Source organism: Typha angustifolia, chromosome 10 (genome assembly GCF_048772165.1).
Source record: "Typha angustifolia cultivar Huaian chromosome 10, ASM4877216v1, whole genome shotgun sequence".
Classification (NCBI taxonomy): domain Eukaryota; kingdom Viridiplantae; phylum Streptophyta; class Magnoliopsida; order Poales; family Typhaceae; genus Typha; species Typha angustifolia.
In genome coordinates this window covers 4,650,287-4,794,465 of record NC_133248.1, presented here as the reverse complement: position 1 = coordinate 4,794,465, position 144,179 = coordinate 4,650,287, and the positions used below count along the sequence as shown (strand labels likewise).

The window sequence follows — 144,179 nt, the reverse complement described above, 5'->3', positions numbered from 1 at the left end:
ATCTTGTTCGGTTAGGAGTATGTCTTGAATAGGAAAGCCATCAATGAAGCTATCTGAGGCTTGGGGATAGTCCATGTTAGGTTTTTAGTATTGGCAAAGATGTACAAACTAACTATTCTCACTGATTTTATTAATGTGAATGAGCATATATATAAATATTGTTAAGATCTAGTTTGAGTATTTTTGAATTTCAAATCAAATAAATCATGTCGTTTGTAGAGCATACGAAGGCATCTTAACAGTTGTTTGAAAATACAGAGGCACACTTTAGATCGATCAAATGCATCTTGGCAACCATGCATCTGAAGCCGCTCGAAATAAAAAGGAGCATATTTGGCTGTTCAAATGCACCCTAACAGTTGCTCGAAGTTGTTCGAAGACTCAAGTCAAGTCATTCAAATGGGGGCAATCTTGCATTCGAATGGGTTGGAGAATCTTTGAGAATTTTAGAAATTCATAAGACACAATCCGACTAATATTTAAATTTATCTTGAAGAGGTATACAAGGGTTAGTATGCCTTAACTCTAGAAGTCGTCGGTTATTATTTTGAAGTGACGTTGAAGAAACACCAATCTCGAGGGTTACTAAGATTGGACATTAATCACGAGAAGTGGTAAATCGAGGAGTCGAGCAATCAAAATTATTCCAGATTGTGTCACAGGGATTAATGAAGAGTTTGTAAGTTAGCTTTTAAACGGCTATAATTTATTAATAATTGGTTTGATCCGAGTATGAATCTATAGTTTTTGACCTGTTTGGAGTTTTTCATGTAAAAAATCTTAGTGTTCATCTTTGCTTGATGCTTTGATTATTATTTCGTGTTTTTATTTACTTAAGTAAAGGGTTAGGAAATCGTGTTTAGAGTTTAGTTTATTTTTTCATCCACAAAGGGTTAGGCAACCAAAATTGGTTTGGCAAGCCAGTGGATGAAGTGAAGTAGGAGATCGAGTCAAGTCTAATGGACCACTTTCCTGAGTTGTATGGTAGAGTGATGGGAATTGAACCTAATCGTGTCACATGGGAGGACATTGAGCTCAATAGATGAGTCTATTTTTCTTTATTTTATTTTCTTATGTGATTTAGTTACAGTCCTAGTTGTTTAAGTCATTTATTTGCATGAGCTAGTCAAAGAAAATTATAGTATGCATAGTTCTAAGAAAGTATTCATAAGATATTCATATAATACCCAAATAATGAGATCAAATGGATTAGATCGTTAATGTCATGATCTACAATTTTAGTATTTAAACTTTCTTTCTATTCGAATTCTATTTGGGACGAAACAGAGTTACAATTTGAGTAAGAGTTAGAGGATAGTTTAGATAAGTTAAATTATTTGTTTCTTATCTGGTTTCAGATTCTTTTATTTTATTCTCTATAAATATAGCCTTATGGCTTGTATTTTAGGTATGCTTTTAAATTATTGGATAAACTACTCCTTTTTTATAGCTCATTTTATTTATCTTGTTCCTAGTCTTCTCTTTGCATTAACCATCTCTACCTCCGATATGATTCTCTTCTTTGCCCATTACCATGGCTATTTGCCAATCATAACCTTCAGTCATCTATTATATCAATTTGGTATTAAAGCTCGAGTATCCTATATTGGTTTGCATCACAACCTTCAAATCTACTCAAAAGGTGATCATGTGTAGATCGTCCCATCATTATCATGATTAAGACCTAGAGTTATCTCCCTTAGATAATATATCAAAGATCTTATAAATCTCGTGAATCTTGATTGGTCGTCAATCGCATTATCAATTTTGATCAAATATCTTGTTAACCTTTAGTGATCAATCGTACTATTAATCTTGAAAAATCATCTTATTAATATTGATTTATAGCCAATCAAATACTTATTTTATCTTGTTTAACTTGCAATACCCTAAATCCACTCGCTCAGAGTTTATTTGGCTTTTTTGCCACTCCTCTAGCTGATCATTCATTTCCAGTATAACAAAGTTCTCATATATCAGACAATCATCATTCATGTATATTGTTCTACTATGAATTACTTTTCTTTCAATTTAGTAATTTATTATTTCTATTCGGATGAGTCTTACCTCAATAGAAATATAATTCTTATTACTTAGGCCCCATTTGGTTCGTGCATAAGGTTATTTGAAAATAACTTTATTCATACCTCTTAAATGTAAATTAGGTATATCTATAACTTTACTCATATTTTATTATTTAGTTGTAAAACGTAATAATTACCTTGAATGAATTTATGCAATAAATTGTATTTGGTTACTAATATGAATAAGTATCTTAATTATAATACAAATCTTACTTTAAAAGTGTGCATAACTTTATTTCAACCCTCTACCTTTGATAAAATTTTGTGCATAACTTGTAATGTGACTTATTTTATACAATGTTTTACTAAAATATGTATAAGTGTTTGATTGCAAAATGTATTTAAAGGAGTCCCAAAATATGAATAAATATCTCTTATATACGACTAAACGCTATATTTACTGCGTGGAAGTAAATGAGTCATTCGTAATGAAACCAAGCTTATTGTTGTTTACCAATCTTCAAATAAAACCCAAAAATATAGGCAACACCTTGGAAAATTTACATTTAAAATAGAGTTGGTTCTTAAATTTTATCACTTAGGTCAATTTTCGGTTTCCTTCGCAAATGAGGTATTTTCTAATTTTTTCCTTCCAAGTTTGCCCTTCTATCATTTAATACCTCATTAAATACTGATAGGACACGAGAAGTGGACCCGCACTCTTCTTCTTTGAAATGCCTTATGCTTGGCCCGGGCGCGTGCTCGCCTACGCACCCACACAACATACATGGCGCACACAATAGGACGGGTAGGGAAGTCATGTATAAATATTGTCACGTTTTTAACATATAAATATATCAAACAATCAATCAACTCTAGGCACGCCCTAACCTTTGCGCCCGCTCGGGTATCATCATGCTTTCTACCAACTATCATATCTATGAGAAGTCATATATTTCTTTCTAAATGTTATATCATATGCATTTATTCATTACTATAACAAGTCATGCATATCAGAAATTTAAGTTGTAAGAAGTCAAAATAAATATGATGAAATACAGTCCCCCATCAAATATTTGTCACATGCATACTTATGTTAAAAATCAGCTCGACATAAAGACGTGGCAATATAGTCATCTCCAATCATCTCTAGATATTATTATCATATTCATATCCAAGATGAACATAATCAAATGAATGAAAATATGCTCAATCGTAATCATCTTTACTTATGATCATACAATTATGCTAGAGACCAAAACAGAATGTGTATATATAGTATATCATAATATGGAAAAACTCTTTAGGAGGTAAAACTAGTCATTGTTTGATCAGAAGACACAAACCACATATCCCTCGTGTTCTTTCACCGAATGTCAACTTATTACTAGCAAGATCAATAAGGTCCCAAATAAGGGGATTCGGGATCTAGAAATATTTAAGTAATATGACCTTAGTTGTTTATTCAATTAGAATCCATTCTTGTAACATATGCTAATTTATTAGGTTTTATTAAATAACTAATATATATATATATATATATATATATATATATATATATATATATATATATATATATAATTAGGATAACATTAATATGTTGTTACTATAAATTATATTTGTTTATTAATGACTCTAGTTTCCTAATCATATATTAGGCATATAATACTTAATCTCTTTGATATAAAACATAAAAGACCAAATATATAATAATATAATTAAAAATATAGTACATACAATATCTAAGTATAATTCAATTATTGTGATTAGTACACTTACTTAATTAGTCACTAATTGTACATAGATAATTATAATCCGATTATATAAAAACAATTGTCATAGCTTAGTATTTCATTTTATACAAAAATAATATATAATAATAACATGCTAAAATAGTTATATATAATATTGACATGAATATAGGATTATTATCCATATAACTATATATATATAAATTTTATAACTATGTATAAGCCATAGATATATTTATATGAAAATATGTATAGTTATAATCAATTTCTATACTGATTATACTTAGTTAATAATCATGTTAGAGAGTAAAAATTATCAAAATAATTATTGGCTAAATAAAATTTAGCTTATCTTTAGAAAATAACTATATAACTAAAAGAAGAGAAAAGGAAGAAAAAATCCCTCTTCTACATCGCTAGGCTTGGCCTAGCACCATATGCTATAGTGTTGGGCCAAACCCAACACTATTGTAGTAGAGGAGGTGGAAAACCGAGGAAGAAAGAAAGAAAGAAAGAAACAAAGAAAGAAGAAGAGAAGGAGAAGAAGGAGAAGCGAAGGGAAAGGAGGGTAGCTAGGCCGGCAGGGAGGGGCTTGGCTATTGCTGGCCAACCAACTGTCGACCTCTCACTGGCTGCTCAGGTCTGGCTAACTAGAGAGAGAGAGAGAGAGAGAGAGAGAGAACAAAGAAGAAAGGAGGAAGGGTTGGCTAACCCGAGAGAGAGAAAGAGAGGATTGCTCACCTCGGCAATGGCGGCAGGCCAACGTCGGCAAGAGAGAGAGAAAGATAGAGAGTTTGAGAGGGGAGACCAAAAGAGAGGAAAGTGGAGAGAAGCAGTAAGAGAGATAGTTGCAGTGGCGACAAGGCTCACTGCGATAGCAGCGATGGGATGCGTGGCACCCCCTTCCGTATGCAAGGGGCTTGCATGGACATGAGGTCAACCACACTTTGGTCGGCCACGTCATGCCCAAAAATATGTTTTTCTCTTTTTTTGCTGCTGAGTTGTTGCATTCTTCACTATCTTTTAATCCTTCTTTTCTTTCTATACAAGTCTTTCTAGTCGTTCTTTAATTAATAAAGTAAGAGACTAATTGAAAATAGTGGTGAGATCTTTAGGATTAATTACTCAGCTATTTGTTTGATTTGCTGATAAGTATGTGAATCCATTAGTTATTCTAATGGTAGACAGAAAAGGAATATACAACTTGAAAGGACCTAATCTATGTTGCAAATAAGTTAACAAGTATCTTGTTGTGAGTACTACAAATTAGCAAAGTATTAGTGAGTATAAATGTATCTAAAATGTTTTAATAAGGTAGTATCTCTCTCTCTTTTGATTCTTCTTTTTTCTGATCGTATTTCATAGTTAATTAACTACAAATTTTGTAAAAAGATTGTGAATTGCAGCCAGAGTTTCATGGTTAATTTACAAATTTCATAATTAATTTATAAACTTCACATATATACAGCTTGGAAAAATTGCAAATTTTCTCCTTTACATTAATTGACATGAGCTTTCTTTACCATCAGTAATCTATGTAGGGATATACATATTTCTTTTAGCTTGTAAAATATAAGCACTTGTGATAATTGTGAATCAAATTATATTGGGCAAGCTTGTACAAGAGGCTTATATAGAATTACAAAGGTATTGATATCTCCAAAAGTTTAAATAGGGTAGTATCTCTTTTCTGTTGTTTATTTATAAAATTTGCAGTTAACATGAAAAAATTTTTACTCTACTCTTCTACTTATTTTTCTATATTACACTACTTCACTGCCTTATTTTTACTGTACGAGAAACTTGTGTAGAATTATTTTCAATAAAAAAAAAGACAAAGAATGTTAATAATATAAATGCAAAATTTGTAAATTAACTTTATCGATGTTCACTTATTTAAAAGACTGACTATAACATTTGATTCTTTTAGCTCTTTAAATTGAAAAAAAATCTCATGTATATTTAAAAAATTGTCTTAGATAAATAAAAGTGCTCATGTACATTAGAAGGATATTAGTGATTATAAAAAGTCCCCAAAAGTTTAAATAGTATAGTATATCTTTTACTCCTCCTCATCCACCTTCTTTTTATAATTATAATATTCATAGATAATTTTACAAATTATTTTACTCTACTTATTCTTCTATATCTCACTCCACCACCTTATTTCTCTTATATACAAAGCTTATATAGAATATTTTTAGTGAGGACTATAAGTATGGATGATTTTTTAACTCTTTCAATTTGGAAACAGTCTAATATATAGTTATTGTGTTAGATAAATAAAGTGCTCATAACTAAATATCGTACCTTATTTGTTACACAAATTAACTTCATTTTAGGTTGTATCTCTTTCACTTTTTTTTTATCCTCTTTCTTAATCTGATCATAGTTTGTAGTTAATATACAAATTTTATAAATTAACTATGAATTTTTAGAAAAACTATGAATTATAGTTAGAAATATAAATAAAGATGATTCTTTTAGCTCTTTCAATAAGAGAACAATCTAAGGTATAATTAAGAAAAGTGCCCATAACTAGATATTGCACCTTATTTGCAACACATTAAGTTTTTATTTAGAGAAACCAAACAATTCGAATTAAAGATACCAACTATATCGTAGATATGCGAACGTCATAAATAAAGGAGAAGAAGAAAAGCAGAAAAGAGAAAGTAGTGACAATTATTTTTATTAGGGAACATAAGTAAAGATGATTCTTTTAGCTCTTTCATTAGGAAAACAATCTAATGTATAGTTAAGAAATTGTGTTAGAAAATGAAAGTGCTCATAACTAGATATTGCACCTTATTTGCAACACATATTAAATTCATTTTAGAGTAGTATCTGTTTCACTCTTTCTTATCCTCTTTCTTTTTCTGACCATATTTCACTGTTAATCTTCAATTAGAAAAAAAAAAAACTGTGAATTATAATTAGAAAAGTAAGAAGGATGATAAAAGCAGCTCTTTCAATTAGGAAACAATCTAATGTATAGTTAAGAAATTATGTTAAATAAATAAAAAAGTGCCCATAACTAAAAGATAGTACACCTTATTTGCAACACATTAAGTTTTTTTCAAAGAAAACTAACCAATTCGAATTAAATATACAGCTACATCTTATATACGCGAACGTCCAAATAAATGTAAGTTTTCCTAACAAAACTTCAGTATTGAAATAATTAAACAAAACTTCTCTCTATTCTTATATTGTACTATCAACATTAATGAGCACTAAATGGCAGGACATTAAAAAAAATGTCTTATATGCAGAGGAAACAAAAAAAAAAGGCTTAAATGACAAAAATAAAAACGTACTGTGCAAATTTCCCCTAATCACTTGATATCTTTTTATCTTTCGAACTTTAAATACCCAACGATTTCTTCTCCAAGAAAATGAAAGTGTAATAAGAGAAAACACTCGGCAGCCTCTTCCTGCTTGCTTGAAGAGGAGAGAGATGAATGCACATCGCCTCTTGTCTATTGCAACAATGAGTTAAAAGCAGAGTAATAAATTGACAGTTGGTTGAGTGTTGCCTTGCCGAGAGCAAATTAATACTTAATATTGTCTTATTAAGCTAAAATACCTCGGTGGTATAAAATAAATTTAGGATGTATGTACTACTAAACTAGTTTTAAAATAAATTATTATTTGGATATTAAACTAGTATAGACCTTACTATAATAGAATAAAAGTATGCTTATACTATATCAAAACGGAGGCCTTATTGCAAAGAAAAATTAAAAAATATCACAGCATCAACATTAGTAAATATACCTCACTATAAGAAACTGAGATAGCATCAACATTAGTAAATATACCTCCACTGCAATACAGCGTACATAAATCATACATTTGGTTCACGAAACTAACCATTTTTCTACTGTACCAGTTGTATGTTGAAAGCCATCAACTGCAATCCCAGTGTGAGAAAGTCGTATATAGTGCAAGAAGCTAACCACATCTCAACTGGGTGGTACAAGGAGAGACTGATTTTACCAAAATAAAGCATTTCGCCTTCAGAAGTTGGACTGGCAAACTGACAGTTGCCAAAAGCTGAGTACGCTATTAATTAGTAACATAACTACCGAAGCAAAACAATTGGCTGTTATTGTCTCTCGTCAAGAGTGATTACCATGCCCTCCTCCCTCCAAGTGGGATGGAGTTGGACCCAGAAATCAAAGACCTATTACCATATCCTCGGCCCCTCGAACGGAAATTCCCACCAGAACCTAGAAACAAACAAATGAAAAGATTAGAAAAACGAATCTGTCTAGAAGACCATATATAATCCATCTAAGAGACAGAAAAGGTTATAGCACATATACCTCCGGCATTACCACTTGCTGACCTAACCATGGATGTCAATGCTGGACTCACAATCTGGCCAGCTCCTCTTAGGATTTTGACAAGATCCCTAGCAAACCTTGCATTTGATTGGGTGAAAAAGGTGACGGCAGTGCCCTTCGCGCCAGCACGCCCAGTGCGACCAATTCTGTGGACATAGTCCTCGAGGCTTGTTGGGAAATCATAATTGATCACACATTTTATGTCCTTCACATCTGTAACATGCAAAAGACTAGTGAATCAATTAACACTAATTCAAATATCTAGGATGGATTCCCTCCAAGAGGACTTTCCTGAAGGAAACAATATATGAAACTGCCCTTAGTTTTGTAAAAATCTCAACATCAATCCAAAAAACACATTCAAATGTAACTATTTCCCCACTGCCTCCATAAACAGTATTAAAATGAAACAGAACGAAGATCATGTTGCTACTATATGGAGTCGACAGGGCTGCAAAACTGAACCAGCTTCAGTATGGGTGGTGATAACACTTCATCAGCCTTGTATCTGAAACATGTCAGATGGTAGGAAAGATGCAATTAAAAGCATCTCAGTGAACTTCTATCATTTCAATATGTAAACCCTACTCTGATTTCTTATTATATCAAAAAAAAATATTATAAGATTATTTGCAGGATAATTAAACTGAATCAAAACAATTTCATACTTAATGTCCATCAAACATAGGCTGCAACAATAAGGTGCCAAATCAGAGGCGAGAGACAGACCTATCTGTTGAAAAGGACAGGAAAACTTTTCAACAATGTATAGACCTGTTGGCAGTGATACCAGCAAAGTAGGCACAATTGACAGGACTTGTAAGAGGGTACCAATAGAGCAGTCTTGCAAATTGAGGAAACTCGATCATTGGGAGAAGGCAGACAATGCAAAAACTGAAGTGTCTACTCGAGAGTTCAGATAATAATCAATTATAAACCAATGGAAACAAGACAAGAAAAAAATCATCTTCAATACATATTTTGAGTTTGTAATTATACTAGTAATGCAAGCTAAAGAACACTATATGCAACAAGCAACCTATCCTTCAGCATCCACTGACATATTCCACTTGATGCACTATTAAATGTTACGATGAATAAGTTTCTAGTTCTACCTTCCATTCCTATAAGGTGACTATCATGGGAATGTTTACGCCTATAAGGAGGGCAAGTCAGCAAAAAATGCAAGATACATTCCTTGGGATATGATAGCAAAGAAGCATGACGCAAGTGCTGTCTTGACATCATCAGAAAAGAGAAAGAAGTGTGCTGGTAACACTGCCGGTGCTTACACTCAAAGGAGGTAAACAGAGAAGAAACTTGCTACCTTGACATGATGGCAACTTTGTCACACACCAACCCACAAGTTCAGTTCACTTATTCTGTAACTGGCCAGCAGCCCGCCTACTCGCCGTCCTTGTGTACTTGAACTAAAGAAAGGATATTTTTAAGATGCCTTAAACAAAGTGGTCCTACCAAGACCACGTGCGGCTACATCAGTTGCAGTCATTACTGGACTTTTGCCACTTTTGAACTCTGCCAGAACCCAATCTCTTTCAGCTTGGGCTTTATCACCATGGATTGATAATGCAGGCCAACCATCCATCCTGAGTTGCCGAGTGACCTGGTCACATCCTTTCTTAGTCTCAAGAAATATTAGGATTCGGCTCCCATCCATTAATTCACCCAAGAGTTTTACCAGCCTACAAGGGATAAATAAAATTACTCAATAATATCATATCAATGCATGACCAATGTAAAGTCGTTTTCCATACCTGGGATACTTTTCATGCTCTGCAATAACTTCCACAACCTGATTTATTGATTGATTGGCTTTAAGATCAGGGGATCCTATTATTATCTATAAATTCAATTAAAATTTATGTATCAGTACATCAATTAATTATGATTATCCATATAACAATGATTAAAGTACTATAAACCTTATATGGGTTGTGCAAAAACTGTCTTGCCAATGCCTCCACTTCTCTAGGCCATGTCGCACTCCAATATAATGTCTGCCTGTCAGGCCGGATCTGCCATTAAGAGAACTCGGTCAACTATGTTGAAAATAAAGAAAGAACAGGATAAGGGAACTCAGACAAAAGTGAAAAAAAATTAGTTATGCTGTTTTGGAAATATTATTAAGAATATGTAGAAGAGATATTCTATAACTATGATCTTAGGTTTATTCTTTTGACAGAATATGATCAAATATTAAAATGGCATAAAAAGAAAATCTTCAGAATTCTAAAAAGAAAAGATATTCTGATAAAACAGAGGATTCCTTCATAGATGTAACCAATTAAAAGGATCACCGATCAGATATATAACAATCCACTTAAAAAACAAACAAATTATAATCTGATATATAACAATCCACTTAAAAAACAAAGAAATTATAATCTTATCCAACCAAACGTACAGTAATTAAAAAATAAATAAAAGTACAGTAAGGGTTTAAGAATTAAGACTGTTGTTTCCATGATAAACACTACCAACAATATGATCTCCTGCAGAGGGTATGCAACTAAGGAACAACTATGACACGCAAAATACTGATTGAAGTATATAACAGATAGCTAATAGTTTATTTACAGAAGAAATAAAGATTCCAGCAGTTGAAAGAACCAATTTTGAGATTTCGAACACAAATTTCTGAGAGCAGAAGATTAAATAGGCGTTCTAACGCATTTACCCGACAGCCAGAAAATTATTTAGGCGTTCAAACGCCCGATGGCAAGGAACTTTAGTTTAGATATTTTAATTAAATGTTTTTGCTTATGTTAGACAATAAGATTCGAGCATATTTGATTTTATTACCAAGTCTAGTAAAGTTAGATAGCCACTTATAAATAGATATAATATGCACCTAGATAATCATCTTGAATTATTGAAGTTAATTTGCAAGATTATCTCCTTCCTCCTTGTTGGACTACCTTCAAGCTTTAGAACCCTATCCACCATCTAGGATCTTCATTGTTATCTTTCACTTTGTTTGGCCGCACCCGTTGACCCTAAGGAACAGCCTTACTTTTTTTCTATCACTTTCCTACCGACTACCTCGACTTCCACAATTGTCATCTCCACCACCTTGCCATAACCCTTAGCAGTTCACCACAACGCCTCTTTGGCCTCCCCTTTCCACGATCTATCCCAATAAATTCGTTCTACATCTCGAATCTATACTCTACCATCTAACTGTTTGATCTAGAATTACATCTTAACTTTAGAAATCCGCAGTAACCTTAATTTTCTACTAGTGAGTCAGAATTCAATTCTGTCTTCAAATTTGGACTCGCAATATTCGTGGGGTTAGGAAGGTAACCATTACAAAGTATTAAATTGTTTGATGCCTAATTAATTAAAAGGAGTAGTCTACTCCGAAGAAGCAAGGACCTTTCTGTGACCTTCTACATAATCTAAACAGCTAATCTAAAGCAAGCTTCTGAATACAAATAAGTCCAGGAGCTTAGCATATATACAGGCACATGCAAATCAGCAGCTTCTTCATAAAGACAGAGTCCATACATAATTAAAATCTACAATACTTAGTTTAGATGTTTATTAAGATGTATCCTCATTGGTTAAAAGGAAATTATTGTCATTTGTAGGGTGATACGTGGGATGAAAGAACAATAGTTGTTAGCCAAATTAAATTATAAAATGTCCAGAGAGGAAATCAGTGAGAAAATGGTGGGTAGAGAGAAGACAGGTGAAGGAAAAGGGGAAGGTGAAAACAAAGATCAACTGAGCTAGGCAATTTCACTAGTAGTAGTACTTCGTGTAAGCAAAAAGCAATAATGAAGCAAAAAGAAAAAAGAAAAGAAAGAAAGAAAGAAAAGAGAACTTGGCATTTGTGGAGACACAGATCAGAGGCAGAGATTTACATGTTTTCTCTTATGTCCATAATCTTTGGCATGACTCCTCTTCTTATAAATTGTTTGCTCACATTGTTTCAACAATAAAAGAGAAAAATATGAAGGATTTGGTATCATCATATGAAAAACACAACAAAAACCTATTAGATTCAGTGCTCCTTCTTTAAAAAAGGTAGTAAAATATACACTAAGAAAATGAAAAAAGATTACATTGTAAATTGTTCCTTTAGTTTCGTCTTATGAGAATCATAAAAGAAAAAATGCACAGCTTTGTGAAATAAAACAGATCAAATGACAAGTTGAATGTCAGGCTGTCAGAAACAAAAAATATTTCTCGCAAGACCCGTCATCCTGCCTAGTAATAAAAACCAGAATATGTTTTTAAGAAAATAAAAACCAGAATATTGCACCCCTTGCTTTGTCAAACAAACCCTACCTGCAATTCTGAAAATTGATTAATTACTACATGTGAGTTGTGAATAGATCTATATCATCTATTGACAACAAAACCTTATTCACTACCGATATAAACAATTACAACAATCAATGCCTTTAGCCCATGGAAGACAATCGATTACAATCCTGAATTTGCTGATCCAAGTTGCTCTAAATTTTGTTGTTTTCAATATTTTGAGAAAAGCTTGAATCAGAACTATCATGAAGAAATTCTTTTAGGCCTCCCAACACCAACAATGAACAGTCGAACCATGTAAAATACTAAATAAACAAGCTTATCTGGAGATTGAATATCAGTTTATGGTTAGCCTATAGTAGTTCCAATCATCAATAGATGAGTAGGCCCCTATGCTGATTAACTGGTATTAATTATCAGGACAAAGATTTAGGTCATTAAATAATAAATATAAACAAATTTAAATGATAATCATACTTGTGATAGAATTTTTCGTATCTGAGGCTCAAAACCCATGTCCAGCATGCGATCTGCCTCATCCAATACAAGGTATGTTATTCTACGCAGGTTTGTATGACAAGCTTCCAACATATCAATGAGTCGACCAGGCGTCGCAATGACAATTTCAACTCCTACAACAAGCAAAAGAAAACAAAATCTTTTAAAAAGCCGATACCTATGTGAGGAATGTTCAAGAATGAAGCAGATTCAATATTAGAAGTGTGAATCAATTCCAACCTCTTTTAAGATCACGTATTTGTGGTCCTTTTGGTGCGCCACCATAAATGCAAGTGCTTCTGATATTTGATTGTGATCCAAATTTTATGGCTTCTTCTTGGATCTGAACAGCCAGTTCTCTTGTAGGTGCTAGGATCAGAACAATTGGACCATCACCATGCACTGCAAAGTGCAATCATCAGGGTCACAAGAATATCAACCAAAGGTTCTGATATAGTCAAATCAAAAGTGAACGGCAATACATAACTATGAGTATCTACCCTTTACAAATTATGACTAACCTAGCCGAGGTTGTGCATTTACATGCACTAGAGCTGGGAGCAAATAGGCCAATGTCTTCCCTGAACCAGTCTCCGCAATACCAACTACATCTCTTCCCTTTAGAGCCATGGGCCACCCTTGAGCTTGGATAGGTGTTGGCTCAACAAACCCATATTTAGCTATCACTTGCAAGCAGTAATCTGTTGAAACAATGTGGGTTAATATGCCAAAAGAATATCAGGTTGGAAATCTAACTGTAATGAAAAATAAAGTCAACTTCCTGCACATGGGCATACTCCCCAAAATTATGTTCTTTCCTACACATAACAATTACCAAAAGAGTATTTGATGAGGTTACTTGCAGATTTATGAATGGAAATTGAGTGTTGCAGACTGAATTATGCAGTAATCTGCTTAATCCCAAAGAGAGGAGGAGAAAGAATTGAAGAGTTTTGATCTATAAGTTTGCTAATTTGTAATTTCAAAATTGATGGATGGGCGGTGTCACATTTAGTATTTTTTATGCTAACATTTGGAGGGAGGAAGGAGTGTTATTAAATTAAATTTTAAACAAGCATGTGATATTATTAGATGGGACTACATGGAGGGGATACTCAAAGCTAGGAAATAAGTGGAGGGATGTGGATGAAGCAAGTGATAACAATTGGGCAAACTGCAGTTATGGTAAATGGGCAGGTTGTTTAATATTTCAAATGTAAAAAAGAGTTAAGACAAAGGGATCCATTGTCTCCGCCATTTCTGCTGGCAACTGATGATTTGAATAGGATTTTGACAAGAGCTGCGCAAGGCTAAGCAAAAAGGTTTTCTCTGAAATCTTTAATCGTGTCGCACAGAAATTGTCTATTAAATATTTAACGTCCCCTTTGAGTAGTGCAAAATTGAAAAGGGAAGTTGGTTTTGCATTCACTAGTGAATAAAGTGGCAAGGAAACAATCTGGTTGCACGGGAAGAATGTTGTAATTAGGGGACAAATAACACCACTGAAATTCAGTATTTATTATGTAGTACTATTCTTTTGTACCACCAATTATTTTCCTCATGACAACATGGGTAAAGAAAAAAATTGACCCAACCACAAACAGGTTTCTCTGGAAGAGAACTGGGTTCAAAGAAAACAGGATATGCATTAGCAAATTAAACCAAAAGAAAATTATTTTCTTCTTTCCTAATGGCACAAGGACAATCTGCCAAAAGAAAATTATCAAAGGAAACTAACAGCAATAGGAAAGCATCCAACTAGGAATCCAAAATTTCTAATAACCATTGGAACAATTTGGAGTTTAATTCAGTCTCCACTTCATAGCATCAATTTCAAGTGAGCAAGTGTGGGAAGAAACATGGGAGTAACAGGGAGAGAAGGAGAAAAGGAAGTGGCAATCACAGGGGATAACATTTGTCGGACGGATCCGGTCTTGGACTAGATCCAACTCAAAAATTAAACCCCGTCATATTGGGTGTTTTGGCCAAAACTGCCACATGTTGGATTGGGATCAACCAAAACTTAAATTCATACATAATAAGAAAATTTTGACAAAGGAGAATTATGGTAAATATATAATAATAAAATATCTCACAAAAATAGACATGTGATGGCAGTTTAAGTTGGATCAATATCTAGAAACAAAATTCAATATTCATGACAGATGAGATCCAAGATAGATGAATACTAAGGGGGACAGGATACTAGTCACTAATTTCTTAAGAGATATACCTCTTTGGAGAACTAGGAAGGACAAGGATAAAGGAAATGGAAAGAAAGAAAATGAGAGAGAAATAGGATATACAACAAAGAAATTTAATTCAATCACACAAAGATGGGCTGGTCAACACTCCCCATTCCAATGAGGTATGGGCATGAGTTGAATACGGGTCAAGTGCCCGCTCAAAATCTAATAACCCATTTAAAGATTAGTCAATTTAGTATGCACTTTACAAAAAAAAAAAAAAAAAAAAAAACAAATGGAAGTGAGAGAAGGTGAAAGAGAGGAGATCAAAGTTTCTTCTTCAAATTCCATCAAAAGGTAAATTTTTTCATCCATTCTCTTAAATTTATTTTTACACTTTAAAAACTATTTTGTACAAATGATAAATATAGGTCAATTTACTTGATCTATTATTTGTAATGGTCTTTCTATATATACCTATTAAAAAAAATTTACATGTATGATGGGACAATTTGATTCGTTCCCCGCCAAAAAAAAGAACAAAACATTTCCCAAATTTCAAAATAATCCAAAATTAGTATGTCAAATTCATTTAAATTGGATCAATTGGTAAAGAAATATGTTAGATTAACTCCATATGAGTTGATTTCATGGATGGCCATGCCGACCTACATGGAGCGTGTTGGTCGACACTTGCCGTGCTCGTAGCTTACCGATACGTGGCACGAAGGGTGCCACACGGTTGCCCTTCTAATAGCTTCACCCCTCACCATCGACCTCATCGTCAAGCTACCTATCGCCGATCATCACTCACCGCTCGCCAATCGTTGTCGCTTCATCGGATGCCCTAGATCGAGAGAGAGAGGGAAGGTTAAAAACTTATGTTTCGGATCTGGCGAGTGCCGAGCGATGGCGACAGCGACTGCAAAGACGAAGGCGAGTATCCCTTACTTTTTTCTCTCCTTCTCTTACGGCACATGCCATGCCAGTGGTCAACACAGTTCGTGCCTGTGGCACGACCATCGTTGGTTGATTTAAATTCAAATTTTATAATTTTTAGCTAATATTTAACATAATTAAATTTCCTCCCAATTATTCCCCAAATTTGAAAGAGATATGAAATTAATATGTTTATTGATAATATTTGATACAAAATTCTCATATTATTTTTGTGCCAATATATATAGTTTTTAGCCTTCCCCGTGAATCTATGTATGTTCAACTAAGTTTTAGTTTAATTATTAAACTATTATCAATTAATGAATGTATTCAATCATATTATCTATTAAATTATTTTTCTATTTGACTATTACTATATATTTAATAAAATAAACCATTTACAACAATATCTAAGGACAAAGGACTCTAATGTAAGCTTTAAAAAATATATTTAGAGTAAAAACATATCTAAATATCATAAATAATATATTAGAGGTGTGAGAAGGGCATGCTGAGTCGAGCATGACATGTGCTTTGGCACAACAATCCTTGCAATCACATAAAACTTGTCACTTTTTAGATAGAGACTTTTTATGAAAGAAATTATGACTGAACATGAAAAACCTCAATATTTTTATTGCATTTTGAATTAAAACAAAAAAATTGCAAATTAAATTATTAGGATAATCTATTTTATATGTCCTATGGTAGGTTAAACATGTACGCCTCACAAGCAATTCATAGTTAAGCATAAGACTAATAATAATCATTGTTATCTTCAGGTTAACTAAATGGAAATCTGTTGGCTAGGTAACTTATATCCATCTGTATTATCATTGATCAATGTTAACTGAAATAAGCTAATCCCAACAAAATAATACTAGCTTCTTATATTACAAAATGGTCAATGCAATCGTGACATTTAATCTTGCCTTCCACCAAAGTTTCTACCTACATTCTTACTTGAGCCCACTTACTATAGTGAATTACAACATCCAGATCAATTTTCACTTGAATTCAGTATCTAGTTTTGTTAGATCACGCTTACCAAAATTCACAAACAGCATCCATAATTTTCCTTATAAACTTTTAAAATTATGTTCTATATATATTGAACATATATAGGCTAACTGATGCATCTAGATATGTATGCGGGCAAAGCAAATTAAGCAGTTTGAAACTAAATTATGTTCTTTACACAATAAATTATATTTGTACTGCTTAAGTATAATATTCCTACGTACACATTAGTTTCATCATTTATCTCCATCAAAAAAAAAAAAAATGAGAGCAATTCATGCAGAAGAAAATGACAACACAAGCAGAAAGCACAAAAAAAAACAAAAACTTTCCAACATTAACATACCTGGAAAACCAGCATCATGAAAGAACCTGATGGGCTTCGGCACGTCAAGTCCTTCAACTGTGATCTCCCGGTGCCGACGATAAAGCAGCACTTCGTGCTCTGACATGGCCTGCATTTCCGGGCTCTCCACATAGAAGTTCTTCTCAAACGGGATCAGGTCATGGAAATTCTGTTTTGGGAGCGAGATACTATCAAGATCATCTCTTGGCTTCCCAAAATCTCTTGCGGCGCCACCACCACGACCACCAACACCAAACCTGCCGGCCCCAGGCCTCCCAACAAAGCCCCTTCCGCCACCCTCACGCCCTCCAAATTCTTGCCTTCCCCCAGCTCCCCTCCCAGAACTAAACCCTCGGGCACCACGAGCTCCGTCGGAGAACCTACCTCCTCCTCCTCTTCCACCGTCAAAAACCCTTCCTCCACGGCCACCACGGGATCCATGGTCGCTGCCCCTCCCGCCGCCACCGCCATAAGGTAAGCGGGGTAGGTCGGAGCCTGCAGTAAATTTATCCGGATGGGGAAAGAAGGGAGCAGCGCCTCCAAGGCCGACGCTTCCCATAGGGACAGATAGGGTAGGAAGAGGCGGCGGAGGCCGCATAAGATCGCTGCGAAGCAAGAGAAGGAAGAGGAAGCATCAGAAGAAGAAGAAGAAGAAGTGGAAGGAAAGATGAGATCTTTGGACAAGGATTACCTCCGTCTCTCTCTGTATGAGGTGGGATCAGCATATCTGAGATCGAAAGGATTCATCTTTCTTGCTCCTTGGATTTGCGAGGCTATCTCCGGCCTCTGGTCTCGTGATGTGAAAAGAGCAACTAGGGTTTTCGCGCGGACCGCCGGGTATATTAGGAGGAGGAAGTTTGTTCAATAAGCGGTGATTTGATGACGACACATTTCCATTGTCTTTTTTTTTTTAATGCCGACTCACATTTTAGGTTTCCTTGAAGTTTTTTTTTTTTTTTCCTTCCTCTACCATCGGAGAAATGCACAGACTGTGTAATACATTCCAAAGTTATTATTTCTATAATTCACAGTTATATATCATGTTTAATTTTTAACTAAACTATAAGGCGGCAATATATAATTATACTATTTTGTCACTTTTTATCTCAAGTTAGACCATGGTGATTTTCCTTTATTTTTTTGGTGGGAGACAAATGTATTCCAATTGTACTTCTCAAAAAACAAAATAAATCTTTTTTCACAAAAATTAGTACATCTTTTTAACCCAATGAATTAAATTCTCAACCTCTTTAAAGCATTTTGTCTAAATTTATTTTGTTATTATCGTCTTTAAAAACCATATACAAGTTTATATCATGAGAAATAAAATTGTAGAAAATTGGATAATATTTCCAATGCATTGAAAGTAATACATATCAAAATACACATTATAAAGAATAATCAAAACACCAACCATATATACATTTCTTTTCTAAGCAGTCATCTTCAACATATAGTTAGTACCTTACAAGATCAAATTTAAGGATTCTCTAATGCAAATCGGGTTAAATCGGATCATACTATGAAGACATTGGATTCTATGAATTAAATCTACTTATCTTATTTATTCTGTTTATATAGTTTAGCTAAAATCTAAGTAGGTTAGCATTTATTTAATTAGCTAAACTTGTTCACTTATGTATAATTTTAGGAAAATATTTTGTAACTATTTATCAGTTACCGAATATTATGAGACTACTTGGAGATGATCGAAGACATCCTGGTCTACAACTTTCGTATTCAAAGTTTTTCCATATTAGGACTCCATATGTGGCATAATGAAGAAACATTCTGAGAAGGATAAAAAAGGTTAATTTAGCTAAGTCATGTTTATCTCTGGGTCATATTTATTTTTAATATAAACTTTTAAGATAAGCCTAGTTAAATCATGTGAGCCACAAAGGCAAGTTCAATTAAATTATTTAAGTCTGTAAGACAAGTTTAATTAAGTCACGTAAGTCTCTAAGGCAAGTTCTAATTCAAATTGTATAAGCATTTAGGGCTAAATCCGAATAGGACTCATTATACCTGACTTCTATATAAAGGGCTTGGGCTTTATTCATTCAAGCATCCAAGTATTGAGACTTAATTGAGTTTAATTTTTCTTATTCTTGCATTTACCATTTTTGTTACAGTCGTTAAATCATCTTTATTTTCTTAAGAGTAGATCTAAGTTAGAAACTCAAATTCTATCTTCAACCCATAGCCACCCTATAATATGGCCGTCACCACCACCGTTGGCCATTTGCCACCCTCCGGTGATCGCCGCAATGTCGCATATTTACCATTTTGCTCTATTTTGACATTACTCCACTATTTTAATTATATCTTTTCAACCAGACATCTATTTGACATAAAACTATAGCCATTAGAACACTATCTTATGAGGCTATGATTACATAAATTTTTATAATTTTTTTATGTCTGGATTTGTTCAAATCTGGTCCGTAATATTCTCGTGAGAGATAAAATAACAGAATATTGGATAAGTTATCTAACTCATCTAAAATAATACTTATCAAGGTTTGATGATATGGCCCTACTTAGGGTCCTCCCAAATAGGTCAAGGGTGAGCCAAAATAATAAAGAAAATTAACCTTGGCCCCATATCTAATCGACTAAACAAAATCTGTCTAGTTAGGGCTTTTGGGTGTCTTATGCCTTTTATACTTAGAATTTAGGTATGTTATTTAGCTGGAGAATAAATCTTATGCCTTTTTGGGTGTCTTATGCCTTTTGGGTGTCTTATGCCTTTTGGGTGTCTTATGCCTTTTAGGTGTCTTATACCTTTTTGGGTGTCTTATGCCTTCTGGAGAATTTAGGTATGTTATGGTCGTCCACCACTACTCTTGGTTGCCCGTCACCCTCCATTGACTACTGCAACATCGTATATTTACTATTCTGCCCCGTTCTGACCTTACTCCACTATTTTAATTATATCTTTTCATCTAAACATTTGATTGACATAAAACTAGAGCCATTAGATATCTCGTGAGGCTACCACCACCTAACTTTTCATAATTTTCTTAGATTCGAATTGGTCCATATTTGGTTTGTAACATTAGTATTAGAGTCAACGTTCCTCGGACGATGGTTAATATGTGATCCAAGACAAATGAGAAAAGATCAACCATGGAGGGTTAGGAACTCATCTTTGTTCCTGTGGGAGTATCTCTGGCACCCCTCCACCACCAGCAACTACCAACGACGAGCCATCGACGTGGGTGACAACGATATTTAAAGAATTTTTGGCCAAATTGAAGAAGAACTCGAAGGAGATTCAAACTACTCTCAAGGACTCGATCCAAGCCTTGATAGAGGCCCTACTAGCTGCCCTCCACCGACCTACACCACCAGCACTATCAACTATGGTGCCATGGAGTGAATGATCAAAGCCGTGAGGGAGGGGATGAGCCGGCCCAAACTATAGCCTCCTCGACCCGTCCTCCAACCATAGTGGAACTCGACGGTCCTAATGTTATCCTCCCCATCCACAGTGGGAGGTAGGGCCCAAAACCCTAGCTTCCCACTAGCGGTGATCTCCAGCTTTTTTTTGCAAACTAGTTCAACCACCTCGTGCTGATCATTTTAAGACTTATGTGCAAGACCTCAAACCTTGTGCGGATTAGACTCCTATGTGCAAGACCCCATGATGAGGCCTCTTAGCTGTTATGATGGAGTTCATTCGATTGAACCAAATTCGCAAGGAGGAGAGAAGAAAAGCGACCCAAACCCATGGCCCACTAGAGATTATATCTACCTCAAGTTAGCTTGTGCATATGGCTTAACCCAACTAACAACATATCTCATGTTGCTTTGTACTTAATAACTTGGAGTGTAGAAAAAAAAAGGCATATATTTTTACTGTGATGATTGATTTTCCCTCAATCATAAATTCAAGCACCAGCCAGCCCATATCATGTTCTTAGGCGGTCATGAAGAGGATGAACTTGAGTCCATTGATTTGCATGATCAGCTCTATGAGTACAAGGACATCAGGAATTAGTCACTTAAGGACAAGGTGTCGGAAGCGTAGTGGATTGGTACGAACCGATCAAATCGAATCGCATCATAAGGATATTGGGCTTGATGGATCGAGCCTATTCTTTTAATTTATTCATACTTATGTAAGTCCTTAAGGCAAGTCTACTTAAGTTATGCTAAGTCATTAAGATAAGTTAAATTAAGTCATATAAGGTAAGTTCAATTAAGTCATGTAACTCTCTCAAGCAAATCCTAGTTTGAGTCGTATAAGCCTTTAAAGTTAATTTTACCTCTAACCCATAGCCACCATCACCTTTACGAGTTACCACCCTACCTTACGGCCGTCCACCACCCTTCGACGATCGCCGCAATTTTGACATTGCTTTACTATAATAATTATATCTTTTCATCCAGATATGTGATTGACATGAATCCAAAGCTATTAGAATCCTATCTCGTGAGGCTACCAACACCTAAATTTTTATAATTTTTTACGTCTGAATCGGCTCAGATTTGATTCATAACATATATGTACAAATATTATATAAAATTTGTGTTTTCAGAACAATATTCATTGTTTTAGAAAAACAGAATATCAAAAATTGTAATATCGAAACTATAAAAACTATAATATGCATATATTATTATTAAAATAGTATATTATTTCAGAACAAGGCATTGATTCCACAAATTATTGTCTATCCTATAAAAAAACACCAGAAATTAGATGTGGAAACATGTCATAAAGCATACAGAAATTAGAGTATGCATACCCCTACTAAACCACATGACATATCCGTGTATTCAAAAGTTAAAGCTTTTATAACTAATATAAAAGAAGTTGTAAGACATATCACTGCATATGACCAGCCAATAGGTAGATGATTGCATGATCAAAGGTAACCTATTTTCCTTTTAACCACTAAGATGGCCAAAGCTATCTCAAAATATGATAAAAAGCAATTCTTCTATCATTGCAATTTGGAAAACTAAATACAATATGGTTTGATATTCAGAACTATACAATGGGCCCAAACGAAAAAGATGGTAGAGCAAAATAAAAATGCCAATAGAAGCTAAAAATGATTAGAAAAAAAGTTAGAATATGAGAGACAACTTCTTGGCACAACTAGTTTACAAGCATGAGGGGACATAACCAAACTACATAAATGAATAATTATTGTGGTCATGTTCATTGTAGATTATAACAATCAGAAAAACAAGTCATCATTCAGTATTCATGTATAATAATAAATAAGTTTGACAAGGAGAAACTTCTATGTGATAATAGGAATTGCATATTATTTTCTTAAAAAAGACGGTACAAGATGACTAACCATTTTTTGAAATTTGGACTAACTGCATATTATTTTCTTAAATATCCCACTTAATACTAATGAAATAAAATTTACACCCATAGATTGTAACAGTGGTAAAATTTAAGTGAAATTCAAAAAATTCGTAACCTATAAGATTTCTTTCAAAAGAAACAAAGGTTTAATAATGAAGTTCGAGACTAAAGACCAAAAGGGAAAATAATCATTATTGAATGCAAAAGCCCAATAAGTATGAACATAAAAAATTAAACTTCTAATACTAATTTACCCTAAACGTGTGGAGATTTTGTTTTCCACCTTTGTCGAGGTTCTACAAGATGATACACAAATGGTGAAGAATTGTGAAGACTGAAAGAAGGGATAGGAAAGTGGAGGACTGAAAAAGGAAGAGTTGGATGCAGATAATTTTAGGGCTCAATATCGGGATCAATATGTGAGGAGAGGAAGAAGGGAGGGAGCTTTTTGAGGGTTTGATGTGCGAGAGGAAGTCAGATTGATGCATCAGGATAAATATAAGAACTGAAAAGAAAAATCTCTTGGGGAGCACGTACACTACACATGCGCATCCTTCACCACCCTCTCCCTCTCTGGCACGCAGTGAGGAAGTCACAAGAGTTTTGATCGAATCCATCAAAATCAGATTTTGATTCTCTCTATAAATATAACCCTAATTCCACCCCCTTCTCTTTTACATCAACCCATTTCTTCCTTTCATTCTTCCTCTTTTCTTCACCATCGAAGTTATCGCTGTGGAAGCGAACCACGGAGCACTGCCACAGCATTCGGAGACCACCACTCGACTCATCAATAAGCCTTTCCCCCCTAAATTTAATTTAAGTTTAATAGGGTAGATTTGAAATACCTATTTTGTGGGGTTGCATTTTTGTTAGCGAATCATGCTGGCCAACAGCTTCGAGATGTTGTCGCTCCGTCACTAGAAGCTTCACGTCATTAGCCTTGTGCTGTAGGTGTTTCTCGTTGGAGCCCTCGTGGTTTGAGTTGCCATCGGCCATAGATCCCACAACCAATTACCATGGCGAATATTCCCTCTCCTCTTTCAAATCGTCGAGGTTGCAAGGAAGACGTTAGCATGGTTGGCAAACTACCAGTGATAATGATTGCCGATCTCTCTCTCTCTCTCTCTCTCTCTCTCTCATTGGTCCCTTCAATATGATAAAGGTAGACTTGCGCAACTCGAGTCTCATCTTCATCCCTTAAGAGATTTGGGTTGGGTTTGGATTTCGAATCCAAAGGACTCAGACTCGATTCATTTAACTTAATTAGATTGGACCTTGAGCCTAATCCATTTAAGTGATTATTGGGTGTGCTGCAGTCCAACTATAGCCCAGCCCAGGGTTTGATTTGGCTTAATTGAGAAATTTATTTAGTTTAAATATTAGAAATCATGATATTATTTAATTAATTTTTTTAAAATTAAAAGTGGTGATTTTTAACATGTTGACTAGAAATTAGAGATTTTAGTTGTTTACTTAGACTCAAGTGAGTGGGTTTAGTCACATATTTATTTATATTGTATTTTATATTTTTTATCTAACCACATATTTTTCTGTGTGTAAATTTATTTATTATATTTTTTTTGTATGTTTAATAATTCTAATTTTGTGTGCAAAATATACGATTCAGTGCGCTATACTCTATGCAACTAGCAAATTTTAGTGGAGAAAAACATAACTAATATTTAGTACAGTCTTAGTATAGATCGCTTACAATTTTCCTTAGTAACTCAAGTCTAACTACAAGTCTATGGGAAAGTCATCTTATTTTAGATCACTATGGTGACTTTTTTAGGTGACTCTAGTGAAGTTAGGAAATAGTCCCAAGTTAGATTAAAAGACTTCCTGATGTGATTCTAGTCTCTCTTAACGGTTAATAAATGAGACAAAGTGCATTTACCACATAGTGACACCTTCTAGTGACCATAGTCGGATCAGTTATGAAAAAAAGATCCAAGTGCCATCTCAAGGTGACTTCTAATTGATATAGATCCATAAGGTGCAGACCCAATTAAGAGAAATGACATTATTATTATTGGGAAGAATTCAATATGTTAAAACTGAGCATGTTATGAGATATGACTTTCTATTATTATTATTATTATTATTATTATTATTATTATTATTATTATTATTATTATTATTATTATTATTATTATTGTTAGTTATTGTTACTTTAAGAACATACTTAGTGGAAGTATAATTTTATATTGCTAGATTTAGATATTATTTAATTTATAAATTTTAAAATTTATTTGGCTTTTAAGTGAATTCCACTCACAGAACTATAATTATTGACTCATGAGATTTTTCCTTCTAATATTTCAGGTAACGGCTAGCATGGCCACTGAGCAAGATGCATCAAAACTCCATCTCCACTTAGGATCTACTCTTTTCACCTTTTAATTCATTTAGTTATTATGTTTTAGACTATTTATTAATTCAATTTATTTAAAAACACATTAATGATGACATTAATTATTTTTATTATTATTTGATTAAATTATTGAAGTCAAGTTTCTCATTAATTCTTATCATTGAGTACTTAAAAAGTATTTGTAAGCCTTCTAGTATCTCAAACATATTAAAGTATACAGCTGGTCATGATTTTGATTTTCTAGGGAGAAGAGGAAGATGAAGAAAGGGTTTTGCGGGCTATTTGATTAAATTGTTGGGTTGGAGAAAGGATAATTATGGTATAATGAAAGTGAGGGCGGAAAGTGTAATTCTAAACCGTGCGCCAAAAACTTGTCAATACAATGAGTAAGCTTTTATCAACAAACAACCGAATTAAGAACACTACCATATAATAAACTGGCCAATATAGACAACCCGTTTATGATGCGAACTCAATTAATATAAACCCCAAACTTCGCTTAAAAAGTCCTTATCAAGGTTCGGAATAATAAGCTCGTTCTGTAATAAGACCAGGTCAGATGACACACTTGAGTCATAAGCCAAAGCAGACTACTGGGAGAAGAGATCCCAAATATTCACTCAAGCGAGGCAGACACTTGGTCAAAACCTGACAATGAGGCAGAACTACCACATTTTTGCAATACATACGAGCAATGGCTATATTATTATTCATCTCGATAGGGATCTCATTCTGAATGCACCTTTAAAGCAAATTTTTTGAACGTTTACAGGTCCCAAATACTTAAATCTTCTATTTACAAAATATTCTCATACAAGGTTATCAGGTGAGTAAGCTTGTGTACTTGAAAGCTACATCCCGAACTAGAGTTAACGGAATTAAAATTCTAGACGACCCATACAATCCCTGATATAAACAATCATCTAGTAGGTATATTGGGAATTGTATCTCCTTCTATCACGCTTATAGTACGGAGTTTCATCAAGTGTCCTCCTAACATACTCCATCAAAGGCGGTGGTGTATGTGGGGTGGACTGAGAATTTCCAGAAGAGGTTCGTTCTGGTGTCATAGGAACAGCAACAGCTGATAAGGCAGGCGTCCCCTGCCTAGAAGTTGTAGTTCTGGTTGGTTTATCGAGCAACCTCAAGAAGACAAGAACTGTTGATATCAATACGATAGCACAAACTAAGATTGCAGGCCATGTGATACCACTCATCCTGGTTGGCGTTGCATTTTCTCCAACTACATAACTGACATCAACTTCTGCTGTTTGACCTGCACAACAAACAGGGTGAAATAGATAAAAATTGTTGTCTTCAATCCAAGCTGTAGAAGTTGTGTTGTGTACTAGGCCAACTATATTTGAGAAACTAAACGTCGCGTGGCATATAAGAGTGAAACCATGAAAAATGAAAAAACTGTGTCATTAATGTTATCCCACTAGTCAGGCATTACAACAAGATATGTAGATAAAAGTTTCAATATAGTTATACCCAAAAACCTCTTAAAAAGTAGGGTTAAAAGATAACCAAAGCTGTGAAGGATCAATTATGGAATGCATTCACGTGAATTTTGGTACTCTATTATAGAAAGTCATACAAAGGAAAGAAGTAGGTTTGAAAGATTATACCTATGGATGGAAGTACTATAGAAACTTTATCTGTGAAAGATTGTCTTTTAAGGACTTCAACCTGTAAGTGGAGAAATCAATCAGTAGGTAATTAGCCTCCCTATGCAGTATGTCAGCCACTCGTATTAAATTGGTACTTCCTCACCTGGTACTCAACATAACCAGTGAGACCAGAACCACTTCTTCTAAGAGGCTGAACTAGTAACAGATCTTTGGCACTCCAAAATAACTCAATTTCTGCCATAGGAAGTAAAAAGAAATTAACACTAAATTAAGACATGAATAAATTCACAACTAAAAGCAATTTAAAATCCTTGAATACCTGTGTTTCCGATTACTGTTATCAGGCTTCTATTGGTGTTAGGTGTCAAATTTAACTGCATCAATTAGATTAGTGTAATTTTCTGCAAGATAATTTCTATTTTGAAGTTTTGACCTAGTGGGCAAACTGTTATTACCTTCCGTATTGAAATAGAAAATCCTCCAATAAATAGCGCATGTGCAGATCCCATAACTTCTGGAGCTTCCCTCAGAGATGCAGTTACAGAAACATACATAAATCCTTCCTTCCCAATACTATTTTTCAACTTCAAATTTGAAGTAGACATTAAATTCTGCAATTGTCTGGGTGAGTATGGAAAGAAGAGGCAATATGATTTCATTGTAACATGATCACTCCATGGCTTTGCATAGCTACAGTAAGTAACAAAAGGAGAGATTACAAGTTTGGAAGTCCAACATTATCTAGAAAAGTAAAAGTAACACAAAAAAAACATACCCAAGAAAAGAGGGGTCAACCCTACAATCATATGGGACTCTAATATGACTTGCAGTTATTCCAAGCTTAAGCTCTGCCTCCACGGGATCACGTCTGCAGTCAGTAGAGGAGAGTTATATTCAGTTGGGTAAAAGATCTAAAGAATCAATTAAAGCAGTTTATATAAATCCCCATAGGCAAATACATAAAACAGGTAAGTGCTGAGAAAATGACAGTATGAAGCATGTGAATAGGAATGCAATATGGGTATGATAGACATTGAAACTTCAATATGATGAATTTTGGATTATTTTTATATGACATGCCTGCAACAAAGACAGGCATAGATTATCACCTTTCAGCAATACTGATCCAGCAAGCATTTAATGTTTATCAAAAATAAAATTAACTCAAACAAAAGTGTTCAAGACCCTTATATGATAAACAATTATGGAAAACGAACATTGCGTCTAGAAGAATAAAAGTTGTCACTTGTCTCTATAATATGAACTATGAATTTTGACCAGCATCAATCAAAACATAGTGTATCCCTGCAAAAGAAACTGCGAAAACTGAACCAAGGGTATAGGTAGACTAAATCTTTATAGGATGTGTCTTACTATGAACGACACACTCTCTTGCCAGAGTATCCAAAATGTATAACTAAGGTTTGAAAAATTAGGATCGGAATTAGAATTGGCCTTATGAAAAAACGATACGTATTGGTCAAATTGGATCGGACTAAATACGTAGTAGTCGTCTGGATCGGATCGGACCTTTTAATTACGTAAAATTCTAAATATTATTTAAAGTATCGGAAAACCATTAAAAATTTAGAAATTTTTTTATCAAAAATAAGAAAATAAAGAAAGAAAAACTATGGTGCAATGAAAATTGAAAAAAGAAGAAGAAATTAGAAAGAGAGTGAGTGGAAGAAAATCAAACAAAAGAAACAAAAACAATGGTGCAGTGATGAAGAAGAAGACGAAGACGAAGAAGAAGAAGAAGAAGAAGAAGAAGAAGAAGAAGAAGAAGAAGAAGAAGAAAGAAAAAGAGAGAGTGGAAGAAATTAAAAAAATTGAGAGAGAAATAAAGAAATAAATTAATAAATTATATACTCAGAGTTCGTTGGAGTTTGCCAAAGTTAGATCTGCATCGTCGGAGTAAGCCGGAGCTAGATCTCTTTATAAGAGAAACAATGGTTAGATTCTAAGGAGAAAAAATGAAGAAGAAAGATTGAAAGAGAAAGAGAGAAAGTGAGAAGGGAGAATTAAAGAGTCAAAGAGAGAGAGAGAGTTTGGATTAGGCTTGGATAAGTTGATTCAACGAACCATGTGTATAATAGCATAAATGTATGATGTATCCAATCCTAATTCATTTCTACCCTTATGTTTGGCAAATAAGATATTTGAAAATATGTTAGATGTTATGAACCAGATTTAGGCCGATCTGGACGTAAGAGAATTATAAAAAATTGTATAGTGGTAGCCTCAAAAGTTAGAATTCTGATGGTTTTGGTTTCACGTAAATTAGAGGTCAGTATGAAAAAATATAAATAAAAGTGGAGGATGGTCAGAATGAGACAAAGTGGTAAATATCAGACATTGTGGCGGTCGTTGCAGAGTGGTGAACGGCTAAGGGTGGTGGTGGACGATTGTATAGTAGAATGGCTCGTGGAGGATGGTGGCTAAAGTTTGGAAGCTTGGAAGGGTTCCACAATTATGATCTACACCTATGAAGATAAAGAGGATCTAACGACTACGATAAAATAGTAAATGCGATATAAGAAAATAATTAAAATCAATTAATTCTCAATACTTAGATACTTGGATACTTAACAAAGAAGCCCAGCACTTCTATATATCAAGGTCGGGTACAATAAATCTTCGGACTAACTATAGAGGTTTATACAATTCGAACTAGAACTTGTCTTAAAGGCTTACATGACTTAATTGAACTTGCCTTAATGACTTACATGACTTAACTAGACTATTACCTTAAGGGCTTATATTTATACATGAACAAATTAAAAGATAAATAGGCTCAATCCATCTAGCCCAATATCTCTGTAATTCGATCTGATCAAACCCGGATCATATCATTAGACATTCAAAACTCCTTTTACATGCTAAAGTGTTGAACATATCTCATATCTAGTACATGGTTCGAAGTTTTGTTCAAAACTGAGATGTTACACCAAACTGGCCCTAGGAATTAGCATCTAACAAAAATTATCATAATTTTTGTAAGAACTGAAAAAAAAATTTGCTATGACCCTTTCACCTTCTATTGCCCGTTCTGCAATGAGGAGATGGCCGCGAATTTCTCAATCAAATCCTAATTGAAATCAGAATCCGCCCTTATAAAACAAAACCTAACCCTAATATTAGGGGATTTATGCATCGAAATCTCCTTTCTTCTTCTTCCTCGTCGGGGTCGTGTCCTCAAATCGGTACGTTGGAGGACTGTCAGAGCAATCGGAGAACACAACTCAACTCGCCGATGAGTGCTATCCTGCCCCATGTAAATTAATATAAGATTTATAGGTTAGAATATAAATACCTTATTGTTTGGGCATTTGCGATTTCAACAAAGCTCATTGATCAACAGCTTCGAGTTGCCGCCGCCCCTGTTCCAAGAGCTGTGCCGTTGGCCTTGTACTATGGATGTCTTTCTTTGGAACCCTCATGTGATCAACAGGATCCGCCGATAGTGTCACTGTCGGTGAGACGTCTCCATCTCTTCTTCATCGTATTCATCTTCATCTTCTTCTCTGTCTATGAGAAGAGAGCTTAGGTTAGGACCAATGGATCCCAACCAGAGCTCAATTTGGCCTAATGAAACCCTTTTTAGTTTTGAGTTTGGGTTCAAGTCTAAACGACTAGATCCGACTAATAGCCCATTTTAACAATTTAATTAGTTTTAAATTCAAAAACTTTGGTTATTGTTAAATTAAATTAAGAGTTTACTTATGGATAAAGGTGAAGATTTGTACAAATATCTAGATTGCTAATAGTAGATGAGAGAATTTACTCACGTGTTTATCCTCTCATGTTTTGTATTATAATTTTATTACATTGTCTTCGCACTTCATGCATCATTATTGTTTTTATGATGTATTATACTTCGTGCCATACATTAATTTATAAAATATATTATTTTTATGCAAATAGCCAATATATTGGTCATAAGTGGCATGAGTTATAGTAGGTGAGACTTAAGAACATACTCAAACTAGATATTTTTCATACATCTCCATACGGTAACTCAAGTCTATCTTGAAGTCTAAGAAACAGACTTATACCTGATTAGCATATAATTCGTTTAGATGAGATTGATGTGATTAAGAAACCTTTGAAGTCTAGCAAACAGACCTACCTTATCAACATATAATTTGTTTAGATAACTCTGACGCAATTAAGGAACAGTCTCAAGCTAGACCAAGAGTCTCCCTAAGGTGACCTTAATTTCTCTTTACAGCTAGTGGAAAAGATAAGTTGCGTTTATCATATAGTCACATTTTCTAGTGACCCTAACTAGATTAGCTATAGCTGGATTAGTTATAAGGAAAAGATTTAGAGCACATCTTGAGGTGACTTCTAGTTGATGTGGATTCCTAAGCACAATTCTAAATTGAGATAGTTAGCACTATTAAAATTGAGAAGGGTTAATGACGTAAAGTATGATATTAGCTTGTTAATTGCATCTTTGTGACTTAGACTTATTATTTATATTATGAGGTTACTGGCTATTGTTTTAATTATTGAATTTTGGTTAATATCTCATACTAGATAAAGAATGATTTTCTAGTTTTTGAGTGGATTCACTCACTGAGCTATAGTTATTTGGCTCATAGGATCCCTTTTCTAACATTTTAAGTATTAATCAACATGGCAACTTAGCGAAATGTATCAAGACTTCACCTCCACATAAGATCTACCCCTTTTTCTCTTTCAGTTCAATTAGTCTTTATGTTTTAATATTTAGTTAATTTAGTTTGATTGGAGACATTGGTCATTTTCATTATTATTGCATTACATTTATTAGAGTCAGATATTTATATTAAATTCTTCTCATAGTGGACTTAGAAAGAAAATTATTTATTAAGGCTTCATGTATCTTTACATAGGCCAATCATAGTTCTAATTTCAGGCAATAACAATGTTGGTATCGGAGCTTAAGTTTGAGTCACCCTTTAGAGAAAAGTGGAGGTCCGGTTGCACAAGTTCAAATTTGCAGCGAGTTAATTTATGAAATAGATTTTAGTTTTAACGTTATTCAGATTTTGCAAGGACACTGTGTATATACATCGCCGCCATGGAGCTAGTGCCCAACATGACTTTCCCGCTTCTGCTGCAGATGCAGTTCTCACTGCAATTTAGACTTTGATCCAGGTCATTGGAGGACAGACATCACAACCCCACTCTACAACAGAGGCTAGGCCTCTTAGCTTAGATAGAGGCACAATGTTCGAGAAATTCTTGAAGGTTTCTCCACCTTCCTTCAAGGGGACAACTGATCTAATTGAGGCGGAAGCATGGTTACTTCGGATTGAAAAGATCTTGAAAGTTTTAAATTGCTCGGATGAAGAAAAGGTTGCATTGACGAAAGGTTTGAACTGGCAAAATAGCACGGAAAGTCATCTGCATTCACATTAGCATATAAACTACCATCTAATAGAATTATCGAACAAAACAATATGCATGGGAAACTCACTAAGTACAATTTAACCAAAGACTTCCGTAATCATAGAAGGCAGTAGAAACAGACCTAGATCTTACAGAAAACTTGTAACCTTCAGATGGAAATGGAACATTAGTCAACGTCTCTAATGGGGCATCAACAATTATCTGGTCTACGTTGAGCACAGTAACTGTTGTTTGAAGCTTTAAGTCCAAGCTTTTGAAGATCACTGCATCAGGGAAAGTAAATACTCTTAATAGTATGAAAAAGAATCACGAAAATATCAGCGTATAGAAACAATTGTTCGATTCATGAATTACCTTCAGTCACACCTTCACCACGAGCACGAGATTCCCCAGAAAGCCTGTCTACAGAGAGAATGCTTTCGTTACCACTTAACCAGTGACCAGATTGAAGCCCAGACATACCTACAAAACATTGTTACAGTTATCAGAGCACAGGCAAAGATTTCTAGGGCCTTGTACCAAGATAAAAGGAAAAGCTAAGAAGCAAGCAAAAGCATGACGATGGAATCCAATAATAGAACAGTGGAACAAATAAAATAATTTCTAACTCCAGCACCAAATAACTCTCCTTTCAAGTAAAGTTAAGAAAAAGCCTTTAGTTAATTAAAAATAAATCCAACCGAACAAGAAGTTAAAACAGTTCCTCACACAGAATTAAAATGTCATGCCTAGGCTCTTAGATAAGTTATCCGTTCACATTAACCATACTTATTATATTGTCCTTTTCTTCTGCCTTGCCAGTCATATGCTTTTAAGCCATGAGAAAGCTATCAATTACAAAGAACAGAAGAAGAGAAAAGAGCATACAGTACGTTCCTGAACATGTAACCTATCAGGAACTATATAGGAAAAAAATACAAGACTAGAGATTTTTCAGTTAAAAAAACAATTAAAGCACCAAAAAGAAAAAGAAACAAATTATAAGGAGACTAGCATGTATATGAAAAGGAAAGGTAAAAAGAAAACATACATCCGCTAAAATGCAGTTTAGAAAAGCTGCAAATATCAATTACAAGAACTAGGAAGTTTAGTCCAAGCTGCTTGATGAGAAGGCACGATGTTTCATGCATGACAAGAATTATCATGTCCCTCAATCAGAATGACATACCATCTCCGGCAACAGTAAAGTTGAGAGATTGGCCAAGATGTACGACTGGATTCCTAGGATACAATTGTGCACCAACTGTTACCTGCCAATGGGTGAAATAGTGAGAGCTAAATAATCCAGATAAGTTTTGCAGCATAGAAGCTGATACAATTAGCTAATTAGGTAATGCACTAATACATAGACAGAAAGTCCCTAGCTACCTACATACCTCATGAATTAGCCAAAAGAATTAACATATATTTCACTTAAAAAGCAACATAAAAATGAATCACTTCAATGAAATAATTTCAATAGATCAAATTTATATGAAGTACATCACATCGAATATGAATGGAAGCAATATCAGTCAGCTGTCAAGGATATTAGATATAGCTCAATAAATTACAAATTGCCATTGAGGAAAGAACTAGTACCAAAATGAAGTCTGCTTTTCTTGGATTATGACCGATGGAAATCCTTACAAGAGCTCTACCAGGGCTTCTTGCCTTCATGCCACACAAAAGTAAAGAGAGTCAAGAGACTTAGGTCAACAAATTTTCCCAAGCTGCATATGGTAAATCAATGTTTTGCTCCATGATTGTGCAAGTGTGGACATTAAAATGGGTTAGCATGTAAAAAAGGCAAAGGGCTGCGAAGCAGACCTGCAGAATGACAAATTCATCTGTAATATGTGTATTGTTTTCATTTTTTGGGAAAGAAACAGATACTATATCAGGATAATTTGTTTCAACATCCAATGGAACCACTCCCTTTGCTTCAGTGAACATATAACCTGATAGAAAGAGATGAAATAGAATAGATATTATAATTTGGCCGAACAGACAACTACTAGACTGACAAATGTGTGAGTAAGTACCTAAATGATCACAGTACTTGATAATCAATTCCACTTTATCATTAACGGCAAGATAAACTTCATGAATGGAAGATTCTGCGGTAGCAACCCTTACTTGTACCACCTGAGAAATTACGACAGTAACATAACAACTTTGTTTTAATATATCTATCACCAAGTGATCAACCACTGATTCAGTATAATTTACAGAAAAAAAAGAAGTCAAAGAAGAATCAGAGATGAATATTAGTAGCATAAAGAAATCCATTCAGATCCTACCTGAAATTCCAGCATTGGGAAGGAAGATGAATCCATTCATTTCTTTATTCCAATTTAATAGATTTTATTGTTAATGCAATTACTTTGTAATAGCAAATCCATGGAATCCACTCCATCTAAGACTATGGTCCATAAGTAAGTACATCCAAGGCCAAGGTTTTTGTCTTTACTTAACGTGAGTGATCACTGGTTGGCCTGGGCATGTCCTTGAGATTAGTGCCTGACTTTCCAAACATTTGGACATGAAAAAGAAATTGATCTAGGAGCTCCTAAATCCCATAACATTAGTATTCAAATTGTACAAACTAGATTCAGCAGAAACCAATTATATGGTCGACACACTACTTAAGGAAGATCAAATGTGTAAAGAATCGAAGTTCAAAGTGAAAATAAAGCAACTTCAGTAGTTGTATCAGACAGCACTCTAATGGCACACCAGGTTGCATTCGAATGCCAACACAAGAAAGAAACAATGCATAAAAAGAAAATTTAAGTGGCATTCGAAAGACACTTATGAGATTCTATTGGCACATGCAGAATTGAGAAAGAAATTTTAATACAGTGCATGAATCACATTGATCATCGTACTAGATTGACTTACAGTCTTAGTGCACTTGCATGTTAGTATTACAATGATTAGAGTCGATCCACAACAAGGGGATCTAGGTATCGGATAGAGGAGGCTGGTGGTGAAGCACAGTGGAGAGAGAAAAGATGGGCAGCCATAGTGATGATTACGGGAGATTAATTTACTTTTTCTCTTAGATTACTCTTACTCTTACTCCTGAGATAGTCTAAGGCTAAAGTATAACTCTCAATGCTTGGATTCCTCAACAAATAAACTAACAATTATATTTGTAGAGGTCGGTTACAATAAATCATATTAGGACTAGGACTAGTCCTAAAGGTTTACACAACTCGGACTAAGATTAGTCCTAAAATCTTACATAAGAGATAAATATAAACTAAATAAGAGAGAAACATGAACTAAATACAAGATAAATAGCCCGTTCGACAGACCAGGCCTACTACCCTAATGCGGTTCCTTAGCTCGTGACGCCTAGCTTAGATCCGGTTTGGCTTGGACAACATCACTTCACTATACTTTTGCTCACCTTGACCTCAAGGTGAAATCTAGGAAGTGCTACATCAACTCGAACTCGGACACCCAAGTTGGATATGGCATTTGTCCATTGGATCACTCCACTTGTACTTACGTGATCAATCTTCCGTCTACCCAAATCCTTCTCTTGGCTAGAATCCAAAGTGGTACAAGCTCTTGGTTATATATAGCTGGATCGGGTATGTTGGCCGCAATAGCTGTCTCACCTGCAATTCAAGCTCGCAAGGCTGACACATAAAACACTAGGTGCACCCGCGATTCTTGTAGAAGATCAAATTGGTAGGCCACCTCACCTACCTGTTTGGTCACCTAGTACGACCCATAGTACTGATGCGCCAATTAAATCGAAGTTTGACCATATTGTTAGATTTTGACATAAACTCAATCTCCTATCGCAAATGTTCGATCCTACTGCCGCGGATTGTAGACTTGCTTTATTCAATTTTGGGCAGTCACTAGGTTAGCTCTCAACCGTCAGATTAGAGCTAACCGATCTGCTAGGGTGTCTTTAGCTTTCGTGTGCTCTATCCATTGAGTTTACTACAGGAGACCAAGGTCATCGACGGCCTCTTGTAAATTGTGTTGAACAGCGTGGTGCCCGTGGCTGAGTGGTCGAAGTTATAGCCCCACTCTGCCCATAGCAAGAACTAGAGTCATCGTCTTGACTACTCCCTAATGTAACACCAAAAATACTGCTCAAATTACAAGTTTAGGACTTTCATTTACCCAACCGTCTATGGGTGGTATGTTGAGCTCATCCAAAATGCTATGTCTTCGAGTCAAAATAACTCCTGCTATAACTGACTCATGAACACCGGATCTCAATCTAACATGAGAGACTGTGGGATCTCGTGGAATCTAGCCATGTCATGGACGAAGGCCTCTGTGACCTTCCATGCAATGTAGAGGTGGCCAAGCAAGGAGAAGTGCGCATACTTGGAGAGAAGGTCGACCACTACCATAATGATTGATCATCATTAGACAATTGGTAGGCCCTCGATGAAGTCAATTGTGATGTCTTCCCAGATATGCTCGGGCAAAAGAAGTGGTCGGAGAAGCCCGACTGGTTAGCCAAGTCGAACTTGGCTCATTGGTCGCTTGTTGCGGACCCATCAGCAGTTAAGCCCAAGTTAAGCCCAAGTCGCTTGTTGGTCTAGAAGATATCCTCGTGGCTCACATCCTCGTGGCTCACAAGGGGTGAGTCATGGAAGTGGCTAATTATTGTGGTTTGTAGGTCCTAGTGTATTAAAAGGCAGTTGTGGATTGCGGGTGGTCACCCCACCGTCTAGCGCCTAGGCGGAGCGCCAAGGAGGACGCTAAGGTAGTCTAGCAATTTAATATATACAAAATAAAAAACAATTGTATATGATAATATATATATATAATTTTAATAGTGTAATTCACAACTATGAAAATAATGGATTATAAATTTATAATTCATATATATGTATACATATTCTATTAACATATTAATAATAAATTATCATGATCTAAAATTAAATGCATTAGTTGGTGGTTTGAAATGCATTAATAGTTGGTGTCTTCAGTTATTTCCAATGTTAACATGAGCCAGGCTCTCTTTTCCATATGGCCTCTCTCTTTCCCACCACTCTCTCTTTCTCATGTGACCTCTCTATATTTCCCAACACTCTCTTTCCCACTGTTAAAGCACAGAGAAAGAAAGACAAAAAAGAAAATGGGTGGTTTCGATGCTAGAGAAAAAGAAAAGAAGAAGAAAAGAGGAGGAAGAGGAGATGAAATAATCAACAATCCTCAGCCCGCTATGTGACTTGGTGGTCCGCCACGCGACTTGGCGGCCCGCCAAGTTCACCTAGGCAGTTTGGTCGCCACTAGGTGGCCCCTTTTCCTATTGGGAGGGCGGCCACCATAGCCGCTTTTCAATACAGTGGTAGGTTCTCGTTAGCCAAAATCAGGATTCGATTTCCCTTGGCATGAGTCTGCTTGTGTTGTACTCGGACCGACTTGTCTAGTCTTGGTTCGCTTGAGACGCAAGCTCCACCAAGTTTAAGTATTTCAAGGTGGCCCCCTCCCCTGATTTGATCCAACAACGGAAAGGTTGAAGCTAACAGGGTGGCTAACTTGTTCGCATCTGATTGTCGCGAAAGTGCACCGGCCACACCGTTCTCTAGTTCTTTTTTGTAATCCAAGCTATAGTCGTACCTAAGCAACTTGGAGAGCTACCTTTGCTGAGCCGAGGTGTGGATTCACTATCTGAATAAGTAGGGTAGGCTCCTTTGATTAGTGCACACTACAAGCCTTCTTTTGATCAGGTACGAGCACCACTTGGTAATCACCCAACTAGCATCTTGCGTTCGTATGTTGATAGTGTAAGAATCAGAAAAAAAACAAAAAAAAAAAACATTTAGGGGTTGAGAGAGAGGAGGCTGCACGTGCAGCTCCTCCCCTCCCTCTCCGACACGCGACGAGGCGCAGGGAGAAATCACGCCTAATCCGGATCGGATTAGATCTAAATTTTTCTATTAATCTATAAATTAAAACCCTAATCCCCCCTCTCTCTCTACTTAACCATCTTAGCCCCCTCTTCTCTCTCTTCTTCTTCCCCTCCTTATTTTTCTTATTTGTTCTCATTGTCGGAGTCGTCGCTGTGGAATCGGATCGCCGGAGCGCCGCCGGAGCAATCAAAGACCACCATACGACTCGTTGGTAAGCCCTCTCCCACTCATAAATTTTAATTAAAGTTTAATAGGGTATATCGAAAATACCTAATTTGGGATTTTGGCTTCACTGACGGATCAGGCCGGTCGGCAGCTTCGGGTCACAGCCGCTCCGTCTGGAAGCGTCTTGCTGTTGGCCTCGTGCCGTGGGCATTCACTGTTAGAGCCCTCGTGGCTCCGATTGTCGTTGGTCATGGGATTGACTGCCGTTCGCGGGTTCTTCTCCACTTCGCGAGGACGGCGGCACCGTGTGGGTGTTGGGGAGCTAAGAGTGCGGCCGGCGAACCGTCGCCGTGGTGGCCACCGGCGTCTTCCTCTTTCTCTTTTCCTCTCTCTTTTCCTTTCTCTCTCTTTTCCTCTCTCTCTCTCTCTTCGGCTTGGAGAAGCTAGACTCGGGTTGCCTGAGTCTGGCCTTCTCCTATTAGGTTGTTAGATTTGAGTCGGATTGGATCCGAATCCAAGGAACTTGACCCGAACCAATTTAAATTGGATGGGCTGCGGGCTAACCCACAGCCCAATCCATTTTCAAGGCCCAGCCCAATTAGCTTCATTTTTTGGAATGGGCCGGGCTAGCAGTAGCCTAGCCCAATCCAATGGGTAAATTAAACACATTTTAGTTCTTTTTAGTTTTTAAATTTTAAAAATATTGATATTATTCAAATTAAAAATTTTCTTATTATTTATTATTTAAGATGGTGATTTTTAGTACATGAGCTAGAGATTTGAGATTTCGGTTGTCTTGCCTAGACTCAGGTGAGTGGGTTCACTCACATATTTATTTTATTATATTTCGTACCTTTGTCAGACCATGTAAATTTTCTGTGTGCAAATTATTTATTTCACCCTTACGTGCAAAAATTTAATTGTTACAATTTCTATGTACAAATCTATTTATTTCATCCGTACGTGCGAAAATTTAATTGTTATATTTTCTGTGTGCATTTAATTATTATACTTAGTGCATCACCATACTTCGTGCAAATATTAAAATTTGTGAAAAAAAAAAAATGAGACTAGTATTAGTACGACTTAGAGAACAGTCCCGGTATAAATCGCTTGCGATTTTCCGTGGTGACTCAAGTCTATCTAGAAGTCCAGGGGGAAGTCCTAAATTAGATCACTGCGGTGACTTTCTTAGGTGATTTTGGCGGGGTTAGGGAACAGTTCTAAGATTAATGAGAAATTTCCTAAGTGACTCTAACTTCTTTCAACGGTTAGTGAAAAAGACAGTGTGTTGATCACATAGTGATACCAATTGATGACCCTAACTGGATTAGCTATGAAGAAAAGTCCCGAGCGTCATCTCGAGGTGACTTCTAGTTGATGTGGATTCACAGGGTTTAGACCCATTGAGACATATGACAGTATAAATATTGAAAAGATGTTAATATGTTGAAACTGTGCAAGGTTACAAGTTGTGACTCTCTATTGTTATCATTGTTATTATTTAAAGAGCATGCCTATTGCATATTGTTATAGATATTGTTGCTTTTAGTTTAATTTTATTCAATATTAATATGATTTAAAATTTATTTGGTTTCGAGTGGATTCCACTCACTGAGCTATAGTTGTTGGCTCATGGATTCTTTTTTTTTTGTATTTATTTATCTTCTCAGGTAATAGTCAGTGGGGCGACTGAGCGAGATGTACCCGAACTCCACCTCCACTTAGGATTCACCTATTTACTTTTCCGCTCTTTTGGATTTTATGCTTTAGATTAGAAGTTTTATTTATTTAGTTAGAGACTCAAAAACATTAACATTGTTTTATGTTTATTGCAATAAGATTAAATTTAATAAATTAGATTTTCATTTTATTTATTTATTTTGCCATCGTACACATAGAAAGTATTAATAAGACTTTGTGTATCTCAAGCATATTGAAATGCATGACCGGTCATGATTCCTATTTCGGGTTGTGACAGATAGTTGGCGCAATTGATCCAAAACGGCCTTGCTCATGTAGGCTATGGGAAGACCTTGCATCAGTATCACACTGATTTATAACCCTAATGCATCGCACTCGACCACGATGGTCTTGGTGAAGTTTAGTAGGGCCAACATGGGTGCTCCGTGGCTGATGCACCATGCTAGCCACCTTTGCAAGATCAGCCTCCACACTCGCGGAGGAGATGAAGTGCCCTAGATAGTTTACGCAGGACTACCCCCATAAGCATTTGCTCTTCTTCACCTTCAATTCATGCATTTTAAGGATCTCTATTATTGTCCGTAGATGTTGAGTTAGTCCTCCCATGATCAGCTGTATGCTAAAATGTAGTCAAAGAACACCAACACGTACCATCGTAGGAGTGGACAAAATACATCATTTATTCGACCATCGTGGATCCGAAAAGCCATCTTACGAGCATCGGCTGCTCGAACCCTGATTTGGTGGTATTTGGCCTGCAAATCGAGCTTGGTGAAGATGGTGGCACAAGCTAGCTCGTCCAACAACTCCTCTAAAATCAGTTTTGGATACCGGTCATTGATGGTGATAGCGTTCAGAGCTCAATAGTTTACGTAGAATCGCCATGAGTTATCTTCCTGCACCAACAATACCGATGAGCAAGTGTTATGGTAGGCAGTATGACTCGACTAGATAAGGCCCTAATCAAAGCATCTCTCAGACCAGCCGTGTGAGTCCCTTCTTTGCATGCAGGTACAATATGGTCTCTCGTTGGCCTATTTCATCCTTTGTGCCATCTTCAATCCAATGGTCATGGTTTCGAATCGGTGGAAACTCGGGTTGCTCCTTGAAGACTAAATAAAACTACTGTAGAAGTGAGTCCATGTCAATGGTCGTAGGTTGATTTTGGTTTGGTTCTCCGTGGTTGAGACTAGCCGCATCAACAAGTCGTGGCAAATAGCTTGAGGTAAGCCGGTTAGGGCTTGTCAGCAAGCCCTAATGTCCGGTTACATCCTCTCTAATCAAACTGATCTCCCATTGAGCTTTAAGTCCATCCGTATCAAGCCAAAGTTGAATAGGACTGGCCTAATCCTTATAGCCTATGAAGCACAAACACCTCTATCTGGGGGGGTGTCTGTGTCGGACACGAGCACGCGTGGGACACGTGTCCGACACGGAATCCTGATTTAAAGAAAATATAAAACAAAATACGACACAACGTGGACATGGCGTGGACACGATGTGCTATTATTGAGCAAAATGGGTCGAGTCTGAATCGTTTTCATCAACCTGGATCTAAAACCAAAACTAAATAATCAAACCCTCACCTCTCAGCCCCGATCAACACTTTTCAGCCCTAAAAAATCCCCAAATCCTCACCTCACCTAAAACCCTTGAGTGAAAGAATGCAGTGCAACGACGACAACAACAATTGGCTAAGCAAGTCCAAGACGACGATCGGTTGAGAATGACGAGTGCGATGAGCGAGACAAGTAGTCGCAAGGGCGACAGATTGCTGAGCACTATGAGGTTCTCTCTCTCTCCCCTCCCTCTGCAATCCACTTTCATTTCTTCTAATTGGCTGATATCTCTTCCTCCCTCTCTCTTATTCTCTCTGACTCTCTGCCTCTCTACTCTCATTCAAATGCTTTCAATCTTTTATATTTCCTTTAAATTTTTTATATGAATATAGCTTAAATTGAAATTTCTATTAGTTATTTTAATTCTAATTATGGTGATAAACTGATAATGTAATAGATTGATAGGCAAAAAAATTGGAAGTTAAATTGTTCGATTGCAAACTTTACAAAATTGTTAAATAAACTAGTAAACTGATAATGTGAGAGCTTTATGTATGTGTATTTTAGACTATTAGATTGCAAACTTTTGCTTTAGATGTATCAATAATTATATATTTCATATTTTTTGGTCGTCAGATGCATATCTTCTGAATATTTTGCTATAATTACGTAAAATTTGAATTTCGTAGTTTAAGTACAAAATTCATAGTTTAAGTACAAATTTCATACTTAAACTACAAAAGTTTAGTTGTATGTAATTTTAGAAAAATATTCACAATATAATCATCTAAAGTCCAAAAATTATGAAACTAATTGGACAAAATCTGTGACATCATAGTCTAAAACTTTTTTATCGAAGTTTCTTCAAATTCGAAATTTATCTGCAGTGGAATGAAGAATTCATAGTTTAATTACAAAATTTATAATTTAAGTATAAAATTCTGACAGTAATTCACAATATTTTAAGTATATATTATAATTTATTTGTAATATAGATTAAGTCCTATTTTTGAAACATTGATTAAGAAGTTTTTATTTATTTAAACAATCTCTAATTTGTCTAAACATAAATTGTAATGGTAAAGTATATAAATTCTACAATGTAAAAAAAAAAATAACGAAAGTTACTAAAAATCAATGAAAATTGTTATTATAGTTATAAAAGAGAATAATTAGACTGCCCACTATACAAGTCTCAAAATAAACTACGAATTAGCTGCTGTAGTGACCCTAGTCGGCTCAAAATAATCTAGGGCATCAATCTGATAGCGACTAGTAGTGCGACATGGGTTAGACTGCCCACTAAAAAATATGCCATACTTATTAGTCTAGCAGGTTTTCATGATATTAATTTTGACAAACATCAATTCTCCAATTATATCAATTTATTCAATATGAGATATCCCGACTTATATTTCAATCTAATATGCATTAGATTTTGAATAAGAGGAAGAACCTCAAAAATCTATTTATTTTTCTAAAATAGCTTATATGTACCATTGAAATTCATGTTCTGCTATTATATATAAACCATTTGTTAACTTTTTGTCAATAAACATACTAATAGTAGAGTGAGTTCACTTCCTTTCTAGTTCATGAAATATTTATTATTTTTCAGAAAATCAAAAGGCATATTAGAAAGGACTCCAGAGAGCTATGGCAACGTGCACACAAGATCTGATTCTTTATTTGAGCTTCTCATTTCTACGAGTTTTGCCATAGAAATTTGCGACCGTCGTGTTCTTGAAATCGAGGCATTACACAACCCCATGATTGGAGAGTATGTGGCAAGTTCCATGGTGACTTGGCGCTACTATACCAATTCAAGAACCTGTAGGCTTTTTAGTGCAAAATGCCCTAAAGGTGGTTGTCACGCAATTTAGTAATAATATAAAGTTATAAACAACTGTCAAAATATAAATCAACCACCTACCATTGGGAATAACAAGGATGATATGTTATAGCGACAATTTTATAATGTTTAATTTATCTAGATGATAAATATATGCACATAAGACTAGTTTACATCAAAGAGGAAATTCAAAATGAAAGAAAAAACAAAAGAGAAGCCACAAGATTAACCAAAAAATAAAGCAAGAAAACACTATTACATAATCAGGTCAATGGTAGATATCTATGTAACAATTCATAAAAATGAGTGAAAAACTAACCTCAGTGACCCTTACACATGATGCTATTTCTTTTCTTCCAGTAGCTTGTTCTTTTGCTTGGATACATGCAATATTGCCACTTTCTTGTGTTCTAATTTTGCTTCCATCGATAGTGATAGCTTCTTGTTTTTGGATATCGTTATTACCACAAAAAGTCGTCAGCAGGGAATAAGTAGTTGTTGCAACTTTACGAGAGTCCAGATGCTGATGTGATGCAAATGATTTAGGCAAAATCTCTGAAGTGGTATAGAAGGGTGGTAACACCCAAGTTATAGGTAACCCAAGGGCCAATGGAGGATCTGGCACTACTGTCACTGATTTGGATGCATTGTAATATACAGGTTGAGGGTTACCAGCTAAAACAAAATCACAAGATACTGAAACTGTAACCTTTGTTTTTCCTGCAGATCTGACAAGGCGAAAGATGATAAAGAAGTCAACTAGTATGAATATGCTCATTCGCGTGTGCTTCTCTATGCGCATAGTGCATATGGATAAATGCGTGGATATATTAAGCAAGTTCTAGTTCATATCAAAACTTAAATACTACTGAAATGTAGAGAATTTCATAATTTCCTTGCTAACCAGAAATCTTTGCCAACACAAATTAAGAGTAGCACAATAATAAAAGGTTGCCTATTATTTATCCTTCACAATGGGTAAGATCTACTTTTTCTAACAGCTCAGCATATATGTGTAGCAGCAGTCAGTCAACCGCCCCAGTCCTCCTCTGCGATACGACCACATGTATGCCGCACATGTGGACCGCATATGCATATGCACCCTCATATGAAGACTGCATATGCATACGCACCCACATATGAAGATTGCCAACGATCGCATATTGACTGCATATGCAATGCAACCTCATATTCATAAGAAAGCGCTATGTAATAAAAGTGAGATATCTATAGCTCTTCATAATAATCATATTATTAATTAATTTTGTTGGTGCAACTTATCGTACTTGAAAATATTTATCGAGTAATTATATGATTAGAAAGTAGCATACTTAGTAGAAAAAATATTATGAAAATAATTCTTCATATATGACTTTGCAACTTTTACCAATTTATTAGCTTGTTAGGCTAAAATATTCAATAAACTAGATGGATAAATTATTTTTATATAATTTATTTTTGATATTTTAATTGCTAGACTGCATATGCGCCTACATATTGATTAGGCGCTATCATAGATGGTTGTGCCCAGTCGGCACACCCCATACCGACCGACACTTGATGTGAAAGTAATAGCACGACATTTGGCACAAAGTATGCCAGTGGCACAACCCTATGCGTAGCCGTGCCGACCGGCACGCCTACCTTGCCATGTCGTGTCATGATTAAGTATATCCTGAAATCTAGGAAATAGACCTATACCTGATATGATCCATTTAGTGAAATCTAGGGAATAGACCTATACCTGATATGATCCATTTAGTGACTCTGGCGCAACTAAAAAAAAGTCCTAAATTAGACTGGAGATTGGTGACTCTAATCTCTCTATGGTTTACCAGCAAAGACACGTGTTTATCACATAGTCATACATCTTAGTGACCCTTACGAGAAAAGATAGAGTACGTTTATCATATAATGACACCTCTTGAAGAACTCTAACCGGATTAACTATCCGGAGATACAATCCCAAGTTAAGACAGATAGTACTGTTGAAATTGAGAAGGGTTGTATAATGAAGTAGAGTATGAAATTAGTTTGTTAATTGCATTTTTGTGGCTTATGCTTATTTATAGGGTTAAATATAATTTAACCTCATGTACTTATGCCCAAAATTACTTTAAATCCCTTATACTTTAAAAAGTCTTAAAGCAGTCCCTATACTTACAATTAAATTGAAGCCTTAGTATTTTGTCCAAATTAATGGAGCACATCCAAATGACCAAAATGCCCCCGTTGTGTTTACTAGGCAAAATAGATGATTTTTTTATCTGATTTTTTTGGCTGATATTTGTCTTGTTCTTAAATATAATATAACTACTAAACTTCATAAAACTTCAGATTTAATAAAATTTACTATATAATTGGCACAATCTAGAAAGTTAGAAACTAAAACATGTGGATATTCTTTGAAGAGAAAGAAATACTTATATAAGAAGGGAAGGGCATCTTTGTCCTTAGAAAATTTAAAATAGAGATAATTTGGCCTGCCATTTAATTCCATTTAATTTTTAAAATTTTTTTGGAGCGCTCGATTAATTTGGATAGAAAAACTAATAGTTTCAATTTAATCGTAAACACAGGGACTAATTTGAGATTTTTTGAAGTATAGGAGATAAAATAATATTGGGAATAAATACATGGAGGTAAAATGTATTTAACTCTTATTTATATTATGAATTTGCTGGCTATTATTTTTTACAATTAAGCTTCGATTAAAACCCAATAGTAGATAAAGAATGATTTTCTAATTTTTGAGTAGAGATAATTTGGCCTGCCATTTAATTCCATTTAATTTTTAAAATTTTTTTGGAGCGCTCGATTAATTTGGATAGAAAAACTAACAGTTTCAATTTAATTGTAAACACAGGGACTAATTTGAGATTTTTTGAAGTATAGGAGATAAAATAATATTGGGAATATATACATGGAGGTAAAATGTATTTAACTCTTATTTATATTATGAGTTTGCTGGCTATTATTTTTTACAATTAAGCTTCGATTAAAATCCAATAGTAGATAAAGAATGATTTTCTAATTTTTGAGTAGATTCACTCACTGAGCTATAGTTGTTGGCTCATGGGATCCCTCTTCTAACATTTTAAGTATTAGTCAATGTGACGACTGAGCCTGATACATCAGGACCGCACCTCCACTTAGGATCTTTTAGTTCTATTAGTCTTATGTTTTTATATTTAGTTAAGTCAATTTGATTGAAGACACATTAGTGGTGACATTGAACATTTTCATTAATATTGAATTACATTTATAGCAGTCGGATATTTATATTAAATTCTTATCATGGTGGGCTTAGAAATTATTTATTAAGACTTGATTCTGATTTCGAGTACATAGAGTCATGATTCCAATTTCAAGTCATAATAATAATTACTTACATATAAAGACCGGCATAAGTACAACATGCAATTCATATAATGTACCCAGCTTTCGGACTATTGTTTTGACATAATTACACTAAGCCCACCTGAACTATTGCTCATTTCCACATACACTCTCATATCTTTTTTTTAAGTACACACTGACTTTAAATTAGAGAAAATCTTTTACCACCTTAACGATGTTAATGAAAAACATCAATCATTTTTTTCTCTAAATTTAGGGTAAAATAGCTCCTAGGCGGTTTAAAATTGATCATGTGACACATTATTTTTTAACAGAAATTCTAATGATAACTAAAAGAAAGGGAGTCAATGTGTACCAAGAAAATGATGACGGACGAATATGGAACTAAGCAATAACTCATAGGTTAGTTATCCCTATTTTTGTGAGTTTTTGACCAAAATAAATGCCTTTTTTATTTTTTTTCCTGAAATGGACTGCCACTTAAACTTATTATCAAATGAGGTTTAATTTACTGCAGTGCTAAAAAAACGCTAAACTAATCAGCATTTTTAAAAATGCTAATCAGTTCAGCATTTTTATTTTTAGGCAATTTTTTTCTTAACTGCTGAAAGATTAAGTTAAAGAGATTTATATATATATAATGCTAATCAGCTCAGCCTTTTAGGACTAGATAAAAATGCTAAACTAATCAGCGTTTTTGTTTAGCAATAAAACACTGATTAGTTCAGTATTTTTGTCAAAGCTATAGTAAATTAGAATTCATTTGGTAATAAGTTAAGGGGTAGTCTATTTTGGTAAAAACAAATTGAAACATGGCTAGTTTGGTCAAAAACTCTATTTTTGTTCTACTTTTTCAACTTCTATAGAAAATTTTAGTTTTTTTACATTCTTCCATTTTTAATAATTTAGGTAAAATTAAAATGTGAAACCCTACAAATGTGCAGAAAATTATATGTTCTTCAACATATCTAGGATATCGAGACTTCTACAACTCCTTTGAGAGCTCAACCTCTCAGATATTTTGATCTGGACATCGTTGGCTTCCCAATTTGATCCTTCGAATTAGATTTCAGATTTCATCTTTAGATCCAATTTTAGCATGGGCTTCCAATCGTGGACCTTCATCTTCTTCAAACTCAATTTATGGTATAATAGCTGGTATGTAATATTCAAAAAAGAAAAGGTTATCGCATGTGAGGCACATGCCTCACCGGTCTTCTCCTTTCCTTATATTCTCTTCTTTCCTTCTCTGACTCGGGTTAGGGGCAATTACCGGATTTTCCGTGATGCTCTATGTAAGAACTGAAAATAAATAATAAATAATAAATAAAAATTTCTCTGGGGGCGCATGTGCGCACCCTTCACCTTCTCCCTCACAAGCACGCGAAGAGGTAGCTGCAAGTATTTTTGCTGAATCCTAATCTGATTTAGATTTAGATTTAGATTTTTCTCTATAAATCAAACCCTAAATCCTCCCTTTTCTTTTTTTACGCCAGCCCCTCTTTTCCCTCTTTTCATCTCCTCCTTTACTGTCGGAGTCTTCGTTGTGGAATCAGACTACCAGAGCATTGCTGGGGCAATCGAAGACCACCACACGACTTATTAGTAAGCCCTTCCACCCCTCAAATTTAATTTGAGTTTGATAAGGTATATTAGAAATATCTAAATTTGATGCTCGCGGTTTCATCAGCAAATCGCATCAACCGGTAGCTTTGTGTGGCTGTCGCTCATGCTCAGAAGCTCTACGTCGTTGGCCTTGTGCCATAGTTGCCTTCAAGGAGAGTCCTCGTGGCTCAGAACGCCGCCAACCATGAGATAATGTCGTTGGTCAGCGGTGGCGGCTTCTCCTTCATCTCGTGTGGTTGGTGTGGCTGCGATAGTGACGGAGAGCTTAGGGTGTGGCCAGTGGATCGCCAACGGCAGTGGTCGCTGACGGACTGGACTCTCTTTCTTTTCTCTCTCTTTTTCTCTTCCTTGCATCGACCTCCTCGAGGAAGAAGGGTTGGGTAGGGCTCGAGTTAAATCGAGCCAGCCCTTCCTTTTGTTTCTAGTTGTGGGTTTGGGTTAGATTTCAGTTCCAAGACCCGATCCGAACAAAATTAACAAATGGTGGGCTGTGGGCTAGCCTGCAGCCCAGTCTATTGCCAATTTATTAGTTGGGCCTTGGCCCAATCTAATTAATTGAAAGGCCAACCGTAGCCTAGTCCGATTCGATAGGTTTAAATCAACCCATTTTAGCCATTTATTTAGTTTTTAAAATTCAAAAATTTGATTAGGGACTAAATAAGAATTTATGTTATTTCCTTATCATTTAAAGGTGGCTATTTTTAGCACATCAACTAGATGTTTCAGTCATTTCGCCTAGATCCAAGTGAGTGGGTTCATTCACATATTTATTCATATTGTATTTCGTTAACGGTAGACTTTCCAATTAAGGGCATTGTCTGACTGCATCAATCATTGCTCAGTGAACTATTAATTGCCGCCTCTTCCTTTCTTCGAAAAGGGATGTAAAAAATTGGACCGGTAACCTGCAATCGATGATAAGCCGGGAGGCAAGGGACGTGTTACGTAGTCCATGTCCACGGATTCCGCACCAGGGCGGGTCTGTAGTCTGTCGTTTTAACTTACCTTTTATCAAACTACATATTTCTCTGTGTGCGAATTTTATTTATTATAATTCTGTGCACAAAATATATAATTCAATGCATCTGTATACTTCGCGCAAATTGCAAATTTTAATGGGAAAAAGTATAACAGGTATTTGGTATGACTTAGAGAATAATCTTGGTATAAATCGCTTGGGACTTTTTATGATAAATCAAGTATAACCAGAAGTCTAGAAAAAAGTCCTATTTCAGATCACTGCGGTAACTTTCTTAGATAATTCTGCCGAGGTTAGAAAACAGTCTCAGAATAAAATCGAAAGACTTTTTTGAGGTGATTCTAATCTCTTTCAATGATTAGTAGAAAAAATATGGTGGCTTATCATATAGTCACACCTCCTAATGACCCTAATCAGATCAACTATGAGAAAAACATTCGAGCGTCATTTCAGGGTGGCTTCTAGTTGATGTGGATCCACCAGGTATAGAACCAATTGAGACATTATTATTATTGGGAAAAATTCGGTATGTTAAAACTGAGCATGTTATGAGACATAACTTTCTATTATTATTATTGTTGTTATTATTATTCTTTTAAGAATATGCATAGTAAAATTGTCATTTTATATCGCTGAATTTGAATTTTATTTAACGTTATAAAATTTAAATTTATTTGGCTTTCGAGTGGATTCCACTCACTGAGCCATAGTTGTTGGCTCGTGGATTTTCCCCTTTTAATATTTCAGATAATGATCAACGTGACGACTGGATGCACCAGAACCCCAACTCTACTTAGAACATACCCCTTTACTTTACCCTTTTTTTTTATCTTTATGCTTTAGACTATTCGTTTATTCAATTTGCTTAGAGACATGTTAGCGATGACATTGGATTCTTTTCTTTTATTAATTTTTTGTCATTGTGTACTTTGAAAATATTAGTAAGGCTTCGTATATCTCAAACGTATTGACCCAGTCATGATTCCTATTTCGGGTTGTGACACTCTAGCTATAAAGCCTAGCAAATACCTTCTCGAGAGGTATTAAGATTTTCTTTTCCTTCTCTTGTTCCCATTAGATTTCTTTTTTTCCTTCACCATCAAAGTCATTGTTGCTGGGGTTGGGTCATCCGAGCACAGCCAGAGAAAAATTCCCTCACCAAGGGAGTCACCGATGAGTTCTCCCTCGTACCACAAAGTTAATTTGGAAATTTTCGGATATTTAGTGTAATTAGTTTTGGGCATTTGCGACCTAGTCGACGAAGCCCGTTGGTCGGCGACTTCAAGCCACATCGCCCCTAGAGTGTCACGCCCTGATCCGGGATCATGATGACCGTGAATGTCTAGGATAAAACGCAGAGAAAACATAAAAACCCAAATAATAATCAAATCCTAAAATAAATTAACATAACGGAAATGGTACTCAGTCTTCATAGTCCTTACTAAGCGGCTTTTTAAATTCTAGCAAAATCATTCATAATATCTCAATTTGAATAAATCAATATAAAACGAACTAATCTATATTAAAAGTGCACTATCATAGAAACCCACAAAAAATGATAAAATATTATATTGTCTTTTTAATAGGTATCTAACCTGTGGCCATATTGCACTATCTAGTCACTATCGGGATGGCACCCGAGACTTTTTAGATAGTTGATCCGTTTAGGATCACAATAGGTACTCTGCAATACCCTATCGATTTTTTCATTAGCCGTTGAGTAAGATTAAAGTCAGTAGAACAAAAATCTAAAAATCTTTTCCCGAATCTCGCTACTCATTTAGTAGCACGTCGCAACGTTACATTTGATCCCAGATCTCACTTTTATCAATATTCGATTATACTGAATCATTCTGAATCTCATATTTCATATTCCTTAAACATCAAGATTTCAATTCTTTTAAATACAATAAATGCATAATAATCCATAAATCCAAATACTATTATTTTTTCGAATACATATATATATATATATTAATCATTCTAAATAAGTCAAAAAATATGAACATTTGATCGTATAAAATTTCACATCTCAAAAATAATATTTTATTTGTGATCTTTTCAAAAATATATTAGCATAAAGATCTCTTATATTTTATTTAAAAAAATAAAATATATTAGCATCAAACTTTCCCCTATTATTTTCTGAAAATAAAATATAATATTAAATATTTTTACAAATCCGAAATTCCTTTAATTGAAATATTTCCAATTTATATCTTATTTTTTGGAATAATATTAATTATTTTTAGAATTCCAAAATTTATTTAAATTGAAATACTTCCAATTTATATCTTATTTTATAGAATAAAAATAAATATTAATTATTTTGAGAAATCTAAAAATATAAACAACAAAATCTTTCTTTCTTATTCCGAAAATAATAAATCTAAATTTTCTATAAAATACAATTAATCTTAGCACCTCTAATTCTTCAATAGAAATTCTTAAAACAGACGGATTTCTTAATCTTCCTATATATGTTGCATAATTGATATCATCATATCATAATTTCTTATTTCATAAAATTAAATAGAATAAGAATAAATGAAAAGAGATATTTCTAAATTATCAATTCTATTTTTTAATAATAAAAATTTAAGAAAATATGAGTGGGAACTTGCTTTGATCGTTCAATCCAAAAATAATCTAATTTTTGCATTCTAGTCATAATTTGCATGGATTGCGATGCACTCTAAGATTGCATTGTTTTTTCTTTTCGTCTCTTTGATATGATAAGCTCTTTTCCATCTATTCTATTCTCTTCTCTCTTTCTCTATATGTTTTTATCTTTTCTTTTTTTGTTCTTTTTTCTTCTCTCTTTCTCTAATCTCTCAAGAATGATCTCCTTTTCTTTTCTCTTTTTTTTTTCCTTTTCTCAGCACTGTAGCACTACTACGGTGCCGCCTCTACCTTCTCTCTTAAAATCACATTTAGGATTTTCTTCTAGGCCCCCTTTTATAGTTAAAAAAATATAGGGATTCTAATATCTTAAAAATATACCTAAAATTTTAATTTAATTTAATCTAAATCCTAAAATATAAAAGGTATAATAAAATTCCTCATTATCTAAATATTTATTTCTAATTTATTTATTTATGTTTTAAGATTCCGAGTTGTTACATGGAGTACTTATAGCTTGAGAAGTTGTACAGGCAAGCTCGATGCCATAGAGCTATGCCTGTCGGTGTCGACCGCCTGCCGTGAACATCTTGTAGAAGTCGCCAAGTTTGCAAGGGTAGCGTGGATGCCTTTGGCTTGGCCCTCCAACAATGCCACCACAGACGACCTCTCCTTTCCCTCTCATTCTCTAGTCGATCTCCTTAAGGAAAGAGGCAAGATTAGGCTTAGGCTCGACCAGAGCCAACCATTTCATATTAATGGGTTCGGGTTCAAGTCCGACTTTCAGATCCAAAAGACTTGACTTGAACCAATTTAATAAGTTGTGGGTTCCGAGCTAACCTGCGGCCGAATCCATGAGATTTGTGGGTTTAGGAATAAACATTTAGATAATAAGGAATTTCGTTATATCTTATATATTTTAGAATTCAGATTAAATTAAATTTTTAGGTATATCTTCAAAATATTAAAATCCCTATTCTAATAGTAGTCTTATTATATTTTTTTAACTATAAAAAGGGAGCCTAGAAGAAAACTTTAAATAGGATTTTAAGAGAGAAGGTAGGGGAGGCACTGTAGTAATGCTACAGTACCAAGAAAAGGAAAAAAAAGAGATCATTCTTGATAAAGATTAGAGAGAAGAAAAACAGATGAAAACAGAGAATAGAAAAGAATAGAGAGAGAAGAGATTATCATATAAAAGAGAAGAAAATGAAAGAGAAAGTAACGATGGAATGCATTGGAATTCATGCAGATTACTATTAGAATATAAAAATTGATTATTTTTTAATTGAGCGATCAAAGCTAATTTTCACTCATATTTTCTTAAAATTTTTATTATATTAAAATAGAATTGATGAATTCAAAATTATCTTCTTTTTTTATTTATTCTCATCCTCTTTAATTTTATGAGATAAGAAATTTATAATATGATGATGTCAATTATACGAAAAATTAAAAAATCCGTTGTATAAAGATTTTCAAGAAAAATTAGAGATGTTAAGATTATTTATATTTTATCGAAAAAAAGGGATTTCATTGTTTATATTTCCAAATTTCTGAAAATATTTAATATTTATCTTTATTGCAGAAAATAAGATATAAAGTTTTCAATTTATATGAATGTCAGATTTCTGAAAATAATTAATATTTAGTTTTATTCCAGAAAATAAGATATAAAGTGGAATTATTTCAATTTAAATGAATTTCCGGATTTCTGAAAATAATTAATATTTATTTTATTTCCAGAAAATAATATATAAATTGGAAATAATTCAATTTAAATTAAATTCGGATTTGTTAAAATATTTAATATTAGGTTTTATTTTTAGAAAATAACAGAAAATTTTTATGCTAATATATTTTATTTTCTGTAAATAAAATATAAGAGATCTTTATTAAAAAGAAAGATATTTGACAAGATGATCACAAATAAAATATTATTTTTGAAATGTGAAATTTTACAAGATCAAATATTAGATTATTATTTATTCATGTTTTCTTACTTATTAAGAATAATTTATGTTATATTAGAGAAAATAATAGTATTTGGATTTATGGATTATTCATGCATATATTGTATTTAAATTGAGAATTTTAATAATTGAGGAATTTGATACATGAGATTTAAAATGAATCAGTATAATTGAATACTGATAAAAGTGAGATATGAAACCCAATTTATTTTCAAAAAGATAAGTCCAAAAAAAAGATTCTTGGGATACGTCATAATGTGCTACCAAATGATTTTAGTAGGATTAGAAAAAAGATTTCTAAATTTTCGTTCTAATGACTATAATCTTAATATTTAGTGAAAAAGTCTATATAGCATTACAGAATACCTACTATGACCCTAAACAAATCGGCTATCTAAAAGAGTCCTAAGCGTCTATCCCGATGGTGATTAAGTAGTGCGATGTGGTCATAGATCAAAATATCCACTAAAGAGACAATATAATATTTTATCACTTTTGGTGGGTTTCCATGATAGTACACTTTTGACAGTAATTGATTCATTTTATATTGATTTATTTAAATTGAGATATTATGAATGATTTATGATTCGATTTCTATGCTAGTACACTTTTACCAGATTATTTTATATTGATTTATTCAATATGAGATAATATGAATGCTTTATGATTTCAATTTAGCATATATTGGATTTTGAAATTCAGCACAAAAGACAAGAAAATTATTAATTTTCCAAGACAGCTTATATATATTATTATAATTCTTTTTCTGCTACTATATGTATCATATGTTGATATTTGTTATTAGACATATTATTAATAGAGTGGGTTACTTGTGGGTATCAAACTTATGGGGACTTATTATTTTGCAGAAATTTAAGAAGCCGTTTAGTAAGGACTCTAAAGGCTGAGTACCATTTCCGCTGTGTCAATCTAGTTTAGGATTTGATTATTATTTGGGCTTTCGTGTTTTCTTCGGGTTTTATCCTAAAGATTCGCAGCCAACATGTTCTCGAATTGAGGCGTGACACAAACCATTGTGACACTTAATGTTGTGGGTTGTGAGCCAACCCAAGTATTTGGTTTTGTTTTAGCTCAATTAATTAGAGGAATACAAGTTATTTCAAATTTTGAAAATACTATTAAAGTATTGAATTATTTATGAATAAATATGAAGATTTATACTTGTACCTAAACATAGGATTTGAGTCATCCCATGTGGAGTTCAAGTGAGTAAATTCACTCTCATAATTATCATCTTGTACATCATACTATAATTCCTTGTTTTATGATTCATGCAATACTATACTCCATAGGTGGTCAATTTTTTATACTTATTGTATTTCTTGTCATACTCTACTCTGTGGAATATTTTAGTTCATGAAATGTTGATCTTCGTGCATTACTATTCTTTGTATAAATAATAAAATACTAGCTCAATCTAGGACTTTGTGAACAGATATAGGCTAGATATTCTTCGTACACCTCTCTATAGTGACTCAAATCTACTTTAAAGTCCAGAATACAAACTTGTACCTGATCAGCACATGATTTATTTAGTTGACTCTAGCACCCAGGTTAGACCAGGAGTCCCTGAGGTGACTTTAATCTTTATGTTAATAAAAAAGACAAGTTTCATTTATCACATAGTGACACCTCTTAATAATCTTAACTGTATCAACTAAAAAAGAAGACTCGAGAGCCATCTCGAAATGAATTTTAGTTGGTGTGGATCCACAAACACAATTCCAAATTAAGATAGTTGGCAATACTACGATCGAGAAGATTAGTAGAATTAAATTGTGCATGTCATTAGCTTGTTAATCATACTATTATTACTTGTGCTTATTATTCGTGTTATGAGTATGCTGGCTATTGTTTTTAATTATTGTGCTTTGATTAATATCTCATATTAGATGATGAATGATGTTTAGCTTTTCAATGGATTCATTGAGCTAAAGTTGTTAGCTCATTAAGCTCTTTTTATATTTTAGATATTGGTCAACGTGGTGAATGAACATGGGCATCGGGACTCTACCTCTACTTGGGGTTTTAGCCTTTTCACTTTCAATCATAATTATGGTTTTTAGTTTCAAATTAGAAAGTTGAATGTTGCCTTAGTGATGTTTAGAAGACATTTGATTATAAAATTTAGGTATTTGTCTTTAAAGGTTTTTGAATTAGAGTTATTATATAAATTTCGAGTTTTATTATATTATGGATAATTAGTTAAGGTTTCATGTATCTCAAGCTTATTGAGATACATGGTCAGTCATAATTTTTAGATCGAGTCATGACATGGTAACATCTTTTTGGATCTCATATCTAATTTGTCACCCTTAAATCGATTGTTGCTAGTAGAATTATCCAAGGATTGCCATACTATTGGCACATGCCGTGTCGACCATCATTCGGCATGGCACGGTGCATGCTAACACACGATACGGCCAACACTACTAAGAAGAAAGAGGTGAAGAAAAGGAAAGGAGAGAGACGACGAAAGAGAAAGAAGTTAAAAGAGAAAATGGCACCTTGTGGAAGTCCTCGCCACGGTTTATCCCTCTCAACCGTTACCGCTGCCTATTGCAACTGCTAAGGTTTCCCAGAAAAGGAAAGGAGGAGAAGAATATAGGTTAATATCTTCCATAACGGATCTTAACTTAAGTGATAATGGATCCCAACTTAATTGATAATTAATCTAACTTAAGTGATATATTAATGGATAGTAACTTATAATAATGGATTAGATCCACTATCAACTACTTTTTAACTTTCCCATCTTCTTCTCTACATGATTTGAAGAAAAAAAATCTAGCAATGGCGGTTGAGACTCTCCTTCCCCTCCACACGGCGACAAAACTTCTCCCACCCCTCAACCTCAACAAGACTAAGATTACCTTATATGAAGCCTTCTTCCTCGTACAAAGGTTTTTTTTATCTCTTCAGGGGTGTGTTGACAGCACACCCTGTGCCACATGCCAACACTATGTCAGCACGGTAAGTGCTGGCTTGCATGTCAATCCCTAGACTTATCCCTTACATCAAAATATCCATTCTCATATTAACATTTTCTTATAATAGCTTTTGCTGGAATTTTCTAAACCCTGTCAATTTTCTGTATCAGAACCTATAAAATCGTCTATTTGTTAGTCTTAATCTATTCTTTATTAGTGATGTGAGGTCAATTTTGATTTAAGGACCCTAGACAATCGAAGTTTTCATGCTTCCAATGATCTAGGTCATTCTCTTGAAAGTGAGGTATCTTGCTTGTGACCATCTACTATAACATAGTTTCATATATTTATTTAGAGGACTTCTATTTGACTAGCTTGCCTTTATTTAAATTGTTTATTTGCTTATTTCTCTTAGTTTAGTCATTTGCATATTTGTCCCACATCAGTAAGAACTACAGAAGGATAAACTTAATGAACTTTAACCTATCTACCATATTACTTACTTGCATATTTTGCCTCCACAAATTCTAACAAATATATGTTACTTCATATCATGTCAAGAAATTGACTACCTTCCAAGAAGTACATTGATGTATCCATTATCACTGATACCAGAATAGCATGGGTACTCTTTGCCTTCACAAGACAATGCTTTGTTTACATCAGATTGCAAAGATCTTGGCAATTGGAAATTCAATACCTAGTGGGAAAAACAAGGCTTCAGTCTACTATCACAAAAAACATAGATAGCTAACAAAAGCCATCTATTAGGCAACCAGAAAAGATTAAGGATGAGTTTATTTTACACCTTCTCATTTTCTATCAGCCACATGTAAACTCGACAGGTCTCAAAGAAGGAAAATATGTCTCCCTGGTCAATGTACACAGTCACCAGATGAAGTTGCCTTAATAAACTAGGAAACATTTCAATTTATTAGATGCTTACTTCAGAAAATGAAGGAAAGATTGGCATACTGCAACCAACACAAAGCTGATCACTCTGCATATTTATTGACATTGCTGATGGAATCCCTACTTCAATTTGTCCATACGCATCACATATAAGGGTACCTCCATTTGCATGAACAACTGCACGGACCGTCTAAGAAAGCAAGTAAATCATCCAATTATATTAAGCCAATTCCAACTAAAAATTTACAGAAATTGGCACAGTATCAATTTGCAAAAGCAAAATATTTTGAATAGTACAAAGCAGAAAGAAAGATAAACTCACCCACAATTAGTACATTGCAATTGACATGTAAAAGGAATGCAATTGAGCAACAAAATAATCCAAGAATGTTCATATCAGGATTAATACTCACAGTGTTTCCTATGGAATTTGCCAGAAGCTTTCCTGTTGCCATGTGAACCACCGCAATATCTTCACCCATGCTTATATACTCAATGGAAGCTCCAGTTTTTGGGCCACCTTTCACAGTAAACTAAACAAGTAATAAAAACTTAAGGACCTATTTGGTGTTAACAATTGTAGGAGGAAAGTGAATAATCTTCTTAAAAGATTTCCATCAATAAGTCAATTCCAATATTAGAGCAAAGAAAGAAAGCAATTATAGCAGGAAATGAATGCAGAGAAGAATGATGCACTGATGTACCAGCTAATTCAAGAAAAAAGAAATTACCACATAAGAAGAACCAGGCACAAGGTATATATAAGCAGGATGCACTTGTAATGGTTCATAAACTTCCACCTTAATAAGTTGACTTAAAATTTTACGTCCAGATTGTTGCCTGGCACTGACCTGGCAGTTTCACATTATAGAAGGAAACTATAAGAATCAAATTAGCTAACTCAAATGGTTAACCCATCAAAAGAATGCACTAGAGAAAATTAACTTACATAAAGAGATGTAATGCCAAGATTAGCAGCCATAATGGAGAAGCTTGGCTCTTTCAGTATTGAGTAATCGCCACTTTTAGAAGAGTCATTCTCATTGTTAAGCATGACTATCTCATCCTCCAGATGTACTTTAATATTCATGTACATATACTTCAAAATGGAAAAAGAAAAAACAAATTGTAAGTGCCAAAAAAGAAGAAGATTCACATAGCACCACAAAGTCCAGCTGGCAAGTAGAAACGAAAAAAGAAGACTTTTTCATTTAATATTATTATAATAAATATATAATTTCTTAATAGCAGTTCCAAGTTACTTACAATTTTAGGTTTCTCTCGTCCCACGTGAGAGAGAGAATGCCATGCTGGTGGTGCGGTAAAAATATGTGAGCTCTCTAAATAAAAATGTTGTGATCCAATAGTGACAAACCTATTCCCAAGGGTTCATATCTTGTGATCCAATAGTAAAAAATCATGATATCACCCCACATAACCAAAAATGTAAAAAATTAATAATGGTTCTAAAGGCGATGAAACATTCAGCCTCTTTAAAGGCACTGAACATTTCGGCATCTTTACATATTAACCTAAAAGCAATATTCTCTTACCTGGCATGCCAACTAGCCACTCTCTTCTAAATAGTTTGTACCCGGTGTTAAAATAACATTAAATCCAAAAATCCAAAAAAAGTATCCAAACAAATACATATATGTACAGGAATTACTATGATGCCATAATAACCAAAAAAGCCCAATTAACGAAGAATTTATGGGAGTAAAAAGTATAAAATAAAAATCATTTTAGGCACTATTAATAGAAGTAACTTCTTGTATAATTCCCAACCAGATTCTAAAAGTGCTCAAGAAATCACCTCAACATATAAGAGACTAAAAATCATTATCACATGTGTTGACCATCAAAAGAACACTCCACAGACAACCTTAGTGAATTTATTGATTGCCTAACAACATAAAAGTACACTAAAGAAAACAATACTAGCATTGTGCACGTAGAAGCACCAAAGAAACAAAGACAAGAGAAAATATACAAGTACTAGAGAAAATATTCCAACTATTATGGATTTATAGGTATAAAGTAAAACAAGCAGGCACCTGAGAGTACTCAAAGACGCATCCATCCTCTGTTCCTGCTAAAATTTCAAAATCTTTTGTCGTCCCTTGCTATCAATAGTACAAAAAACTCCTCAGTTTTACACGAAATAAATTTCAAAAAGTTTACCCTGAGAAAAGGCATTATACCATAAGGCTTATCTCTTCTTCAGAGACTATCTTAATCCAGTCAACATTAGCTACTCGAACCTGCAAATTTTATCAGATTCCATCAGAATGCAAAATGCATAGAACATAGTGCCAAATATTAGTGAAAACAAAATAAAAAGTATACAGATTATCAGAAGCTTAGAACAAAAGCAAAATGCATCATGTAGTCTCACTGCCACATGCATGCAATATTACATATCTAATATGGAACATAAATTGCAACACATAAATAGAACCAGATGTAATATTTCCTAATGGAACTTACAAGTTTCCTAAACCTATGAGATAGGCATTTAATGGCGTAAATTTTATTTTATCCATTTTTCAAAAGCAAAATGCGTCTCATTGCCACATGCATGCAATATTACATATCTAATAAGGAACATAAATTGCAAAACATGAATAGAACCAGATGTAATATTTCCTAATGGAACTTACAAGTTTCCAGAGAGCACTCTTTGAAGGTTCTCACTTCTCACACAGGCATACTATTTCCCATTTTTAGATGGTTTTCTTTAAAGATTACTTTTTAAGTTTTGAAATCTTGTAGTATTTCTGTAACACCTCAAAAAGAGACCAATTTCCTTCTCTCCCTGCCACCCTCCCCTCGCATAGCCCCTCTGCACATGCCACCGGCATAGTGTCAGAACTATGCCGGCATGGCATGCAGCATGCACTAGCTTTTTGGCCCAGGCATCGCATGCTACCACTTCCTCTATTTCCCTTCCTCTCCCATATCCTCCTCTTCGACCATTCTAACACTTTTGAGCTCTCTCCTCTGTTACATTGCCGGTTTGTGGCTGGACTCTGGCAATTCCCCCTCCCATCATCTTGATCATCGATTTTCCTCCAATCATCGAGGACCCATTTAAGACCGTCATCAGTTAGGAGCTTCTTCGTAATAGTGAAATTAGGAATTCCAAACAAGTGGACTATCTTCCATTGCCCTATTAAGTTATATGATGTGCTAGATTGTGCTAGAACACTTATGACATGGTCGAATGAGATTATATAGCTGCACATATTGATTCAACATGGTAGTTGATGTGATTGTGTTTACCATGATTTATTTATATTTCTATTAGTATGTTCATGTACAATAATACATGTTATTCCATGATAATGATATTTTCTATTATACTTATTGATTGATATATCAATATTGTTATTATATTATAACATCTTACTAGCATACATGCTGTAACATCCGAAAAAAAAAAAAACCAAAACCTGATGCATGCGTCACAGACCCTACCATTCGCCCTGTCCAGCCCGTCCTCTTCTCCTTTTCTTCTTCTTCTTCTTCCCCTGCCGTGCACGCCACCGACGCCCCTCCTCTACTTCTTCCCCTCACCGCAACCATCTAGCCCCTATTTTCTTCTCCACCCCGCCATCTCTCTCTCTCCCTCTCCTCTCTCTCGGGTTGCCAACGCCGGAGACGAAGCCCTGGAGTTGACGAGCCTACCGTCCAACCCCCCCTCGGTAAGCCCTCCTACCCCGCTGTTAATTTCGATAATTTACCTTTCCCCCTCACCATTGTCCTCGGCGGCTGACGACCACATGTCTAGCCGCCAGTCCGAGAGCTCTGGTGGAAGGGGCTCTCTAGTCGAGCTTCGAGCCCTTGGTGAAAGGAGAAGGGACCTCCATGGCTGTCGGGCATGGAGCACGCCCCGCCGCCATCGAGCCTCCCTTCTTTCCTCTTTCTTCCTCTTTTTACTTACTCGTCGGCCTCGTGCTGCGCCGCCGGCCTCATGGCTGTGCCGCCGGCCTCAAGGCTGCGCCGCCGGCACCGCGGCCTCATGGGCCCTTCCCTCTCCCCCTCTGTCTCCTCCCTCGGAAGGAGTTATAGTAAAGGAGTGGGGGTTGTTTAACCCCCACCCATTCCCTTGGTGAGCTGCGATCAAACCGCAGCCCACGGGCCCTCCCTGGGTGGGCTGCTGATGTGGGCATCATCTTCAATTTGACCAAAATAGAATTACTCGAGTCCAATTTTGGTCTAATTGTTGATTTTTAATTCAAATAATTAATTGAATTAGTCAATTGACAGATATGGTAGCCTATATGCAGGGGATGTCCGTATTGAGTTATTATCTAAATTGGGTTAGTCAATTTAGATAAGGTTTAATCAATTAGGATCCTATTAGGAAATAAATTCCTATTAGAATCTCAATTGATAGTTATGGTAAGCTTATATGTGGGGGATGTCCACATTGATTTATTACCTAAATTGGATCAATCAATTTAGGTAAGATGATCAATTAGAGTTCTATTAGGAAATAAGTTTCTATTAGAATCAGCTAGAATTAAAGTTGTTAACCTATTTAAGGGTTATTGCATGAGAAACAAGGACAAGTTGGAATAAGATTTATTTGAGATCTCTCACTTTCTCCCCTGTGGTCTTCTTCTTCTTCTCTCTCTCTCTTTCTTTCTCTCCCTTTCTCCTACTCTATCTTAAGATCCTTCTCTAATCTCTTCTACTTCCTCTCTAAACCTCTCTTCTTCTTCAACCTCTATTTTTTCGTTGGTAATTGCTGCTGTCCAAAAGATTCCAGTAGTGAAAGAGAATCTTTGGGTGCCCGGACGTGAAGAAAAGGACTTGGTTTTCAAAGTAAAAGCACTACTATTCCATTTATTGGTAAACCTAAACTCTGAAGTCTTTTCTTACACCATATTTTAGGCTTTTCTACTATCAACGTACCTATTTGAGAGTTGAGGAAGTTACTGCTCTGAGTGGTTTTCTCTCCTTCTATCTAGTAGTGATCCTTTTAATCAATTAACTTCTTATCAGTTATTGCTTACTATATTTTACTTTAGTTACTTGTTTGGGTCGATTGTTCTCAAAAACATTGCATTCATACTAGATTTGCATCGGCTGCGGTCCTGACAGTAGCCCACTAGGCCTAGGTTGGGTGGGCTGCAGACCGCAGCCCACCAACCAAGCCTTACTTGCGTGAATTAATAGGATCGACACCGCGTGAGGAGGATTTTGGGATTTCGAAGGAGCTGGCTAGCTGAGGAGATTACTATGGAGACCCCGCAAGCGAGTAGAATTTAGACAAGTCTACAATAATGTAGTTACAGTTATTATATCTTCCATGATACTGTAGGAATATTAGTATTAGTACATGCATCTAGTGTACTACAATATATGCTTGACATGTGCAGTTATTGATAATTTACTCATCATGATATCATGAGAATGTTAGCATATACATTAGTGTAACGATGCTCTACATGTATCATATATGATAAACTCTTGCATAAATATCTGTTATGAATATAAAATATAACGATCATGATGACTATGACATGCCTTATACACTCACAGACACTGCATCACTTCCACCTATCATTAATAGTCGGGTTTTGACTAGGTAGTACCCCTACTCACTTAGCCTGGGGTTAAGGGTAGAGTGTATTTTATATGACTATACTATTAGCTGCCTACACCTGACATCGGGAGCCTGTGTGGCATTCAAGTAATCATACTGCATAGTCAAAACTAGATTATGATGATAGAAGAACATAATTGTGAGGCAGGGATATATTTTTAACTGTACTGGACGACGTAGGGTTAGGGCATCCGTTGATGAGCCGAGGGCTTCCGATTCTCCCGTTGAGGGCAGTGATGATTTAGAGAGTGAAATATGGGCTTACGATCGAGGTCCTTAGTCAGATGGCCACAGATAACTAGTCACATACAGTGTCGCCATGCATGTGTGGGTGGCATTACCACTAGATGTGTATATATCCTCTCTCGATGTATGAGATGATGGATGGTTATGTAATAGATGATTTTCTTGAGAGCATCTACATTGTGTGGTGAATGGCTCGGTGAGCTATGATAAAACATGATTAATGTCTTGGTGAGTATGAGATGACTAAACTACTCTTCTATTGCTATGCATAACATATAAACACTGTAATTGAGATTTGTATAAATAAAAGATTATATCAAGCATTATATCTGTGTGGACTTATCCTGATACGTTTAGGAACTAACATGTTCCAGAATAATGACGTGTAATCTTTATTGATTATATTTATTTAGTAACTCATGGTAAGTCATCTAAACAAGCGTATTTTATTGCTAGCAACTATAAGCATTCATTGGATATGCACCTGTGATTTTATTGTTATAAATTGTATGAATTCTACTCGGTGGGCTATGTGCTCACCATCTCTTGGTGATATCATTTCAGAGATAGAGGATGCAGGTGCGAGTAGCGAGGAGTATTTTGGATGTGTATCTTGAAGGCTTGTTGTGGCCTGTGGAACATATATCCGAACTCTTATAGTTGAGTTTATTTATGATTTGAACCTATATTGCTATGTGCCTTGTGAATACCTATTACTGACAGGTCATGTGATGCACCACATGGGGGGGATTTACCCACATGGTTTACACGTGTATTTGATGGTTTGGGTGTTTCACATGCACTACCATGAGTGGTGTGACCTCTCGTCTTGACATTATTTAACATCTCCCCAACTAGGGTAAGGAGCGAGGGTATTATATTATTAGTAGGCTCTACACTTGTGGTCCAAGTCTGTGGATCTCAGACAATCAAGCATGTCATTCGTCGAGCTAAAATGAGTGATTATACTATCGGTTGATGAGAGTCACCCTTTGGAATATTTAAGTTGGAAATCAAATGGTCGAATGATGTATAGTTAACCGATGACATAAGGTGAGGGTATCCTTAAGCGGTAGCTCATGATTTTCGCTTTATGCAATGATCCTGCGGTGGTGGTGATGACAGAGATGAGGATATGGGCTGACAACTAAAGTCCTTAGTCTATGATGGCGAACGATAGTTCGTTGTTTATTAGGTGATAGGCATGTGATTCTACCGCTAGAGTCCACTCTTTTGGGTGTTTATATCGACGAGTTGTGATAGTCGATGGGCCTAGTGGTTGGGGTGGAAATAGTTTACATTTATTTGCACGTCTTATAATTATAATAGTGATTAGTTATTTATATATTCATACACTTATCATATTGAATGTACTCATATACATTTTATTTTGCTAGTGATAGTGTCACTTGTTGAGTGTTAGAATCATTCATATTTGATATATGTTGCAAATTAATAGTCGTCGAGACGAGAGTTTTTGTAGTATATTAGTAAAGCGCTATCTCTTTTAATTCTTATAGTGTATTAGTATGGTAAATGACATGTTCTTTCCCTGTTTTTATCTCTTATTTTTTCAACATGTACTCTGGCGTTGCGAGACTCTACCCACTTTCAATACTGTCAGAACCAGAAACAAAATAAAATAAAAATAAAATAAAATTAGGGGTTGAGAGAGGAGGGTGCACGTGCTCTGCACGTGCAGCCCCTCCCCTCTCCCTCTCCCTCTCCGGCACGCGACGAGGGGATTTCATCTAATCCGAATAGGATTAGATTTGATCCTATTCTAATCTATAAATTAAACCCTAATCCTTTCTCTCTCTCCTCAACACCCCCCCAACCTTTTTCTCCTCCACCGTTTTCTTTCTTTTCTCACCGTCGGAGTCGTCGCTGTGGGACCGGATCGCCGGAGCATCACCGGAGGAAATTGGAACCACCACACTCCTCCCCGGTGAGCCTTCTCTCATCCCTCTAGTTTAATTTAAATTTAAAGAGGTAAATCAAAAATACCTAAAATTGGGGTTCTCGGCTTCATCGGCAAATCAGGCCAGTCGGCGACTTCGGGTCGCAACGGCATCGTCACCGGAAGCTTCGTTCTCTAAGCCCGGTGTCGGTAATATCTTCTAGGAGGCCTTTGTGCCTCGGGTTGTGGTTGGCCATGGGTGGGAAGTCTTCCACGTTGGTCACCGTGGTCGACTTTCCCTCATGTGCAGGTCGTTGAGATCGCTAGGGGACCTCCGACGAGGTCGATAGGCTGTCGGCGACAATGGTCGCCGGCGATGCCCTCACTCTTCCTTCCCTTTTCTCCTCTCTTCTTTCTCCCTCACCAATCTCTTTGGGGAAGAAAAAGGTTGGGCTCGGGTTTAACCTGAGCCAACCTTTTTCCTTCTCTCGGGTTCGGGTTTGGGTTACAAACCCGACCCGACCTCTAGTCTAAGCCATGGGCTGCAGGCCGACCTGCAGCCCAGTTCTTTGTTAGCTTTGGGTTGGGCCTTGGCCCAGCCCAACTAGCATGAGGTGGAAGAATGGGCTACGGGCCAGCTGCAGCCCAATCTAGCCCAATCCAATGGGTAAATTTAAACCCATTTTTAGTTCTTTTGGTTTTTAAATTTTAAAAATATTGTTATTATTCAAATTAAAATTTTGATTATTATTTATTTATTTAAGGTGGTGAATTTTAGTTCGTGAGCTAGAGATTTGAGATTTCGGTAGTCTTACCTAGACTCAGGTGAGTGGGTTCACTCACATATTTATTTTATTATATTTCGTATCTTTGTCAGACCATGTATATTTTCTGTGTGCAATTTATTTATTTCACCCTTATATGTAAAAATTAAATTGATGCAATTTCTGTGTGCAAATCTATTCGTTTCATCCGTACGTGCGAAAATTTAATTATTTTATTTTTGTGTGCATTTAATTATTATATTCAGTGCATCACCATACTTCGTGCAAATATTAAAAATTGTGAAAAGAAAAATGAGACTAGTATTGGTACGACTTAGAGAACAGTCCCAATATAAATCGTTTGCGATTTTCCGTGGTGACTTAAGTCTATATGGAAGTTTAGGGGAAAGTCCTAAATTAGATCACTGCGGTGACTTTCTTAGGTGACTCTGGCGGGGTTAGAGAACAGTCCTAAGATGAAAAAGAAAATTCCTAGGTGACTCTAACTTCTCTCAACGGTTAGAGGAAAAGATAGACTATGTTGATCACAGGGTGATACCCTCTGATGACCCTAATCGGATCAGCTATGAAAAAAAGTCCCGAGCGTCATCTCAAGGTGACTTCTAGTTGATGTGGATCCACAGGGTTTAGACCCATTGAGACATATGACAGTATAAATATCAAAAGATGTTAATATGTTGAAAACTTGCAAGATTACAAGTTGTGGTATCTCTCTATTGTTATCATTGTTATTATTTAGAGAGCATGCCTATTGTATATTGTGATGGATATTGTTGCTTTTAGTTTAATTTATTCAGCATTAATATGAAATAAAATTTATTTGGTTTTCGAGTGGATTCCACTCACTGAGCTATAGTTGTTGGCTCATGGGTTCTATTGTTTTTGTATTTGTTTATTTATTTCAGATAATAGTCAGCGGGGCGACTGAGCGAGATGTACCCGGATTCCATCTCCACTTAGGATTCACCTATTTACCTTTCCGCTCTTTTAGATTTTGTGCTTTAAATTAGAAGTTTTATTTATTTAGAGACTCAAAAATATTAACATTGTTTTTATTTTTATTGCAATTTGTAATAAAATTTAATAAAGCACATTCTCATTTTATTTATTTATTTTGTCATCTTACACGTAAAGAGTATTATTAAGACTTCGTGCATCTCAAGTATATATAGTTGCATGGCCGATCATGATTCCTATTTTAGATCGTAACAAATACTATTTATGGATTTGTTGCGGCCTATGGATTCTTCTTTAATTTCTACTATTTTGGTCTTATTCGATGATGATTGTATGTTGCTAGTCCTTCCAACCTCCATGAGAATTTCACATGAACCTCATACAAGAAGCACATCGTAGGTTTGGGATGATTCAACATAGTCTTAGATCTGAATTACTACAATTCTTGCATTGTCATTACTTAAGCACTAACTCCTAGGTGTATAACTTAGGATTTTGTCTTCCGCTAGTAAAGATGTAGCCTCGTTGTTGTCATGCTACTGCCACGGAGGTAGTGTTAGCCCCTGTAGAAAGGGTCCCATTGTCAAGATCCTTATGAGTGGCATAGGCGTTTGTGCGACTAGTGTAGCAGTAGGAACAACTCATTGAAAAGGTTCTCTATGTTCCTGCAGCTTCAGCATGCCCTAAGGAGTAAGAAAGCACCTAGTGCTCCTATATGTAACCCCCAGCCCCCTTCAATGGCACCGTCGAACCCTATGGAAGCTAGCAAATGGATAGTCAATGTCAAAAAGATCTTGGACACCCTAAATTGTCCTAAGTGCTAGCATGTTACTTTCACCATCTTCCTACACCAAGTGAGGTCAAACAATGGTGGCAAGCTACAGGGAGATTGATACGGATGACACAAGGGACCGAGACCATCACTTGGACTTTGTTTTTGACCAAAAGTATTTGACCGAGGTAATGAGAAACATCCTAAACTAATTTCTCTCGGTTAGAGCAATGAGACATGACCATGGCTCAGTAACCTTCAACGCCCTTTCCTATTTTGCCTAGTACATGGTTCCTAATGATGCTACTAGGATGGAGCTCTTTCACTAGGGATTAGGACTTTCGATTCGGGAGAGGCTAACTGTTTTAGGCCCGCTTTCCTATGCGATGACCGTTGATAGAGCTTTACATGCTAAGGTGTACCTTTTGGAGTAGAGGGAGGAGCGGGAAAGATCGAGTCATCGGCAGGGTTGAGGGAGGAATGCCAACTGTCTGGAATTGAGATCGAGCTCGAGCGGCCCTCCTCTCTATTAAGGCCACCTTATCATCCATATTGTCACGAATCGACTTATCCAATTCGTAGCAGTTCTAGAAAGATTTAAGGATGGAATTTTTGTGGGAGATTACATCAAATCTAACCGTTCGATCAACCTAAAGTTTGGATATTTGTAGCTCTGGAGGAAAGCTTTCTAATGGATCCAAGATCTCAAGATTTGACTATTTGGCCAGTTAGATCTTGAGATATCAACCAAATAGTAGCCGAAGGTAGAATATTTTCTACGCTACCCGAGAGGAAGAGGAGATTAAGGAGAGGAGGTTAGAAGCTGGTCGAAAACCTTGCCAACAAAAGAATGTGGCTTAGTTGGTCAGAAAGGAGGTGGGAGAAGTTATAGCCAGCCATAGTTGGGAATCACCGAAAGCCAACTCATCTCACCGCAATGACTTAGTAGAATACTGATACATTTAGTTAGGATATTTTTTATTGCATTAATTGTTTATTTTTATTAAAATAAAATTCCTATAGGTCGCGTTCGAACGCAAAAGGGGTCGCATTCGAACACCCTTGCGAATGCCTGCATCAGGTTCACAAATACAAAGGACGCGAAAAGTGCGTTCAAACGCGGTTGGGTGCGTTCGAACATCTATATCGCGTTCGTACATACAGAGGACGTCTTTTGTGCATTCGAACATGATTGGGCGCATTTAAACGCGATCGGCGAGATTGCACTAGAATTAAGGTTAGTTATTGTATTAGGGCTTATTAGCTAGCCTCTATAAAGGTGTGGATGGCAGTAAAATTTATAATGCTATTAGATTATTGATTTCTTGCCTCCTATCTTCTCTCTATTCTCTCTACCCTAACCTACCTCCTCCTTCTTCACCAACCTACCACCTCTACCGTTGACAAGATCTCTCCTAACTTCTAATCTCCCTCGTCTGTCGAGTCCTTCCTTTTCTTTGGGATCTTAACCACTTTTTCCTCTTCGTCTATATCCCTTAACCGCATCCACCATCCACCTTCATCTCTAACTCCATGGATCAGAGAAATAGAGGACAAGTTATTAGATAACAGAAATAACCCATGGTTAGATAAAATATTGGGAGAGACCACCACGAGGGCAGAGGCTGGTACGAGTCATTCAGCAACGAAAGATAGTATACCTACTAGTACCAGTCATAGTCCTGATAATATATATGGTGGTGAGATCGTTCCATCTATATTTGTTAAAGAAAGTCAACGACGTCGTCATGAGATGCATTTTGGTTCCTATGATTATGGTACATCGAGTATTTATTGTTTGGAGCCATCACAAGATCCATATACTAGTTATTATACTCAGTATTCTCAGGCACAAGATCCAATACTGATTATTATCCTCCTCAAACGCAAATCACGCAACAAGATCCATACAATATGACTAGTATGATGGAATCACTTTTTGGAGCATCAGGTCCCAGACATCAATATTTACAAACTTATGGTGATTATGATGATACAGACTATTGAAATTTACGAGAACCAGCTCGGTATTCATCAAAGTTTTAAATTTTAAGTTAATATATTTTTTTAAGTTTTTAGACTTCATATGTGAGTAATTTTTGTTTTCTTATTTTTTATCATTTTTTCTAAATTTTTCTGCATTTTTAAATAATATTTAAAATTTTATATAATTAAAAAATAGTCCGATCCGATACGAACGGCCGATACGGCCGATACGTATCGTTTTTCTGGATGGCCGATACCGATCCCAATCCCGATATTGGGAACCTTGATATGCACTACATATTTTAGTCGGTTTATCTAAACTTAGGTGAGTGGGTTTACTCATATTTCTTAACATACTTCGTGCTTTTATATTATCACGTATCTTTCTATGCACAAATCAAATACTATATTTCTATGTGCAAAATATATGACTTAATACTGCTATGCTTCGTGCAATAGCAATTTAGTTTATCATGAGTATTAGTGGAAACCCCTGTATAGATCGCATTATGACATTCTATAGTGACTCAAGTCTATTTGAAAGTCTAAAGGGACGGTCAAATTTTAAATCAATACGATGACTTTCTTAGATAACTTTGGTGAGGTTAGAAAACAGTCTCAAATTAGACCGAAAAACTTCTTATGGTGACTCATTTTTCTCAACAGTTAGTGAAAGAGACTAGATAAGTTTATCACAATGCGACACCTCATAATGATCCTTAGGAAAAGAGAAAGGGTCTGCTTATCACATAATAGGACCTTCTGGTGACCCTAAATGGATTGGTTATGAGAAAAAGACCCAAACGCCTTCTTGAGATAACTTCTAGTTAATGTAAATCAACAAGACATAAACCCAATTGAGATATTTAATATTAGTAATATTAAAAAAATAGCAAACTGATGATGAGCATGTTATGTGATATGACTTACATTATTATTCCTTATGCAGTTATTACTATTGCTGTTATAAGCATGTTAATTGTTTATTTTATAATTCATATATCGTCAAATTTGGAGATTTATTTTAAAGCGATGTTTATAAATTTCGAATATATTTGGCTTTTCAATGGATTCTACTCATGGAGCTATAATTATTAACTTATGGAATCCCCACTAATATTTCAATTACTAAACAGTGTGGCAACTAAGTGAGATACATTAGGACTCTACCTCCGCATAAGATTTACCCCTTTCCTCTTTCAATTGTATCATTATGTTCTAAACTATATATTAATTTCGTTTGTAGAAGATACATTAGTGGCAAAATTCATCAATTTTTTAGTATATTTATTTGGAGTTGTAATTTATATTGAATTTCTTGTTATTGTGGACTTAGAAAATTAGTTGTTAAAGCTTCGTATATCTCAAGCATATTGAGATAAATGGCTAACCATAATTTCAATTTTAAATCATGACATTTGTCATTGTGAATAAGAGCTACTGATAGGACCTCCTACATTGAGATCAACTCAAAGAGGATATTTATGGGTTGCATGCACTTCAAGGTAGATCATTAATGGGCATATACTAATACATTTTTCTAATCAATGCCAGATTTGTAGTAAATTTGTAATGTGCAAAAAGAAAATACTTTTGATTTCTTTTCTTGGATTGATTTTCTCATGTCTCCTAGAGGTAAGGATTTTGGTGAGAACATAAAGAGGATTGACAGGCTAGAATTAGATATTATAAAAACTAAAACATTCTCCATCATGGAAGAGACAAATAAAAGAAACAAGGAGTTGCTCATCCACCTTGTTGCAGCTAGGGAAAGGAGAAGATGCTGACTTTTTATTTCTTTATAGTGATGACAATATGTCTTCCAGTCTATCCGGATAAGCAAGCAACTTATCACCAATGAAAGCTTGTAATTGTTTCTAATTGTAGTGAAAATATCTATTGAATGCCATCAATGCAATATGCAGTGTCAGAATCTATCATCTAATGAATGTCATCAGCAATGCCCTCAACAAGCTACCTATCAAAAAAATTATCTAATCAAAATATCTAATTAATGTCATCAACAACACCATCAATGGATTATGCAATATCCTCAGTAAGCAACATATCAAAACATTTCCTAAGACTAAATAGATTTGCAATTTTTCGTCTGCTTTAGACAATCTCCTCCAATGCCTAGCTTCTAGTGACTTCTTCCCCAATGTGTGAGACTGTGAGTTCAATATCAATATAATTCAAATTTGAGAAGGGAATTATGTTGCACAGTATTTTGGGGGTGAGAGAGCTGATGAAAAGAGGAAGAAGGTAGAGATGTCTCATTCACAATTCTGGCAGCAAACGTGACAACCCAACCATTGTTATAATAAACTTCTGCCTTAATGCCTAGGCTCCCACGTTAGATAAAATATAGCTAGGCTCTACTTAGGTTGCACCTAGGTCACCGCCTTAGCATCTCATATCATATTTTAGTATGTAGATTTACCTTGAAAGTCAAAATTATTGTACATGTTGATGAACTAGTGGATTCTAATAACTTACTGTAGTTCTTAACAAGAATGTATTAGTATATTGTTTAGATTCTAGGTATTAATTTTAACTTCTTCTAACTATTATTTCTTTTATTTATTTTAAAGTCTTGAATTCTAGATGCCTGCCAAGGCACCCGAGTAGTGCTTAGTGCTACATGGTCCCTTGTCCACCCATCTACAGCCTAAAGTCTTTTAAAACCTTGACCTATATTAGGTTATAGAGTGAGGCAGTATTGTCCAATCAATACTTGTAAGGGTAGAGAGATAATTTTAATTTATCAACTACTCAATGTAAAATACTAATATTTTCCATTCAATTATAGTAGAAAGGTAACTTTATAGTAGTTGTTAACGATGTCTATGGATTTTACATGAGACCAAATTATAATTAAGCCCAAACTTTAAGGTGGCATTTGGTTCATGGCTAAGGATTTCCCTTGTATTTGGTTAGAGACCACTAACCATGTCTAGTAATCAAATCGTAGTCTATTCCTAAATAAGTTCAAGGTGTGACAAAAGAAAGAAAAATAAATGGGTCAAATTTGAATTATTCTCAAATTATAAATTTACCTGTAAAATGCTCATCACTTTATCTTCTATAAATTTAATAATAATATGTTGGTACTAATATCATTAATTTCTCTCTAAAATTAATATTTGTTTTCACCTTTTCATGTCACATCAAATATATTAATGACCCCTTTATTTCGAATCCTCTCACATATCCACAATTTTCCTCTAAAAAAATAAAACTTATGAAGCCCTCAATAGCTTATAAGATGGTTGTGGGTTTGCATATTTGTAAGCCCACAATAGCTTACCAAGATTTTATCATTTCCTTGAATTAAGTCCGCAATATTGAGGACTTCTTGAAAAAAGGTTACCTTACATGTTTACTTACACTAAGCCCACAGTTTTTTTAAATGGTAACCTTAATGGTTGCAAGCAAGCTTGTAGTCCACAATGGACTCGTAGGCCTGCAAGCCTTTCAGGAAAAAAAAAATGATACTCTTATTGGTTCCACCGTTGTAAGCCTTAAGCCCCCAACCATGCCGGCTTGCAGGCTTAACGCTTGTCAACATAGACTCCTAAAGACTTAAGGAGGAAAAAAATAACAAGCACAAAACAATATAACCTTTTAACAGTTGCAGGCATACAAGCCTTAAGCCTGCAACCATAGACTTAAGACTTGTAAGACAGCAACCATTTGGAATTCTGTCAAAAAGTTAGAAAAAAAAATCATCATCATAAACCCAAATTTTATAATTAATTCAGTATTAAAATGCTTCAAATTCAAAGGGTCAAAGAACATTTTAGTCCATTAATATAGCATATAACATATTATTTATTTCTCTCCAAACCAACATTGTTTTCACTCATCTCACATCATTGGAAATAATTACACTCCTAACTTAATTCACCACCAAACACATAATTTTATTAGACTAGTTTAAGCTACCTAAAAAACTCACCGTATGATCAAGTGAAGTGACTAGTCAACATTTCATCCAAGTAAACGAACATATGAGATACATATTTGTTAGGGAAATGAAGCCTTCATTTCCTACTGGAGAACATCAGAAAATCTGAAAATCAGGAATCATTAATATTTACATCTGGCAAGGTCGATAAATTTCAAATTACAAGCATTTGTAATTCCAGTGTGGTACTATTAGTCAAGCAATCAAGTCAAACAAGCATGACCAACAATAAATTGCCAAAATTAAACATCACATGAGTTGACATATTGGTGAAATGTGAATTGAATAGAGGAAGTACTTATATTGCATCAACAAGTATCTCTGAACATTCATATATTAAAAGCCAACAAGATAAATATAAAGTGACAACAATGGGAAAAAATCAAAATTATGAGGAAATATTCTCAAATAATAACGAAATCAAGAAAAGGTGAAACAGAACCAACTCAAGTAAAGAAAAATTGCCAAGAGATTATAATTCAACGGATAAGTTACCAATGAGGAAGCAGAAGCGGGAGGAGAAAGTCCAATGTCATAAACAGTCACAAGAGCAACCCCCAAGCCTCTCGCACCAACAATTAAGTGCGAACATAGTGTATTTTCTGGATGTAGGATAATTTCTGCCACTCGTAGGTCATTTGAAGCAGCATCTAGGAAACAAGTCCCACCTGTAACAGACAAATTTACCTGCAAAACAAATACATCAACAAAACTACAAAATCCTCACAGATGAACTGTCCAATCAAAACGTGCATGCAATTGGCCCCATACAAATTTGCAAACTCATATCAAATTATGTTGATGAAAGAACAATGATTCATAACTCATTGATGCATGGAGCCTTTTTAGGTGAGAGGAAAGCAATATTGTAAAGACTTAGCTGGATGAAGAGGATAACAAAAATCTGGCAAACAAATAGTAGTTTACTTCAGCATACTGGTGAATCGATTACAGAAAAGAAGGAAACAAGCGAGAAGCCTAAAATGGCACTTCTATTCTAACGTGTAATCCTAGCCTCCTAAGCATTCTAGTACAACACACTTCTCAAGAAAAAAGCATGAGCTTAGTATAAGGGTGGTACTCTTTTAATGGTACATTTTCTAAGGTATGAGAGAACCTTCCATGAAAGCATCTAGGTCTCTGTAGGTCTTGCGGTCTTCTATTTGTCGGAAAATATTTATGAACATTACGAGCATATCATATTATTGCTCTTTGCACTGCTTCTCTTCATCTAGCAATGATCCAAAGGGGTAAAAATGGCCGACGAGACTTTTTTAACTAGCATCTACGTGTCTTTCACCAGCTAACTTACGTGATGGATCTCCCCTCGACAAATCATCACTCAACAATCTAGTGGTGTGGACACCATTATTCGTCATATTTACTCTCGTATGCATAAGAGGACTGCATCCGTGACTCTCTGGCTTAACAAGGATTTTGACTAGCCTTACAGGGCTATTTTTGTCTTTTTGTTTATTAAGCTATTTTGTCTTTTGCTTTGCTCTGCCTTGCCTATATAAGACTTGTAACCCTCTTTTTATTGGCTAATAAATATTTTAAAGAGTTTTCAAATATTAAGTGTTTGTTAATGGATTCCAACATCAATAAATTCTAACACCCCGATTGGTAGATTCCTTGGATTTGGTTACTTTTGCTACTTGTTCTTCTCAAATCCACGATTAAAGAGTTTGTTCTGCACCAACTTTAGTGTCAGAGCCAATAGATTTCCGGTTTATGAATGCTCCCTCCTAAATTTTACGCAACACCGCATCTATTCTTCGCCATATCGATCGCTCCAAGAACACCATAGTGCTACGAAGTCCAACGCATGTCGACATCGAGTTCCGAATTTGAGTTGCACGAAGAGATCACCATTAGCAAGGGACAAAATAAATCATTACCACTGCTAAACCCCTACGTGAAATTAGAAACTCATCAAAAGTAAGTTTTATTCAACAAATCTTCTCTCCCTGTAATAGATAAAAAAAAAGGAAGAACAGAGAATGTCTCTATTAAAAAAATAAATCAAAATCAAAATTTTGAAATTTTGTATTATTGTTCCCCTTTTGTCTCTGAGTTTTGAATTTCAAAATTTCAAAATTTTAAAATTATGAAATTCAAATTTAGGAGATATTTGTTTTCCTTATTTATTTCAATTAGTTTCCTTAATTTTGAGGTTAGTATCTTTCTTATCTCTTATCCTAACTTCCTAAACCTCCGAAAATTTTAAATTGCCTTTTTTTTTAATTTGGAAATACATCTTGTCCCTCCAAATCAAACCCAAAGTCTAAATCCATTAATCCATTAACCTAAACCAAACCCATTAATCCAAAGCTCCTGTCCAACTAAAACCACTAACCCAAACCCCTCCACCATCACTTAAGCCAAAACCTAAACCAAACCCAATAACCCAAACTCACTTACCCATCAACCCACTTAACCTAAACTCTCGTGACCTATCCCCTTCATTTCTCCTTCACCAACAGTCGAGCTCATTGCTTCACCTCATATCTTTCCTCCTCCGTTCCCAAGCCCTAGCCCACCTTAACGCTGCTAGTCAGGCTCTTCATCGGCGTCGACTCGCCAGGATTCTCATTAAATTGACAACACCACTGCCTCGACAACTGTCATTCGTCAGCCTCCACTACTACAACCTTTTCCGTCGCCGCCTTTTCCATCACCACCATTGCCTCCAACACCGGTACTACCGCAACCGTCATGTCCACTTCTCTACCACACCATCCCCACCTCCAACGCAGAGTATATTGCAATCGATTGTCTTTGTTGGCCCCATTGCATCCAACAACCTTCTACCACCGACTTCAGCACCTTCTCGTGCCTCTCCAGCACCTCGTTGTCACTCCCTACGACCTCTACCAACCACCACCACTTGTGCCCCCACTGCCATTTGCTTTTTGCGCCCTCTGCTGCCTGCACCAAACCACATTCTTCATTAGTACAGTTCCACCTGTGATATCACAACCACCAGTGCTGCCATCACTACAGAATGTAATATCGTTCCTATCTTTCTTTTAATATGGATTATAACTCTATATCTGTTTCATTAAAACAAACGCTTGAGCCTACTACTACCTACCTATTTTTATTGCTTACTCAAGTCAAAACAATTAATACTAATAGTAGAACTAACAAGGTTAGAGCGAAAATCTTGACATATCTAAGGTCACCGTCTCAATCTCGGGAGCGTGTAGTACTAGTTTGCAACTTTCTATTAAATCTGATTGGCTTTTATTGAAAGCTTCAAAAGTGATTGTAGATTATTATCTCAATTATTCTTTTATTGTTCCCTATGATCTCCTAGTTTGCATTTCATTATTCATTTTCTGCATTTGTTCCCTCACCAGTCTGTTATAGAACCCAATATTATAGAAGATTCCCGTAGATTTTTACAATAGTCTATTGAAAATATTACAACTAGATTGGACGCTTCAATGCTCGCCTTGAGGCTATTGAGATGGATTAAGATGGGTCATTAACAACATGAGAACAAGAGTGATATCGTTGCATCTAGCACGAGTGTCAGGCGTGCCGCTCCTAATGTCGACACCCATCGACAAGCCTCATACTATCCTCACCATGAGAGAAGTCATGAAAGAGATCTTCCCAGGCAAAATTATTGTATAGATGCATTTAATCTTCACAATAACAAAGGGTTTAGAGGCAATACTGCCTTTAGAGAATTTCAAAACCATGAAGATCAACTTATAAAGAACATTAAAATTGATACCCCCACTTTTGACGATCGTTTAGATCATATTATGTTTTTTGACTAGCTTCGTGAGATGGACCACTTCTTTGAGTGGTATGATTTGCCGAAAAATTGAAGAGTTACATTTGCCCAAATTAACGATGATATTCGAAAAGAGTTGGTTTTCCAAGAGGTTACCTCCTTGGATCAGGCTTACACTCTCACGTTAAACTACGAGATGGTTAGTAGGCAACAATTGCCTAAGCGACCAATTGGGTGCACACCTCCCAATTACACGAGTACTAGTGCAAAAACTCAAATGATGGCGATACCTTTCAAAACTACCCAAACTGCCACGAGTGTCCAACCTAACAAAGAAAAAGTGCTCCTCCATAAAACTGCACCTAACAATAAACCCCGTCGAAGTTACAAATGTAGACAAGTTTGTCATGCAGGTTTAAACTGCCCACAAAATGCCCTTTATCTTGGGGAACAAGATGACATTATAGGAGAAGACGAACTCGATGAGCAAGTTTATGAGCCTAACCCCCGATGAGGAGCTCGATCTACATTAATGCCGTCTCTTCTAACATTGTATCTTGGTTGGCGTTAAAATTCACACCTCACCTGAACCTTCATAAGGTATCTTGAATCAATGATTCCTCAACCGCTATAAATGAGATATGCCTAGTTTCAATTATTTTTCTTTCTTATAAGGAAGTCATGTGGTGTGATATTGTGCCAATGGATGTAGGGCACATTATTTTGGGCCACCCCTAGTTATTTGATTGTGATGTGACCATCTTTGGGAGTTCTAACTCGTGCTTCTTCACTTTTGAAAGCAAGATTAAGATAAATTTTATGCGCCCAAAAATAATTTACAAAGATAACAAGATAAATGTTCCTAGTAAAAAGGGTTTGCACATAATAAATTCTATAGAATTTGAAAATGAAGCAAACCAAGGCTTTGTTGTATTTGCATTAGTAGCTCGTGAAGTTAGAAGCCCTATCCTCACACCGTCAGTTGAAAAAGCTGCTTCTATGCTAAATGAATTTCAAGATGTGTTCCCGAATGATCTTCCAGATCAATTGCCTCTTTTGTGTGATATCCAATATACAATTGACAGTCCCTAGGGCTTCTTCTCCAAACTTGCCACACTATCTAATGAGCCCCAAGAAACATGTTGAACTGCAACGTCAAATGAATAAACTTTTTACAAAGGATTCCATTCGTGAGAGCTTAAGTCCTTATGTTGTTCTTGTCTTACCCACGCAAAAGAAAGATGAGTCTTGACATATGTGTATCGATAGTCGAGCCATTAATAGAATAACGATCAAATATCGTTTTCCTATTCTACAACTTGATGACATGCTAGACATGATGGTGGAAGCTTCAATTTTCTCCAAGATCGATTTCAAAAGTGATTATCATCAAATCCAAATTCGCCCTGGCAACCAGTGGAAGACTATTTTTAAGACGAAAGACGGGTTATATGAATGGTTGGTGATGCATTTCGGTCTATCTAACGCACCAAACACTTTCATACATGTTATGACACAAGTGTTTCAACCATTCATGGGAAAAATCTCTTGTGGTGGTCTACTTTGATAACATTTTGATTTATAATTAGTCGAGTGAGCTTCACTTGGACCACGCGTCAAGTCTATCTTGCGCTTTGTGTTGCTCAACTTTATGATAGACTCTGATACCAATTAATAGGTTCTCGTACCAATTTGATAAGCTCTGATACCACTTGATAGGCTTTGATACCAAATGATATGCTCTGGTACCAATTAATAGGCTCTGATATTAAATGATAAGCTCTGATACCACTTAATACGCTCTGATACCAAATTGATAGGATCTGGAACCAAAAAATCGACTACAGAACAATTCCTTAAGATCTAAATTTATTGCAGGAAGCAGTCCGCACAACCGTGGGAAAATATTCGTCAGATATTCTCCGATAGTCCGAAAATTACGAAACCAATTAGGTTGGATCCGTAACTTCCTAATCTACAACTTTCGTATTTATGCCCTTCGCAGATTAGAACTGTAGCAGGGACGAAAACACGGAATAACGTGGGTGGTGGTAGTGGTGACGAGTGGAGTAGATATTAGGGTTATGGATGGGTATGGAGATGAGGGTGGATTGTGGAAGTGATTAAAGGAAGTAGATGAAGGGAACGAAGTGATCGAGATCCTAAAGAAGAGAGGTGGCTCGATAGTCGAGGGAGATTAGAAGCGAGAAGAAATCTTACCAACGGTAGAGGTAGAAGGATGATGAAAAGGGAGGAGAGAGGAGTCTAGAGAGAAGATAGGAGGCAAGAAATCAAGAATCCAATAGCATTCTAAAGTTAGTTGCCATCCACATATTTATAGAGACTAGCCAACAAGTCCTAAAATAATATGAAATCTTAATTCTAGAGGATTCGCATTTATCGCGTTCGAACGCACTCAAAAAGCCCCTTCTCTGGATTTACGAACGCGACACAGGCATTCACAAGTCGTTCAAACACAGGCGTTCACAAACGCGTTCACAAGGCGTTCACAAGCGTTCATAAGGTGTTCACAAGGGTTCACAAGCGTTCGAATGCGACTACACCTGCGTTCGAACGCGACCTACAAGAATTTTATTTTAATGAAAATAAACACCTAATGCAATAAGAAAAGATCCTAACTAAGTATATCACTTTATGGCAATAGGAAGAAGTGTTCTTTTATTATGGATCAAGCCATCTTCTTAGGGTTTGTGGTTACATCTAAAGGAGTCCACGCCAGCCCTGAAAAGATCAAAGCAATTATAAATTGGCCAAAATCGTAAAACATTCATGATGTGCGTGGTTTTCATGGCCTCGCTATTTTTATCGATGTTTCATTCAAAGGTTTAGCACTATCATGTCCCCAATCACTGCTTGTCTGAAGAAAAGGAATTTTCATTGGAATAAGTCGAAAAATAAGATTTTAAAAAAATTAAAAGAGAAATGATAGCGATGCATATAATGCGTCTTCCCGACTTTTCTAAAGCCTCAAAATTGTCATTATTCTTAATCAGGAATGCCATCATGTTGCCTATTTTAGTGAGAAACTAAATAAGGCCAAAAACAGTATACTTAGGATAAGAAATTTTATGCGACTAGTTTAAGCTTTTACACTTTTGGCGCCATTACTTACTCCTGCATGAATTTGTCTTTTATTCCGACTATGAAGCTCTTCGATTCTTAAATCCTTAGAAAAAACTAAATTCAAGACACTTTTGTACTCAAACATAGAGCTAGAGTTGAGAATAAGGCAGCTAACACGCTTAGCAGACGGGTTAGCCTTCTATCTGCTATTAGCATTAAAGTCACTGGATTTGACAAAATGAAGGAAGACTAAATCTTGTCCGAACTTTGGAGAAATTGTTCTCACTTTGTTGAGTGATCTAAACGTAGCTTTGAACAGCAATCCCTCCAAGAAGGTTACCTGTTTAAGCTTAACAAACTCTATGTTCCCATACATCCGTAATGACTTCCTAATTTGGAAAATCCATGTCGGTAGCTTGTCGGGTCATTTTGGATATGAGAAGACCATCAGAAAAGTTGAACCCCATAATACTGGCCAAGTCTCAAGCGTGACATAGCAAAATTAGTTGACCAATATAAGACCTATCATCTAGCAAAATACCGAAAGCAGAACACTAGACTTTATACCCCGTTACCTATGCATGATCACCCATGGCAGGACGTGAGTATGGATTTTGTCCTTAGATTACCACGCACCTTTAAAAAACATGATTCGATCTTTGTGGTCGTGAATTGCTTTTAACATAGCTCATTTCATTCCTTGTGTCAACACCTTTAATATTTCACACGTGGCAAAATACAATTTTGCCCATATAGTCAAGTTATACAATCTTCTAAAAACTATTGTATCCAACCGAGATGTTCGCTTTATGAGCTATTTTTAAAAAACCTTATGACAAATGGTTGGCAAAAAGTTGAAGTTTTTTATAGCCTATCATCTTCAAACCAATGGTCAAACTACGATGGTCAATGGTAGTCTTGAAAATCTTTTGCAATATCTCCTGGGTGATCATAACAAAAACAGGGATGTCATTCCTCCTGTAGCCCAATTTGCTTATAATTATTCTATCAATAGGTCTATAGGCATGAGTCTATTTGAAGTTGTTCACAGTTTTAAAGCACGCAAACTTTTAGATCTATTACCTATGTCATCTCATGCTAGAGTCTGATTCTACCAAAATATTTGCACATCATGTTCAATTATTGCATTAAGAGATCACTAAGCAAATTGAGGCGAATAATTTTAAGTATAAAATACATGCCGACTTGCATAAGCATGCCAAGAGTTTAATATAGGAGATCATATTATTCGTGTCAAACCCAAATGGTTCTCCTTAGAAGTTGTTTTGAAGTTACATGCTCGTAGTGTAGGACCTTTCCAAGTTCTGAAATGTGTAAGGACTAATGCTTATGTCATTGATATTTTCTCTAATAATGGCATTAGTTGTACTTTTAATATTAAGGATTTAGTGACTTACAAGCACCTATGAAGTATGAACATCTCCACTAAACCATATACTACATCCGTTACTATTCTGGACATACCTGATATACCACCCACCACTTCTCTTTTTCCATCCACACTATAAAAAAAGATAGAAATTATTTTAGATGATCAAATAACATATACTACAACAGGTTCACCGTTTTTTAGTTCACTGGCAAGGTTGATCAAAGTCTGATTATACGTGGATAACTCGCAAAGAGTTACAGCAACTTGACCCTGACATCTTCGAGTACTATCAGAGTCATTCATACACCCACTCGACTGGGTCGAGTTTCTTCTACCCAGGAGATTTCGTGCAGACACCACTATTCGTCACAATTACTCTCGTAGGCACAAAAAGGCTGCACTCATAATTTTCTAGCTTAACAAGGATTTTGATTAGCCTTACTGGGCTATTTTCATATTTTTGTTTATTAAGCTATTTTGTCTTTCGCTTGTTTTGCCTAGATAAAGCTTGTAATCCTCTTTTTATTGGTTAATAAATATTTTAAAAATTTTCACATATTGAGTGTTTGTTGGTGGGTTCTAATGTCGGTGGATTCCAACACCCCGGTTAGTGGACTCCTCGAGTTTAGTTACTTTTTCTATTTATTTTGCTCAAATCTGCAATTAAAAAGTTTGTCCTGCATCATCTAGCCAATATGTTGGACATTAAACAAGAGAGGAATAGGAAAACTTAGATCAGAATAACATTTTTAGAGATATTCTTCGTTGATTGTCAGTACTCAGTAGAAGATGACAATGGCAACTAAGCTTCTTTAACTTACCCTAGAGCTACAACAGAACAAACTTGACTAGAGTGCTACACATGCCTTCATTTAGTACTCTTCTCACTATATGTTGTTCCTGCTATGCTTTTTGTTCGAACAGGAGAAAAAGGGAAACTTGTAATTGGATTACTGAGCTTAAGCACAGAAACTACTCAAGAAGCATCTCCATATATAATTTCTTCACAAATTTTCTGGAAAAGACTTCAATTCAGAATAAGAATTAAAAATTTGCAGAAATTATTCAGGACATCCAGCACCTTGCAATTCTATTTCTTCATCCAGCCCTTTCTAGTTACTTCCCATCTTTAAGTTTTCTAACTCAGTGTCAAATATACGAATTCTATTAGGAATTGTTCCTTTGGAAAGGTTCAACATCATCCTTTTCCCTCCACTAGAAATTAAGGGTTGGGGTGGGGTGCAAAACCAAAAAAACATGGAGCCCTCAGGGTTGTGGACCATAATAACTGCTGCCTATGAAATGGTGGCCGGAGCTCTTAATATCAGTGAATCTATCTCTTAGAGGATTATAGTCCTTGGCCTTTACAGAAAAATAATTCCTTTGAAAAAAACAGAAGACCTTATATGGACCGAGACAGTCACCTCGTGCTTGGTTTAGCAGATTTACCAAAGTGATGACAGCTATTAGATATAAGCAGAGTCAAAAAGATCACACTCTCTTAATTAAACACTCGGCTACAGGGGCATCATGGCTTTGATAATTTATGTGGATGTCAAAATTGTGACCGGAGATAATGAAGAGAAGCAAACATTGAAGCAATGTTTGATCGAGGAGTTCGAGTTTAAAGATTTGGAAAGTAGAAATATTTTTTGGGGATTGAAGTTTGCTCACTCAAAATAGGGCAATTTCATTTTGCAGCAAAAAATGTTACTGATCTTCTCAAGAAAACAGGTATGCTCGCAAGCAAGCTGGTTGCAACACCTATAGGGCCATATCAGACTTGGAGAATCAGACAAAGAACGAGCAGTAGATAAGGAGATGTATCAAAGACTAGTTGGGAAGCTCATCTATCTTTCTCACACTCCGACGGATATAATATATTTTGTGAGTGTCATTAGTCAATTTATGCACAATCCTAAAGAGATTTACTTTCAGGCTATCTACTCTGTACTTCACAACTTGAAAGCTAATCCTGGGAAGGGGGCAATATTCAAGAGAAATTCTGAACTATTCCTTGAAGCCTATACAGATATCGATTATGCTGGATCTCTAGTAGATAGATGGTTGACTTTGGGTTATTGTACATTCCTTGGAGGAAATTTAGTAACATGGAGAAGCAAAAAGAAAAATATTGTAGCACAATCTAGTGCTAAGCAGATTTTAGAACAATGGCGCAAGGTGTATGTAAGCTGTTGCGGATGAAGATCATACTGGAAGACCTAAAGATTAAATGGAGTGGACCAATGAGACTTTACCGTGACAATAAATCTGCAATCAACAGTGCACACAATCGAGTGCAGCATGATCAGATTAAGCACATTGAGATAGATAGGCATTTCATGAAGGAAAAGTTAGAAAGCAGATTAATTTGCACACCTTATATTCCCACGGGAGGTCAATTGGTAGATGTCCTTACAAATGGACTCAACAATGTTACATTCCGAGATTTAATTTCCAAGATGGGAATGAAGGATATTTATTCACCAGATTGAAGGGGAGAGTGGAAAATAGAGATTGAATCCCTTAATTGGTGGTCATTTAAAAATAAGGGACTGTGTAAATATCTTTTCCCTTAAGTTTAGGAAACTGATTACATAAAATTAGGGATTCCCAAATATAGGGTTTCATTTTCCTGTTAGCTACTATTTTCTCCTTCTCTGTAAATTATTACTTATAGCCCGATAGAGGCTCTTGTAAAACACAGAAGTAATACAATTCTTTTCCTCACATTTTCCACAACTTCTTTAAACATCTAAATGCATAGAGATATTGGCTTGCAATAGAAATTTTCCTTGCTGCTAGATGACAAGTACAAAAAAGGTAAAGGTATAGAAGCTAAAAGCTAAAGCATGCTTGCATACCTTTGCTTCAGGGTTAAGAACTAACAAGGTAGATTCTGGTATAACTCTTAGAGAAGAAACCATCTGTATTCAATACAACAACCAATTACAAACAGACCAGTATATTCTCAAAGAAGATCAAATAGAAGTCTCATTTTGAATCATATATATATTTACTAGATTGATTTGTGGAGTATGGTGTACCTGTAACTGAAGGGCATCTGTGACGATATTTTCTACACCTTCAAACAGTGAAGATTCTTTCCCAAAATATTCATTGGCAAGTTTTCCCGGAAAGCCATATACTGTAGCTCGAACAGTGCACTGCAGTTATTGAAGGGGTTTACTAAACCTTAAACTCAAATAAAAATCATATGAAACAAGACCTTAATAAAGTATCAACTCAGTAACAACAAACAACTAAGAAAAAGAGAAAAAGTAACTTCTAAGAAATCGCAATTTAAGCATCTTCTTTGTTTCAATGTATTTGGAAATCATGATGTAAATCATGCTGCCTAAATACTAAAGGACACGAGAACATTCACATGCTTCGAGAAAATATTAACTCATAGTAGTTGCATGTATGAACACAAGAACATTCACATGCTTCAAAAAAATATTAACTCATAGTAGTTGTATGTATGACATTCTTAAGAGGTGCATTAAGATAGGTTTATGTAAGGATTGTTGTGCCAAAAGGCACGTGCCACGTCATTTCTCGATCGGCACTAGGGTGAGCCATGTTAAGGCTTCATGCATCTCAAGCCTATGGGGTACACAGCCGTCGATCATAATTCCGACTTCAGGTCATGACATCAAGGTCATCTAGTATCCCAACGGCTCAACATGGCACTTATCAAGGGTACGTACCGTGTTGAACCAAGCTCGGCATACCTTATGCCTTTAGTATGGCAACACCTGAACATATCTCAACAAAAAATAAGCATACTTGATGTAATAGATAAGACAATTGTAAGTTATTTCCAAGGTTCCAAAAATCGGTATCGGGATCGGGATCGGCCGTTCGAAAAAACGATACGTATCGGCTGTATCGGCCGTATCGGCTGCCTGTATCGGATCGGATTATTTTAATTAAATAAAATTCTAAATATTATTAAAAATGTTAGAGAAATTTCTAAAAATTTAGAAAAAATTATAAGAAAATAAGAAATAATAATTACTCACATATAAAGCCTAAAAAGTAAAAATATCTTTTTCTCCTTCTCTTCTTTTCTATTCATTCTCTCCCACATTCTTTTTTTTATCTTTTTCTCTCTTTCTTTCTCACCTTTTTTTTTTAATCTTTCCCTCTCCCACACTCTCTCTTCCATTTTCTCTCTCTCATGCCCCATTTTTTTTAATCTTTCCTCTCTCTCTCACTCTCTCTCTTGCTCTTTCCCTCTCTCTCTCCTTTTCTCTCCCTTCCTCTCTCTCCCTCACTCTCTCTCTCCCTCTCTCTCTACTGTTGCTGACAGCAGCAGCTGTCTGCTGCCTGCTGCAGCCACCTGCAGCAGGCAGCAAGCCAGGCCGAAACCGAGTGGTTTCGGCCGATCCCGATCCGTTTCGGCCGATCCCACTCGGGATCGGCCGAAACTCAAATCCTTGGTTATTTCTACTTGGCTCATGAAGCACAGTAGTACAACAGTGACAATCTTATGCACTACATGTAGTGGGAAGATACTTGATTCATTTTTGTCACATTTGTATGTACTTATACTTTAATTTATAAAACACATATTTTGTCTTTTTATAATTCATGCTCGGCACACTGAATGATTGCCATGTCAACCTGCACGCCCCGTTCTGGCACAATACTAACATGTTGCACAAAGAGGGCTGCACGAAGGGGGCCACACAAAAGCACCGATATAAGACGAGAAAGACGACCTACAAGACAAATTACCATGTATGGAGCCTCCACCGCCAACGACACTCTCCCTTTCACCACACCATCACCGTGTCATCATCTCACTCTTTCTCCTCTCCGTGCCCTAGATACTAAGACGATCGGATAAGATGATAGGCAAATGGATCAAGGGAGAGCGGGTTGAGAGAGAATTAAAGGATCCGCAAATGGATCATATCTGGATCATATTTGTTAGTTTAAGTTAGATCAGCGAAGAGGATCCATTTATTATCGACCGGTTAAGCTTTTAAAAGCTGCCATTTGCAACCTCAGTTAGGGCACGCAAGATGACGAGAGAGAGAAAGAGAGAGGAGGATTGTGATGGCGATGGCAAGACGATTGTCAATGGGGTGGTGACAGTGATCTCTCCCGTTCTCCTTTTTCTCTCCTCTCTTGCATGGGCCAGCAATGGAGCTCTATTCTTCCGGCATGTGTCATGCCTTGCCATGCCGACCGGTGCCATAGGCATGGCAATCCTTTATCAAACATTAAACTAGGTATTGATATGGAAGACAATAGCAAAGTAAAGAACAGCTACGATATCCAGTCTGAAAGTTCAACAACTGACAATATCAACTATAACTTACTAGTCCTGATAAATTCTGCAAAACCAGAAACCTCTCCCAGGTTCCAACTTCAAATCTATCAGTACTGCCAGTCTCATTCCAGTAAGCCAATCCTTCACAACCAATTAGTTCCCACCTCAAGCAAAGGGAGGATGAGTTAGCAAAAGCTCTTCCAGTTGCATGAATACCAACAGAAGCTACACGTATGGTATGCCCATTGGAAACAATGATAGGAGAAGTTCGAAGTCCCCCACGTCCACGATCAGCAAAAGTTGCAGCTTTTATAACTTCAAGAGTGTTTGCTGTCGATATGGATACCAACAAAGAGTATTACAACTTAAATGATGCAAAAGATAAACAGAATGAAACAAATCAAAGAGAAAGTTGTGGATAATGCTTGTTTTTAGAATGGAAAGCTTTTCCTTTGACATCATCATTCAAAAATCTTGATCATGAAGCACAAGATTGATCTCAGTACTTTTGAAAAACAACCATACCAGGTTCATTAGCAATCAGTGTGATTGATGAAGGAAAGTTGCATACAACAGGCAGTTGTACATTTGCTACAGCTGGAATAGGATGATCTGGGCCAACCAGATTTCCTCGTGAAAAGAGCAGTCTCTGAGTAGAAAAAGTAGTAATAGTAATAGTAGGATCTAGTAAAAGATTATACCTCAAAATGGAATAAGATGAACAGTATCACAGTGAATTAGTTATGCTTTTTCCTCATTACTTACAAATTTTCCTCTTGTACGGCAAGAAACTTGGTAGATTTGCACATCACCTGAGGATGCCTGTTGCACAATAACATTATCTGTTACTGGTTTTTCAGATTCACCTATAACATCAACTGTTTCAACATATTCAACCCTTTGGTCCCATTGCTCAGGCCCCCCAAATAATAAAACATCCATAGCTGATCCAGGAACAAGATATAGTTCATACAGGCGGGGCCCACCAAAATTTGGGCTCCTAGTATGTATTCTAGACAAATCCACCCAGTAGCCACCGAACTGGTCTCCATTTCCTGCCTGATAGACCATGAGTGGGTAATATGCCGATATTGTTGAAGCAGCTTTTAGAATGATAGGTCCCTCAAAAGACTCAAAATAAGATTGTGTTTCATAAGGCAAAGATGCAGCTAGTGTTGCTCGACCAGCATTAGTAGCATTTAGACGTGTCCATGCACAAGGATAACTAAATAGTTCTTGAAATCCTTCACTAAGTTTGAAGACATCAGAGGGCCAGACCTTCTCTGATGTGTCAACGATTTTGAAAGATTCGTTTTCAGATAATACTTTCCACCTGACAAAAGAATTAAAAGCATCACATCTCCTGAAGTAGCTACCTGAAGAAAGAAATTAGGTAAGATATTAAAAGAGGATAAATAACTCAAATGAACAGCAAAAAATCTTAGTTCATGGTATGTTAAGCACCATTGGATGTTTTCAATGCAACAGCAGCTTGAAGTTGTGTTCCTACCACCGCCTCCACAGGAAAGATAGGCAGGATAACCATAGAGGAAGGAATGGAAATGTCAATAACCACCTAATTGTCAAGAAAAGTTTTTAAACAATATTAAAATCCAGAAAATAAGTTTTCAACAATTTCAGCAAAATTTGGATGAAATTATCTATTTAAAGAAAGGTGGTTTTTATGTTACATATTTGAACACTCCCCTCGACTTCTAGTGTTGAGTCATTTTTAATAGGCACAAAAAGTAGAATTTACCTAAATAGTTGGAGTCAGTGACGAAGCCACAATTATCCTAAGGGAGGACATGGCCATTTCTAAATCTTACAAATTTAATGCTAATTTTCATCTTGGGCCCTTCTTTTCTAAAAGCTTAATATGTTAACATACTAAGTGGCCCTTCTTAAATTAGAAGCTGGTTCCACCCTAGTTGGAGTTGATTTATTCAATTGATAAAGTAGGCCTAGCTTGATTCGAACTCAGGACCTCTTGCAATAATATCATGTTAACTCATCAACTAAGTTGCTAGACAATGGTTGTTTGTATCTTGCATATTTTAACAATCATGAGAATTTACAAACATATATAGTACTGTTAATCATGAAGGCCAATTTTTGGCATTTTTCCTCTATTGGCTTCATGAACTTATATTTTGACTTAACAATGGCATCAAGATTTTGCGGCATCAAGCTCTAAAAATAACTAAATTCTACCGTATAGATTTTTAATATCAAATCCACTTTCATATTGGACAATATGCTAACTTCCATTGAATTACAAAGCATTCCCGGGGTCCAACCAATTAATTAGTCTTGAGCAATTAACATGTCACAAAGACATTTAGATCTTAGAACGATGCCCGGATGTGCCATTTCATCAGGCAAGAAACTATAAAATAAATCCAATATAGACCCGAAAAAAGTCAACATAGAACTCAGTCGCTACATGTCTGACTCAAACAGAAGCAATAGTAGCTAATGCTGCAACATATATTACTTAATATAGTAATTGTAAGGGAAAATTACAGAAGAGAAACATAAAAAAGAATGGTTTTGTTATATACACATCAAAATCAAGCCAGACATAAATTTGTTAAGGACATTAATGTATGACACTTGGATCAAAAGATGCAGAGAGACTTTGTGCTTAACTACAGATACCAATAGTTCATTTAGCACATATTCATCTAATTAATGAGTACAAGAATCAAGTATAATTCATTGTCATGTAAGCATAAATATCTAATTCTTATTATAGCTCAAGAATTTCTAATGGGACAGGAAATAGGAGACTCTAAGAATGAGCAAAATGGAATTAAAATGACTATACACTTAACCCAAAACAGTCGTTGAATACTACTACAAACCTCATCAGAATTGAAGATATCAAAAGTTGAAAACACTGTTATAGTTGCTTTTCCAGGCCTTCTTGCACACACAAATCCCAGAGCAGATATTGATACAATTGTTTCATCAGAAGAAAACCATTTATAATCTTCTAAGGTTCCACCACAACCTTTAGCAGATCAAGAAAGTCAATATAGAAGAGCATTCTTGCTATAGGAAAAATAAAAATAGCATGCAATAAGATAAGCAACAACCTCCAATTGCCTTTAGTTCAAGTTCCTGACAAACCCCAGGAATCCAAGGCAAATGAACAATTTTTGAGTATTCATTTTCTTCATCAACGATTAATTTCACTTTACTGCACACATTAATTTCCTGCACATGCTTGAGAACCTGTAAAAAGAATGCAGATCATAAGGCCCCCAATACTGGATAAAGTTAGAGAAAATTTACTTACATCCTTCACAGCCTACACAAACAAGTAGTAGACTAGTAGTATATCCTCAGAAAGAATTACACATTTTTCTTTTACAGAGAAAACAATAAGCAAGCAGAGAAGCATACATCAGCCACTTCTGAATTCCCTTCCCAATATGTTAGAGAGGCAGTAAGAATGCCTTCTCCCTCAGAGACAGGTTTGAACAATCTGGAATTTCGCCAATTTTGTGTGGCAGCAACATGATCTGATACTGGAGATAAAACCCAGTACTTACTTGTGCTGCTTTCCAGTTTAAGATCATTGTTCTGTTAAAGTACAAAGCCATTAGAAGAAGGATAATACTAAGCAATTATTAAACAGAGATAAAAAGGTATGCATATAAATCATTTGGATAGTGAATCAACAGAACCTTTTAACTATCATCTTATGATTCTATGCTAATAATATGTTCATCCCAAAGAAAGGTCGGATTTAAGTTTCATTTTCAGTGTTTCATTCACAGTACCCATCAAAAAATGTTTCAGCAGCAAAAATAAAATTTACTCTCCCACAACAAAGGCATTCATGTATATTGGGAGGGTGGCATAGAGATTCCTTGATGTTACATGAGAATCAAGAGAATAAGGCTTACAAATTGTTCACTAAGCTAGAGAATCAACTCAGCATAAATTAGTGCAAATACGAACCACCTTGAAGAAAGAACTTAAGCTACAGTAAGAAACTACTTACATTGTTCCCAGCCCTTTATACTTGACAAAAAGGAAGAAAATGCATGTTCCCAGCCTTCATATACAAGCAATATTTCTAGTTGGTTAAGTAGGGATATCAGGCATTGAGATATTTAAATAGACAAAAAGATGAGATAGAGTATGAAATATAGTGGGCAGTGTTAATCAAAGTGTACTTTTTATAATTAATAATTCTTCAACTTTAGGTAATTGACTCGGTAGGTTGCTGGTTTTAGCTTTAAACATATCACATGCATAGGTGGTCATTTTAAGTATGTCAGGGGTGAGCATCCCAACTAGTCTATCTTTTACTGACATGCTTACTTCTTTCTTTAATGTGGCATTTAACTATTTAAGGAGCTCGGATTGTCTTGTGTCATGGTTATCGATTTAGTAATAGACATTCATGTGTTTCTACATCATTCTTTCGGCATTTCACTATCTAGCATTAACACATGAGGTATTGGAAGTTACTTGGTGATGGCAGATTGACAGATTGTTCTCATGGTTGATAGTTGCAGAGACCTAAAGTGTAATGTCAGACACACAATTCTGGGTGTTTCTTGTTGAAAAAGTGCAGCCACACTATTTTATACAAGTCCAGGCAAAGAATCTAGTCCAAAAGAAAAGGATGGTTAGACTCAGTTGCATAACAAAAGATGGAGCACATTTAAGTTATCCTAATGATGCTTTTGTTGTTGTGATTGTTGTCTATAGTGATAAAGAAGAACCCCACCCCCAAATTTATCTGCATGTGCCCAGTTGTTCTTAATTAGGATAACTTCCATGTGTTATGCAAGCCCATTCCACTAACAGAAGCATGTGGCTTGCCATCTGATATTCCAAAATTTATGAAGCTAAAAGTACAAAGCTATTCTACATATTTTCCAAAAGGAGATGGGAACTAGTTACGGACACTGGTATTTAGTTGTGCATGTATCTCCAGATGCAATCAAATTTTTCATATGGTTTAGTTTGTATAAAGAGAGTGAGGTATTACATTTTTTTAACTTGTCTAGCCCCATCGTTTTTCTAACCCCTGCACTGAAGCCCTATAACTGCCCTCAAATTGAACCCTCCTAGACAAACTTCAAGAGATCAATAAGCACAGCAGGTTTATTAGTATCCCAGGAGAAGCCTAGTCCAAAGATAGACATTTAATCTGATCTCAGATCTTCTGGAATCGCATATGCAAGCTGGTGTATATATAACCAATGGTTGAACTAAGTTTCCTGTATGGTCTTCAATCCTTATTTCTATAAGGTATTATTGTCTACACATTTTCTCCCTAATCCTCACAGAGATAACATATAACCATGCCATAAGCTAGTCCTCATGAACCAAACACAGGTTATTATGTTGGCACAAAATTTCTAGGAATTTTGTGCACAGTATCGTCCTAGGACTCCATGAAACTAAGCATTAATAATACTCAGATGTCATAATCAAAATTTACCCAAGTCAGCATATCGAACCATTGATACAAATTTTTCGGACAATAAGTAGAGGTAGGATTTCTGTCAGGGCTTGAAAGAAACTTCAAAGAAAGAAACCACTTATGCTAGATAACCAACTTAAAATTTCTTATAACTAATAATAATTATGCTCCAATTACTTTGTTAAATTGTTTTAGTCTGACATCAGCTGTCTTACATCTTCATAGAGGATTTAGTTTCATAATTTATGCATTGCATGTTTAATCCTACATTAATTTGCTTTATGTCAGCACTAATTAACATTTTGTATGCTCCAACTACTTTGTCACATAGGTTAAAGTCTGATATCAGCTGTCTGATATCTTCATAAAGGATTTAGTTTCACAGTTTACATATCGCTTGTCTAATCCTACATTAGATACAATTTTACTTTATGTCAGCACTCATTAATAAACTATAGAAGAATATCTTCACAAAATCACACTAGTGATATTGCATTAAATTGCACACAATAGCATTAAGTGTGGATGGCAATTAGAGTCACTTGCAGGTTATTGAATCAACTAATCCACTAGAGACATAAAATTGAAGAGATGGAAATGGATCCATAGCTATATCATACCTCTGTGATCTGTATCTCATTTTCTTCAAGCTCATCTGCAAAAGCTTTTACATGAATTAGGTACTCTTGTCCTGGAAAAACATACCACATCACTGATGGAGGAATGGGTGTTATCCCTTCAAGATGAAGGGAAGCATTCCCCAAAGGTACCAGAGATAAACAAAGTATTTTGGGGAGAACAACATGCAAAGATGATGTCTGTATGTGACCAGACACTCTGGTGTCCTCTACAACAACATTAGTAACTCCAACTTCCAAGGTATGAGCAGTTCCTAACGTACTGTCTACCCATGCCACCGACGAGTTTGTCACTTGCCACCGATGATGTTGGGATGGCAAATCAATCACTACAATAAAGAAAAAGTAGTATAAAATAATTAGAACCCTAGCAAGAAAATTTTCCTAGAGATATGTAATCAAACCCTTTTCAGTTTTGAGAGAATCAATTATAGCACGGAGACATGGATAGCACAATTACAGGCCTACCAACAATTTTATAGTGGACAGCTAACAATAAGTTAGTAACAGTACTGCCATGCAATAACAAAGTAGGAGAGAAAAGAGCACATAAATAAGAAAAATCCTCTCCTTTGTCACTTGAAATTTGGAATTGCAAGGATGCACCAAATTTCCCCTCCATGTATGTCTCCCTCCTGCACAAGCATTTTTTTTTCTTTGTTGTGCCCTCCTCCCTCTCTCTCTCTCTCTCTCTATCTCTCTTTCTCTCTCACCTGTGTGGACCTCCTAAAACAATGTCCACCACCCAAAGCACCAAAACCCAAAAAATCTCATTACCATGACTGTCAGAACCAGAAACAAAAAAATAAAATAAAATAAAAATAAAATTAGGGGTTGAGAGAGGAGGGTGCACGTGCTCTGCACATGCAGCCCCTCTCCTCTCCCTCTCCCTCTCCCTCTCCAACACGCGACGAGGCACAGGAAAAAAAAAAGAGGATTTCATCTAATCCGAATAGGATTAGATTTGATCCTATTCTAATCTATAAATTAAACCCTAATCTTCTCTCTCTCTCCTCAACACCCCTCCCCCAGCCTTCTTCTCCTCCACCGTTTTCTTTCTTTTCTCACCGTCGGAGTCGTCGCTGTGCGACCGGATCGTCGGAGCATCGCCGGAGGAAATTGGGACCACCACACTCCTCCCCGGTGAGCCCTCTCTCATCCCTCTAGTTTAATTTAAATTTAAAGAGGTAAATCAAAAATACCTAAAATTGGGGTTCTCGGCTTCATCGGCAAATCAGGCCAACCGGCGACTTCGGGTCGCAACGACATCGTCACCGGAAGCTTCGTGCTCTAAGCCCGGTGTCAGTAATATCTTCTAGGAGGCCCTTGTGGCTCGAGTTGTGGTTGGCCATGGGTGGGAAGTCTTCCACCATTGGTCGCCGTGGTCGACTTTCCCTCTAGTGCAGGTCGTTGAGATCACTAGGGGACCTTCAACGAGGTCGATAGGCTGTCGGCGACAATGGTCGCCGACGATGCCCTCACTCTTTCTTCCCTTTTCTCCTCTCTTCTTTCTCCCTCACCAATCTCTTTGGGGAAGAAAAAGGTTGGGCTCGGGTTTAACCTGAGCCAACCTTTTTCCTTCTCTCGGGTTCGGGTTTGGGTTGCGGACCTGACCCGACCTCTAGTCTAAGCCATGGACTGCAGACCGACCTGCAGCCCAGTTCTTTGTTAGCTTTGGGTTGGGCCTTGGCCCAGCCCAACTAGCATGAGGTGGAAGAATGGGCTGCAGGCCAGCTGCAGCCCAATCCAATGGGTAAATTTAAACCCATTTTTAGTTCTTTTGGTTTTTAAATTTTAAAAAAATACTGTTATTATTCAAATTAAAATTTTGATTATTATTTATTTATTTAAGGTGGTGATTTTTAGTACGTGAGCTAGAAATTTGAGATTTCGGTAGTCTTACTTAGACTCAGGTGAGTGGATTCACTCACATGTTTATTTTATTGTATTTCGTATTTTTGTCAAACCATATAAATTTTCTGTGTGCAAAATTATTTATTTCACCCTTATATGTAAAAATTAAATTGATGCAATTTCTGTGTGCAAATCTATTCGTTTCATCCGTACGTGCGAAAATTTAATTATTTTATTTTTGTGTGCATTTAATTATTATATTCAGTGCATCACCATACTTCGTGCAAATATTGAAAATTATGAAAAGAAAAATGAGACTAGTATTGATACGACTTAGAGAACAGTCCCGGTATAAATCGTTTGCGATTTTCCGTGGTGACTCAAGTCTATCTGGAAGTCCAGGGGAAAGTCCTAAATTAGATCACTGCGATCACTTTCTTAAGTGACTCTGGCGGGGTTAGGAAACAGTCCTAGGATAAAATAGAAAATTCCTAGGTGACTCTAACTTCTCTCAACGATTAGAGGAAAAGACAGAGTGTGTTGATCACAGGGTGATACCCTCTGATGACCCTAACCGGATCAGTTATGAAGAAAAGTCCCGAGCGTTATCTCAAAGTGACTTCTACTTGATGTGGATTCACAGGGTTTAGACCCATTGAGACATATGACAGTATAAATATCAAAAGATGTTAATATGTTGAAAACGTGCAAGATTACAAGTTGTGACATTTCTCTATTGTTATCATTGTTATCATTGTTATTATTTAGAGAGCATGCCTATTGTATATTGTGATGGATATTATTGCTTTTAGTTTAATTTATTCAGCATTAATATGAAATAAAATTTATTTGGTTTTCGAGTGGATTCCACTCACTGAGCTATAGTTGTTGGCTCATGGGTTCTATTGTTTTTGTATTTATTTATTTATTTCAGGTAATAGTCAGCGGAGCGACTGAGCGAGATGTACCCAGATTCCACCTCCACTTAGGATTCACCTATTTACCTTTCCGCTCTTTTAGATTTTGTGCTTTAGATTAAAAGTTTTATTTATTTAGTTTAGAGACTCAAAAACATTAATATTGATTTTATTTTTATTGTAATTAGTAATAAAATTTAATAAAGCACATTCTCATTTTATTTATTTATTTTGTCATCGTACACGTAGAGAGTATTATTAAGGCTTCATGCATCTCAAGTATATTGAGATGCATGGCCGGTCATGATTCCTATTTTGGGTCGTGACAATGACCATGTTATATATATATATATATATATATGGATTGTCGAGCCAACACAATACCAGCATGTGGCATTAGCGGTGACACATGGCACCCCTCCTCTTGCCTCCTAACAAGTAATAGTGATCCGCCACTATGAAGCAGCTCTTAGAGGCAATTTAAGAGTGGAAGGCAGCTGGAAGAGATGTTTCTCGCAGGGGATGATGGCAAAAGGGATCAATAAGGTTGTGATGACGGTGAAGGGTGAAGGAGTCAATGTGCGACGAGGAAGACAATCCATTCAATTGGATCATATCTTAAGTTAGATCCACCCTAAGCAGATCCTTCATATTCTCACGACCCATTCATCGTCATCTTCTCTATAGTTAGGGCACGTTAGTGATCCTTGAGGAGAGTAGGTGATGGCAAGGGCTTGACAAGGAGATCATGTCATCGATGATGGAGGCTCCATAGGGCAGTAAGTACACAGTACACTTCCTCTCTTTCTCTTTTTCTCTCCCTCTCTTGCATAGGATCGATAGTACAGCCTCTGTTCTTGCAGCACAGCCCACCAGCACAGAAATCCTTCTATGTATGTGTGTGTGTGTGTATAAGGATTTTATTTTTATATGTCAATTTACTGAAATCAATTTACCATTTTTCCTACCTCTCTTTGTTACTCTCAGAATTAGATTTTTATGTAGCTGCACCAAAACAGTAAGATGTTTGCTATCAAACTGGCAGATGAAGTCCTGCTACTTTATAGTGTTGGTTACTGAAAGATATAGCCTGACTAATCCAAACAAAGTACAAAGAATTAAATGAGAACCATCCCCATGGCCCTATACCTACAGAGAAGGATTTTATTGCTGCCACTCATTGCTCCGAAATTTGCAGGGCAGTAGGAAAGTGTTGCCACTCATTGTTTCCTTTTGATACATTTTCTCCAAAATAACTATAAAGTTCCAGTGAAAATGCTGAAAGTTTCAGACTTTCAGTGTCTATATACCTAGATAGAGGATTTTAGTGCTGTCACTCATTGCTCGGTGATGTACAAGGCAGTAGAAAAGTGCTGCCACTCATTTTTTTTCTTTTTGATACATTTTCTCTATAATAATTACAAAACTCCAGAATTTTCATGTAGGATACTTACTCGAAAGAAAACGCTGAAAGTTCCAGACTTTCAGCATCTATATAGACACTAAAGCAATTTTAATTAAAACCGCCATGACAGGGCCACATTGGTTGTCTCTCTCCTACATGGGGAGAGAGAAATGTTTTGTAAATGAACTTGCTACTGGAAATATTAGTTTTTATTGAGATAATATTAATTATAAAAAAGGTCATAACATATTAAATATTTATATATATATAAAGCGTTTAGCCTCAGCTATTTAAGACCAGCTATATGGATCCTTCTTCACTCCAGTAATGCTCATTCCTTTAAGATCTATTTTACATAGTTTCTTGACAAAAGTTTTATCCTAGCTGTCAACCTAAGAAACTTCTCCTTTATCCAGGTGTAGACCAACTATTGAGAGAAATATAGTGATCATGAATAGGCAGAGTTGCACAGATTTCTAGTATCATATATTTCAATGTACAATCAGCACAAGTTGAACAATTAGCTAGAAAGTAGTGATAAGTATGCCAACATATTTTCTTAAAAGGCTAATATTAAAGATAAAAGGAGAAAACCTTGAACAGTGTTAAGACGAATAACCCTAAGTTTGTAGTTTATCAAAGCACCAACAGTGACAAAGATTGGTGATGGTGGATCCAATGACATAGCTTCAGCAACAGTCAAGATGATCATGTCTACCACATGATGCAGTTCTGGCTCAAGCAATTGGGCACTAACAACCTCATGGCCAATTTTGACTCCCTTTACAACAAATAAATCTGAACCAATACCCTGCAATACCAAACAAAAAAGTTCAAAGAAAAAACATTTAAACAAAAAATATAGGTATCCAAATTAATTAAAAGGAAGAAGAAATAGTGAATCTAATGTGGAAAAATAAAAGAACTGTTTTTAATGTGCGAAAATGTCATACATACTTCTTCTTCAAGCTTTATTTGTGTATCTAGATCACCACAGAAACCACCACAGTCACTTAGAGGTGTTTCCTTCAACGGCACATGAATGAGATGATAGATATTATCAGTTTCAGAAGATTTAGGCACAAGCTGCCACAAGAACTGTAGGCCTACTAAAGATGAAAACACATTCTCTGAAAGAACAAAAAGAAAGTCAATATCCAATAGCATGGAACATAATACTCAGCAGATTAACTATAAGACACAGTGAGGTCTGAAAAAGAAAGTTATCATTATTACTTGAGAAAGAAACAGCCAAATAAACTCATGAAAATTTTCAACATGCTGATTCGGTTTAATTCATCGGTTAGATAACTAGCAGTAATTTGGTTCTTTAACAATTTCCCTCATCTATACCATCTTAATGTCTTGAAGTGTTTGCTCCTATATTTCATAAATCGTAGTCTAATTAAATTATATTTTCTTTCTTTTGTGAATTTTAAGATTCACAGTTTCCCTATCATGCATTGATTCAACCTTTATGTTGCTTCAGCTTGGTACAGGAGAAAAGTTACAAATAACATGCTTTTGATATATTTAGTTAGAATCTTTTCTTATTACATTAGTTGTTTATTTTCATTAAAATAAAATTCTTGTAAGTCGCGTTCAAACGCGAAAGGGGTCGCGTTCGAACGCCCTTGCGAATGCCTACATCAGGTTCGCAAAAACTAACAATGCAAAATATGCGTTCAAACACGGTCGGGCACATTTGAACGCCCTTGCCAACGCCTGCATCGCGTTCGCATATACAAAGAACGTCTTTTGTGCGTTCGAACGCGACGATTGGACGCGTTCGAACACGATTGGTGAGAATCTTCTAGAATTATAGTTAATAATTGTATTTTGGCTTGTTGGTTAACCTCTATAAAGGTGTGGATGGCAGCCAAAATCATTATGCTATTGAATTATTAATTTTTTGCCTCCTATCTTCTCTCTATTCTCTCTACCATAACTCCCTCCTCCCTCTTCACTAACCTACCACCTCTACCGTTGGTAAGGTCTCTCCTAACTTCTAATCTTCCTCGTCTATCGAGTCCTCTCTCTTTTTTGAGATCTCGACCACCTCTTTCCCTTCGTTTTAATCACTTAAATGACATCACCCATCCACCCTCATCTCCATTATCATTCATAACCCTAACATCCACTCCACCCGTCACCACCATCATCATCCACACTAAATCATAATTTCGTCCCTGTTATAGTTCGAATCTACAAAAAGCGTAAATACGAAAAACATAGATTAGAAAGTTACGGATCGATTCCATTTGATTTTATAATTTTTTGATTACGGAAGAATATTTAATAAATATTTTTCCTCGGTTGCATGGACTACTTCCTGTAATTAATTCAAATCTTGAAAGAATCATTCCGTAGACTATCATTTGGTATCAGAGCCTATTAATTTGGTACCGTAGACCCTATCATTGGTATCAGAGCCAGGTTAACCTTAGACCTCCGTTAATGGTTGAAATAAGATGACGTCGACAATGAGACCAATAAAGAGCACACTGACAAGGGAAGACTCAACCCACGATAACCCTAACCGTGCGACCGATTCCTTTGGAGCGACCACGATAGGACCGAGTCAACCAACGTCCATGGGTGTGAATATGGGCTTGGTGGATAAACTTAGGGGCATATTCGAAACATTGCTGCATAGAATTGACGCAATGCAAAACGATTATAATACTTTAAAATAATATGTCATAAACTGATCGGCTTCATCATCTCCTCAACAACGATCAGTGCCTCAAGAAGGACCAGTAGTGGGACCACACATAACCGATACGCCACAAGTCCAGATGTGACATGTTAGTGTCAATGATCCTCTTTTACATATGCCTACACATCATTCCCCATCTCTATTACAAAACCCAAAACCAGCGGTGGTGAAACCCAAGAGGTGAGCGGCACCAGTAAGCTTCGTCGAAGAGGAGGATTAGCACTTTGAAGATGAGGTTGATCCCTTCGAAGATGGTGATGGACGTGCTCAAGGATTTAGAGAAGGAGATCAACATACATAAAAGTTCAGACTTGAACCAAGGATCTTTTACAAACCTGATAATGCTATTCGGAGGAGAATCGCACGCTTAGACTTTTCAAAATTCCAAGGCGGTGATCCAACGGATTTGGTGTTTTAAGTTGACAATACTTTGATTGTCAAGGAACAACGGAGGACGCAAAGATCCAGATGGCAAGCTTTCACCTCCAAGGAACGACATTACATTAGTATCGATCGGTTATTCATGGTGGAAGATTTACCGGTTGGGCTGACTTTTATAGGAGGCTTACACGCAGATTTGGGACAGCGGTATATAAAGATTTTGTTGCCACATTAAGTAAGATGATTCAGAGGACAACCGTATTAGAGTACCAAGCTGAATTTGAAAGAGTTAATAATCGTTGTGAGCCACCTTGGCCCGAACCGACATTGATGAGCACATTCATTTCAAGGCTGCGGGAAGAGATACAAGCAGATATTCGTGATCTTTGTCCTACTATTCTTGAGGAGGCCTTTAAGAAGGTCGTAAGGAAGAAGCAAAAAGCATAAAGCTGTCGAGATGGCAACAAAAATAAGTTGGGGCAACCGAGATAAGCGGTTTGCACCTAGAACGTCTGTTGAAAATTCTGCGAGTTTAAAAATAGTGGCTATGAGTACTAGACCACGACCACCTTTGAGACCTTCTTCCGATTTTAGAGGCACAAAACTCCCCGTTCAAACTCTCACGCTTGCCTAGGTGGAAGAGCAAAGAGCGAAAGACCTTTGCTTTCAATGCGATGAACATTTCACCCCCGATCATCGATGTTCCAAACCGATCGGGAGTATGATGCTCATCGACAGTCTCGACAAGGATGAAAAGGTTGTTGATGATGGAGTGTTCAGAGGAGATCCATGAGGAGACCATTGAGGAGGGCGCGGAGAAAGATATCCAAGTTAAAATATTGATACATGTATATTCGGGTACTTCCACGCTGAGGACGTTATGGGTAGACGGACTCATTATAAACCATTGTGTGCACATCCTCATCGATGCTAGAAGTACATAATTTTCTAGACGAGAGGTTAGTGAGGAGATTGGGCTTAGATGTTAAACCGACCACGGGGTTTAACGTTACTATTGGAGACGGCACGAAGCTCAAGGCGGAGAGCTTGTGTCGTCGGGTCGGTATTCGGATGCAAAGACACGGCATTATTGTGAATTTGTATTCGTTGACGCTGCGAGGAGCGAACATTATCCTTAGCATTTAGTGGTTACAAAGTTTGGGACCCATCACTTTTGATTTTCGAAGTATGTTGATGAAATTTAAGTAAGGAAACAAAGATGTGGGGCTTGATGGCGTTCGATCTCCGCCAATTTCTGCAATGCAGTCGATGGTGGGGCTGCCATGTGCGAGTGATTGACATATCTTCTTCAGTTATAATCAATAGGAGACGAGCCTCAAATGAGTCCAAATACAACCATCGAGTTGTCTAATTTATTAGACAAATTTGCTGGACTGTTTGAGGAACCAAAGAAGTTGCCACCAAGGAGAATAGCGGACCATCGCATTGAGATTATGCCCGGGGCTACACCGGCGAATGTGAGGCCATATCGATATCCACATGCGCAAAAGAAAGTTATCTCAAAGATGATAGCCGAGATGTTAAAGAAAGACCTCATGAATGATATATTTCGACCTCTATTGCGAAGATATGTCTTGGTATTTTTTGATGACATTTTGACGTATAGCAAGACTAAATTAGAGCATTGGCAACATTTAGAGAATGTGCTGAATTTGTTGAAACAAAACCAGCTGAAGATCAAGAAGTCTAAATGCCTATAGGGAGTTCCATAAGTGGAGTATTTAGATCACATCATCTCAACGAAAGGCGCAGTGACGGATTCTCAAAAGGTGGCATGCATGATCGCTTGGCTAATTCCTACTACCACAACCGGATTGCGAGGATTTTCGGGGCTGACCGGATATTATTGCCGCTTCATCGCCGGGTATGGCAAGATCGCTACTTCGCTCGTTTTTTTATTGAATGACTCTTTTAGATGGACCAATGAAGCCACTACAACCTTTCAAAACTGAAAACAGCAATGATGACGACGCTTATTTAAGAGTTTATTGTAGAATGTGATACGTCGGAGTTGGCATAGGAGCTGTACTAATGCAAAGAGGATGTCCCATTGCCTTTCTTAGTAAGGCTTTATCATAAAAATCTTAACAATTATCGACTTACGAGAGAGATGTTGATAATACTGCATGCGGTGACAAAGTGGATCCCTTATTTGATCGGTAGACGATTCATTATCCGAATCAATCAAAGGAGCCTTCCATACTTTATGGGACAGCGTATACATACTCCGACACAGCAGAGATGAGTCACAAAATTACTAAGGTATGATTATGAAATTCAATACAAGAAAAGAACGAATAATAGAGCGGCAGATGCACTATGATACCAACCCGATACCGCGGAGCTTGTAACCTATTCTTCTCCCATTTTTTTTTTTTTTGATGAGCTAAGGTATGTATATACATCTGACCTAGATGTTTTGAGATTGTTACAAGAGGTGATAGATGATCCGGAATGCCATCCAGAGTTGGAGAATCGAGACGGTTTGCTGCTGGACCGCGGATGCATTCCGGTGACCACAAAATGATGAATTGCGGCAAAAATTGTTAAAACACTTCCACCAAACTTCAGAAGCCGGTCATGAGGGTGTCTTGAGGACTTATAGGAGGATATCACAGAGTTGCATGTGGCTAGGATTGAGGGATGTGAGGAGTTTTGTCCGTGCTTGCGAAGTCTGTCAAAGGGTTAAGGCAACCACATTAAAACCGACTGAATTACTTCAACCTTTACCTACATCAAACATTGTTTAAGAAGACATTTCTATGAATTTTATAGAGGATCTTTCGCTGGTACGTGGTTATTCCGTTATCTTTGTGGTTGTTGACAGATTGAACAAGTATGCGTACTTTTCGGCATTGTCACATCCATTTTTACCCAAGTCAGTGTTGAAATTTTTTGTTAAAGATGTTGCTTGGTTTAATGGCATGTCATGCACGATTGTCTCGGATCGTGATCGTGTATTTATGAGCGACTTTTGGATGAAGTTTTTCAAATTATAGAGAACTCGATTGAACTTCAGTTCGACCTACCATCCACAGACGGATGGCCAAACTGAGGTGATCAATCGAAGCATTGAGCAGTACTTGAGGTGCTTTGTTAGAGAGTTGCCAAAACGATGATTAGAGTTCTTACCATGGACGGAGTGGTCTTACAACACCGCCTATGATAGCAACATTGGCATGACTCCATTTAAGGTGGTGAATGAATGCACGACTTTGATATTACGCGCTTATGATCTAGTGGCATCTGCAGATCGGACGGAGGTGAACTTAGCTTTTATGAATAAAGATGCCACATTGAGAAGGTTGTGTGCCCATCTTAAACTTGCTCAAAACCGCATGAAGCAAGTTTATGATTACAGTCATAGGGAGCAGGAGTTCGACATTAGCAATTTGGTGTTTGTGAGGGTGCAACCGTATCGATAGATAACCTTGCGTCCGATGTGAAATCAGAAGTTAGTACATCATTTCTTCAGTCCGTTTTGGGTGTTAGAGAGTATTGATCCGGTTGTATATCGTTTGGAGCTGCCGGAGAGGTCGAGAGTGCATCCTGTCTTTCATGTCTCATTGCTGAGAGAGCAGATTAAAAATCATAAGATCGTTGGATCAGTTCTACCGAAGCCATTAGAGGAGATAGAGATCGTAGAGCTAGTTCGTTTACATGCTAAGCTCCGACGACGACATGGTACCAAATTAGAGATAAAGATTATAATAGAGTGGCTTGGCCAACCATCCGATGAGGCGACATAGGAGTTGGAAACTGATATTTTGGAACGTTTCCTCGACTTTTCATCTTGAGGACAAGGTGGAAGAAGCGTGATGAGTTGATACATTTAGTTAGGATTTTTTCTTATTGCATTAGTTATTTATTTTCATTAAAATAAAATTCCTGTAAGTTGCGTTCGAACGCCCTTGCAAACGTCTACATCAGGTTCGCAAAAACGAACGCAAAATGTGCGTTCAAACGCGGTTAGGCACATTCAAACACCCTTGCCAACGCCTGCATCGCGTTCGTACATACAGAGAACGCATTTTGTGCGTTCGAATGCGATTGGACGCATTCGAATGTGATCGGCAATAATCTTCTAGAATTACAGTTAATAATTGTATTTTGACTTGTTGGCTAGCCTCTATAAAGGTGTGGATAACAGCCAAAATCATTATGCTATTGGATTATTGATTTCTTGCCTCCTATCTTCTCTCTATTCTCTCTACCCTAATCTCCCTCCTCCCTCTTCACCAACCTACCACATCTACTGTTGACAAGATTTCTCTTAACTTCTAATCTCCCTCGTCTATCAAGTCATTCCTCTTCTTTGAGATCTCGACCACTTTTTCCACTTCGTCTTAATCACTTAAACGACAACACCCATCCACCCTCATATCCATTATCATCCATAACCCTAACATCCACTCCACCCGTCACCATCATCATCCGCACTAAATCATAATTTCGTCCCTGTTGCAGTTCGAATCTGCGAAAGGCGTAAATATGAAAAATGTAAATCAAGAAGTTACGGATCGATTCCATTTAGTTTCGTAATTTTCTAACTACGAAAGAATATTTAGTGAATATTTTTCTTCTATTGCGCGGATTGCTTCTTACAATAAATTCAGATCTTAAAGGAATCATTCCGTAGACTATCATTTCAAAGCTTATCAATTTGGTATCGTAGACCTTATCAGCTTTGCAGATCTAATTGTCTCCCACAATTTACACTATCAAACTCTCATGGATCAATTTGTATTGATGAGGGAAAAGAACAGTATGGTGAATGCACTAGTTTGGTAAATCCCTATGATGGCTATTTTATAGGCTGAAAGGTATTACATCAACCCATCCAATTCCTAGACTCTTCGCACTCTTAAAATTGTTTTCCTACTTGTTCTTCCTTTTCCTACAGACCATAAAGAAAGGAAAAGAAACACACACAGATACTTGATCATACCTACAATAGTAAAACCTAATCAGCTAATAACATGACCCCGATTGAAGACCCCTTGCTTATTCCCAAACAACCACATAGAAGGCCTCTCCCTTACTCCCAGCACTGTTATGTACAATTTCCACAGTTGAAGATCCAGAAACTTTACACTTAAATCTATCTCAAGAATTAACAAATCCTACCACACCGTTTTCTAATGCAATAAAACAAGTGGGGAAAAAACCAGCAAGGATTTCTTTCTTTTGTCTGATTTTGATTCATTCAGCCATTAATAATTTGGTAGTAAGCTATATTCTTAACTTAGATTGTTTATAAAATCTGTTATCAGCCTGTTAGCATGTCTAGGAGTTTTTGTTGTTTGGCCATTCCTTAGTCTCAAGAGCAACTATATCTACAAGATCCAAACTGTAATTCTAATATTATTGAGCTTTCTCCAGTATTTGGAGGACTGATAACCTCAGCATTCTCAATTGATTTCTTCACTAACAGCCCCAAGGAGTTGTGTAAAAGAAGCATTCCAAGTATTTCCAACTCAAGATTGGATATAAAGTTGCGGAGTATCACTATGATATAAATTAACTCCACGAAGTCAAGTGAATTCTAAAATCTGCAGATAGTTTAGATGGAATTGGATGGGATAGACAAACAGAAATGCATACCTCTCAACAGTATGACCCAGAGAGGGAGCATAGCATGACAAAGTAAGTTAAAATTTTCCTTGCTTAAAAGGAGAACTTTCCTAATATATCAGTATGGTGAAAAATGCTCAACCTTCTTCATCAAAGGCACGAATACGCAGCGTGGCAAGTTAGCACATTAACTCGTATATCATTAGCAGATATTATATACAGTACCTTCTTCATCAAAGGCACGAATACGCAGCGTGGCAAGTTCATCCAGATCAATCTTAACAGAATGATGGAATATTTGGATCCGTGAGATTTTATCAATAAAAACTTTGCAGCGTATTGTGGTTCCACTGTGAAGATCAGTAGCATAAACAGATGTCTCTTTCCGACCAATATAAGGGGCAATCGATATCAATCTAGCACTAGTAGAACACTGACTACTGACGTTATACTCCGGCTGAACATAGAGAATATCGTGATGATCCCATGACCTGCCATAGGACAGCGATGGTATTTAACACCACTTATAAAAGAAAAATGCAAAACATCTTACTATAGCAAAATAGCAGCTAATGTAACAAGGACACATACTCATCCAGTGAACCATGACAGATACAAGGGAAAAGAAATAATGAAAGAGTTCACAAGATTGAGATGCCAAATTCTAATTCTGATACATCAAATGATTAAAATGGTAACTTATCCAAGTTGAAGTATAGATAGAAGAATGCAGTCAAAGACAATGTTTTAAATAAGAGTGGAAGATATATAGATGCCAAGAGATTTTATGGCATGTGGCTGCTGGCAGTGCCATGGTGGGTGATACGAGACCTAGATGGGTTTAAAAATAAAAATCTTACAAATATATTATTTATCTATCTAATGTATAATCAAATAAAAAGGATGAAATTTGATAATTAGTGATTGTTAGAGGCCTTCATGCTCTCCCTTTTTCTCTTTTTCCCCTCCATTCTCTCCTAAAGGTTCTACTCAAACAAGAGAAATTTTCTCTTCCAACTTTGTCTTCTCTCCTCTCCTATTCTGTCCATCCAAACTTAGAAATTTAAGAAAATGGAAAAAGTTAGTTATTGTTGAAAGCACTAGAACGGGTTGCTATTTAGCCTGCTATCACGAGCTGCTATCTGCTAAGGAAGGTGCCTCAGCCCAAAATGCCTTTCTAGGCTGCTACAACCATTTTGGAACATTGATCCAAGATAAGCATCATTATGTTCCCAAATAACTGCATATTGCTCACCTATGTGCCCACCTTATGTGGAACATACTACAAACCCATATAGAAAGTTGTCTTAGCATTATGCCAAAGAATCCAATATGGAGGATGACAATGACAAATTTTCAATTAGAAAGGCATGCCGAATTGGAGTCTTATTGCTTACCAAGTTAACATATTCTTAGGAAAAATATTGTTCTTATATATGGTGGGTTACCTGTACAAATTTAGTCTTTTATTTTATTTAAAGTTTTTATTTCTCTTTTGAGCCTATTTTATTTCCAAACATCCTTCTAACTCATACAGTTTGCAGAACATTGGATAGCATTTAGCTAGCTATTTCTCAGGAAGATTTGATATTGGTGAGCACACAAACTGAAATTTCACTAAAATTCAAGTGGCAGGACTTGGCAAGTAATTCTATAATTGCATTGAAAATTCTCTCAAATTATTAATCCACCTCAACCTATACTAAAGGCAGCTGAAGGCAAAGCCTCATTTGACAACTAGGCATGTATCTCTGAAAATCAAATAGTGCACATTTTCCATCTCATATTTGCTGTCATGCTCTTCACCCTCACCTATCACAGTAACTTGGTTTCCAGTTTAGTACTATATCACCGTTCCTTAAACGAATTGATTGGAATAGGTGTTCAACAGTTACGAACCTATCTTACTTTCTCTAATTATCTAAGCTGCATAAAATTCTGGTTATATTCTTCTCACAGTAGCTATACAGAGACCAACGAAGAAGAAATGAAGAATACATGTCAGGATCAAATAACACTCTCATCTTCACAATAAAGTGACCTCTATTCAGTTCGCTATCTGCAATTTTCAGTCAAAAAAAGAAAAGAAGAAAGAAACTGGTAGTAAACAGTGATAGCAACAAAACTACCAAGATCTATATATATGTGTAGCTAAAGCGAAAGAGACGAAAGGGGAGTACCAGGAGAAGCAGCCATCGCTACCCTGAAGCCGGTACTCCACTGGGTTGGTCATACGAGGAGGCAAGAGGACGTTCAGATCCCCTATATGGGGCCCCGACAGAGATAACGATGACAATGCCGTCGCCGCCATCCCCGCCACCACCAGTACCACCAGCCCCGCCGCCGCCGCCACCGGACGCCGGACCATCTTTCCTCTCTTCCTCTCTCTTTTGTTCGGAGAGGTGGTGACACGCGAGATAAGCCCTAAAGGGAGAGGGGTTTAGAGTGGAGAAGCTTAGTGCGATGAAGCGAAATGATTGCCGTGTGATAACTGTTAGGGCTTGGAGGTGAGCAGACTGAAGTGGAAAGTAGGGTGGTAATCCATCCGATTAAGCTGTTCAAGTCTGGTACTCTGGTCAACATCACCGTGAACACGATTGGATTATTAAACGGATTATATTTGCTAGATGTAAATATAATCCGTTTATTAAACTGATAACATGACAGGACCTACATAATTCATTTATTAAATAGGTCGGGTTAACACAACATAACTCGTGTAACCCGTTTAATAAACAAATCATATTAACACAACCAAAATAATACAATAATATTTAATTACTATATAAAAATTAATATTTACTAACTTATACATTATACAATAATCTCTTTTTAGCTCAAAATTTATACAACATAAAAATAATAATTCTAAGCATTAAGTCATTAACCCTGCATTCAATCCTGCCTTAACCCTGCATTCAATCCTAACACAAATAGGATCTATTATACAAAAAAAAACTCTTAGTTATATAAGTCATTAACGCACAAATCCTTAATTACAACAATAAATCAATAACAAATCCAACTCTTTGATGGCGGAGATCGGAGACCGACAATGACGGTGCGATAGATTATCAACTTAAGGCCATGGTGATGGCGCAAGTGTGCAAGAACGATGGTGATCTGTTAGAGATCGGAGGAGAGAAGGGCGGCGGTAGAGACGAGGCCACGAGAGGGAGGATCATAGGAGATTGGGCCTTGGGATTTCCATCGGAAGTCTAAGAAGAGGTGAGGCCGTAAAAGGGTGGGAGTCTCGTCGAAGATATTGATACAATTCGGGCTTCATCGATGTCGTCTCGAGCATGGATACACTTTATAGATGTATTTTATTCTTATTTTAGTATTTAATTCATAGAAAAATACGTTTTCTATATGTTGCGTTCAAACGCGGGTGAAGTGCGTTCGAACGCGCTTGTGAACGTCTGCATCAGGTTCGCACATACAGAGAGTGCAAATGTGTGTTCAAACGCGCCTGCGAACGCATGCATCACGTTTACACATATAGAGAATGCAAAATATGCGTCCGAACATGGTCAGCAAAAATCTACTATGTTAGGATTAATAATTGTCATTTTTAAATTGTTTGGTTAGCCTCTAAAGGTGTTGATGGCAATCATGAAATTATTATTGAATGAATTAAGTTTTGCCCTTGTCTCCTTCGTCTTCTTCTCTCTCATTCTCTTATTCCCCTGCGACACTACTTCTAACCCCTCTTCATTGGCTACTCACCCTAGTCCCTTAAGGCATCCCACTACTCCCCCTTCTTCCAATCTATCTATCACTTTGCCCTAACCCCTACCATCACCCATAACCCTTCCACATCCACGTATTTACCGGTGCCATCCCATTATCACCGGTCCACCACCATCACCTAGGATCTTGTGCCTCCATCCACAGATTCAAAAACGAACTCCTTGACGTTTGTCTACTAATCAGATGATATCTCGAGATCCCACCGTCCGATTTGGTTGAAACTAAATTTATTAGAAAGTTCTTTTTTGGGGCTACAACATATCAAAATTTCACGTCGATTCGATAATTGCATATTTCAAGATCTATTTTCAAAGTTCCGTATTAAATCCTGTCCAGATATGAAAATCGGGATAGATCGAGCCTTGATCTAAGGGGAGATTGTATCAAGTTGGTATCAGAGCTACCATTTCTTGGACATGCGCTTCCTATGACGACAACTAGAGCTATGGCTGCATGGCGAGATGAGGAAAACGAGATTTCCCCAATAGAGGAGGGGGAAACGGTTGAGGGGACTTCCACCCATGGAACCACCTGACCAAACTTGAATAAGGAAGAGCCTAGCGTTCAAGCCATGTTTTGGGTCTCTTTCCGAACAAATGGCCATCAACAACTAGATAATGATGAAGATGATATGGGAATTATGGGCGACAAGGGAAGCTACAGCAAACGGAAATGTACCATTGACCCCATGACGCGAGTCCACTCCCATGAACTCGCCGCCACCGGTTTAGTATTTGCACGCACAAGAGTCTCTACTGTCACCACCCTATGGGCATAGACAAGCAAGGATGGTTCCACCAGCCCAGTTGCGGGTGAGCCCATCTGACAAGCGAACCACTATGGAGATCGTCTTGGAGATCTAGATCCGTGGGCGGGGCAATATGAACTGAAACCGCGTTGAGTTAACCAAAATCAAAGGAAGGATCATCAACCATTAATGGTGCACCCTCCTCCAGTTAGACAGGGACTAGGATATGATTCAAATCGAGACAACGGTATCCGTTGGCAAATCATGTGTCTTGAATTTCTCAAATTCAAAGGTGATGATCCAATCGATTAGTTGTATAAGGTGGAACAATTCTTCGTGTACCAGAGTACAGCGGAAGAATATAAGGTGACGCTTGCGAGCTTCCACCTTGAAGATGCGATGCTTTATTGGTTTCAAGCAGCTAATGCCCATGAGATGATTGAAACATGGGTTGACTTTTGCGTCGATATGACATGACGATTTGGAGCATCAGGTATGAAAACTTCAATGCTCTCTTCTCAAAGACAGTGTAAAGGACCACGGTTGGGGCATACCAAGAATAATTTAATAGGATAAGTAGTCGATGTTAACCTTCATAAACGGATCAACAACTTCGCAGCACCTTCATCTCTGGGTTGCGGGGAGATATACAAGCCGACATGAAGGCTTTAAGGCCTAGAACCTTAAAGGAGGCCTTCGAAGATGCAATACTCATGGAAGAAAAACATCGAGCCATGAAGTTACACCTCAAACAGAATTGGACAAGCCAAAGAAACCACAATCTAACTCAACCAACCATAGCGGTAGGAAATATTATCGACGTACCAAGAACCATTGCTGCAATGGTGCCTCCTCGAGCACCTCTAAAGCCCTCCCAAGATGTGAAGTATGCACCTAGAGATCCGGGACGAGCACTCACATGTGCTCAAGTGGAGGAACGGAGAGCCAAAAGCCTATGCTTTCGTTGTGACGAGAAGTTTGTATTCGGACATCGCTGCGCTAAACCGATGGGATTGGTGATGCTAATAGATGGATTAGAGGAGGCTGAGAATGAGATTGCAGATGAAGATGAAGGTGTGGTTGGACAGTGAAGAGGAGTAGCTGAGGAGCAACCCATGGAGGACATGATAGTCAGAGATCTCCCTCCATGCCTATTCCAGGACAGCCGCACCAAAGACTTTACGGGTGAACGGTGTAATCAAAACAACCATAATGAGAATCTTGATCGACACTGGGTCCACCCACAACTTTATTGACAAGAGGCTTCTTAGGAAGATTGGGCATGAATCGAAACCCACAGAAGGGTTTGATGTGACGATTGGAGATGGCACCACCTTGCGAGCAGATTTCATTTATAGAGGTGTGGAGTTGAAAGTGCAAGGCCAAAATTTTATATTGGATCTTTATCTGTTGGTCTTGTGAGGTGCCGATATTGTCTTGAGGACTCAATGGCTTTAAAGCTTGGGGCCTGTGACATTTGACTTTATAAACCTCACATTGACATTTTGGAGGAATGACTAGAGAGTGTTGCTGAATGGAAGTCAATCACTATTTGCACTTCCAAGTGTAGGGGATGCAAGAGAGCTCGCTTCTTTCTCGGCACGCACCTTTCCTTCTTAGATCTGTGGAGAGCCAGCGTAGAGGATAGTAATCTAGTCCGACTCATGGAGGAGCTGAGAGAGAACCCATCAAGCCACCCTAAGCACGAGGAGCGCGATAGGTTGGTACTCGACTGCGAGTAGATCAAGGAAATCGCAAACAAAGAGCTACGGAGACTATTGATAGCACACTTCCATGATACTCCTATAGTAGACCATGAAGGGGTCTTACATACCTACAAGCAGCTGGCCCAAAATTGTATATGGACAGCGATGAAGTCGGACGTGAAGAAGTATGTGCGTGAATGCCAAATCTGCCAACGAGTCAAATCAGAGACACTTAAGCCCAACAGGCTGTTGCAACCACTGCCTATACTAGAGCATATTTGGGAGGACATCTCCATGGACTTTATCGAGGGACTGCCGGAGGTTCGAGGACAATCGGTGGTGTTCGTTGTGGTGGATAGGCTGAACAAATATGATCATTTCATAGCATTGACGCACCCGTTTTCAGCAAAAAAGGTTGCTGAAATTTTTGTTCGGGAAGTGGCACGCTTGCATGGGATGCCTAGGACGATCGTGTCAAACCGGAATCGCATCTTCATCAGTGAGTTTTGGTCTGAGTTCTTCAGATTGCAAGGGACTCGAGTCAACCTTAGTTCAGTTTATCACCCCGAGACAGATGGCTAAACCGAGGCGGTGAATCGCGGACTAGAGCAATACTGGCGATGCTTTGTGATGGACCGACCAAAGGATTAGGTCAAATTCTTTCTATGCTCGAGTGGTCATACAATACAGCTCGTCACTTTAGCATCAGCATGACCCCCTTTGAGGCAGTTTATGGGCACACTTCTCCCTGTCTTATGTGCCTACAATAGACTCATGATGGCGGATAGGACCGAGCTCGACTTAGAACTTGCTAATTGAGATGAAACTTTGAGATGGCTCAGGATTCACCTAGCAACAGCCCAAAACCGCATGAAGTAGACTCATGACAAAGGCCGGCGTGAGCGAGAGTTTGAAGTGGATCAATTGGTGTTCGTTCGAGCTCAACCATACCGATAATCCACATTGAGCCCAATTTTAAACCAGAAATTAGGTCAGAAGTACTATAATCCATACCGAGTGCTACAACGAATCGGTCTAGTATCTTACCGGTTGGACCTACCTGAGGGAACCAGAATCCATCCGGTTTTCCATATATCCGCAATGAAGGCCCAAATCGGGCCTAACCATGTGGTGGGTTCCTACCTTGCCCAAACCAATGGAGGAAAATGGTCCAGCTGAATCGGTCTGAGTCTTAGGCCATAAGACAAGACGACATGTATCTAGGATTGGAGACAGAAGTGCTAGTTGAGTGGCTAGGCAAGCCCACTAATGAGTCTACTTGGGAGTTAGAATCAAAAATCATGGATCGCTTCCCGAATTTCACACCTTAAGGATAAGGTTGCGGAAGCATGGTGGATTTATATAATTCGGGCTTCACCGATGTCGTCTCGAGTATGGATACACTTTAGAGATATCTTTTATTCTTGTTTTAGTGTTTAATTCATAGAAAAATAAGTTTTTTGTATGTCGCGTTCGAACGTGGGTGGAGTGCGTTCGAACACGCTTGTGAACGCTTGCATCAGGTTCGCACATACAAAAAGTACGAAATGTGCATTCGAACATGATCAGACACGTTCGAACGTGGTCGACAAAAATCTACTATTTTAGGATTAATAATTGCCATTTTTTAATTGTTTGGTTAGCCTCTAAAGGTGTGAATGGCAACTATGGAATCATTACTGAATAAATTGAGTTTTGCCTGTGTCTCCTTCGTCTTCTTCTCTCTCACTCTCTCATTCCTGGCGACGCCGCTTCTAAACCCCCTCGACCGGCTACTCACCCTAGTCCCTCAAGAGCAGCCAAACGGCCCACTCCTCCCCCTTCTTCCAATCTATCTATCACTTTACCCTAACCATTACCATCACCTATAACCCTTCCACCTCCACATATTCACCAATGCCACCCCATTACTGCCGGTCCACCACCATCCATCATCACCTAGGATCTCGTGCCTCTATCTGCGGATCCAAAGATTGACTCTCTGATATTTGTCTACTAATAGGATGATATCTCGAAATTCCACCGTCCGATTTGTTTGAAACTAGATTTTTTAGAAAGCTCTTTTCCAGGGCTACAACATATCAAAATTTGATATTGATCTGACGACTACATCTTTCAAGATCTATTTTCAAAGTTTCGTATCAGATCCTATCCAGATCTGAAAATTGGGATAGATCGAGCCTTAACCTAAAGGGAGACCGTATCAAATATGATGAGAGAAGGCTGTAGTGGTGATGAGAGCTTTACCACGGGTGGTAGTGGAGGCAAGAGGGAGGAAGGGAAGAGATGATGTGATTTCGAAGAAGGTGAGATCTAATGAAAGAAGACCATTAAGCCGATCTAATGGAAGCGAGAGCTTATCGCCGTCTCCACCACCGCTAAGGCCATCATTGTCCTCTCGATCGTTGCACCATTAATCTAATGGAAGAAGACAGCAAGGAGACGGTTGATAGGCCACAGAACAATTCTTTTAAGATCTAAATTTATTACAAGAAACAGTTCGCACAATCGAGGAAAAATATTCATTTAATATTCTCTCATAGTCAAAAAATTATGAAATCAACTGGAATCGATATGTAACTCCCTGATCTACAATTTTTGTATTTACACCTTTCATAGATTCAAACTGTAATTGGGACGAAAACACGAGATGGTGGTAGTGACAGGTGGAGTGAAAGTTAAGGTTATGGATGATAATGGATATAAGGGTGGAGGGTTGATGTTGTTTAAGGGATAAAGACAAAGGGGAAGAAGTGGTCAAGATCCCAAGAAAGAATGAGGACTCGACAGATGAGGGAGATTAGAAGTTAGGAGAGACCTTGCTAATGATAGAGGTGATGGGTTGGTGAAGAGAGAGGAGGGAGATTAGGGTAGAGAGAATAAAGAGAAAATAGGAAGCAAGAAATCAATAATCTAATAGCATAATGATTTTGGCTATCATCCACACCTTTATAGAGGCAAGCCCACAAGCCAAAATAATAATTATAAACCCTAATTCTAGAAGATTCCCACTAATCGCGTTCGAACACGTTCGATCACATTCGAACGCACAAAAGATGTTCTCTGTCGATGTTAACGCGATGTAGGCATTCAAACTGCATTTAAACGCACCCAACCACGTTCAAACGTGCATTTCACGTTCTTTGTATTTGTGAACCTGATGCAGGCATTTACAAATGCATTCGAACGCGACCTACAGAAAATTTATTTAATAAAAACAAATAACTAATTCAATAAGAAAAGACCCTAACTAAATGTATCAGTCCACCACACTTCCCCTACCTTGTCCTCAAGGTGAAAAGTCGGGAAAACGCTTCAAAATATCAGTCTCTAACTCCCATGTCGTCTCATCGGATGGCTTGCCAAGCCACTTGACTAAAATCTCCATCTCTAAACTGGTACTATGTCGTCGATGGCGCCTAGCAAGTACACAACTGGCTTCACGATCTCTATCTCCTCCAATGGCTCCAGTACAACTGATCCAACGACCTCATGATCTCCAATCCGTTCCCTCAGTAATGAAAAATAGACGACATGATGCATTCTCGACCCCTCCTATAGTTCTAAACGACATGCAACAAGACCAATACGCTTTAACACCCGAAATGGATCGAAGTAGCGATGTGCTAACTTCTAGTTTCGCAACGGACGAAAGGTCACCTATCGATATGATTGCACCCTCACAAACACCCAATTGCTGATGTCGATCTCCTGCTCCCTATGGCTGCGATCGTAAACTTGCTTCATGTGGTTTTGAGCAAGTTTAAGATGGGCACACAACCTCTTCAATGTGGCATTTTTATCCATAAAAGCTAAGTCCACCTCCGTCTGTTCTGCAGATGTCACTAGATCATAAGCGCGTAATGTTGGAATCGTGCACTTATACACCACCTCGAACGGAGTCATGCTAATGCTACTATGGTAGGCGATATTGTAAGACCACTCCGCCCATGGTAAGAACTCTAACCATCGTCTTGACATCTCTCCAATAAATCACCTCAAGTACTACTCAAGGCCTCGATTGACCATCTCAGTTTGATTGTCTATTTGTAGATGGTAGGCCAAACTGAAGTTCAATCGAATCCCCTCCAATTTGAAAAACTCCATCCAAAAGTCGCTCATAAATACATGATCACGATCTGAGACAATCGTGCGTGGCATGCCATGTAATCAAGCAACATCTCTAATAAAAATTTCAATCACTCTCTTGGCTGAAAATGGATGTGATAATGCCGAAAGTGCGCATACTTACTCAATCTATTAATGACTACAAAAAGAACTAAATATTCATGTAGTAGTGAAAGACCCTCTATGAAATCTATAGAAATGTCTTCCCAAACACGATCTGGTATAGGTAAAAGCTGTAGTAATCCAATCAGTTTTAATGTGGTTGTCTTAGCCTTTTGACAGATTTCGCAAGCATGGACAAATCTCCTCACATCCCACCTCAATCCTAGCCACATTCAACTCTGTGATATCCTCCTATAAGTCCTCAAGACACCCTAATGACCAGTCTCTAGAGTTTGGTGGAAGTGCACTAATAATTTCTGCCTTAATCCATCATTTGTAGGTTCTCGAATGTATCCGCTGTCCAACAGCAAATTGCCTCGATTCTCCAACTCTGGATGGCACTCCAGATTATCCATCACCTCCTGTAATAATCTCAAAATATCTAGGTCAGATGTACATGCATACCTCATCTCATCAAGAAAATGAAAAGTGGGAGAAAAATAGGCTACAAACTCGGCGGTATTGGGTTAGCGTGATAGTGCATCTGCCGCTCTATTTTCTATTCCTTCCTTGTATTGAAATTCAGAATTATACCCTAGTAATTTTGTGACCCATCTCTGCTATGCTAGAGTGTGAATACTTTGTCCCATAAAAGTGGCCACCAGCGGCCGGAGGATTGAGCCGTCGGCGAGAGGCCAGCCGCTGAGTGGCCACCAGCGGCCGCACCCCTCCCCCATGGCCCAACCCTCTTCTTCCTTTTTCTTTCTTCTTCTTCTTCTTCTTCTCTTTCTTCTTCCTCTCCTCCTCCTCCTTCTTCCCTTCTCTCCTCTGGCTGCACCCTACAAGTGGTGCTGGGCTCGGCCCAGCGCCCTTGCTGTGCATGGTGCTGGGCTGAGCCCAGCACTATATATATATATATATGTGCACAATTAGTTTAGCTTAGTTAATTTAATGTATTTAAGTTGTACAAATTAAATACAATCATATCATAGTTAGTATATCATTCTAATTATATCATGTTTAGTAAAATACCTGCAATATAAATTATTATTTTAATCCTAAGTAGGTAATAGTAATTATTAGGGTTATATACGTATATTCTTACGTAATCATTTCCAGTAACTTAATTCTTATTTTCTTAATTATCAAAGAGAATAATAGATAGATAAAATATATTTTAAATACACTATTAAATAATATAATTATGGTTAATAAATAACGAACCAAATATAGAAATGAAGAGTACATACTTACAACAAGAAACTGTCTTTTTGTCGGGTTAATTTTAATTAATAAAAAGACTGACATATTTGTTACAAATAATTTCAGATCCCGACCCCCCTGTTCAAGACCCTATGGACTTAGCTATCGAGGCTTGATCGTTATCGTAACAGCATGAACGAGTGGTGGTTTGGTATTTGCCGTGGAGTGAGTAGTCTTATCCCCTAGATCCCTTTCTCCAATTAGGATTTATTATATATTATGTACATGCATGTTTTGGCCTCCAGCATGATTATATGACTTTATATAGAGATGATTTCAGTCGAGCATATATTTTATCATGCATTTGATTAGACTGATCTGGGATATGAGTACATTGGTGATATATAGAGATGATTGGAGATGATTATGCTATTATGGTTTTATGTCGGGATGATCTCTATCATGAGTATGCATGTGATAGATTAGCATGAGTATGCATGTGTTAGATACATGGTTGGAGTTTGCATTACATCATTTTTCTCTCGGCTTCTTTACCACCTAAATTCCTGAGTTGTATGATCTGTTGTCGTACTGGATATATGCATATGATTTATCATGTATAGAAAATCATAAAAGTACATGTGTATGTGATGTGATGTGATGTGATGTGATGGCTGGAACGGTATCTGGTCCGGACTGGTACTGGACATACTCTTAGCGTATGACAGAGTATGGTGATGGCTGATAGTTGTACTCTTAGCGTATGACAGGGTACAACTATCATTGATATACCCTTAGCGTATGGCAGGGTATGATTACCTTCTTCAGAGATACCCTTAGCGTATGGCAGGGTATGATTTATCTACAGAGATACTCTTAGCGTATGACAGGGTATGCTCTGAGCTTGTGATATGATGTGTATCGAGTTTGGGGCCGGGTACCGTAGTCCAGCATGGTGGATGATATTCAGAGTTGAGACGGATGATTGTGATAGTGAGAGATATGTGAATTATATCTGGCTCTGACATATATGATTATCTAGTAGTTGGTATGCATCATGCATCATCATTGTTGTGACTAGTATCATGGGATCATAATTGTTATACATGATATGGTGTTATATTCGGTGATGTTATATGGTAATTTCATCATGTTATATAATTTCGGTTGAGGATATAATATGGTCATTCATGAGAACTGATTTCATTCATATATATGTCATTGAGGATACATATATATATATATATATGTTCATACATAACATCATACTGTTTTCTGATTCATATTATCCAGTACATGATTTACTCTCTGTTTGGCTTCACTGATTCGGGGTAAGATCTATTCACTGAGCCTTTTGCTCATGACTCTCTTGTTTTCTCCCTTCCAAAAACCCAGGTGAACGAGAGGAGCAGGATACTCCCTTAGAGGTTTTGCTGGTGAGTGAGGAGTAGAGGGTGGTTAGTGTTTTCTGCTAGATGAGTTATCTTATCCAATGTACTAGTGGACATCCTCTAAAGTGTATCTGTATCCTTGTCTTATATTTTAGCAGGTGACATTGTACTTGTATAATTCTGTATAATCTACTGTTGTGGATATATAGTTGTGAAAAGCTCTTGATGATGTGTTGTGGCCTGTGTAGGGCCCATGTAGAGTTACTTGTATGCTGTTGACAGTTAGACTTGAGTTATTCTTAATTTAGAGGTTGTGGATAAAATTATGATGTTGCTACAGGTTTATTTTGATTGTTGGTATCTAACCAAATGGTCAGGTGCTATGCACGTGCCGTGTGGGCTCGTGTCATGCACGTGTTTAGAGTTGGGTGTCACACCAGCAAATTTGTCTAATAAATTATATCACTCGATGGTAGTATCTAGACTCGTTGGAGGCTCACCTCCTGTTGGTCTTAATTGAAGAAGATAGGCTAAATCACTCGCACATGGCAGCCCCACCATCGGTTGCATCGCTGGAATTGGCGGAGAACGAACGCCATCAAACCGCACCTCTTTGTTTCCGTGCTTAAATTTCATCCACTTGCTTCGGAAATTAAAAATCATAGGTCCCAAGCTTTGTAACCACTGAGTGTCAAGAACAATGTCCGCTCCTCGCAGCGCCAATGGATACAAGTCCACAATGATGTCGTATCCTTGCACTCGTATACCGACCCGGTGACACAAGCTCTCTCGCCTTAAGCTTCGTGCCGTCTCCAATAGCAACGTCAAACCCCATGGTCGGTTCAACATTTAAGCCCAATCTCCTCACTAACCTCTCGTCTAGAAAGTTGTGTACTCCCGAAATTGATGAGAATGTGCACACAATGCTTTCTAACGAGTCCTACCAATAACGTTCTCAACGTGAAGTACCTAAATATGCATGCATCAATATTTTAGCTTAGATATCTTCCTCCGCATCCTCCTCAACGGCCTCCTCATGGACCTCCTTCAAACACTCTCCATCATCGACAACCTCATCATCCTCCTCGAGACGTCATCTTCCTTATTTCAACCATTAATAGTGGTCTAAGAGTAACCTAGCTCTGATACTAATGATAGGGTCTACGGTACTAAATTGATAAGCTCTGATACCAAATGATAATCTATGAAATGATTCCTTCAAGATCTAAATTTATTGTAGGAAGTAGTTCGCGCAACCAAGAAAACATATTCACTAAATATTCTCCCATAGTTAGAAAATTATGAAACTAAGTGGAATCGATCCGTAACATCTTGATCTACGTTTTTTGTATTTACACCCTTTGTAGATTCGAACTATCACAGGGACTAAATCATGATTTAGTGCGGATGATTATGGTGGTGATGGATAGAGTGGATGTTAAGGTTATGGATGATAATGGAGATGATGGTGAATTGGTGATGTCGTTTAAGTGATTAAGATGAAGGAGAAGAAGTGGTCGAAATCTCAATGAAGAGAGAGGACTCGATAGACGAGGGAGATTAGAAGTTAGGAGAGACCTTGCCAACAATAGAGGTGATAGGTTGGTGAAGAGGGAGGATGGAGATTAGGGTAGAGAGAATAGAGAGAAGATAGGAGGCAAGAAATTAATAATCCAATAGTATAATGAATTTAGCTTCTATTCACACCTTTATAGAGGCTAGCCAACAAGCCAAAATACAAATTATTAACTATAATTCTAGAAGGTTCTCGTTGATCATGTTCGAACGCGTCAGATCGCATTCATACGTGTCCGATCGCGTTCGAACGCACAAAAGACGTTCTCTGGCTCTGATACCAATGATAGGTTCTACAATAATAAAAGATAGGCTCTGATACCAATGATAGGCTCTGATACCAATGATAGGCTCTGATACCAATGATAGGCTACGGAACGATTCCTTCAAGATTTAAATTTATTATAGGAAGTAGTTCATGCAATCGAGGGAAAATATTTACCAAATATTTACTAAATATTCTTTCGTAGTCAGAAAATTACGAGACTAAATGGAACCAGATCTACGATTTTTGTATTTATGCCCTTCATAGATTCAAATTACAATTGGGACAAAAATATGATATAGTGCGGATAATGGTCGTGGTGACGGGTGGAGTGGAAGTTAGGTTATGGATGATAATAGAGATGACGGTGGAGTGTTCATATTGTTTAAGGGATAAAGACGAAGGGGAAAAAGTGGTCGAGATCCCAAGGAAGAGGGAGGACTCAACAGATGAGGGAGATTAGAAGTTAGGAGAGATATTACCAATGGTAGAGGTGGTAGGTTGGTGAAGAGGGAGGATAGAGATTAGGGTAGAGAGAATAGAGAGAAGATAGGAGGCAAGAAACCAATAATCTAATAAAATAATAATTTTGGCTTCCATCCACACCTTTATAGAGGCTAGCCTACATGCAAAAATAATAATTATTAACACTAATTCTAGAAGATTCCCGCCGATCGTATTCGAACGCACAAAAGATGTTCTTTGTCGATGCGAACACGATGCAGGCATTCGAACGCCACGTCCGAACGCACTCGACCGCGTTTGAATGCATTTCATGTTCTCTATATTTGTGAACCTAATGCAGGCTTTCAGAAATGCGTTCGAACGCACCCCCAACTGCGTTTGAACGCGACTTACAGAAAATTTATTTTAATAAAAATAAATAACTAATGCAATAAGAAAAGACCCTAACTAATGTATCAACGGTTGCAAGCATGGGTAAGGGCTAAGGGATGACGGCTATAGGCATAGGTAAAGGCCAACTGGCAACGGCTGCAAGCATGGATAAAGGCCAAGGGGTGATAGCTACAAGCATGGGTAAATTCGAATACGACCTGATTAATAATCGGGTTAGACAGGTTGACCCGTTTATAACTCAAACTCGATTAGACTAAACTCAAACCCGATAAACAGTCGGGTTATCGGGTCAGGTCAATTTTAGCTAACCTTATTGGAAAGCCATGATGATAAAAAGAGGTGAGCAAGGAGCACAAACATTTTAATTTAGGAGAAAGAAATCGGAAAACAGTTAATTTGCAATATAATTTCATTTAACAATATATACTAGGGTACATTTTATAGTTTTACACCCTCCATGTTTGGCCCAATTTCAGCTCATCATTGTATACTTCAAACTTAGCCACTACCATTAGTGTACTATAAAAAATCTTAATTACCTCTATGAAATATAATCAAATTTAATAAGGGTGATTTGTCCAATAAATCAATATAACTTATGTTTTTACAAATTTACTCATTTTAATTTAAATTTACAGTTTCACCATTACTCTTGAACTTATTTTAGTGGAGAAAGTTATAATCACATACAACATTAAATAACTTTATGCGTACTTTAGACATTAAAGGAGACTGTGAGTATAAATAGAGAAAATATATATTATATATTTTCAAGTGCGTACCTGAGTGGTGAGTATAAATAAAGGAAATATATATTATATATTTTCAAGTGCGTACCTGAGCAGCAGAACAATAAAAATATATACAATATTTTGAGAGATGGAGTTTCTTTTCATGGATTCTCTCAATGGAAGAAAGATATTCCTTACTTTTATTTCAATTAGTAAGTGTACCTGAATTATGTTTTCTTAGTTAGTAACTTCTGATTCCATATATACTTACCTATATTATATAGATACCAACTCTAAATTCCATAGTTACAAACTTTAGATTTCATTATTATAATTATTGGTTCTTAAGATACTAACTATAAATTATAGAAAAAATACATTATGTTATAAATAAAATAACTCATTTATTTAATTTAATTCTATATATAGTGACTAATAACCTATTTCATAGATACTAACACCAAATTTTATAGTTTTTAATATTCATAACTTTGGATTTTTGTATTTACTAATTATAGATTTTGTAATTACTATTTATGGATTCCTAATTACTAATTATAGATTCCTAAAAATATCTATGAAATCCACATATATATTTATAGAGTCCGCAAATAAATATATTTATGGAATCCAAAAATAAATTTTTCACATAATCTAAAGATGAATATTATGAAATATATAATTATATCTATGAAATTTATAAATAGTATCTTAGTCCATCTTTATGGTTATACATTTTATTATCAAATAAACATATATTGCATACATTAACAAGAGATTTTCATCTTCACTAATGTCAACAAAAAAAAAAACTTTATTTGATGAAAAAAAGATACTTAATGGCAGTACCGTATTCATCCGAATGCTCTTTGATTAATTTATAAAATTTGATCTTTAGTTTTAGGGCGATGGAATTATTTTGGATGTCTGAGTATTTTCACCTTAATAACAACAAAATATTTTGTACTCATCCACTACTCTTTTTACGGAATAGCGTGATGAATAAAGGTTAAATTTCTAGCTTATGCTTTTATTGGAGAGGTGAAAAAGAGAGTGTTGGTGAAGCACTCTTTGTTGCAAGTGGGAAAAAGAATAAATAAAATATGATTATGTTGCTACAAGAGAGCAATGGATAAATAATATGTATATTCTTTCTCTATATTTATACGAATAATGCTAAGAGATTCTTCCCCCAACCCACCACAAACCTATGTCGCCCCATTTTGTGTTTTTGACCAAATTGACCCTCTGTAAAAATTTATTTAACTATCCAACCCACCCAAACTTAATACTAAATAAACATATTACAATTAGATAAACTAGAGAAAAATATTGTGCAAGTGAAAATTATTGTAATGGTAAGTTGGTGGATACAAAACACTCTAAAAATAATGTCCAATTTAGTTTTGATATTAGGTCAAAACATATGTTTGTGAAAGAATGCTCGTGTGAAAAAGATTGAAAAAAGAAAATGAAATCAAGTCAAAACAAGTGTTTAATTTTTGTGGGCTAGGTGCGTGCCTCAACATAAAAATTGGATACAAGTCTGTATATAGGGACTCGGTGTGCACCCCTGCCCTGGCAGAAATAGAAAGTTCTACAAATCTATCAAACTTAATTTTTTTTTCTTTTGAAATTCTTCTCAAATGATTCAAGACATACTAATACACTAATAAAAGGACACTAGAGGTCAGATGAAGTCAAATAACTTATGAAAGATCAAAAAGTAATTAATCTAGAGTTCTATTTTCCTTAAAAAGCTTAGTTTTTTTTTTATAAAAGTTAAGGAGAACTTTTGCTTAGACTTTGTCTACTATATTTTGAAGTAGCAGAATTGCTTAAAGAATAATGAATATATACACTATCATGATCCACATCGAGTTGAGTATAATCTATTTCAACGACGACCGCAACCCAATTTCTAGGTGGCGATTGGTTGCTGACTAAGTTCGACGGTTGGGGTTATGGCGTCCCCGTGTTAGCCCAGCCATGCATTAATTGTTTGGACACGAAGCCGGCCCCAATAATACAAATTTTTTTTAGGGCTTAGGTTATTACAATTTAGCTTATCCGAAGTGCAACAAGTTATAGACGATGTTTGGTTAGCCCTTAAACTCAAATAATTTCTCATAATAATAGAACATTTAGGTGAGGGATCCTTGGATGGATGGATGCTTTGCTCTACCTCTAGATCTTTTAAATAAATGTAAAGGAACCTCTACAATTCGTACCCAAACTAAAATACCAAGTTTGAAGTATATTCAAATCTGATTTGACTTAGTCACATTTGTATTTTGATCTATTTCACATGAGCATTCTTCCACAAGTCATATATTTTAAAGTGTTTTGTGTCCATAAATTTGCCATTATGAGTAGTTTTAAGACTATTTGTTCACATATACAAAAATGAACATGGTGCTAAAAAAATGTATACCATTCATCAATGCAATTATATCTTGCTCAGCTATTTTTAAGGTATTAGCATTCTTTGGTGGATTTATGTTTTTTTATTGACGTAACCATTCAAGAATGATTTAAGGGCTCTATAAAGCCCAAACTTCTTGGTCCCATGATGTTAATAGTTATTGGTCACTTTGGAGAAAGAAACCCTATGAAAATTATAAAAGTTTAAATCCTCTTAGGGATAATGCCTTCTCGATTGTCCAAAAGAAGATTGAAGCAAACTAGGGTATATTTATGCATCCCCTGAGGTGTCGTGGGACTAGATCCTACTGCCTTCACTAGCTATATTTTCTAATCTAATAATTGCAGGAGTTCATATAGGAGCTTCTATATGGGATCAAGTTGCCCACAATAAAAGGGTACGGTAGTTATGTAGAGAGCAGGAATATCTTTCAGCAAGGCACGGTCCGATTTCAAAAGACATAACTTTTGAGTCATTTTTTATTTTGGTGTCTTCAATTATAAAAGGTGTTGTCGCTCTCTCCAACGGCCATTCTTTAGACGTTACTCCCATTCGAATTTGAGCTAAAGTACTGCCTTGCATTAATATTCTAGGTATTGTTAATGGACCACATATTTAATGTGATTCCTCTTCTCTATGTAATTGCTCTGTAAATTATATTCTTATATTATTAATAAAAATAAATATAAACATAGAATATCTTGTTATTTATTAGCCAATATAAATGGTGAACTTGGTAAATTCTTAGACTAATTTCTTAGTTATATAATAACTTTCATAAATATAATCTATAAAATGACTAGTTAGCAAATATAATAATAATTTCCTTATATTATAGCTAGTTATATTAGAATTAATATAAAATAATATTTGCAATATAATAATAACTTTTAAAAATATAGTAACAAATTCTGTTGTTTTACCTATCATTAATAGCATTCTTAATTATTATTATAAACCGGCTTGATTTGATTCGTAGCAGTTCTATGAGATTCAAGTCTCTACGGGATTTGGGATCCGTAGGTGGAGGCACGGATTCCTAGGTATAGGATGGAGGTGATGATAGAGTGGAAGCCGAATAGTTGATAGAGGTGGCTCAGCAATAGATCATAGTGGTGGTGGCTTGCATCTACAGATGTTATAGATGGTTGAAGGTTATGATTGGCCTACAACTGTGGTAGCGGTAAAGATGAAAATCATACGAGAGATAGTGATGATTAAGATAGAAAGACGAAGGAGGAGAAGAAAGCCCGCCTTATGGGACTAAGGGGATTAGAAGTTAGATGAGACCTTATCAACAGAAGAGGTAGCGTTGGTTGGTAAAGGAGGAGGAGGGAGATGTAGATACCGATGACCTAGTTGAGAGAGATGCAATGGCAAAAGCCAATAAATCTTTCATTGCAAGCATGTCTAAGATACAAATCATAAGACCCTATTTATAAAGATTAAATCAAAAAGTTCTATATAAATTTAACTAAACCAGTCTTCCTTATCTTTTCGGATTAACCCTTCATTTCGCCATAGATAGATTATGAATATAGAGAAGTTGTGAATACTAAAGTTGTAGATCTGAATGGTAGAGATGTTATCAAACTAGTTTGATATTATTCGGACATCCGTAGAATATTATGTGAATATTTTTCTAAAACTGCACACAGCTGAATTTAGCTAATTAAATAAAATCCTAACCTATTAAGGCTCTAACTAAACCAAATAAGCAAATAAGATAACTAGACTCAATCTATCAAACTCCATGTCTTTTGAGATTCTGGTCCGAATCGCATCAATTATACATCGCAGAATTTATATATTTCACCATTATAATTTATATAGAAATAAAATAATAATAATATAGAATCATATAGGGTGAAAATTGTTTTGCATCGACAACAACATGGAAATCCAGTCCCTAACAATTGTAATACACATCTCAGCCTTAAACATGATCATGTCCTCATGTTGATCAATTTTGTAGTTATATAACAACGTTTACAAATATAATAACAACTTCTCTATAATACAACTAGTTATATTAAAACTTTCGTAAATAAAATATCTTCCCTGTATTACAACTACTTATATTAAAATTAACTATAAAATGACCATCTTTGCAAATATAATAACAACTGTAAGAGCTATATTAACAATTTTAGAAATATCCCCGTTACAAGAATTCACATACTTTACAAGTTACAAATATAATAACACTTTTTGAAACTATATTAACAACATTTAGAAATATCCACGACAAAATTCACATACTATTATAATTTACATAGGGTCAAATAACAATTTAAGACTATTTGTTTACATATACAAAAATGAACATAGTGCCAAGATTGTCAAAATCAAATCCTATCATGGGATGAGAGTTTGAGAATGCCAACTACAAAAACTTTTGCAATTCACTATGGATCAAATATGAATTTTTTGCATGAAAGAAAGAATCGGGTTGCTCAAGACATGCCATGAGTTAAATTACATGCCCAAAAGATTCCTTAACAGTTTTGAGCTAAAGTAGTTACCGTTATTGTTCATGAAATCAATCATATATACCTCAAGCTCAAGACAAATTAAACATCATATAAAATTTGAAGGGGAAGAAAACTGAAGTTAAAGTATTTGAGAGTATTTGGCAGCAAATGTTACATTTTGAGAGATCATAAGAATTTGAAAATGTTTGATTGAAAGAGCCACAAAGAGTTTTCTTCAATACTCAACAACTAGCATGACATATTATAATACTAAAAAACAAAGGTGGAACGTGCACCTTCTTCCCCAATCCCCGCCCCGTCCCTACTTGGTCGACACAGCCATAGTCTTATCCCTATCTCCTATTCTACTCACGCAACCAGCTACATCCCATCCTGCACACACATCTGATGGCGAGCAAGTGCATATATAGGGTGGCTAGCCTCAAGCAACGCCCCTATCCTCTTTACCTTTAGCATTATTAAAGATATATTATTATAACTTAAATTCAACGTGTACATTTATATTTGATGACTTCAACCACTTTTGTATTGTTAATAAACTTATTATGGCCATGAGCTTTACTATTGGTTTATATTATTTTGGTTTTATTTGATAAAGATGTGTATATTGTTAGCTCTTCTAACCGATATGTCGGTCTTATATTGGCTCTACTCGTGATATTGGGTTCATTGGGATGAGCCTATTTATCTAGTTGACTTTTGTTTGAAGAAATAAAATAGATTTTATCGGGAGCGTTTGAATGCAAGGACTGCGTTCGAATTGGCCATGCGAATGCCTGCACGCGTTCACAAAAATAGAGAATGTAATTTGTACGTTCGAACAGGCTCGGGCCGTTTGAACGCAATCGTTTGATTGTCTGCACATGTTCTCAACGACAGAGAACTGTAATTCTATGTTCGAACATATCGCGGCAAAAATTGTTGATTTGTTAGGGTTTTTAATTTAGTTGATGGGTCTCTAAGGTGAGCCTCTATAATATGTGGAGGAAACCCTAATTGAAGTTTATCTGATAATTGAAGCAGCATTGTGCCTTTATCTCCTTTTTTCTTACTCTAGCCCTTGGCGCCCTCTCCCACCTCCTTTCTTCTACCGCCTAAGTCTTTGATTGGCTTTCTCTAACTTCTAATCCCCTTTTTATATAACAGCTTCTTCCCATTCACACTAAGGAATTAACCTAGCACCAATCTAGTCATTGAAGGGCTAACAAACTAGGTTTTATCTAACTTTTGGCCATTGTTCGATCAATATCTCAAGATCTAGCCATGCAAACTCTGCGATTTTGGATTCGTTGGAAAGCTCTCTTCAAAGGCGACAACATATTCAAAATTCAGTAAGATCCAATGGCTAGATTCTCCGCAATTTTCTTCGAAAATTACGTCCTCAAACTGGTCCAGAAATGTTATGCATGAGATCAAGTTGGTTCTTAACAACTAGTATCAGAGCCAACATTCCTCGAACTATCATGACTACCACAAGGTCGAAGGTAGCAAAACAAACGAGCGACCAAGACATAGAGACGGACCACATGGCTCTATCAAGATCGCCATCCCCATAGAGTTTGCAAGGACAAACGGAAGGCCCTTTCAATCTCTCGCAAACCCTAATGCACGTGGCACAAACGATGTTAGAGATCAAGACAACCTGGTGGACATGTCCAAAATCTTCCAAGGCGTACAATTGAGCATATCGACCGTGGGGAAGTTAATCAAGGTGGCATTCCGCTTAGAAACTACGAGGAATATCCAGTCAGGTTGTGGCTTCTATGGCTCCACCACTGATTGCTGCACAACCAGATCGTCGACCTCCATCTCGTGATCATCATCGAAGATAAGAGGATCGTCCCTTACCACAAGATCGGGTTCGGTAAAGACCTATCCTAGAGGCACCATGGTAGCAATGTGATGAACCGCAAGGGTGCCACATCGATTTTACCACCCTTGCACCCGAGGGCTCCCATGGCCCCATACCTAGAAAAGGAACCTTGGGAGAGTGGGAGGAGCCCCCATATCAACCAAAGGTCTAGCAATCTGAGCCATTTCACTGAGGACGCAAGAATGGATGTGATCGAATGCTACAACCCCAAACTGTTCGAGTCGGTTTTCCTAAATTCAGCGTGGGTGACTCGTTAGATTGGATCTATAGGGCGGAGTAATTCTTTACCTATCAAGGGACACCTAACCACCAAAAGGTGCTTCTGGCCTCATTCCACTTTTGAAGATGTAGCGGTGAGATGGTCTCAAATAGCATATCACGTGCGTGCCTTCATCACTTGGGAGAAGTTTGCCGATGCGTTTTGTGTACGTTTCAGACCCTCCAACTATGAAGACTTCTAGGCCGCCTTGACGAAGCTAACCCAAAAGACCTCTGTAAGAGCCTACCAAGGGGAGTTTGAAAAAATTAGCAATCGAGTCCACGGGTGGTCAGACTCGGCTCTCAAAAGCACTTTCATCTTTAGGCTTTGCTGTGATATCTAAGCGGAAGTCAAGGCGACTCATCCTACAACTTTGTCGGAAGCCTTTTTAGCGGCTTAAATGATGGAAGAGACGATAAGGGAGTTGAAGGCAATAAACCATCCAACATGGAACACTAGCGACCATCGCTCTAACCCTAGACCACCGGTCTCAGGTGTGGCATGTTCGGGGTGGGTTCGGCCAAACCCCAATCAGCCACCCCTACCCCGGACAGCCCCTAACCCTAGGAGACAGCCACGAATGATGGGACGACGCCTCACACTAGCGGAGATTGAAGATCAGCACTCGAAGGGCCTATTATTGTGATGAGCATTTCGTACCGAGCCACAAACCACAAATGTTCCAAACAGCCCGCTGCCATCATGCTCATAGAGGAGATAATCGAAGATGATCACATTAAAGATCTTGAGGAGTAGCATGAGGGGGAAGGTCCATATTGGATCAATTCATGACATTGGATTCATTGAGATAAGCCTATTTATCTAGTTGATTTTTGTTTGAAGAAAAATAAAAGGAATTTTGCTGCGGGGCATTCAAACGGGCCATGAACGCCTGCACGCGTTCACAAAAACAGAAAATATAATTTGCGCGTTCAAACAAACTCGAGCCATTCGAACGCGATCATTCGAATGCTTGCACACGTTCGCAACGACAGAGAACTGTAATTTTACGTTCGAAGGTGATCGGATGCGCTCGAATGCATCGCAGCAAATATTATTGGTTTCTAGGTTTGTGGGTCCCTAGGGTAAGCCCTTATAAATATGTGGAGGAAACCATAATTGAAGTTAATTTGATAATTGAATTGGCATTATGTTTTTATCTCCTTCCTTCTTGCTTTAGCCCTTGGTGCCCTCTCCCACCTCTTTCCTTTCACCGCCTAAGTTTTGGATGGCTTTCTCTAACTCTTAATCCCCATTTTCTACAATTTTTCCCCCTTCACACCAAGGAATTAACCTAGCACCAATCTAGCCATTGAAGAGTTAACAAGCTAGGTTTATCTGACATTCGGCCACTATTTGGCCGATATCTCAGGATCTAGCCATCCAAACCGTGCGATCTTAGATTCGTTGGAAAGCTTTTCAAGGGCGACAATATATCAAAAATGCAAAAAGATCCAACAGTTAGATTATTCGTAGATTCTTTCGAAAGTCATGTCCTCAATCTAGTCCTGAACCGTTATTGATTAGATCAAGTCGATTCGTAACAGCATGTTATTTGGACACTATTTAAATGTAACAACCCAATCCAAAAAAAAAAAAAATTTCATGGGCACGACGCGACCGGCCACACTGTGGCTAGCCTCGTGCCCATGCCAGCTGCTCATGCAGCTTGGTGGGGCGCCACGCGCCTGCGGCCGCTGCCGTAGCCAACCGGCTGTGGCCAGCTGGCCGCGGTGGGCCCCGGCAAGTCCCGGCGCCACCACTACTTCTCCTCTACCGCCTTCCCTCTCTCTCTTTAAATCTCTCTCTCTCTCTCTCTCTCTCTTGCCCGAGGGTGGGCTCGTCGGAGCCGAGCCACCGGCGAGAGGCCGACCGCTGGCTGGCCAGCAGCGGCCGGTGCCCTCCCCGCCGGCCCGGGTCCGCAACCGCCTCCCTCACCTCCTCTCTTTCTTCTCTTTCTCTTTTGTTCTTCTTCTTCTTCTTCCTCCTCTTCTTCTTCTTCTTCTTCTTCTTTCTTTCCTTCTTTCTTTCTTTCTTTTTCTCCTTCTTCCTCAGCTCCTTCTCTTTCTTTCTGCACAGTGTTGGGCTCGGCCCAGCACTGATGGCAGATGTGATTAATTTATTAATTAATTAGTTTATTTATGTTATTTATTTAGGTATTTTTCTTCTTAATTAATGCAAATAGATTATTTAGACATGAACTATTTTAATAATATTATATATCCTTCAATATAATTTTATTAATGATAATTTTTATAATTAATGATAATTTTTATAATTAATGATTAATTAGGTATAAATATATGTAATACTTATATTTATTTATTTATTTACATATCTATTAGATTAATAGATAGATTTGTAAATTATAATTATTAGATTTATATTCTAATATTCTTATGATCTACATTTTAAGTAATTCTATTAATTTATTATACATTATTATTTTGTAACAAATAAGATAATGACTACATAGTCCCTAATTAATCAAGATATAATTTAATTATAATTAGGTTTTTATCTATATTTATATTTTATTTATAATTAAAATCTAGCCCATCATAAAAATAAGTAGAAATTCTAAAATCTAATAAATCATCATATTTTACTCGAACGGATTATAATGGGATAAACAACTAACTTTATGTTACTTAAACATTTTCAGATCTCGAACCCCTTATTTGAGGCCCCGTTGTCCTTGCTAGCGAGAAGTGTCACACGGTTGATGGGCGGATGTAAGGGATACGTGGTTTGTATTTTCTGATCAGTGTGAGTAGTCTTATCCCCTAGATCCCTTTCTCAAATTAGGTTATATTATATATTATGTACATGCATGTTTTGGCCTCCAGCATGATTATATGATTTTATCTAGAGATGATTACAGTCGAGCATATTTTTATCATGCATATAATTAGGCTGATCTTGGATATGAGTATGATAATGATAAATAGAGATGATGAGATATGATTATACTGTGGTGAGGTTATGTCTAGTTGATCTGTAGCATGGGTATGCATATAATAGATTAGCATGAGTATGCATGTGTTGACTATATAGTTGGAGACTACATTGCATCATTTTTCTCTTGATTCCTATTCCACCTAAATTCCTGTTATGCATTGACTTGTTATCGTACTGGATATATGCATATGATCTGTCATTTAGAAGGAAAGCATGAAATGTGATTGATAGGATAGTTGATAGAAAGCGTGAGGATACCCGAGTGGGCGCGAGGGTTAGGGCGTGCCTGGAGATGACTGATCGCTCGACATAGTCACGATCCTGTTGGCCTTACGTCTGAGGTCGTTAGTCTATGTGCGCAGCAGACATTCGGACACATGTCGTTCGCCAGGGCATATGTGGCGAGTTATCCTCATGAGGTTTCTATCAACTATGTGGGTGCCCGATCTGGATGGATGTTGATACCCTAGCGGGTGGCGGGGTATGGTTATATTAGAGATACTCTTGTGGGTGGCGGAGTATGCTTTGAGCCTTTGAACATGATGTTGAGACCGGGTACCGGGTGTTGACTGTGCACAGTGATCTAGTATGATGATATTATATCGAGATGTCGGTGATGATCGTGATGTTGAGAAATGTATATGATTTCATTATTATCTGACATACCTGATTATCGAGTAGTCAATATGCATCATATATGGTTGCATTTGATATCATAGCATGGTCATGGTCGGCATGCATTATGTGTCATATTTGAGAGAGAGTTATGATGATAGTATGACATGGAGATTTGTTTACTCATGGTCGAGGATTATATACTTTTATCAGTTATGACATGTTATCTACTTTTCATTATATATTATTGAGGATACATTCATATACTCATTCATGACATGATACTCTTTCTGATTCATATTATCCAGTACATGATTTACTCTCTGTTTGGCATCACTGATTCGGGGTAAGATCTATTCACTGAGCCTTTTGCTCATGACTCTCTTTATTTCTTTTCTAACCCCTCAGATTTGTGGTACGTGATAGCGACCTGAGATATCTTGGGAAGATATTTTAGAGTGATGATGAGGTGAGCTATTGATGCGAGACGGTATAGAAGATAGTTTAACCAGACATTGAGTTGTATCGTTGTTTGTTATGTTTGTACCTTATTGTATCAGACGATGATTTGTATAATATAGGTCGAATCATAGTGTACTCTTGTATTAGTTATTTTAGTTGTATCTTGATGGTTTGTTGTGGCCTGTATGGGTCCTGCCAGATTATGTAGCGGTCTAGTGTATATTATTGTGGACTTTGATATTCATATGTTAACAGGTTTATTTGGTTAAAAGTATGATTTATTTGGTGATGGATTATATGATCATGGATAGGTTAGCAGGTTTTATTTGATGATGTCATGATTATATGTGCACAGGAGAGTATCCGTGCGTGACGGGCCCCGCCCGACTTGTCGCGTGCCGTGCGGCCGCGTGGGCATGCACGTGCCGTGCCGGGCGGGGGCGTTACATTAAATTTCCTTGAGTGAATCATTTTGGCCGTAGAAGCCTTTGACTCTAGGGATGCGATTATGAAATCTAAAGTATTAAAAATATTCTTTTGACTTGATTTTATCTATACGATATAACTTTCATAAGTTATGTGACTTAACCATACGTGCAATTCTAAATTGTACATCTCAAATAAATATGATTTTATTCACGAATTCGCCATTATAAAAATATTGTTATTACAATATCTCAATTTGCAAATTTGTGATAAAACACAATTTCTAAATAATTCTGTATAGTTTACAAACTATTGTAAAATCAAGACATAAGAACTTACTTTAGACATTTGCAATAAATCCCAGCGAATTTCACATATTGATCCTCTAAACTTTTCTTTTGGTACACACTAGCCCCCTAAATTATCAGAAATACCTCACCCCCTCATGTAATTGATAAAATTAATGAATTGACCAAATTACCCCTTCGCTTATAATCACCCCCTCATGTAATTAATGAATTGATAATTAAGTGGCTTAACTAATATTAAATATTTTAATTTTTTTAAACTCCTTCATTACCCTCTCCTTTTGACTTAATCCCCTTTCTAAATATTTTAATTTTTTTAGTTCCTTCATTACCCTCTCCCTCTGCCTTAATCTCGATCCTGATCCCTCCCTCCTCCCCAATGGCTCTTGTGACCTCTCTGGTGATGCCGGGCTCGGAGAAGAGGCCAATGGCGATGTCGAACTCGGCGATGAGGGATGCCGGGCTCGGAGATGAGGGTGTGAGGCATTTGGAGAGAGAGAGAGAGAACTCTAAGAAGAGGGCAATGGCGACGAGGAGGAATTTAGAGAGAGAGAGAAAGGGCTCGGAGAATATGGCAATGATGACGCCAGGCTTAGAGAAGAGGGTGATGGCAACGCCGAGGCGGGGCTCAGAGAATATGGCTCGAAGAAGAGAGTGGATCTGTCTCGCCTTGATCGGCTACAATCGCCGAAGGTGGTAGCGTAGTGGCCGAAGCTATGCTGATCCAAGATCCAACTCTAACAGGAATGCGGATCCTGCGATGTATTGGAGCTCGAGCACACCGGAGCGGAAGATGACGGTTGGCTGTGGAGGAGGCGACGTTGGTCAACGCCGTGGATGCGGTGGCTATGGTAGTGGAGGCTGCGGTGGGCTAGGTTGAGGCTACAGTAATGAAGGGAGAGAATAAGGGGTATTTTCATCCATCTAAAAGTTTCTCATAACTTAGCATGTAACTTGCACATGTACGAGGGTAAAATTGTCATATATTCGTCAGGTGATTGTCACGTGACATCTTTCGGACGGAAATGAGTAATGGAAGGGGTCAAGTGAGGTATTTCTGATAGTTTAGGGGGTTAGTGTGCATCAAAAATAAGTTCAGAGGGTCAATATGAAAAAGAGTGATAATTCAGAAGTAAAAAAAAATTATCCCTTTTTTTAATTCCAAAATAAGGAGAGATATATGATTCATGCAAAGGAATTAAATTTAAAAATAACATGTAATTTTATATTTATTGCTTGCCATCATAAAAAAAAGGAGACTCTATGGTTTTAATGGTTTATTATTTAATTTTGATGATAACAAATAAATAAGTTTGTTATGTTATTTTGATGATATCAAACAAGTTATAATAATAATAACTATCAATTGAGAAACATTTTCTCTAAATGTAGAAGCTAAATTAATTCCCACTATGTGTTTGTATTTCTAGCATAATTTCTAATTGGTATATGACATATATCAATGTGATTTATTTGGATTTAAAAAGAAGACTCATTTATCTACATCTTTATTATAATATATATAATATTTAATTCTCAGATTTTATTTTTTAAACTTATGTCACAGTTTAGTTATAACTTTTTGATAGGGCCTACGGATCGATCCTTTCAATATCTGGATTGACTATAAGAAGCAGTTCGTGCAATTGAGAAAAAATATTCATCAAATATTCGCCCATAGTAAGGAAATTACGAAATCAAGTAAGATCGATCCGTAACTCCCTGATCTACGTTTTTTGTATTTACGCTTTTTGCAGATTTAAACTGCAACTGGGATGAAATCATGATATAGTGGGGGTGAAGGTGGTGGTAACGGGTGGAGTGGATGATAGGGTTATGGATGATAATGGAGATGATGGTGGACGGTTGATGTTGTTTAAGGGATAAAAACAAAGGGGAAAAAGTGGTTGAGATCCCAAGAAAGAGGTAGGAGTTTACAGAAGATGGAGATTAGAAGTTAGGAGAGACCTTACCAATGGTAGAGGTGGTTGGTTGGTGAAGAGGGAGGAGGGAGATTAGGATAGAGAGACTAGAGAGAGGATAGAGGAGGCAATAAACTAATATTCATTAAGTATAGTGATTTTAGCTGCAATCCACACCTTTATAGAGGCTAGCCAACAAGCCAAAATAACAATTATTAACCATAATTCTAGTGGACTCCCACCGATCGCATTTGAACGCACAAAAGGCGTTCTCTGTCGATGTGAACTGATGTAGGCATTCGAACGTGCCCGATCGTGTTTAAACACACATTTCGCGTTCTTTGTTTTTGTGAATCTGATATAGGCGTTCGTAAAGGCGTTTGAACGTGTCCTCTTCCGCGTTCGAACGCGACCTACAGAATATTTATTTTAATAAAAATAAATAATTAATATAATAAGAAAAGACTTTAACAAAGTGTATCACTTTCTATATAGTGATCTAATAAATATAATTTATATATATGAAAAGTGAACTTCATGTTCTGTAACCTACGTCAATATATTAATTATTATACACATAAGCAAGAAGTCAAGATGTCAATAATGAAGTCATTTTTCAGAACATGTGTATAATAATCAACTAATTGACTTAAGTTACACAACATGAAGTCAAGAAGTCAATAACAATTAACTTATTTTAATGTTATTTTAGGAAGCCAGTGCACTTTTCCACAAGAAGTGAATTCATTAAAAGAACATGAAGTCAAGAAGTGACTTCTTGCTCGTGTGCATAATTTAACAAATGTTCTTTTAATGTTATTTTAGGAAGCTAGTGCACTTTTCCACGAGAATTCAAGAAGTCAATAATGACTTAAAACAAATGTTATTAACTTAAAGCTTCATACAAATTTCTTGTGTAAAAATTACTAACACCTTAGGAAGCCAGCGATATATGTCTTTTAATATATAATGAATTCTCCAAAACAGGTAATTTTAAGGAGTGAATGTAGGTATTGGCCCAACTACTTCATCTTGCTGTTCTATTCCCTCCATCTTTTTGTTAAGGTCAGGTACGAATTTATCAACCCTAACAGATCCACAAATCACAAATGCATTCAAAGTAAGGAGGAGAGTAAAGGAGACACCAGTTCCACTGAATTGGTCGTCTTCTCCATCAAAATAGAGAGCTATTTCATTACTTGTCCTTCTCAGTTTAATATAGAGTTGTATTTATACTCTCACCCCAGCTCTCTCTCTCTCTCTCTCTCCCCTAACCAACTGCCACGAGCGGACAACGACATCTAACAATTCCTCACGTGCTAATCACATGGAAATTAAGGACTCAAATGAAAATAAAAACAAAACAGGACTGAAGTAAAAATAGTTCATCTTCCCCAAAGTCATCTTCAGTTTCTATTGGGCCATGACATATTACCCTCCTCTCTAGAGATCCTTGACCTCAAGGATCAAGCGCTGGAAACTGGTGAAGCAAGGCATGGTAGTCCTCCCAAGTTGCTTCCTCCTCTAACGAATTGCTCCACTTAACCAAAATTTGGGTGATTGCTTGATCTCCTCTTCGTATCATGCGTCGCTGGAGGATCTTCTCAGGATGTAATAGAGACTCACCATCAGAGTCAACTTGTGGAAGGGTTGGTTGTGGGTGGATAGCTGGGCCCAAGTGTTTCTTTAGTTGAGAAACATGGAAGACATTATGAATTTTTGAAGTTGGAGGGAGTAGTAGCTTGTAAGCAACCTTGCCAATACGATCAATAATATGAAAAGGCCCATAACATTTTGCTGCTAATTTCAATGAGCTCCTGATTTCAACAGATGATTGCCTGTATGGTTGTAATTTTAGGTAAACCCAGTCTCCCACAGTAAATTCCCTTTCCCGTCTGTTTTTGTCAGCATAGCTTTTCATTTTGGATTGTGCTTTAGCCAATTCAGCTCGGAGGAGAGTTACCATGCGATTGCGCTCCACTAAATAGGATTCAACAGCTTGCAGAGGAGTAGTAGGCTCAACGGAGAGAGCTAACTGTGGAGGAGGATAACCATACAGAGCCTGAAAAGGAGAGATTTGCAAACTGGTGTGGTAGTTAGTATTGAACCACCACTCTGCAAGGGATAGCCATTGATTCCATTTTTTAGGCTTTGAACTGGTCATGCATCTCAAGTATGATTCAAGACAAGCATTTACCCTTTCTGTTTGCCCATCCGTTTGTGGGTGATAAGCTGTAGAAAACTGCAAGGTAGTACCCAATTTATTAAAAATTGCCTTCCAAAAAGAGCTGATGAAGATAGAGCCTCTATCACTAACAATGCTCTCAGGTAAGCCGTGCAATTTGTAAATATTATCTAGGAAGAGTGTAGTCACTTGAGGAGCTGTGAAAGGATGAGCAATAGAAAAGAAATGTGAGTATTTGCTTAATCTGTCAACAACAACCAAGATCACCTCTTTCCCTTCAGATTTAGGTAGGCCCTCTATAAAGTCCATGGAAATATTAGCCCAAAATCTGGTTGGTATGGGAAGAGGTTGTAGTAGGCCTGCGGGGTGGGTTTGCTCATGCTTGTGTCTTTGACACACATCACAAACTTTGATGAAGTCAGTAATCATTCTTTTGAGGCTTGGCCAGAAGAAAAATTGTTTCAGGCGGTGATATGTAGCTTGTCGACCTGAATGTCCTCCAAGAGGTGTAGCATGCAGTGCTATAATAACTCTAGATCGGATGTCAGTGGTAGCTCCAAGATAAATTCTGTTTTTGTACCTGATAATACCTTGTGATAGAGAAAAGTCATTATATGGGGAAGTGATAGCAAGCTTAGGGAGGAGAAGGGATGCCAAACTATCATCTTTATAAGATGCCAATACCTCCTCTAGCCAACTTGGATTTACCACAGATAAGGAAGCAAGGGAAGAAGTAACAAATGGTACTCTCGATAAGGCATCTGCAGCTATGTTCTCTTTGCCTTGTTTATAATGCAATTCATAGTCAAATCCCAATAACTTGGTTAGCCATTTCTGCTGCAAAAGGGTGTGCAAGCGCTACTCCAATAGGTACTTGATGCTTTGGTGGTCCGTATGGATGATGAAGTGTTGTCCATCAAGATATGATTTCCATTTGGTAACAGCCATGACTATGGCAAGTAGCTCTTTCTCGTAAGTAGAATAGGATTGTAATTTGGTCCCTAATGCCTTGCTGAAATATGCTATAGGATGGCCATCTTGACTGAGCACAGCACCCACACCTGTACCACTAGCATCAGCTTCTATTTCAAAAGGCTTATTAAAGTTTGGAAGTGCCAAAACAGGGGTACTAGTCATCACTTGCTTCAAAAGTTGGAATGCTTCTTCAGATTCTGAAGACCATGAGTATGAGTCCTTCTTCAACATGTTAGTAAGAGGCTTTGTAATCAACCCGTAGTTGAAGACAAATTTCCTATAGTAATCGGTTAATCCCAAAAAACCTCTTAATTGCTTCAGAGTTTTAGAATGCAAGCAATTTTTTCTGGATCAGCAGCCACCCCGTCCTTGTTTATAATATGGCCCAAGTATTCAATTTGTGAGTCAACAAAGGAACATTTGGAAAGTTTAGCAAATAAAGAGTGCTGCCGTAGTAATTTCAGAACTTGTTGTAGATGGTGTAAATGTTGTTCCATGGAAGAGCTATAAACCAATATATCATCGAAGAATACCAAGACAAATTTCCTTAAGATGGGTTGAAATATGTCATTCATTAAAGATTGGAAGGTAGCAGGGGCATTGCAAAGTCCAAATGGCATTACTCGAAACTCAAAATGTCCATGATGTGTCCTGAATGCAGTCTTTTGAAATATCGGCAGGATGCATTCTGATTTGATGGTATCCTGACCTCAAATCTAACTTGGAGAATATAGTAGAGCCTTGCAATTCATCAAGTAACTCTTCAATGATAGGAATATGATACTTATTTTTGATGGTGAGGTCATTTAATTTTCGATAGTCAACACACAATCTCCAACCTCCATCTTTCTTTTTGACCAGCAAAATAGGTGAAGAAAACGGACTTTGGCTCGGTTGAATGACCCCTGACTTGAGCAATTCCTGAACAATAGATTCCACTACAGCTTTTTGGGCAAAAGGAATTCGATATATTAGGTGGGTTTGCTTCTGATTTCAGATGTATGCAGTGGTCTTGGGATCTTATAGGAGGGAGATGATGCGGTTCTTCAAAGACATCTGCAAAATCAGCTAGTAAAGAAGAAGAGAGTATTGGTGAAGTAATACTTGGTACTGCAACTTGCTGAATTGAATTAGCTGATTCAAGGTCTGAATTAATAGAAAATAGCTGCCCCAAAAAAGCATTATGCCCTTTCTGAAGTAGTTTGGCCATAGAAGAGCCTGAGATAAGTTGACAAGTTGTACTATTGTCCATTCCAGAAAGTGTAATCTCTTTGCCATCCTTTTGGAATTTCAGCGTGAGTTTCTCAAAATCAAATACTATATGACTATACTGATGCATCCAATCCACCCCAAGTACCATATCACAACCTCCTAATTGCAAGATTTTCATATCAGCTATGAATGTAGAACCTTGCATAGTCCAAGTAAGCTGTGAGCAAGTAGAAGAGCTAATAAGCTTGTGACCATTGGCAACAGTTACATAAAGAGGAGCTGTACATTCAATGATGCAGTGACTTTCTCTAGCAGCATTAGGGTCTAAGAAGCTATGGGTACTACCACTATCCACCAATATACAGATTGGCTTCTTATCGAGTAGTCCATGAATCCGAATAGTGTGAGAAGAAGTGTACCCCGCCAAGGCATCGATGGAAACATCCACTGTAGTTTCAACAAGATTATCAGTGAGTGTATCAACTATTTCTTCTTCACTATCAATAGGAGCAGAGTCTTCTAAGTTGATCATATATAGCTGTTATCTCACACATCTATGCTCCTTTTTCTAGATCTCGTCACAGTTATAGCAAAGATTGTTATCCCTTCTAGCTTTCATTTCTGCCCAAGTGAGTCTGTGGATAGGTGGGTAAACTGGGTTGTTTCTTGGGAGAGTAAAATGATTAGGTTGTTTGGAAAAGTTTGTATAGGGTACTGAAGCCAATTGAGATTGTGAAATTGGTTTGGTTGTAGAAGTTGGAATTTGGGCGGTATGCGAGCCATTCAAAGATGGGTAAAAAGGTTTAGTGTAGGTGGTGGGTCTAGGTAAACTCTTTTGAGATCAAGGGTCATTAGTAATGTCACTTTCATGCATCTTAGCTAGATATACTGCTTGGTGGAAAGAAGTGGGATTAAACATATGGATCAGTGGCCTAATGTCCTCAAGCCACTTCAGAAATTCTGAATAAAGTATTCTTCAGTGAAATATTTATTTTTGAGTATCATTAGAGATCTCAATTCTTCAAATTGCTCTTGATACTCAGTCTCTTGATACTCAGTGACACTACCTTCTTGTTTCAGTTTATTAAACTCTCCAATGACATTGTCATATCCTAGGTCATCAAACCTAAGACATATTGCTTCCTCAAAAGCATTCCAATCCAGGTAAGGTTTTCCCTCTTGGTAGTCATGGAACCAGGCTTTTGCCTTACCATTCAAGTATAGTGACACATACAGAACCTTTAGGTGGTCAGGAATGTCAGTAAAAAGGAAGAATCGACGACATTTCCTAGTCCAAGCTCTTGGTTTATCCCCGTCAAATTGTGGTAAATTAACTCTAGGAAATTTAGGAGTGTTACCTGAATTTGAAGGGATCCATTCAGGTTTAGGTCGTCCAGGTATGTAATGTGGTGAATCATATACTCCTTCACGCCCACCATCTGAATTCAGCCTGCTTTGATGACCTAAATACATTGGTTTTGGTGACTTGCTATTAGCTTGCTTGGGTTGATTAAACCTGTTAGCAAAACTTCTGAACATTGACTCCATCTGTGACCCTATTTGGTTTTGAAAGTTATCCATGGAAGCTTGCATAGAAGCTTGTATTGCATCCAACTTAGATGAGGTATCTAATGACTGATTTCTAAGTTGCTCAGTGATCTCATGTATCTTGGCTGCGTTACTTTTAGATAGATCGAACACAGCAGCAAGCCTTGTTGATTCCGCCATTGCTGAAGCTGTTTTAGTGAGATCGACCTCAAAATCCCCAAATCGGACTGCTCTGATACCAATTGTTAAGGTCAGGTACGAATTTACCAACCCTAACAAATCCACAAATCACAAATGCATTCAAAGTAAGGAGGAGAGTAAAGGAGACACCAGTTCCACTGAATTGGTCGTCTTCCCCATCAAAATAGAGAGCCAGCTCTCTCTCTCCCTCCCCTAATCAATTACCACGAGCGGACAACGACATCTAACAATTCCTCACGTGCTAATCATATGGAAATTAAGGACTCAAATGAAAATAAAAACAAAATAGGACTGAAGTAAAAATAGTTCATCTTCCCCAAAGTCATCTTCAGTTTCTATTGGGCCATGACATATTTTAATATATAATGAATTCTCCAAAACAGGTAATTTTAAGGAGCGAATGTAAGTATTGGCCCAACTACTTCATCTTGCTGTTCTATTCCCTCCATCTTTTTTATGCTTATCTCAATTAGATTTTCATAACGTAATCATACACATAAGTATAAGTTAATTATTTACATTCTTTTAATTTGCATGAAGTTTTGAAGTTTTTTCTTATTATCATAATTTCTGCATACACTTGCAATCTTGGTTTTTATTTTCATATTTAGGTAGTAAACCCAATTCACACCCTCTCTTCGATTATCATGTGGAACCAACAATTTGTTTTTATCAATTTTGGCATCTCTAATCTGATTCTAATATATTTCTGGTTAGATTAGAGTATGTTTGATTGATTGAAACTGGAAAGTGTTAAATAAACAAAAAATAGAAAGTTTCAAATCGCATATCAATTTGCACTTGACATATCCAGATTTCATTATTTACATATTTTTTGTGTAATTTTGATTTTGGACTTGTCTGAAAAATTGTTTTGTGGACTAATAGATTTTGGACCAAAATTGAAAATTTCTTAAAATAAATTTAGTTCTGTATTAGTGTTTGGATGGGATCTGGCCCGTGCACATCATATTCATATTTATGAGATCAACGAAAATCGTTTCCCTACTCAAACGAATTCTCTCCTTATTGTAATAAATTGATAAGGGCAACAAAATAGCAAAGAAGCACTATGAAGGAAGGAGAAAATCGACTAAAAAATATGAAAACAAAAAATCTGCAAGATTATTTGAATGATATTAGAAAATTCATAAGCCAAGCAAATAAAAAAAATTCCAAGTCCAATCGAAACTCATATCAAACAAAAACTATGTTTTTTTCTAATAGTTTTGAATCAAATCCAAATATAATAAATACAAAGAAAAAAATTAAAGTCTCATCAACATTTAAGCTTAAGAAAGAGTATGAATTTTAATTCATCAATATATAAAAAGAGATTCATAGATTCAAATGCACAATATCCACATTATTTATTTGTAGAAAATCAGTAGATAACATATTTA

General features: G+C 36.7%; 2 protein-coding genes across 4 annotated transcripts; both read right to left on the bottom strand.

Moving 5' to 3' along the window:
- Positions 1 to 7,560: 7,560 nt before the first annotated feature.
- Positions 7,561 to 18,259, bottom strand: LOC140768660 (DEAD-box ATP-dependent RNA helicase 20-like). Of its 2 annotated transcripts, XM_073109014.1 has the most exons (10): positions 18,101 to 18,259; positions 17,410 to 18,014; positions 13,440 to 13,619; positions 13,159 to 13,320; positions 12,898 to 13,052; positions 10,071 to 10,163; positions 9,903 to 9,988; positions 9,604 to 9,830; positions 8,107 to 8,340; positions 7,561 to 8,010 (listed from the first exon to the last, which is right to left on the bottom strand). In XM_073109014.1, exons 1-10 carry the CDS (start codon positions 18,154 to 18,156, stop codon positions 7,910 to 7,912), a joined length of 1,899 nt encoding a protein of 632 aa, XP_072965115.1. In that variant the 5' UTR covers positions 18,157 to 18,259; the 3' UTR covers positions 7,561 to 7,909. The 2 variants fall into 2 exon arrangements, 1 of the variants encoding a protein (XP_072965115.1); XR_012105793.1 differs by lacking the exon at positions 7,561 to 8,010 and having other exon boundaries at positions 8,202 to 8,340; positions 9,455 to 9,830.
- A 7,633-nt stretch (positions 18,260 to 25,892) lies between these two features.
- On the bottom strand, positions 25,893 to 108,976 carry LOC140768083 (nuclear pore complex protein GP210). 2 transcript variants are annotated; one of them, XM_073108175.1, is made up of 36 exons: positions 108,630 to 108,976; positions 106,675 to 106,940; positions 98,712 to 98,884; positions 98,349 to 98,565; positions 93,561 to 93,907; positions 90,900 to 91,079; positions 90,590 to 90,728; positions 90,356 to 90,504; positions 88,953 to 89,064; positions 88,254 to 88,864; positions 88,014 to 88,137; positions 87,538 to 87,818; positions 85,249 to 85,368; positions 85,066 to 85,128; positions 74,469 to 74,660; positions 59,945 to 60,004; positions 59,798 to 59,866; positions 58,690 to 58,839; positions 58,472 to 58,591; positions 58,154 to 58,273; positions 57,775 to 57,930; positions 57,637 to 57,699; positions 57,401 to 57,528; positions 43,637 to 44,045; positions 34,183 to 34,285; positions 33,968 to 34,098; positions 33,740 to 33,811; positions 33,327 to 33,408; positions 32,513 to 32,620; positions 32,280 to 32,421; positions 27,531 to 27,623; positions 27,211 to 27,445; positions 27,075 to 27,129; positions 26,898 to 26,989; positions 26,753 to 26,813; positions 25,893 to 26,397 (listed from the first exon to the last, which is right to left on the bottom strand). In XM_073108175.1, exons 1-36 carry the CDS (start codon positions 108,815 to 108,817, stop codon positions 26,045 to 26,047), a joined length of 5,964 nt encoding a protein of 1,987 aa, XP_072964276.1. In that variant the 5' UTR covers positions 108,818 to 108,976; the 3' UTR covers positions 25,893 to 26,044. The 2 variants fall into 2 exon arrangements, with proteins under 2 accessions (XP_072964276.1, XP_072964277.1); XM_073108176.1 differs by lacking the exons at positions 106,675 to 106,940; positions 108,630 to 108,976 and adding an exon at positions 106,592 to 106,635.
- Positions 108,977 to 144,179: the final 35,203 nt, after the last annotated feature.

What these genes read in the sequence shown, in the direction of transcription:
- LOC140768660 (XM_073109014.1), bottom strand. Translation starts at nt 18,156, where the DNA reads ATGAATCCTTTCGATCTCAGATATGCTGATCCCACCTCATACAGAGAG. An exon ending in AAATGCACAACCTCGGCTAG is followed by an intron (nt 13,321 to 13,439) that starts GTTAGTCATAAT and finishes TGCACTTTGCAG; the next exon opens with TGCATGGTGATGGTCCAATT. An exon ending in AGCAAGTGGTAATGCCGGAG is followed by an intron (nt 8,011 to 8,106) that starts GTATATGTGCTA and finishes GTTTGTTTCTAG; the next exon opens with GTTCTGGTGGGAATTTCCGT.
- LOC140768083 (XM_073108175.1), bottom strand. Translation starts at nt 108,817, where the DNA reads ATGGTCCGGCGTCCGGTGGCGGCGGCGGCGGGGCTGGTGGTACTGGTG. An exon ending in CCGCTTCTGCTTCCTCATTG is followed by an intron (nt 60,005 to 74,468) that starts GTAACTTATCCG and finishes TAAAATTTGCAG; the next exon opens with GTTCGAGTAGCTAATGTTGA. An exon ending in TCTTTCCTTCATTTTCTGAA is followed by an intron (nt 57,700 to 57,774) that starts GTAAGCATCTAA and finishes TACATTGACCAG; the next exon opens with GGAGACATATTTTCCTTCTT.